Source organism: Mytilus californianus, unplaced genomic scaffold, assembly GCF_021869535.1.
Source record: "Mytilus californianus isolate M0D057914Y unplaced genomic scaffold, xbMytCali1.0.p SCAF_6, whole genome shotgun sequence".
Taxonomy (NCBI): Eukaryota; Metazoa; Mollusca; class Bivalvia; order Mytilida; family Mytilidae; genus Mytilus; species Mytilus californianus.
In genome coordinates this window covers 116,719,925-116,864,103 of record NW_026262712.1, presented here as the reverse complement: position 1 = coordinate 116,864,103, position 144,179 = coordinate 116,719,925, and the positions used below count along the sequence as shown (strand labels likewise).

The 144,179-nt window shown below is 32.4% G+C and overlaps 1 protein-coding gene and 4 long non-coding RNA genes across 6 annotated transcripts; 3 read left to right on the top strand and 2 right to left on the bottom strand.

The window, feature by feature from the left end:
* Positions 1 to 43,552: 43,552 nt before the first annotated feature.
* Positions 43,553 to 86,877, top strand: LOC127706800 (17-beta-hydroxysteroid dehydrogenase 14-like). Its single transcript, XM_052211485.1, has 9 exons — positions 43,553 to 43,746; positions 44,176 to 44,214; positions 44,677 to 44,774; positions 46,152 to 46,218; positions 46,789 to 46,880; positions 47,965 to 48,069; positions 48,787 to 48,854; positions 83,184 to 83,280; positions 86,566 to 86,877. Exons 1-9 carry the CDS (start codon positions 43,659 to 43,661, stop codon positions 86,743 to 86,745), a joined length of 834 nt encoding a protein of 277 aa, XP_052067445.1. The 5' UTR covers positions 43,553 to 43,658; the 3' UTR covers positions 86,746 to 86,877.
* Positions 51,025 to 56,786, bottom strand: LOC127706802 (uncharacterized). The gene is made up of 3 exons (XR_007984576.1): positions 56,769 to 56,786; positions 52,210 to 52,315; positions 51,025 to 51,664 (listed from the first exon to the last, which is right to left on the bottom strand). It is a non-coding gene; the product is annotated as an uncharacterized LOC127706802 (long non-coding RNA).
* On the top strand, positions 57,832 to 63,475 carry LOC127706801 (uncharacterized). Its single transcript, XR_007984575.1, has 4 exons — positions 57,832 to 58,183; positions 59,579 to 59,905; positions 61,307 to 61,633; positions 63,029 to 63,475. It is a non-coding gene; the product is annotated as an uncharacterized LOC127706801 (long non-coding RNA).
* LOC127706803 (uncharacterized) lies at positions 68,922 to 82,185 on the top strand. 2 transcript variants are annotated; one of them, XR_007984578.1, is made up of 3 exons: positions 68,922 to 69,330; positions 80,323 to 80,419; positions 81,412 to 82,185. It is a non-coding gene; the product is annotated as an uncharacterized LOC127706803 (long non-coding RNA). The 2 variants fall into 2 exon arrangements; XR_007984577.1 differs by lacking the exon at positions 68,922 to 69,330 and adding an exon at positions 76,934 to 77,571.
* A 2,429-nt stretch (positions 86,878 to 89,306) lies between the features above and the next one.
* Positions 89,307 to 93,347, bottom strand: LOC127705976 (uncharacterized). The gene is made up of 3 exons (XR_007984133.1): positions 91,763 to 93,347; positions 91,035 to 91,457; positions 89,307 to 89,884 (listed from the first exon to the last, which is right to left on the bottom strand). It is a non-coding gene; the product is annotated as an uncharacterized LOC127705976 (long non-coding RNA).
* Positions 93,348 to 144,179: the final 50,832 nt, after the last annotated feature.

Genomic DNA, 144,179 nt, shown 5'->3' with positions numbered 1-144,179 from the left:
TGATAAAGTCTAATTCGGTAGGTCACATTCGGGGAAAAGGGGACGGGAGTAAAATCACGACAATTGGAACATATCCGTCGTCATCTGTAATGCACATATTCCATAATGGTCAACCAACTCGTGATGGCGTATGTAAAATTTACGAAGTGATGATTTCAACATCACCACTTGGAACTCTTTGTCTAATAGCTTCCTTGTGAGCAGCAATCCTCTATCAGGGAAATCATGATAGGAAACACAAGCCATGGAATATCGTATTTAATTGATACATCTACAAAATGTTGTCTTGTTTGAATCAAAAGCTGTTGCTAGTTTTGATGAACTAAGGGTTGACTGATGGCAATAAATGTTTAACGTGTCTGTCTACCTTTCTTTTATAGTGGATTTTCGTTTTAAAGGAATGATAGGAAGGATAAGGACCTATTATGTGACATCTTAGATTACAAAATTAATAAAATTATTCAATCTCTGAAAATATGCTATTTCGTTAACAAAGGATTAGGGTTAGGTTATGTCAGTGCAACATATAACTGCATTAATAATATTTCGTTGACGTCACAACATATTTTGATTTGGCATATCTGACTTAAAACCGTATAAGTTTGGTAAATTGAATAAAAGGAATACCCTTACCCAAGAAGAAATTTCACTTTTATATCAACAGTCTTGTATAAAGTAAAATAACAATATTACCGAACTCCGAGGAAATTCAAAACGGAAAGTCCGTAATCGAATGGCAAATCAAAAGCTCAAACACATCAAACGAATGTAGAACAACTGTCATACTCCTGACTTGGTACAGGCATTTTCTTATGTAGAAAATAGTGGATTAAACCTGGTTTTATAGCTAGCTAAACCTCTCACTTGTATGACAGTCGCATAAAATTCCATTATATTGACAATGATGTGTGCACAAAACAAACAGACATAATAGGTAAACATGTCAAAAATAGTGGTACAGCAGTTAACATTGTGTTATAATCTTAATCACTATAAAACAAACAAATATCTAACAAAGAAACACAAACAGGCATATAGACAAAGCACATTAGCAAAAATGAAAGACATCTATGGATGGCCAGTTTGGTAGTTTTTGCATTTTTTCTTAAATTCAAGAAGTCTGATGATTTTCAAGCAAATATGTTGAATACAATTCAAATACATTATTTTTAATACCTGTCAGAATATCTGAAGGATATTATTTAAAAGATATATAATACTTTATGATTTCAAATAAAAAAAGTAAAAAAAGATGCCTTATGGTCACATCTTCTTTGAAATGAATCAATTAGGCTGTAAGTTTTCACTTGTTTATTTTTCACATTTAATTTATAATGTACCTTGAGCTTTTACAGTTTTCCTTATAAAATACGTTGCTTTTGTTTGATGCCAAACTGTAACGTAAAGCTGTATTCATTTGCATCATATTTGACACCAGCAGCATTGCACAAGACAGGTAAAATGAGGATATAGGCCGTAATCGGTTGACGACAAGTCAGAAACGAGGTCAAGAGGCCAAAATTGTGGAGGCGACACCTGCAAAAAACATCCGTGATCATATGGAACCTACAGATATCGTAATGGTTTAATAGTTTATGATATAGGTCACGTAGTACTTTCTTCAAATTATATATCATTAATTAAGTAACTTCCTTGAAAGCAATTCTATTTTAACATGGACTCCTGTTAGGAAGCATCATTTCTGGAACATCGTATCAATTGGGAAATACAAACCCCATACATAATACATGTTTTCGTAACTAAGAGCTTGTCATAAAAGGATGCAGTGTTAATAATAATTTATTAAAAAAGATATTGCACAATTATGAATACCAACATATTGATCTATTTAGAGCATAGTCCCAATGTTTCACTGTGCTCACACAAATTGAAAATCGGTGATTCTGTCATGCAGGCAGGAGGACGTTTGAAATTATCTTCATACTGGGGTTCGTATCCAATATCGATTTGGAAATTACACATTTCCTCGCCTTCACTCATTCTGTTAACAAATAAATACATACATAATATCAATTTGTAGCGAAGAAAGGACTACACGATGGCTATAAACGAACCAAAATATTATAAAATACGTCGAAATACCAATGTGCGTAACACTTGTTCTGCATACTTAAAAATACTGAGTTTGTTTACTGTAAAAGTAACATACCTTTAAAACTAGTTTAGTTTATGTATTGTAACGAGTAATACACTTCTAAGACGCTTCAAGTGTTTTCAGCTTAACAAATGATATGCTTCTTACACGCGTCAAGTGTTTTCAGCTATACGAATAATATACTTATTACACGCTTCTAGGGTTTTCAGCGTTACGAATAATACACATATTCACGTCTAATGCTGACATACATTATGTGTTTGTCTCATTGTTGAAGCCGTAGGATGACCCTCAGTTGGTTATATCTTCGTCATTTGAATTTTGATGGTGTCACAGGCAATACTACCACCTCTAATGATTTCATTCTATGTATTAATCGTAACGAGTAATACACTTCTAAGACTCCCCGTAATAAGTTAAACACGTTTATGTCGCGTCTAGTGTCTTTACCGTCAACAAAATGTGAATACTTTTCTCAGATGCTTCTAGTGTCAATGGCAGAAAAAAGTTTAAACCGTTACAGAATAATGTATTTGCAAGAAAAGTAAATATTTTGAATTCATAACAAATATATATAAAAATCATTTATATTTATCTACAATGTCTTAATGAAAAAGCAAAAGAGGACGAAGTCAATATATTTATAAACCAATGGCGCTGAAAGTGACGTAATACACCGTAAAATCAATCAATCAATCGATATAAAAATCATTATACTAGTGTTGTGAGTCCAATATAGTGATCTATTGTGAATTCAAGCTGTTGACAGAAACTGCCATGTCATATAAGCATCCCGTTTTAGTTATAATCAAGTTCATCAAATGAATATTCACAAAATAGTACAAATAATACAAAGGTCACTAAACAGGTCACATATATGTTTTATTTAAATAATATATAACTCACCCAAACTTAACCGGTTGGTTTTTTTTGTTTATGTACAAACATCTCGCCGCCTATAAGAAAATTCAAAAATTATTATCAGTTAGTTTTTGTGAACCAGGGGCTTGTATCACGAAACAATCTTTTACTGTTAAAATAAACAACAATAGTATAAACCAAGTATGATTACACTAATTCAATGTCACATTGTTATAATGCGTTTCGGAGACAAAATTGTATAAATGCTGACGTTTTCAACGCATACGAAATACTAACATGCATAGAAAGTAAATGAAATTTACAAATACTTTGACTTTTCAGGTTAATATTGTCTAAAAATTGGGAGAAACACTTACAAGTATATCACCTTGCTTGATTTCTAGTGGACCGCCAGGTACATCATATAAATCCTAAAATTATAGCAACGCACAGTGCAATATAATATATGATATATTTTTCGAAAGGTTAGTGATAGCCATGAACGTCTTTATAATTTTGTATCGATTTAAATGTGCTTGCTTGCTTGCTTGCTTGCTTGATTGATTGTTGGTTGCTTAACGTCCAGTGGCAAATAGTTCATGCATGTTCAGGACGATAAAAGTGCTTGATATGTAATTTCCATATACTTTTCATCAGAAAGTGAACAAGTACTATACATTACTAAATTTTATAAACACCGATGTAGAGGACACATATCTGTGTTTACATTTAACAAGTGTCTATATATGTATATTTTCCCAGCTGTTGTAAGATTTTACTTAAGAAAGGGTGCCATATATTTAACAGAGATTATCATAGATGTGCAATCAATGGACAAAAATGAACATTTAAAACTTTCATATATGATGAAAGACACCGCCAAAGATGTGCATCAATTAACAGAAGCACATGGATATTGAACGATATGTTAGCACTCAATCCTACCCTCTGCATCTCGATCAGTAAAATTATGTATACTAATGTACATATTCATACCACAAAACGATAAATCAATTCATAAAAATGTTTTTCCATTATAATACTGATACAAGCATAAACACAAATACAAGTAAAACAGTACGAAATAATACGATATCACATACTGGTGGCTATTATTGAAAGTTAGCTCAAAGTACTCTACCTACTCATATCGAAATCATACCGTCCGACATAATGGTGGCTATTATTGAAAGTTATCTCAAAGTACTCTACCTCCTGATATCGAAATCATACCGTCCGACATAATGGTGACTATTATTGAAAGTTATCTCAAAGTACTCTACCTACTGATATCGAAATCATACCGTCCGACATAATGGTGGCTATTATTGAAAGTTAGCTCAAAGTACTCTACCTACTGATATCGAAATCATACCGTCCGACATAATGGTGGCTATTATTGAAAGTTAGCTCAAAGTACTCTACCTACTGATATCGAAATCATACCGTCCGACATACTGGTGGCTATTATTGAAAGTTAGCTCAAAGTACTCTACCTACTGATATCGAAATCATACCGTCCGACATACTGGTGGCTATTATTGAAAGTTAGCTCAAAGTACTCTACCTACTCATATCGAAATCATACCGTCCGACATAATGGTGGCTATTAATGAAAGTTAGCTCAAAGTACTCTACCTACTCATATCGAAATCATACCGTCCGACATAATGGTGGCTATTATTGAAAGTTAGCTCAAAGTACTGTACCTACTCATATCGAAATCATACCGTCCGACATACTGGTGGCTATTATTGAAAGTTAGCTCAAAGTACTCTACCTACTCATATCGAAATCATACCGTCCGACATACTGGTGGCTATTATTGAAAGTTAGCTCAAAGTACTCTACCTACTCATATCGAAATCATACCGTCCGACATACTTGTGGCTATTATTGAAAGTTAGCTCAAAGTACTCTACCTACTCATATCGAAATCATACCGTCCGACATAATGGTGGCTATTATTGAAAGTTAGCTCAAAGTACTCTACCTACTCATATCGAAATCATACCGTCCGACATAATGGTGGCTATTATTGAAAGTTAGCTCAAAGTACTCTACCTACTCATATCGAAATCATACCGTCCGACATAATGGTGGCTATTATTGAAAGTTAGCTCAAAGTACTCTACCTACTCATATCGAAATCATACCGTCCGACATAATGGTGGCTATTATTGAAAGTTAGCTCAAAGTACTCTACCTACTGATATCGAAATCATACCGTCCGACATAATGGTGGCTATTATTGAAAGTTAGCTCAAAGTACTCTACCTTCTCATATCGAAATCATACCGTCCGACATAATGGTGGCTATTATTGAAAGTTAGCTCAAAGTACTCTACCTACTCATATCGAAATCATACCGTCCGACATAATGGTGGCTATTATTGAAAGTTAGCTCAAAGTACTCTACCTACTCATATCGAAATCATACCGTCCGACATAATGGTGGCTATTATTGAAAGTTAGCTCAAAGTACTCTACCTACTCATATCGAAATCATACCGTCCGACATAATGGTGGCTATTATTGAAAGTTAGCTCAAAGTACTGTACCTACTCATATCGAAATCATACCGTCCGACATAATGGTGGCTATTATTGAAAGTTAGCTCAAAGTACTCTACCTCCTGATATCGAAATCATACCGTCCGACATAATGGTGACTATTATTGAAAGTTAGCTCAAAGTACTCTACCTACTCATATCGAAATCATACCGTCCGACATAATGGTGGCTATTATTGAAAGTTAGCTCAAAGTACTCTACCTACTCATATCGAAATCATACCGTCCGACATAATGGTGGCTATTATTGAAAGTTATCTCAAAGTACTCTACCTACTCATATCGAAATCATACCGTCCGACATAATGGTGGCTATTATTGAAAGTTAGCTCAAAGTACTCTACCTACTCATATCGAAATCATACCGTCCGACATAATGGTGGCTATTATTGAAAGTTAGCTCAAAGTACTCTACCTACTCATATCGAAATCATACCGTCCGACATACTGGTGGCTATTATTGAAAGTTAGCTCAAAGTACTCTACCTACTCATATCGAAATCATACCGTCCGACATAATGGTGGCTATTATTGAAAGTTAGCTCAAAGTACTCTACCTCCTGATATCGAAATCATACCGTCCGACATACTGGTGGCTATTATTGAAAGTTAGCTCAAAGTACTCTACCTACTGATATCGAAATCATACCGTCCGACATAATGGTGGCTATTATTGAAAGTTAGCTCAAAGTACTCTACCTACTGATATCGAAATCATACCGTCCGACATAATGGTGGCTATTATTGAAAGTTAGCTCAAAGTACTCTACCTCCTGATATCGAAATCATACCGTCCGACATACTGGTGGCTATTATTGAAAGTTAGCTCAAAGTACTCTACCTACTGATATCGAAATCATACCGTCCGACATAATGGTGGCTATTATTGAAAGTTAGCTCAAAGTACTCTACCTCCTGATATCGAAATCATACTGTCCGACATAATGGTGGCTATTATTGAAAGTTAGCTCAAAGTACTCTACCTCCTGATATCGAAATCATACTGTCCGACATAATGGTGGCTATTATTGAAAGTTAGCTCAAAGTACTGTACCTACTCATATCGAAATCATACCGTCCGACATAATGGTGGCTATTATTGAAAGTTAGCTCAAAGTACTGTACCTACTCATATCGAAATCATACCGTCCGACATAATGGTGGCTATTATTGAAAGTTAGCTCAAAGTACTCTACCTACTCATATCGAAATCATACCGTCCGACATAATGGTGGCTATTATTGAAAGTTATCTCAAAGTACTCTACCTACTCATATCGAAATCATACCGTCCGACATAATGGTGGCTATTATTGAAAGTTAGCTCAAAGTACTCTACCTACTCATATCGAAATAATACCATCCGACATAATGGTGGCTATTATTGAAAGTTAGCTCAAAGTACTCTACCTCCTGCTATCGAAATCATACCGTCCGACATAATGGTGGCTATTATTGAAAGTTAGCTCAAAGTACTCTACCTCCTGATATCGAAATCATACCGTCCGACATAATGGTGACTATTATTGAAAGTTATCTCAAAGTACTCTACCTACAAATATCGAAATCATACCGTCCGACATAATGGTGGCTATTATTGAAAGTTATCTCAAAGTACTCTACCTACTGATATCGAAATCATACCGTCCGACATAATGGTGGCTATTATTGAAAGTTATCTCAAAGTACTCTACCTACTGATATCGAAATCATACCGTCCGACATAATGGTGGCTATTATTGAAAGTTAGCTCAAAGTACTCTACCTACTCATATCGAAATCATACTGTCCGACATAATGGTGGCTATTATTGAAAGTTAGCTCAAAGTACTGTACCTACTCATATCGAAATCATACCGTCCGACATAATGGTGGCTATTATTGAAAGTTAGCTCAAAGTACTGTACCTACTCATATCGAAATCATACCGTCCGACATAATGGTGGCTATTATTGAAAGTTAGCTCAAAGTACTCTACCTACTCATATCGAAATCATACCGTCCGACATTCTTATATACATACAAGATTAATGTTTCGTTTTCGTATCATCATTTGTCTGATGTTACAGGTGCTTACCCTTTTTTTCTCCATTGATAATTGACTACCAATTAGAGTCAAACTGTTATTTCGAATCAGAAATCCCTCTACTAAAATACCTGAAAAAGGGTACATACATGAGCAAAATCAACTACAAATTAAATATATATATAAGTAAAGAACCCACAAAGAATTCACAAAGCCCAACCTTTAACTACTATAAGTCAAAATCATATATATCACAATTTGAAACGCCTATGGGACGAGGAACTACTCATATTCACAACCATAAACAAAATCAGCATATTATTTATGTAAGGGCTAAGACCGAAACAGAAAATCGTCATTTATATGAAATTAAGAAATCGGCCCGCTAAAAGTATATACCAAATAAAACAAAAAAATATGAAACGTGTTTACACTCATTGCGCCTTTGAATTGAAAAGAACAACACAAATTAGACCAATGTACATGTATATATATTTCATTTGAGAATCAAAAGATTGAAATACGCTAATATTGTGCACTTGTAATTTTATAAATAAAATAGATGATTTTTGTCGTCAATTATCTATATACTGTACAATTAATATCTCAAACAGGTTTATTTGAAACACTTACCATAATGGTGTGTGTGCACAAAATACCTGTATGCGTACGCAGGCGGCCGGTTCCACTCACATGCCACATCAGAGAAAAACCCTAAAGAAGCGAAAAGTAAATATGCTCTGTTAAATTATTGAAATGATTTATTTAGACCATCCCCCCCCCCCCCCCCCCCCACAAAAAAAAACCTACACCACCCTCACCCCTAATAATAATATTGAAGAACTGAATATTATAAATTTATATTTATGCAGAATATACGTTTAAAAGAAAGCAACTGTAACTGTATATATAAAATATGTAGATCATTGTATGTTACGGAGTTTGTTCTTGGCGTCCATTTCGCTGAACAACTATGCATTATTGTTTAGGGGCTAGCTGAAGCCCGACTTCGGGTGCGGGATTTTCTCGCTGCGTTGAAGACTCATTGGTGGCCTTGGGCTGTTTTCTGCTTTTTGGTCGGGTTGTTGTCTCTTTGACACATTCTCCGTTTCCTTTCCATATTCCAAATTAAGCACTTTTCTTACCTTTTTCTGTATTTCCAGGTATAAATCCGCCATTTAAAAGTGAATACGTCTGGTAATTATATTTGGTGCTGAAATAAAAGGAAATGATGTATATCAAAAATTCTTGGTCAAACTTTATTAATTTTACTGAAAGCTATAACGTGTGGGTACACACATTGCACCTATTTTGACAGTTTGTTTACGTACGTTCACTTAAGATCCAGACAAAAGGTTCCATTATTTGTTTATTTTGTAGATGTATCCTTAATTACTGTATGGTTCTACAAATCTTATTTTGAATCCTTACTGAATCATAGAGAAACGGGTTTAAACCGACTTATCTGATGAGTTAAGCCTCTTTCAACTGATTTTTATAGTTCGTTCTTATGTTGTACTGTAACACCACTGTCCCAGGTTTGGGGAGGGTTGGGAACCCGCTAACATGTTTAACCCCGCCACATTCTGTACGTATGTGCCTGTCCCAAGTCAGGAGCCTGTAATTCAGTGGTTGTTGTTTGTTTATGTGTTACATATTTGTTTTTCGTTCATTTTCTGTACATAAATTAGGCCATTAGTTTTCTCGTTTGAACTGTTTTACATTGTCATTCAAGGCCTTTTATAGCTGACTGTGCGGTGTGGGCTTTGCTCATTGTTGAAGGCCGTACGGTGACCTATAGTTGTTAATTTCTGTTCATTTGGTCTCTTGTGGAGAGTTGTCATTGGCAATCATACCACATCTTCTTTTTTATATATACTTCCATGCTTAAATTCACATCTGTAAACATCGAATAACGGATGTTTTGTATTATTTTTCAACATTTTTTTTAACAATAGTCAATACTATTTTGTAAGTAATAGATGAACGTTTTGTGCATATTTAAATATATCTAGCTATGTTGAAAGACGTGCATAATGGGCAAATTATAAAAGTTCAAATTATTTAGTTTCTTAGACAACGTCAAGATTTCCGCTGTTTTTTGTTGTTGTTGCAAAATGGGTGCAATTTGGGTACTCTGTGCAATTTGGACACTGTGACCTTTTTTTTCAATTACTAACACCATAATCAATCCAATACGGAGCACTTTACGTCATTTTGTTCTCTGTAGATAACGCTCAACAAATTGGTGCCGTCTAATAGAATGTTATGTTTGTAGGTACAAACTGTTGCAAGTGAATTAACAAAAAGACAATGCTTTGGATTCCCTGATACATGTACAAATTTATTTTGTTATACATGCATCTGTAATACTAAGGTTTTAGATTCTGTTTTATAACGGCCTGAAATGAGAAGCGAAGGATACCAAAGACACATTCAAAGTCGAAACTGCATGTCTCAATGTCTGTCACAATATTTAAAACAAAAATCATTTTCCTAGTCGATACAAGATGGTCTGTCTGTTTGTCTCTATAATGGTCCGTCCGTACATGATATCTAGTAATGTATGACCTGTTTTACTAGTTTTAATATTTTCAACGATTATGTACACTTTCGTTGTATCAAAGTAAACATATGGAAATTTAATGAAAAATTCCACAGCCTTTCCCCTTTTTATCTTATATTTGATAATTCTGTACTTAATAGATATATGCATGCAGTGCTAGCAATGATTTCCTTAAAACATGTGTTTAAATAAAGATATTAGTCTTATTTTTGTTGTTTTGATATTACTGAACCTAGAAAATTTCGTCAAACACAGACCTACAGAAAGGTAAAAAATTATCTGCAATTCAATTGATAAATATCTTCTGTGTGATACCTTTTAATGAATTAGAGATGCTTGTTACTATTGTACCAAAACGTATTAAAAAATGTTATACTCACGGCTTTTTAGTGAACGTTAGAGTTACATTTGCAGCTGACACACTAGGATCTGTAAATGATATATATGGGAAAATATAATCACGCTGAAATAGGGAATGAGAAAAACTCATACAGAATAGTCGGCTATAAAGGTCCCAGATTGAAAATTATGAAACTATTCAATTGAGAAAACACTAAAAAGGTCTAGTTTATAACAAAACAATATATGAAAAACAAATATGACAGACGTGAACGAAAACCACTGGACTACAGGCTCCGGTCTTTGAACAAGAATATAAAAAAATGTGTGAGCCCTCAACCCCCCTAAACATGGGACAGTGGTGTAACAGCACAACATAAGAACAAACTATACAAATCAGTTGAAAAAAGCTTAACTCTTTAGATCGATACAAAGAGAAACATCAAACAAAAACAAAGACAGGACGTGGCAGGATATATATTCATCCCTCATCCCTAACAACAAAAAAGACACTAAGTACAAATCTGAAAGTACTCGCAGTTACTGAAAAAGCTAGTTCAAAGCCAATAACTAACTAAAAAATCATGTATATAAGACTAAAATATCAATCAGTACAGTTGGAAAGCAGGTCACGGTTTGACCCCAAGTCTATCAGCAACAATAGAGTCACGTGACCGTGAAAATTCAGTAAAACTACGGATGAGACAAACCTCACTTTTACTCACTAAAATACCACTGTCATAGTAAAAACTTATTGATCAAAATAATCTTGAATATACATAGTTTTAACTCGTCAAAACTTACACATCAACTCAAAGTCCTTTATTCTTTATTTTATCTTCAAACTTGAAGTTTGTGTGAAAATTGTCAAGGCTCCTGATCGAAAAATCTAAATATTTTCAAGGAAACTAAAAATGATGGGCTGAATTTAAATTTAATAGAGCATCTCGTTAAGACAAACACTCGATATGAATATCTAGGCAATACAGTTTTGGATACGCAAACGTCAAGTTATGTTCAACACGAAGCGGTGGTTTTTTTGCCGATTTGTGCAAGTGGTTATCTCCCCTTGATATCACCAGTCAAAAATAAAAACCCACCAAAATGAATAAAAAGGAGTTTATTTTACAAAAATCAAGAAGAAAATAAAAGAAAGTCGATTAACAACTATGTTATTATAATTTTAAGAAGAGATACTTCTCTACTTTTCAGAGAAGGATTACAGGTAAAAATTAAAAGACAAAAAATTGGTAAAAATTAGATATAGAAACCAAGCTAAATTGATATAAATTAGCCCTGGCTGATGAAATTTACTTTCAGTTTGTAATTTTTATAATAGGATATTGGATCACTCCTAATGTAACTACATCTAACAATGTTTAATTCAATAAAACATACTGTATAAAATTTAAATAATCTTTCTGAAAAAAAATAGTAGACTACTGACCATATATATTTATATTTTAATAAAGTGGGACCAAGAGTCACAATTTAGTTTCTTCAAAGTAAAAAAACCTTTTATCTCAAGACTATGTTTCTTAGTTGAACAGTACAGTACTGCCTAGAAAATATCAAACAGAAAAAGGATAAGTTTACCAAAAAAATGACAAAAATTCTGTAAAAAAATAATGCTTAAAATTATAAGTGAAAGTGACATAATTTTGAATTTTAAAATCATTATTATGTAAAATTCAACTATTAGATTAGCTAGCACAGTAGCCCTTGTCCAATTTCTCAAGGGTATTGTATAGACTAGTCCAAATAATTATGATGTCTTGGAAGGCTATTGTAAACTTTTGCATTTTATAGATTATGAAAGTAAAACATTTTGAAAAAAAAATTGGGGCTTCTTCTCTTCAGGTTGCTGTATCTGCTGCTTTACATATTTATAAACAAAGTATTGTATATTTTACCTGAATAATTGGATATTAATCTCAGAAATGAAAGTTGGTATGACAAATCTTGTGCATTTTACTTTAATAATGATCAATGATGATTAAGTTTGACAAGATTTTGCCATTTGAATAAATTCAATTTTGTAAGCACACATCTCTATGAATTAATTTCTTGTTTGACTTGAAAAGCTAGTGTTTATATAATATAATTAACTGACCTTCATTTCCTTTTTTCATATGTTTTTTTTCATCCAGAAATTTTCTTTGCAATGCATTTTCTATTGCTATTTTTGTGCTTTTGTTTATCCATAGGCCATCATTAATTTGTCATATTTACTTCCAGTATAAATGAAATTTTCTTAGACCTAAAGTTTCAAAAAGAAGAACTTTGTTTGTTGTTTCACTTGTCCAATGTGTAAATTTTCACTATGCACATGACCCTGACACATATTTTGTAAACGTTATATATGACGTATGTTGAAAAAGAAAACAATGTCACCGTCAATTTGTGTAGGGGATCAAAAAGGGGTTTAATTACTTTAAAATGGAGATATCGTATGGAATTGTGAAAAACAACAATTTTTAATCACAATTTCATTGATATCTATAATAAAATCAGTATTTTAGAGTACTTTGGAAACAGGTACAATGAAAAGAAGTTGAACTTTACTGTTTTGAAGTAGAAACGCAGCCAAAACCAGGTACAAATTGACATGACTGGTGGTCACCAAAATTGATATATAATAGTTAAAAATGATGGCTTCATAATTGTGTAGAAATTTGAAATAGGTTACCCGGTTTCATTTAAGATTTTTAACGTTCTATTCCGTATTTGGATACGCAAACGTCAAGTTATATAAATTCGATGTTTTTGGCGAACAAAAAAGATGGCTGATCATTTTTAGAACGGACAGGATAAAGTAATAGCAAATAAAAGTTATTTTCGACAATGTTTCAATGTTGTATTGAAACTATATTGTTCACAAAACCTACAAACTTTAAAAATCAATTATAATAAAAGCATGACAAGTTGAAAAAAATAGTTTAAACGTAGATTTTTTAGCCAATTTATTTCGCGGACTTTTTGACGTCACCGACGACTGTAGCGCCACCTAATTAATTCCCCCTGCTATTGTTGCTGATAGAGCTTGACGACAACGGACGCTTCTAAGGACTTGCTTTCCAACTGAGTACACTACCAATGGACTTAATGTAAAGACGTCATTAACAGTCAAAGAAACACATGACCTTATGCACTGCCAAAATATAGCCATCGACAGATTATAATACCGTGTATGTACATATGTTCAATATCTAGTATTGTTTTAAATTACTGATAACGAAATCAATATATATACCAACACTGATGATTCAACGTATAGTTTTCAAATTTGATTTGGACACACATCGATAATGCTTAGAAACTGAGCGCAAAGAAGACCAAAATAGAACCAGGATACATAGATACGATATTTGTGTATTATACAAATAAAGCAAACCATTATTTGTATACCTGGCATTTGAAAAAAGTTAACTGATTGCAGGATAAAGATTATTAATGATGTTAAAATCGGAATGAGTGAAAAACACAGATTAAAGATTAATTACGCTTTTAAAATATACTTACCTCGAACTGGGTCCATATAATGAATTTCAACAATAAAGTATTTCAGTTTAGATTTTCCTCCAACCCTCAAAGACACATCTGTAAACAAATTTAAAGTAAACAACCATGTACTGATGAATCAGACGAATTATTCAACTCGACGCAGGTTATTATGGAGCAACTGTTTTGAAGCAGAATCGGATGTCGTTTAAATTTATCTCTTCTATTACATTGTACTGTCCGCCCGACCATCAAGATAACGGTAACAGGATGGACATATAATATAAGAACTATGAAATAAGTGACACAAACGGTAACAATTGACAATGTCTGAATGTCTAGATATCTATCGCTAGACGGTAGAATAGTTAACAATTTGAAAATATGAATTGGAAAAATGATTTGGATATTTTTAGCTTGATTGGTAACAGGATGCTATATATAGACAAAACTGTTAACATGAAAGACATCTGTTTATAATCAAGTTAAGAAAACAATAAATTAGGATTTCGTTTCTGTTACCGAAAAACAATTACAAAATAGTTCTGACATTGCAAACACTTAATCTTTTGACTTAGTTCCAGGTTTATCAAATTTTTGAAATACACATTAGAGCTTGCTTTTATTTGCATTGTTTGTCTCCACAATTTTATTTTGCCAGCTTTTAAAAAAAAATGTGCTGATTATTCAGAACGCAGAGACTATATATATCTATATAATTGTTTTGTTAATGCATGTTTGTTTATCTAATTTCAAGTATACATCTTAATACAAAATTTGAGCGACACTTTAATATTTGTATATACCCTTTTCTTATAACTATAGCTTTTATCACAGATAAGTTGCAGCAAAAACAATATTTTACAACAGGGACCACAAAACATCAACATGAATCACTTTAATGTGTCGTCAATATTACTTCATTTCCAGCTCATAAAACTCTAGTATTTATTAAGTAACACAGCTTACTATTCAGGTTAAATACGAGCTTTACACGACTATTCAAAATCACCAATGCCAAATTGTTTTACTGTTATTCAACGAAAAACATTCTTTTGTCTGCAGATTTTGTTTAAATTCAAGCTTTGCCTTTATTTTCCTACTCATAGTTCAAACTAACCTTTTGGAAATTCAAAGACACCATTCTTCTTAGAGAATTCATCCCATCCTCCGAAATTAACCGCGTCTCCCTTGCAGGTTTTCCCTTGTCCATGAGTACAGTCCCTACAAATAATTATCATACGTGCACCCTTCTGTGTGACATGATTGTAAGAAATATTGTATGAATGAAACCTTTAAATATGAAACGCATAACGAAATATCATGCTGAACATTGAGAAAATTCCATTAATTTTTGTATAGATTATCAAAATTTACAATATTAAGATTGCGTTCTTTGTAAACATATCTATTCTAATGATATCAAAACATGCCAATGAAGAAAGTTATTTGCAGACAGAAGTCTGTTTAGGAGTCCAGAAAGGATGTCATGAAGACATGTGGTATGATAGTAAAATAAGGAGATGTGGTTTGGTTGCCAAACTACCCATAACAGTCCAAATGATATAAACTAAATCAATTTTAGGTCAACGTACGGCCTTCAACAATAATCAAAACCAATACCGTATGGTCAGCTACAAAAAAACCAACGTGAAATGAAAAACCAATTGTTTATAGAACAATTGCAAGTCTTTCCACTTACCCAAATTCATATTTAATAAGAAAAGTATGCGAACAAAAATAGGTTCAGGGTAACAAGTAAGTTATATTGTTAAAAGACAGTTTATTTCAAACTGATTTCCGGTTAACGAAAGTCACTTCTCTGGGGTTGATAAATCATTGTATCATCTGAAATTAAAAGTCAACTGTTGTTTTTATATGACTTTTTATCCTTCTCAAATTCTTTAGCATTTGTTCAAGATACTTTTAAAACTGCTTCCTGTTTTTTATAGTAAATATATTATCTGCTTTTGCAGCTGTTAATTTTCATAGGTTGAAATATTCAATAACGTTTACTCAAAAATGCACAGAAATCAAGAAGAAAAGAAAAAATACACCGAAAACGAGACGAAATAGAAAACAAAAGGGAATTTACCTACGTCATTGACGTTGCCTTGAAATATCTATCTCGCGGTGAAATAATGTTTTATCTAAGAGGATTTTTTATGCTTTTAGCCAATGAGAAAACAGAATATTTATAGTCTTATAATAAACTTATGTATCCCTTATGTCTAACACAAAAAGGTGAATAACTAGTCTCTAGGTCGAGCAATTAATTTTTTTTTTTTTAAATGGGCAGATTTCTTCTACGCTTGCGAAGGAGTAGCGATGACAAGAACAAACAGAGTACGGGGAGATTATTCTCATAGGAAAAAGGGTACTGTTACACAGGGTCAGCTGCGAAAACGTATTTATTGTACCAAAAATCCGGTAAACAAACCAAAATCTAAAAATAAAAGAGTCACGGAAAAAGCAACCAGAACAAAATCATCAGGAAGACCTACATATGTTAAACAAATCAAACGTAAAATATTTTATGTCAATTGTTTTTATATAGCAGATGAATTTTAATTTATCAAAGTCTTATTCGATGGTTTTTTCTTGAATCTGACAAATACTATTTTTGTGATTTTCATACAAATAGAATACAATTGTCATGTGATTTAATTACCATGTTGATTGGGAAGATGCTGGTTCACCACAAACTCCAGTAGCCACGTGATGAACAACTGATCTGTCAGCCTTTGTTGATGAACTTACTGTAACAAAAACAAATAAACTATTATCAATCAACTTCAGACAGTCGTCTTTAGTAAAATTCTTAGTCATGTTTATGTAAAAATGTAACAATTAGGAGATGTGGTATGATTGTCAATGAGACAACTTTCAACCGGAGACCACAGGGCGAGGATTTAAACAAATATAGGTCATTGTACCGCCTTCAACAATGAGAAAAACTCAGAGGATATCATACGATATAAAAGGTTCCGCGATGACAAAATGTAAAACAATTCAATAAGCAAACCAACGGTCTGTTAAATTATAAAATCGATAAACGGAAGTAAAATAGCACAAAAAGCAACAAACGAAAACTACTGCATTGCGGGACATGTACAAACAGATTATGGCAGATTTAAACATGTTTCTAAGCACCCAACTTTGCCTTAATTTGGACACAGGTGTGTATAACACCTTAATACAAGTACAAACTGTAACAAGTTGTCCGAGATGTATTTCTAATCCAATCATAATACAGTAAATATTGTACACAAACAAGAAACCAAGTATATGCTGAGATATCAGGATTGAAAATCAACTTAGATCCTGTGGTACATGAATGGCTGTCAATTCACAAAGGAGAAAGAATAAACTGCTAGAAAAGAAACAAAATGTACTTACAAACATAGCTTTCATCTATATCTTCAATTGGATGGGCAAAGCATATGTACTGGTCAGGCTGTAAGCATTATGAATAATTATCATTAACTTCTATGTCATTTGTCTCTGGTGGAGAGTTGTCTCATTGGCAATCATACCCCACCTTTAAATTTTTATATGAATTGATGTTTCCCTTTGAATACTAGTGACGCTATTAAATAATTTCACTTATCCAGATTGAAAGGAACAACGTTTGTATGAGCATTAATAAAATTTAAAAAAGAGGCAAAACTAGTTTACCGATGTTCCCTTCTGAAGAATATAGTAAGAATTTAAACCATTATATGTACTGTAATAGTTTCTCGTTTAACCGTGCTGATTACTCATTTGAATTTTTTTTTTGTAATGTCAATCAGAAATTAAAATAATTTTCGTGAGACCAATAAACAAATTAACAGATATTTTCTGGACTATATATACAACAATGGTAGCTACCCGTCTATGGTATTAAATAAAGTATAATATTTTATACTTACATATGACGTTTCTACAAGTGGCATAGATATTGTCATAGTTTTATATGACTCGTTGTCTTTTACCACTAATGCTCTTGTATTAAAAACAAGAACTAAAATAAAGAATAAAAATGACTGAAATAAAGACATTTCGGATTTTTAGATTTATTCAAATCTCTCTTATATAGCCTTGCTATACTAGGATTATGTCTTATCAATTTGTACACAGAATTGACCTTATCAACAATTGTCGTCATATTTGTTAGAGCGTAATTTCTATTTACAAACAAGGTCCCTTACTTTTAATCTTGCACCGAAAGCACCTTCGGGGGGGAGGGGGTGACTTCCTATAAACAAGGTGATAAGGTGATAGGAAGTGCCGCTGGAATAGGTCACCTTTTCAAACTTGGAAACAGTTCGTCAGAATTTATGATAAGGTCAATAAAGTTCCAATAACTTCTTCGTCTGTCATTTTTGCTGGTGTTTCCGACTGTGTTTTAATCAACCAATTTTCTCTTTTGACACTTTTGTATTCCACTCTTACATTACACAATACGCAACCCAAACAATGTGCGAATAGGTAAAATTTTTACCTACGCAAAATATGAAAAGGTGTACATTTTCAAAATCTAAATTATATGAAAAGGGTGGGGTAACAGAACCCCAGCGTCACACCCTATCAATTTAGTATTGAAGTCCCCCCCCCCCCCAATGGAATACAAAGTACCAAAAATCAAAATTCACCAATATCGACAATTTATTTTAACTCGATTTGATTGGTACTTCTGTACATTGTATATGTTGAATATTTAACATACTAGTAATTTGGATCTGCCCAATAGTGTTGAATTTGTTGATGTACAACAACACAACGCTCAACTTTCATTTAAATTGATAAGTTTTTATGTATATATTTATAAGTATTGTTTGTTTTGCAATGATTTTTATGTGATAATATATTTGATGAGTTAATTTTTGTTGCACATAATAGTGAATGCAAATGTACTGTGTACTTATTATAATCTCAAAGCTAAAAGAAGACTGATTCCGTTCCTGTCTTATTGTTTATTTTTTTATAAAGACACACAGTCCTTTGTTTATTCTCATTTTGTCAAACTGATAACTGCGAAAGATGTAATGAACAACACTAGGTACATTGGTACCATTTTAAATGTACTGGTTTCATCGTTGATTCATGCCAGTTTATTGACTATACAAACAACACACGTCAATGAAAGGTCACAGATTACAGATTACCATTGAAACTGTCGGTACTGCGTAGAAGTCTCAAATCTTCCTTACTTATCTGAACAAATAGTCTTGATGATAAACAGAAATAAAATTCCCCTTCGATTTACTATCTGATTGACATGACGCAGTTTCGTCAAAATCTCGTTTTGCAATGGGTATATAAAACAAAGACAATACCAGAAAAACTATCACTTTTGATAAGCAAGTATCACTTCTACATAATTTGCATTACAAGTTCTACAAGATGAGAGCAATTTTCATTTTACCTTTCCTCGTTTCAAGTAAGTATCGTGATGGATATTACATATAATTCGCATTGAATCTTAAATATTTAGTTATCCTTTTATTTATAGGTTACCGACAAGTACAATAGTTTCCCTTCAATGAAATTCAATTTTTCTATTTGCATTTTATTTCCTTTTGTTTTGGGTTTTCCTTTTCTTTCCTTTTTTTTTGTCGTTTGTTTTACATTTCCTGTTTGTTTGTTTTCATCTACAATACACAATACAACACTGATTTATCACCAAAAAAGTACGAATTCGAGGACAGATGTTTTTAAACAGATAAACATCCATTTGATGTTTAATTCTATTGAAAAAAATATAGTTTTACTAGTCTGGTAAATCAATAACGTCAACACTGGAAACAATATAATTTGTAAAAAAATCAAGAGCATCGGATAAGTGACAATTTTGTAAATACACGTATTCTAAAATATTGTTTCTGTTTTTCTTTAGACATTAAAATACAAGTGACTGGACTGCCTAAGCTCCCTGCAACAGACACTCTACCTGGAATCAAGAATATCAACGTTCAGTTGGAAACGAATATCAATAAAAGGTCATCTTCTGACGACGTTCTTGCTGGAATCAAAAATATTAACATCGATTTAGAAGATGGACTCAACGAAAGACTTTCTTCACATACCTTTCCTGGAATCAAGAATATCAATGTCCAAGAATATGGTCTTGGTAAAAGGTCATTCCTTGATATAATTGCCGGAATCAAGAACATTAACGTCGATCTCGAAGATGGACTTAATCTGAGAGATCCTTTAAATATCGTTCCTGGAATTAAAAATATCAACGTCCAACTGGACGATGGACTTAATAAAAGATCATCATCGAAGATTCTTGCTGGAATCAAGAATATCAACGTTCATTTAGAACATGGGCTCGACAAAAGATCACAATCAGATGTTCTTGCCGGAATTAAAAATATCAACGTCCAACTGGAAGATGGACTGAAAAAAAGATTATCAGCTAACGTTCTTGCTGGAATCAAGAATATCAACGTCGATCTGGATGCTGGACTCAATAAAGGATCATCATCTAACATTGTTGCTGGAATCAAGAATATCAATACCGATCTGGATGCTGGACTCAATAAAAGATCATCATCTAACGTTCTCGCTGGAATCAAGAATATCAATACCGATCTGGATGCTGGACTTAATAAAAGATCATCATCTAACGTTCTTGCTGGAATCAAGAATATCAACGTCGATCTAGATGCTCGACTCACTAAAAGATCGAATTTTGGTGTCCTTGCCGGAATAAAAAATATCAACGTCCAACTGGAAGATGGACTAAATAAAAGATCATTATCTAACGTTTTGGCTGGAATCAAGAATATCAACGTCGATCTGGATGCTGGACTCAATAAAAGATTATCATCTAACGTTCTCGCTGGAATCCAGAATATCAATGCCGATCTGGATACTGGACTCAATAAAAATTCATCATCTTACATTCTTGCTGGAATCAAGAATATCAACGTCGATCTGGATGCTGGACTGAAAACAAGATCATCATCTAACGTTCTTGCTGGAATCAAGAATATCAATGCCGATCTGGAAGATGGACTGCAAAAAAGATCATCATTTAACGTTCTTGCTGGAATCAAAAATATCAACACCGATCTGGATGCTGGGCTCAATAAAAGATTGAGTTTTGACGTCCTTGCTGGAATCAAGAATATCAACGTCGATCTCGAAGATGGACTTAACCAAAAAAATCTGTTAAATTTTCTTGCTGGAATTAAAAATATCAACGCACAACTTGAAGATGGGCTAAATAAAAGAGCATCTTCACAAACACTGGCTGGGATTAAGAATATTAATGTCCAGTTAGAAGATGGTCTGAATAAAAGGTTATTCTCTGATGTCCTTGCTGGGATAGAGAATATTAACGTCAAATTTGACGATGGGCTAAATAAAAGAGATGCAGCTATCCCTGCTAGATTAAAAAATGTAAATAGTAAACCTGCAGAGAAATTACAGAGATAAAGGTACAGTGTACACATCCTTTCATCTCCTCGTAATTATAAAGTTACAGCAAATGGAATAATTATCTGTTTCTTTTGTCATTTTTAGATTTTAATTGATTGATGTAATTTCAAAATTCTTGAGTTCTTGAAATTTTTCGGTGGGATATATTATTGTAGTGATTATTACTTGTTTACCGTTTTGTACGTATTTTCTTTACAATTGGTACGTCAGTCTTAAATCGGGAATTGTAGGTTAAAGTCAATCCATGTTTAATAGAAATATCATTTAATGTTATACAATATGCATTTAAACTGCTGACACTTTCAACTTTAAAGAATTTGAAATTTTAACATACTAAATGTTCCATGTGTTTTAACGTCGTTTCTGAAGACAACATATAAGTGCTTTCTGCCATGACATGTGTACGTGGAAGATGTGTAAGAAAACAGCAACAAAGACTATTTCTTTTAATCAATTTGAACATATATTACATTAAAGATAGATTTGTTTCTTGCAGGATGGTTAAAGATCAAAGAAAGAAATCGAGGTCAGTGTTAATAAGTATAAATGGAGGGTACACACATACTTATAACGTTATGTTTCAACATCTTTAAAAAATAACGTAAATGGTATTTATGCAAATGAAACAAATATCCACAAAAGATCAAAGGGCAATGTTGTAAAATCAAAACAAATATATTTTCATGGTTTTAATTCATTCTTGTATTACTTCTTATTTCTTATCTGGAAATTAATTCAATCAAATTAGAAAATTGTTCTTAATAGTTTGCTTGAATTTCATGATTTGCGACAAATCATCGTCATTCAAAAATCTCTAATTTAACAGAATCGTAATGTGTGAATAACAACGGCAAGAGGTAACCATCTGAGGAACATGTCAATCTTTTATTAATTGAGTGAAGAGAAACTACCCTGAATACAGTAAAATGCAATTAAATTGAGATACCAAATATTTACATGTATCATAATGTATCTATTAGTCATGATTATTTTATTTTTGTAGGTGCCAACAGTTATTTGTGTTACTATTTTACTTATTTTAATTTTTAATAAACAATGTTATTGAAACTCATCCTTACAATAAGTTTGCCTACTGAATTCGAAGAATAGGATATGCCATAATTGATCATAAGAAATGAGAAAATATGTGGTATGATTGCCAATGAGAGGACTTTACACCAGAGACCAAATGATGTAATTGTTTTCAACTGTAGCCCAAATTACAGCCTTCGACAATCGTTCAAAACCATACCGTGTAGTAATCTATTACGATAAAAATTGTTAAACAATTTAAAACATGACGAAAACAAAAACAACGGCCTTATTTATTGTACAAAACAATTAACTACTACAATAAAAGGGGAAAATATAATAGAAACCAACGAGCGACAACCACAGAGTAATAACACGAATAAGTGAATGCCTCTGGTATCTATGATGAGTTTATCTACACCTTTTTATGGCGTCTTTGACAAATTTGAATGTTTCTTTGCATTGTTTAGTCAGTTCTGGTCTATGCCAGTGATGCATATTTACACAGTTTTTGAATGCTTGATTCTTGTTATGGTCATATTAACGTTTTATGTCTGTTTAATTTGTTTTGCTCACCAGATTTTGTCAATATAACCGGACTATATACAATTTTCACACAAATTGTAGGGTTATCTAGCTTTAAAACAAGGTTTAAAACACCTGTAACCAGCCAAGAATATGATAGTTGTTTTTGTGTGTTGTGTCGATTAAAAGCGTTTGATGTTGTCATGTTTTTTTAACTGTCCCTTTTTGGAGTTCGATATTTGTTTTATACTTTTTTACCTGACATAGAACCGGCATGAAGATGGCTAAACATTTTATCTAGAGCTCAGCCCTCCTAACTATGAATAGTTGTGTATCAATACAACAATAGCACAAAATGAATTTATTGCTCTTTAAGTACACGTTTTACTGGAAAAGATTATTATATCAAAAATCAACCCCAAATTCTGCTTTAAATCTGTAAACATTTTGTAAAATCAGAATCAAAATTTATACTTTGTACCACACAGTTATTTTATTTTATTTATTAATATTACTTTTACTGTTAAGTCTGTTTTTTGTTATATCCATTTTACGTGACTCTGTATTTATGTATCACCTCATACTTTGAACGACAAAATTATTTTATGTCTACCTGTGCGAATTTCAAATGCGCGATTTTACGCCAGTACTTAAAACCTTCCATCCTTTATGGGTGGATTTTACATAGATAAATAAAATCGTATAATATAAGCAAAACGAGGATTTTAAATTTGATGTATGCCTTTTTGTGCTTCTTCGTTACATTTGTTTGTTTTATAGTGATTAAGATGATAACACAATGTTGACTGCTGTACCCCTATTTTTGACATTTTCACCTATTGTGTCTGTTTGTTTTGTTCACGCATCGTTGTCAATATAATGGAATTTGATGCGACTGTCATACAAGTGAGAGGTTTAGCTAGTTATAAAACCAGGTTCAATCCACCATTTTCTACTTAAGAAAATGCCCGTACCAAGTCAGGAATATGACAGTTGTTATCCATTCGTTTGATGTGTTTGGTTTTTTTTTATTTTGCCATTTGATTAGGGACTTTCCTTTTTGAATTTTCCTCGGAGTTCAGTATTTTTGTGATTTTACTTTTTAGTCTTTAAATTAAATATACTGGATAAAAAACCCCTTCCATTTCATTAATAAAGCTGGTTATCATTTTTGGGAACTGGTCTTAGACACTTATTTCCAAATAAACATTAACAGTGGCAGAAAAAATGTTTTCCTTTTTTATTTCAAAGTCTAGAAAATAACTTTAAAGAAATCTTAGGAAAGATGAAAATCTTAATGCATCTTTGTTTTGAAAAGTTAGAAGGTTTTCGAACACTAAAAACACGACCGAATTTAAATGGTGTTACGACTGACTTCTTCAGCCTTTAACATATTTTTAAAATCTATATCCTTCATGTTCAACACTGATCGGTTCTTGTCTTGAATTTACGGTTGATTACTCGTTCTCGAGTATAAATAATTAATACATCTATGCTGCATTAATGAAAAAAATTAGGAAACGGCAAAAATGATTGTATCGTTGTTACTGCATCGTGCATCAACAACTTATAATTTCCGTTTTTATGCTTTTTACTCATGGCAATTGCACTTCAATCATTAAGGCCGTCTAAACGTATTCGTTGACTCCATTGAATTATATATCAATATAACGGATATATTGTGATATGTTAATACTTCAAGGTAAATAAAAAGTACCGCAAACTTTATCCTATTGCCTTATCCACAGAATGCATGCAGCTTCGTCAAACAATATCCTCTTTGAGAATCCGTTGAGAATTACGATTAATCTTCGAAATATAAATTCAATTTAAAAGTACAATACAGCTTTATTTATCGTAATATCAGTTAAATCGTATTATTGATAAACATCTTTAGAAATTATGTTATCCATTTCAACAGCCACAATTTCAAAACAAACCTGCCATTACATGATAGTTTCCAGATTGAACTTATAGTTATGCCGGCGTCACACATTGACGTTTAGACCGACGTGCACCAGACGTACAGAGAAAATTTGACTTAGTCCGTATACGTTAGTTGCACGCAAGAAGAATGCTAAACAATCGTTAGATGCACGTCGCATAAGTTTGTGGTACGTCAAAATGCAAAGGTATTAATATTACTTTTACTGTTAAGTCTGTTTTTTGTGATATACATTTGACGTGACTCTGTACTTATGTATCCCGTCATTCTTTGAACGACAAAATTATTCTATTTATTAATATTACTTTTACTGTTAAGTCTGTTTTTGTGATATCCATTTTACGTGACTCTGTACTTATGTATCCCGTCATACTTTGAACAACAAAATTATTTTATGTCTACCTGTGCAAATTTCAAACTCGCGATTTTACGCCAGTACTTAAAACCTTCCATCCTTTATGGGTGGATTTTACTTAGATAAATAAAATAAAATCGTATAATAAAAAAGCAAAACGAGGATGTTAAATTTGATGCATTCCTTTTTGTGCTTCTTCGTTACATTTGTTTATTTTTATAGTGATTAAGATGATAACACAATGTTGACTGCTGTACCCCTGTTTTTGACATTTTTACCTATTGTGTCTGTTTGTTTTGTTCACGCATCGTTGTCAATATAATGGAATTTGATGCGACTGTCATACAAGTGAGAGGTTTAGCTATCTATAAGACCAGGTTCAATCCACCATTTTCTACATAAGAAAATGCCTGTACCAAATCAGGAATATGACAGTTGTTATCCATTCGTTTGATGTGTTTGAGCTTTTGATTTTGCCATTTGATTATGACTTATATCTAGAAATCGACTATGAGGGTCGGTTGAAAACAAAATTTTACGACAAAAGAGATGATTTCAGCTTCCCAATTGTGAATTTTCATTTTTAAACCAAGAGTTCCAAATGGTGAAGTTGAAATCATCACTCTGTAAATTTTACGGACGCCATCACGAGTTGGTTGACCGTTATGGAATATCCGTTTCACAGATGATATCGGATATGTTCCTTGTGTCGTAACTACAATCTCGTTCCCTTTTCACGAATGTGACCTACCGAATTGGACTATTTACCCCTATTTGTGACATTTTTACCTATTGTTTTTCTTTGTTTTGTTCACACATCGTCGTCAATATAATATAATTTGATGCGACTGCCATACAAGTGAGAGGTTTAGCTAGCTTTAAAACCAGGTTCAATCCACTATTTTCTACATAAGAAAATGCCTGTACCGAGTCAGGAATATAACAATTGTTATCCATTCGTTTGTATGTTTGAGCTTTTGATTTTGCCATTTGATTAGGGACTTTCCTTTTTGAATTTTCCTCGGAGTTTAGTATTTTTGTGATTTTACTTTTTGGTGAACGCCATAACTTCAAGAAATTTTTATGCAGCATGAACATTTTCATCTAGCTCTGACGTTTGTCAAGCGTATACCTGTTCGCTACACGCACGTAATACATACGTTACAAGCGCGTTGAAATACGCTACAGATAAGTTTGAGACACGTTTAAGGCACGTTGTATACGCATGAAGATCGTTCCACTTTTACTTGGACTTTGACTTGGACGTATGCGAGGCGTGTTTGTAACATACGCCTAGCGTAGTACCAGCGCTACATGAATGTATAAAACGCACCCGTGGCGTATCAAAAACGTATTCTGACATTCAACGAAACTTGCTCTAGCAATTAAAGTGGCATATGTCCGTGAATTTACAAGTCCATGTGTATCCAGAAGTAGTACAATGTAGCACTCCACAGTTAGAAAATGAAATTGAACCACCAAATGTTTAATCATCTTCCGTTCCTAGATTTCTAATATATTAACCCAACTGTTTGTGGCATACATATGCACATATATCTAATCAGTATCTTCAATAATTCCTATTTAGTGTATCCATGGCAACATTCTGCATTTATTTACCATAAAATATTGCAAAAAGGGACATTAAAATGTCATATATTCACCCAATACTTGTTTTAAACTAAAATTTCAATGCCCTTGAGTGAAACATTTCTGAAACTGTAAACATTTATCTACCAAATGATCAAATAAAAATTAGGTGTCTTTCGCCTCATTTTTTTCGTAAAATATAATCACATACATGTAGATGTAAAAATACGGAATGTCATCTTAATCTATAAGATTAATCAGATTAAGTCATACACAATCTTAATGTTCCTATAATCCCACTACGAAGGCTTTATTAATCCTCTGCTATCCAAAAAATCATGTTTATTGCACATGAAAAATCAACAGGGGCCAAAATGCGAAACTACACGCCTATCTGTGAAGTGCTACCCAAAATAACAATAAACATGTTCTTGTTTTAATTTGCATTTCACATGAGTGCAAATTGGAAGCACACTTTTTTTAACGGTAGAATCAACAAATTTGGCAATAATGTACCTCAGGGGTTAAGTAACACAATACTGAAAAAAATTTGGTGTGGCTCGCCAGGTTCGGCAACTGGAGTGAAAACAGTGACAAAATCCTGTAGGATATTTATTTCTCCCATAGGATTTTTTAAAATCCTACAGGATTTTGAGAAATCCTATAGGATAAAGTCATAATCCCATAGGATATTTTTAATATCCTACAGGATATTCAAATCCTATCGGATTTATTTATCCTATAGGAAAATTTATCTCCTATGGGATGAAATTATTATCCTACGGGATTTAAAATCCTGTAGGATTTTCAAAAAGTGTTAAATCCGATGGGTTTTTTTTTATCCTATAGGATTATCATGAACGACTTTCTCTCAGAAACAAATGTCCCTTAGGATTAATTGTTCTCCTAAGGGATTTATTTTGGCATGTGGGATGTTTTCTCTCCCATAGGATATTTTTTCTCCTACCGGATTTTTTTCCTCTCCCTTAGGATAAATTTTGTCCTGTAGAATACTTTGTTCTCCCTTAGGATAAACTTTGTCCTTTAGGATTATTTTGTTTCCCATAGGATAAATTTGGGTACGTTTTGTCATCTAAGATGATTTTGTCAGTTTTGTTGGTATTTTACAAACGTTTACAACACTGTTATGATTGTCAATGCAAATAATTTGTGTGGTCCAGACTAAGGAGCATCAAAAATCAATAGGAAAGATATTTAGACAATAAAAACTGTTTAGCTTGTATTGTTGGATTGCAGTCTCATATATAATAGTCAACGAAAGAAACGATACAAGGCAATGTTTTTTCGGGGCCTCGATGGCCGGGTGGTCTAAGTAGTTAATACTGTAATCACTAGCTAGTCAACACTGAGGTTGTGAGTTCGAACCCCGCTCGTGCGGGTGCACTCGACTCCAATCTTAATTGACTAGGATTGTCAGTTTTCCTATCGAAGGTCGGTGGTTTTCTCCGGGCACTCCGGCTTCCTCCACCAATTAAAACTGGCCGCCACGAAATAGCCCAAAAACGGTGCTTAAAAGTAGCGTTAAAACACCAAAAATCAAATCAAATCAAGCAATGTTTTTTTCATATATAATGAAATTTGATACACTGTACCAAGGTAAATAATTGTCCAATTGGTCTAATTTTTACAGAATGTTATTTTCTTATCCAAACCATTGATTTAACGCAAAAACATAAACATTTTGTTTTTAAATTTTTGAATTTTCAAAAATTGTAACTTAAAATTTAAAACTCAAAAATGAATGTTGTTCATTGAAAAATTTAACAGTTATTCCTTTTTATTATGTTTTGTGATAAATTGGAGTTCAAACTTGTGTATCGTTTCTTGTGTTGACTAGTATATATCACAGCGATTCCTAAATGATTTCCTTTTTTCATTCTAATTGGCGAATCGTTCTAAACAATATATAAAGTTGTCGTTAATGCAATATATTCAATGGCTATCTTCGGTAATTTTCATTTCATGCAGGGATTTTTTTTTTCATTGTTATTTGCTGAGCGTTTTGTGGCAAATATTTCATGCATGTTATTGACGACCTTGAGATCTTATAAAGACCAAACCATACGAAAACAGTTAATTAAATCTCCTCCAACAATTAAAAATTTGAACAGATTGTAACACAGCTTCTATCAAACAATCTGTGCTAATCAAACAGACCTAGATTCATAGGGTCCCTGAGAATATTCAGAAAAATGTTCATTTTGGTTTTGATTATGTTCTTTGCCTGCACTACGTGACATGCAAATGCAAAAAGTAATAAATGTTCTCTGTCTAGGCCGTTTTGCAGAAGATCCAAACAACAACTTACATCAAAATTCTGTCTTTATCAGCAAAAGCACCAGTTCGTAAAAATGACCGCGAACGAATTGAATTCGTATCCGAACAGTTTGTCAAGTATGGTAGAGAAGAGATTACGAGGTTAGACTTCATAAAGTCAGTTGGCCACAAGTTTTCCACTTTGACAAATATGTAAACTGTGCTATATGTACTGTATAAAAGTATACTGACGTTTACTGTTGTATCTGTATATATAAACTTTTAGTGCTGAACATTGACTTTTAATTGATATACAAATGTATGACCATGTATGATTTTTATCCTTTTAAGTTGATAGTTTCATTTTAATCATAAAGACTTATCCTGCTCGAAGTCCTACTTCCACCTCCCCGTTGGTGAGCAGGGGGCAACAGATTTACCTGGCAAAATTCACATTAAAAATTAAAATGCGGAAACATAAATAACCTTTAACAAAATCAATGTAAAAACAATACGGAAAAGAGTACTATAAAAATGCGGAAACGTAGTGACGTTGCGCACGATGTTGGTACCAATTCCATTTTGCTATAGATTAGCATAAAAATAAATACGTAGACTGGTCAGTTCGATAAAAATATAGTGATTTCTGATTGAATTCATTCCATTAGACTTGAAATTAAAGAAAAAAAGGAACCGAAATTTAAAATACCAGGAATTATAACACTTAATTATCCCATTTTTACGCAAAAACGTAATGTCCAACGTTTCATTTTGTGTGCAAAAGATCAGAGTTCCGTTTCTCTCCTACGGCATTTTTTCTCTGATCATCGTAAAACTTCACAATAATATTGCTATTGTTATAATTATTCGCGTGTTAAAGCAAAATCAATATCACTGAAACCGTAATCCGGAAAATGTTATTTTTGTAAACGGTCTGAAAAATGTCCAACCGTATGCAAAGTAAGTATATTTCGGGTTTGCGCATTTATACCGTGAAATTGAAAAAGCTGAGAGAAAAAATATTTATTATATTTTGAAAGTTTTTTTACTTTTCTCCTGGTTCATGATATTGTTTTGCCGGAAACCATGCGTATAGTTTCTATTGCAATGACTTCAAAAAGTATAGCCATCTTGTCCCAACGGAAAAAAACGCTGTATTTCTTTAAAATTGAGGTTTTAACCAGCTGTCTATCAAATAAGCATAGTTAGATCATAAAAAATAAAACTTGGCGGTAAAGGTTTTTCTGTTTCTCTTCTTAAACAATATAGTGTTTAATATTTTTTCGTTAGGCAACACGGTTTTTAGATCGTTTCAAAAAGTATAGCCGTTTTGTCCCAACGTTCGCAAAACATAATTGATGTCATGCTCTGGTTTTTAATTTTATACCGTAATTATTTTTTTCCAGTTTAATTCGAATGAAAATAAAAATACATGTATAAATTACAATACAACCAATGTATGAGAAAGGAATAGTTTAAGTTTAAATTCAAATGTTGACCAAATGAGATCGATATAAAAAAAATATCGGGATCTTAGGGTTTTTTTTTTTTTTTATAGCATATTTGTTTTATATAAGGAACATTGTCTATCTGCAAGTTTTAAATCGTCAAAAGTAACATGTATATTGTTTTGTTAATAAAATAAAATAGAGAAAACCCATTGCTGGCAATTATAACAAACAAAGGATATGCCACAAAAATACGGAAATAAGAAAATTTAAAACATGAGTCCCGAATGTTTAACTTCTTAAATATTTTGCGACAAAGAAAGCATCGGGAAATGATAAAATATAGAAAGGAAACGGAAACGGGAAGAAAAGCAACAAAAGGAATAAATATGCAAAAAATAGGAGAATATGAATTCAAAATCTAATTTATATTAAAAATAAATCTGTGTAAATTTGGACATTATTGTATCGGATTCATTAATGCGAACTGCTGCCGAAAGGAAAATTAACAATTATGGCCTGGAAAGACTGACAACTCCTGTAAATGAATTTCATTAAAAAAATATCTATACGACCACTTTGAGTTTTGTTTGTAAATTTATGCATTTTTTCAGACAAACCGAAATCGGTTACCAAATTCACAACAGTAAATTGACATCATCAATAATATGCTTGAACGCCTGAAACTTTCTTTGAAATCGTCGAAATCGCCTTATTTTGAGGAACGTCGTGAAACGATAAGTAGTACCAACATCGTGCGCAACGTCAGTGCCAAAATGCGGAAACGTAAAACGCCGCGAATGATTAATAAATTTTGTTTTGTTTGTTTGTCTTAATTCAAAACTGTGCCTGTTAAATTCAGTGAATAAATCGTATCGAAAAGGCCTATAAAATGTAATATATTTAGAATCAAGTAATGTAGGTTTGAGTGGCTCGCTCAAAACTGGTATAGATGAGATATTTTTGGCTAAGATTGACAATCGTACTTAAATTGAAATACAATGTTCCATAATAAATTGACACATTCTTATATGATAGACCGTAAACAGTAGTTCTAAGAACGAAAGAATAAATATTATAAAGAAATAGATAGTATTGTTCATCCATGTAGTGGTTTTCAAAGAGATAACTGAAAAAAGGCCGTGAAAGCATAATTATCGAAACATATACATAAAAATATTACTTTATAGCATTGTGCAATATCTAGCCTTCGTATACTGTTAACAAGGAATTATTTATGAAGTTGTTTGATAAATGTTGTTTGTTTTACGTCCTGTGGCAAATATTTTATGTATGTTCATAACGAGAACACATTTATTATATTAGATACAATAGGTAAGCCATTCGTAGCAAAAATGAAAGGTCGACTGTGAGGGTGGACATGAAACTTGGAATGCCACTGAAAAATAAGGATATATTGGATAAAAACAGAAATTTAGCCTTGCAACAGCTGGCCACACACGGATCACTCAAATAATTGCTGCAAGAGCACATAATGTGCCGAAAGCGTTCGTGCATGAAATCTACTCTGACCATCGATTCAAGTGAAGTGATCAATGATATCAATTGGTAAAATACTTTTTGCTGGTTTAAGTAAAAGGGAGAGTTCTTTGAGATTGGGTTATTTATTGCACTTTAGTTTTTTGATATGATATTCTATTTTTCTGACAGCTGCGGATTTTTCGTGGTAGTGTTTTTGCCTCTAGTATGGGGACCCCGACCTAGTCAATCCAAAGACGTCAAAATTTGTACTTGCTGTTTTTCCGCTAAGCAAGTGCATTAATGATTTAAAAAACAAAGATCCACGTTCATCATCTATTCTACCGTGATATATAGTGAAATGTCGTGTACTGAGTTTTATTCCATGTACCTGTTTTGATTTCCACTGAGAGAGATTTAAAAAATGTGTAGTTAAACTTTGCATCCACACACAAAATGTCTATGCCTGTAGGGATATCTTCAATGATAGGTAATATTAAATTAGCTCCTTACTTTATTTACTTTATACATGGGGCGGTTTTTAGATTGATATTTTGTATAGGGATCTCTCTATTAAAATACTGCATGTTAAGGCTCTAATTGTCTAGATTGTCTGTGTCGTTGGGTTGTTGTCTCATCAATATATCCCCTTTTAATCGAACCCAAAGGGTTTGACTTGAGTATAGAAACATTGTCCTTTCTTGCCTTTTCCCGCTGGACAGTAAACCTTTCTGAAAAGTTACGTCCGTTTGGAATAGGATAAAAGTCATTAGAATAAAAAAAAGTCACTAGAATAAAGTTGAACCATGATTCAAACCTTACGATAAACTTTAACCACCCCTTTTTCAACGGTAGATGAATCCCCCCCCACACACGAAAAGAAAAGAAGTTAACAGACTATAACGGCCTCTTTAAGTAAATACTTTATTGTTGTTGTTCTTTTTAAATATGCCTATTGCAGCTTAAATTTCCCGGTTTTGGACAGAATAAAAATAAGGAGATGCGCTTCAAATGACAATGAGACAACTACTACACTATTACTAACCACCAAAGTTCAGATGAAGCTGATGTAAGCAAAGTCTGGATTTATGCTGTAATACCGTCAGATTATCGAAATAACCGGAGATAATCAAACAAAGGTACTATAAATGTTTGAAATTAAGATATTTCACTTGCCGGTTTTTTTCCAAACCTATTTTGGACCCCCTGCGTCTAGGCGGTGCATGTGTTATTAGTCATGCACGATTATCTTTTGTTAAATAAGTTGTCTCCGCTGGGTTAATTGGCGGTACATAAAAAAAAAACGCTCAGGATATAAAAAAATACACACAGGACATGTAATAGATGTTTAAGTGAGCAAGGATATGTATTCGATAGGTAATTTAATTTTTGATCTTATATTTTTTGTTTTGATAAAAGCAATTCAATATTTGAGAAGTTATTTAAGTTTTTATTGGTACGCGCCGTTATTTGGGTTATGTCATGCACGACCAATGGTCATATTCAAGGCTTATTCTCATTTCGCCTTAGCTGTCAAAATAATTATATAAAATTAATCCCAGTTTGCCTTAGTACAAATTTTCAGGTACACAAGAATTAACTAAGGCGAAATGGGAGCTTCTGTAAACAACGTAATTAAGTTATGTTTTGTTTGTATTGCAATTAGTTGATATTTGTTATTTTGATGTCAAATTCTACCATGAAATACTATTTAAAAGAAGATATTTTTTTTTGATTTTTTGTGTCCCACTTTTAAAATATTTTTTTTTATAGTTGCTCTTCTTTTTCTGAAATTGTATTTTTTTACTCATGTGTTATATTTTGTAAATAAAGTCTTATTAGATATGACAAATTGGATATGGATGTTTCATATTTTAATGAATAAATAAAGACAAATATCAAACTATCATAACAAATATTTTATTTCTGAATCAGCACTGAATTCAAAGCACAATGTTATAAATAATAGCATGAGAATAAGCACTTATACATAAAACATAAGAATTATTTCCATATAGTTCATATTTTGAAAAACAAGGCACTGATGTACACATTTGAATGTTCAAAGTTCATTTAGTTTCCAAGTTTGAGGATGTAAGATGCTGCATCACCATACTGAATATAGTCAGTTGTACCATTGTGTAGGGTTTCCTTCAAATTGGCGAATCTTTCTTCTATTTCTCTATACTTCTTTGCTTTCCCCCTCATCTTGCCACCTGCTGCATACTGTACTTTCTTTACCTCGTTAGATGCTTGCTCTTTCTTGAACACATTGATAATTTCAAATATGTTTGAAACATGGCTGTCCCAACAAATGCATGAATGGTGAAAATGCTGTCAAACATTGGTGGTGCTGTGTAGAAAGTTCCATCACAGTATACAGTGTCTGCAGTGCACAGTTGTCGTAGATTTTCAGCAGTTGTAAATATGAGTAGCTGGTTGATGTCACCATCATCAGCTTGTAGAAATGGTTCTCTACTTGTGGTCTGGCGAAATTTTCTTTATTATGTATAATTAACACAATTAAAAATATTTTTTTATTATTTTATTTATTTTATTAAAATTTCTGTCATATATGTAAATAAATCTGTGGGAATGTATTTTTTCTCTTTCTTTTTAACTTTTTGTGTTGCACAATGTAAAGGATAATTGAATTATTAAGAATTTTTTAATTGCATAAAATTCATACAATCGAAACTTTTCTTAAATAAAGCATAAAAGAAGCAACTTTCCTACTGACTTATGTTTTATTGTAGATTTTTTTTCTGATTTCACAATTTTTTAAATCATAAAAAGTGTCTTTTTATAAATAAATATTAAAATAATAATCCAAGAGAAAAAAAAATCCCTAATTACATGTTGTTTATATTGTTATAAAAACACAGAGGTTTAATTTGTTTATTTAATTTTTTCATCTAAATTCACATTTCGCCTAAGTACAATTCCCATATCGCCTTAGTATTTATTTTACCTTTTTTACCTGGAATTTCCAGCTAAGGCGAAATGGGAACACACCATATTCAATACCAATTATCGTGTTGATTAGGTCGTTTGATCTTTAATAATTAGAAGTGTCACTGTGATTAGTGATGGTAATAAACACATACAAGTAAACTTGGAAAACCATTAAATCATACCAATTATCTATTAGTAAAGAAAACAAAAAAGACAAAAGGTTTAATGAGCATACAATTGTATAGTCTGTTCCAACTTAGGTATATAGTTTATCATTCTGTATATTCAGGTATTTTTTATTTTGTAATTCCATTTTCATTTGTATAGAAAAATAATAAATAAATAAAAAAAAAATTCTCTCAATGACTTAATATAATTTCAATCGATTCATTTAACATATATGTACAAAACAATGACATGCAATTATAAAGGTGTCTTAATAATTCAATAGTTTCTGACTGATTTTCATGATTTAAATACACCAATATAAGTTCTCTTTTATTGCAAACATAATTTATATAATATATGAATCAAGTTTATAAATGCTTTGCATACTAAAGGAAATGAATAAAGCATACTGGATAATATAACATTCTGTTAGGGCCTGGGTCTTCTTTAGTAACTCAATGATTTCGAAGATGTTGGGATGGGCATGTTGGAGTCGCTTCTAAATTTTTTTATGCAATCTTTCCATGTGATTGGCAGTGCGGGGTCCTTCTGTGTAGTAGTGGTTCTATAAAAAGCGGCTACTGAACAGATGCATTTATATTCTATTTGTTAGAATTAATTGGATTTTTTTTATATTAAATTTCAGAACAGTGTATTTATTAAAATTATAAAAAAAATACGTTGAATAAATAAAAAGAAATTTAAATGACATTTATTCTTATCTTTAGTTTTTACTTTTTTCCAGAATATACCAACAATTAAAACTATTTGTTGATAAATTGTACAAATAATAAACATTTTTGTCTATTTGTCAAACTCAATACATTTTCCTGCTATAAACTAAATCAAATATAAATTATTTTTGCACATTTTCCTTGATTTAATAGCAGAATACAGTATCTTTTATCAAATCTTAAAGGTAAAATAAAAGGTAAAAAATATGACTATAATTCAGAAATAAACTATAATTGTTAAAACAACATTCCCCCCTATGTTTACATATGCATGTAATTAAAAGTGGGCAAACCAGGATGACACCAAAAAGAGTTCCTTTGAAAACTAATAAACATATAAAAAGAAGATGTGGTATGATTGTCAATGAGACAACTCTCCACAAGAGACCAAAATGACACAGAAATTAACAACTATAGGTCACCGTACGGCCTTCAACAATGAGCAAAGCCCATTCCGCATAGTCAGCTATAAAAGGCCCCGAAATGACAATGTAAAACAATTCAAACGAGAAAACTAACGGCCTTATTTATGTACAAAAAATGAACGTAAAACAAATATGAAACACATAAACAAACGACAACCACTGAATTACAGGCTCCTGACTTGGGACAGGCACATGCGTACAGAATGTGGCGGGATTAAACATGTTAGCGGGATCCCAACCCTCCCCCTAACCTGGGACAGTGGTATAACAGTACAACATAAGAACGAACTATAAAAATCAGTTGAAAAAGGCTTAACTCATCAGATGGACAAAAATACAAGTGGACGTGGCAGGGTACTTGTACATCCCAACAACAAAAAGACAATAGGTACAGATCTGAGAGTACTCGCAGTTAACTGACAGCTAGTTCAAAGCCACTAACTACTAATAAAAAAAATCATGCATCTAAGACTAAATTATCAATCCGTACACATCCAACATCCAATGGATTTAGTGTAAAGACGTCATAAACAGTCAAAGAAAAAACATGACCTTGTGCAATGCCAAGATACAGGTATCGACACATTGTAGATCCATGAATGTGTATATGTATATAACATACTAGTAATATCTAGTTTGCTTTTAATTTACTGATAACAAAATTAATATTTATACCAATAAAACAATATTCAATGATCTTATTACAGTGTTGAATTGGTAACCTTTTAGAATAAGTCTATTTAAAGGATCGATAAGTTTACCAGGATCGTTTCTAAATTTCCGGGCACGGTTAACAACATTTCCGTAAAAATGAGGATTTGCTATCCCGTTTGAAATAAGTTTTCTAAAGATACAACAAAACTTCAAAACCAAATCTTTATATCTATGGAAAAATTTAGTGAAGGTTTTAAGTAATTTATGGTAACGAAATCCCAGGCTTAATAAATTACCAGTAATACATAGATAACGTTCGTTAAAATCAAAAACGTCACAACAGACACGGGCATAGCGAACGAGCTGTGAAATTATACACCGTAAGATGGTGCCAAAGGAACATCACCATCTAAAAATGGAAAATTAACAACAGGGAACGAAAAATCGTCCCTTTTGTCGTAAATATTAGTGTGGAGTTTCCAGTTTAAAACCGAAATATCTAAATCTAGGAAATGACAGTTATTACCGTTTAAATTTGATTTACATGTCTCAGACACGCCTAAAGCACGTATAATCGTCCCAAATACGACCGAGACGCCTCTCAAATACGTTCAAGGGACGTTTTTTCCTTTGTACGTGCATTTTATCTACGTTAGACAAACGCCAGACATACGCCAACATATGTTACTCGAACGCCCGATAATCGCTTATATACGCTTCTCGTACGCCCTAAACACGACACAGATGTGATTGACAAGTTGAATTCGTCAAAATTACTAGCGTATTGGTAGCGTACAAGGTTTTTGACCACGCCCGGCGTACGTCGGTGCTATACGCTGATGTGTGACACCGGTATTATCAAAGGTACCATGATTATAATTTACCCCGGTAATACGCCAGACGCGCGTTTCGTCTACATAAGACTCATCAGTGACGCTCAGATCAAAATAGTTATAAAGTAAACAGTTGAAGAACATAAACGTTATAAAATGTTAAGATGGTTAAGCAAGTACGTTAAGATTAATTGTTAATGAAATTGAAAAATATAGAAAGAGTCTTAATGCTTTTTCAATATGACAGATTGAATTCGTTAGTAAATGAATAGAATAATGATATTTGGGCACCCGAATGCAACAACGTCTCTTGTGGTGTCCCTTTGATGACATACACATGTAAAAGGCCAATGTCACAATCATAAAGCATTTTTTCAAGGTACTATTATAGTTCATATCCGTGGTTGCCTAATTTATTTTCTGAAAAATTCAAAACTTTCCATTTATTTTTGTCTTGTTCTATATTTAATATTATATATACGAACTCTTTAACTATTGATTTTATAATTTGAGGTCTTAAATTTAAACAGTTACACACACGGTATCTTCATTTTCTGTGGTTTTGATGAAGCATTAAAAGTCTAACAGTCTTCAGTCCCAATGTTTGGTTCATTGTATTATTCCACTTTACATATTTGAATATCTAAGGGCATCAATAAAAATGGATACTTGGAGGTAGTGCACAGCTCCAATCTATCTAGGAGCTTATTTAAATCTGAGTGTAGAAACACCACCTCACTACCATACTTATTTAGCTTGTAGAGACGAGAGACGATATTTTCCCATTTGTCAATCTTACTCGCTTTAGGGCATGAGAGAAGATTTGGTTGTTTTGCTACAACTGTGTCTTAAAAGATCTTAGCAAAGTGGTCCAAATCATCAAGCTAATAAGCGTCAGGTTCATTCATCAGCATGAGTTCCCATAAACCGGGGCTCCTGTGTACCTTCTTCTATAGACGCAGATATCATTTCCATCATTCGGTGAATTCCCAATTAAGATTCCTTTGTTTTCATAAGCAATCAAAAGGTGTGGTGAGCATGAAAGGTCATACCGAGTTGTAAATACTTTTGTGCTAGATAACCGAGTGTTGTGTCTTTAACTGGTTTAACTTGATAGGTAAGTGATCTGCAAACACGAGAGGTAGAGTAGATAATTCAGATAGTTGTGTCTTTGACTGGTTTAACTTGATAGGTAAGTGATCTGCAAACACGAGAGGAAGGGTAGATAATTCAGATAGTTTTGTCTTTGACTGGTTTAACTTGATAGGTAAGTGATCTGCAAACACGAGAGGTAGAGTAGGTTATTCAGATAGTTGTGTCTTTGACTGGTTTAACTTGATAGGTAAGTGATCTGCAAACACGAGAGGTAGAGTAGGTAATTCAGATAGTTGTGTCTTTGACTGGTTTAACTTGATAGGTAAGTGATCTGCAAACACGAGAGGTAGAGTAGATAATTCAGATAGTTGTGTCTTTGACTGGTTTAACTTGATAGGTAAGTGATCTGCAAACACGAGAGGTAGAGTAGGTAATTCAGATAGTTGTGTCTTTGACTGGTTTAACTTGATAGGTAAGTGATCTGCAAACACGAGAGGTAGAGTAGGTAATTCAGATAGTTGTGTCTTTGACTGGTTTAACTTGATAGGTAAGTGATCTGCAAACACGAGAGGTAGAGTAGGTAATTCAGATAGTTGTGTCTTTGACTGGTTTAACTTGATAGGTAAGTGATCTGCAAACACGAGAGGTATAGTAAGTAATTCAGATAGTTGTGTCTTTGACTGGTTTAACTTGATAGGTAAGTGATCTTCAAACACGAGAGGTAGAGTAGATAATTCAGATAGTTGTGTCTTTGACTGGTTTAACTTGATAGGTAAGTGATCTGCAAACACGAGAGGTAGAGTAGGTAATTCAGATAGGTAAGTGATCTGCAAACACGAGAGGTTGAGTAGGTAATTCAGATAGGTAAGTGATCTTCAAACACGAGAGGTAGAGTAGGTAATTCAGATAGGTAAGTGATCTTCAAACACGAGAGGTAGAGTAGGTAATTCAGATAGGTAAGTGATCTTCAAACACGAGAGGTTTAGTAGGTAATTCAGATAGGTAAGTGATCTTCAAACACGAGAGGTAGAGTAGGTAATTCAGATAGGTAAGTGATCTGCAAACACGAGAGGTAGAGTAGATAATTCAGATAGTTGTAATATCCTTATGATATCTTCCATAGAAGTGATGACTTAAGAATTCGTATGCCTCTACGACTGGTTTAAAAAACTTATTGAGATCACAACTTAATTCTTGTTTGTCAAGTCGTTCGTATAAGGTTTTTTAGCTTGGACACTTCATGTACTACGCTTGATACTCTGTAACTCCTTTTAGCAAGAGCGTCACATTGTTTAGAATCAGAAATATTGATAAACGTCATTTATCTATAGCGTTGAGCGTTGAACTTTCCTTTAGCCTATGAAAAGATGTTGAAACATAATGGTGAGAATGCATAGTTAGTTCTATGTTTAAGTTTTTTAATGGTTTATATGTCTAATGCAATCTTTTGGTTGACATGGATGAGTGCGTTGATGTCCTCTGTTCCTACGTTGTGGTTGTCGTGGTTTCGACCGGTTGTTATTTTTTTCTAATATCAAACTCCTTTTATCGAATGGATCCTCATACTTTTCAACCACACATTCATCAACGCGCGTACCCGTGTATAGGTCCGATCTTGCGGTGATATTCATACGCTCTCACTTATGTGTAGTACACCCTATTCTTTGAGGTATCATCACTATCATCTTCTACTGTCACAAAACACATTAAAATATTCTGTGCGTCAGTTCTGTATTCATTTTAAAGAAATGAAACGACATATAACTCTTTTATATACATCTGTATTAACAATTTCTTTGGTGCTGGCGAGATTGATGGTGACAAACCCGAAGGTTTGAGACCAACAGTGGTTTCAAACGTTCTTGAAATCCTCCAAGGTTAAATCCAAACACTGATCGTGATGAATGTGTCGAAGATTCTCGGCGTCTTTTGGAAAAAGACATATAAAGTGAAAAAAGTCCCCTATCCATACTCCATGTGGTTGAGGGTCTATTCCTCCCAGCAACGTAGCGGCATTGATGCATCCTTTTTGTCAAGGAGGAGATGTGCCAGACCCGCAACAGCTTGACACCCATCATAAGAACTTAACTAATGGTGTTTGATTATTTGATGTTGAGTAAACAGAATAAGTGAAAAGACTGCTATATCCGAGGTCGACACAATAGCGTTGATTGTATCTTTATATATCGAAACTATTTTGAACTCCCACGCTAGTCGATACGTCAACGGACATTTGATACCAATGAAGCGGAAGGAAAGGATAAAAAAATAAACAAGGTGAGAAATCCTTAAATTCAAACCATTTCTATATGTTTTATAAGGCTACCACTTTTGAAGCAATTTTCTGAAAGATATTGCTTTATTGGCATTATTTTAAGCCAATATAAGTTGCAAACAAAGACAGGATTTTGTGATATACTTCAAAACTGTGCACTTAGTACCAGACAATTTTGAGGCCGATCGCCCCCGAACTCTTGCTTGTCAGATATTCAACTGTTTTTCATTTTGTTTCCAGACAGAGTTTAGATTATGATAGTGTGACTCCATAATATAACTACTGAAATCGCTATTAAAACATGCTTTCTAAAGAATTTACACCATTTATTATTTACTATAAGGAAAATTACAGGGTACTGTTTATTTTTAAATATCATGAATATAAATTTGAATAATTTCTTGCTTAAAAGGAAAGAAAACACAGATCTGTTTGCATTGAAAATTAGTGGAACATGAAATAATCATTGCGTTTCGTAATAATTTTCTAGTAACTGTATGTCATTGAGAAATAGTTTGATTTTTTTGTTTAAGTTGGGGAAACATGTTTGTCGTGAGAGAAAAACCATATCCCCCCCCCCCCCCTCGAAAAAAAAAAGAAAAAAGAAACAAATATATTTTTTTTTTCAAGTCGTTTTGTTTTATCTTAATTTAATTAAACTACATGTATCGATGCACCGAAGCTTGCGTCGCATGATTTGCGCCCGACATCTCTTTTTGTATTTCTTTTTTACGAATAAGACATTGATATTGTGTTAAATAAAATAATGTAATTCAATACAAGACAAGTAAGAACAGTTGCAGCAGCAGATGGTTAGTTTGTTTTCAAACACACCTTCTCTGTTTTGAAATTTACAAGATTGGAATTTGATATTCTGGAACATGTGGAAAGATGCAGGAGGATTACGAATGATGAATAATTTCGCCGGGTAAGAAGCTAAAATAAACAACTTTGCACAAGACAGGATGAAATCATATAATCTGCAGCATATACTGCTGCACAAAAGGAGGCACAAATAAGCAAATAAATTATCAATTCGAGAGCAAGTTGCCATACAATGGGAAACCTAGTTGCCGTACTGTAAATCTGTAAACACGAGCAAGTTGCCGTACCGTAGGCTTGATCAGTTTTAACGACATTCTATAGCAAACAAAATCACTGTAATTATGAAGCCACACTATCATAATCTAAAATGTTGCCTTGAATTGAAAAAGAGAGATCAATGTCTAGCCAGTGGGTGTCGGAGAGCAATCGACCACGAACATTTTCTGGTACTAAATGCACAGTTTTGAAATATAACCCAACTTTGTGTCTATGTTTGCTACGTATTGGCATGACAAAATTAAATCACTGTCCATCAGCAAATGGTTTCAGAAGAGATAACATCATCAAAACGAATTAGTATTAGATACAATACAAAGGTAACAAAGAAACAGGCCGGTAACAACCTTGACTACAAGTGCAGACAAACTATACGGCAGGTTGTTTCCGGCCTATTTTTTTGTTACCTTTGTTTTGTATCTGACTTGTACGACGTTTCAGGAAGGAAGTAGTACATTTTGCATTTAGAAGAGGTAGCAAAACTAAACATATTAGAAACTTCAATGGCCATATACCAGTTAATGTAAGTTACAGTTTAAACACATTTTTTTCACTTCCCTTAAGCCGAGAATTTTTTTTCTAAAAAAATTTCAAGAATTTAATAACTTTTAAAAAAAAGAACCATTTCAAGGAAAAGATGAATGTTGTTTACATTTGAGAATTTTTATAATGCAACTTCGCTAGTTAGTTATTAATAAAAAAAAAACAGAGCTAACATTTGATTTTTATTATTGTGGAAAAACGGAAGGGAAAGCGGGAGGGGGGGGGGGGGGGGGGGGGGAATCAGAACATTATTTTGTCATCTGCTTGACCACCAATATATTTTTTCTTATAAAATTGGGTATCAAAATATTATTTAGAAAAAAGACATACCCCCCTTTTTTTTTTAAGTTAAATGGTCAATCCCTTAGTGTACTGATATGACTAGTAATTTACTGGAATTGTTTGAAATATAGTTATTGATGCTAACGTAAATATTTTAATCAAAAAGACAGGAAATATGTCGGTGAAACAAAAAGTTCAAATCTAATTGAAATTTACAGTGCCCATGAACTCTCTGATCATGCACGAGTGATTCTATTCATAAAAAGTGTCCGTGTAACAACTAAAAAGTGTCCGTGTATCATCTTAAAAGTGTCCGTGTAACACCCGTTAATGTACTGTTTTTCTATAGCTCTGCTGGGGGTAAAGTCGTACAATCTTGTTTATATTTTTATCATTTCTCTCCGCTTCGCTGGTACCCTGTTTCCGGTTCTGATGATACACAGTGAATATTGTTACATAATTTTATTATCACACTTGTTTCTCCTATTTACATGTATTAGGTAAATCAGATAATCTAACGTATACAGTATGGAAGGTCACCTACGTTATAAAGACAAAGTTACTGTTATAACGGGAGGATCTAGTGGAATTGGGAAAGGCTGTGCAACAGTTTTTGGTAAGTAACATTAGTAAGAGGAGCTATCAACAACGCACAATGACGATCCCAAGATATGCTGAATACATAACTAGTTAAAGCAGGTCATCCATGACGTCTTTAAATGCATATGCAGCAGTTTACATATGAAAAGAGTAAATGTATATACATCACACAGGTGAACTTACTAGTATATCTATCACAGTTACTATACTGATGAGATAAAACAGGTAGTCTAGAGAATTTGCATTGTTTTTAATAGTTTTTAATAGATTTTCTGCTATAAAATAAAACAACAACTACCACACTTCAGTATTTATAAACACGCCAACCCATATTTTACATATTGATAAAGAATTCTAAGTGTGTTCGGAACATATTTGATTGTTAAGAAACTATTATTAGAACAAGTTCGAATTTCGATGTTATCATAATCATTATTTTTTATAGTTCAACAAGGATCAAAAGTAGTATTTTGTTCATACGATGGTAAGCATAAATTTCATTATTAACATAAATCTCTCTCTCTCTCTCTCTCTCTCTCTGTGTATGTGTCTGTTTATCTCTATATATCGCTCTCTCTCTCTCTGTCTGTCTCTCTCTCTCTCTCTCTCTCTCTCTCTCTCTCTCTCTCTCTCTCTGTCTATCTCTATCTTTATCTCTCTCTCTGTCTGTCAGTCTGTGTGTGCGAGTGTCACATTGCACAATAAGTCACGTTGCGAATATAGATTTTTAATGCAATTAGAGTGAATGACCTATGCAATGGTTATTTTAGAATTAACGTTGGAATTGGGTAGTTAATACAATGCACACATTGTCATGTTTATTTACCTTTTTGTTTAAAACATGTAAAAGTAGCTGTGTAGCAGAAAAATAATAATAATACAAAAGAATTATATGCAGCACTACTATGGATACATGTATTTTATCTTGGAATTCAATATCACACAGAGAAGGAAGGCAAAGAAGCAGAAAAGGAACTGAATGATATAGGACCAGGTGAAGCATTATTTATATTCGCTGACGTCACAAAAGAAGATGACATTAAAGTAAGTGGCAGATCAGAACTGCATATCTGACACACATCAATAACATAAATCAATTAACTACAGGATATTCGCTGACGTCACGAAAGAAGATGACATTAAAGTAAGTGGCAGATCAGAACTGCATATCTGACACACATCAATAACATAAATCAATTAACTACAGGACATTCAGATTGTTTTAACCGCAATCTGTAGCTAAAATTACTTTTTGGCGAACCTTTCAGGTTAGTTTGATACTCAGCATTGAAATACATAAATACACCTCTTTAACGAGAAAAATATAGTTGAGATAAGTTCCTCTTCTGAAATCTGTCAAAACTGTCAGAACTGTTGTGGAGTTGTCACAAGAACAGCTCTCGTGACACCTTTAGAAAAGGTTCTGATAGTTCAACCTTAGAAAAGTTTTGAACATTTTTATCCTAGAATATATTATCACAGTTCGACCCTAAAACACAATTTAATGTTTTGTTCGAAAAATGTTCTTGTTTATTTTGACAGCTATAATGCTCCGTCCTGTCAAAGATGAATCTGAAAATGATATGTAAAAGAATTAAAATCTATGACCATTCCGGAGCACCTGAGATCACCCCCAGTTTTTGGTGGGGTTCGTGTTGCTTAGTCTCTAGTTTTCTATGTTGTGTCATCTGTACTATTATTTGTCTGTTTGTCTTTTTATTTTTGGCCATGGCGTTGTCAGTTTGTTTTCGATCTATGAGTTTGACTGTCCCTCTGGTATCTTTCGTCCCTCTTTTAAAAAATTATTTGATTATTTTGGTTTGATTTGTTTCGTTTTCGGTTGTTTTGTTGTGGTTTATGTTGTTGTTTTGTTGTGGTTTATGTTGTTGTTTTGTTTGTTGTGGTTTATGTTGTTGTTTTGTTTGTTTGTTTTTATATTAGTCCTTCAAACAACTAACTATTGTACAAATAACAGGTACACAAATGAATTCTTGTACAAATATCGTCTCCCTTTACCCAGCTTCCACGTTGAGCAAGTAACAGTTCATTGTGGTGCCCTCTTCGCAGTCCACGTTTAAACTAAGTCGATTTCTTTGAAAAATTATACATTGATTTGGATTTTAACAACTACAGTTTCAAGTGTGGTGGTTGATTGCGGATAAAAACAAGATATGTTTATTGTCAGAAAATATAAAATGTATTTGTACACGCTACGAAACGAGAGAAAAACTCGGCGAGTCTAGCTTTTCGTCCTGTTTATAAAGCTCATACTAATAAATGTTATTCTGACAATGACCATATTTTGCATAATTATTTATCTGTTTTAAATTGTGTGTGTGTGTGTGTTAAGAGCAGTCTTTATTTCATGAAGCCTGTTTTGTTTCAATGACTAGAATAATATGGCTAGTGCTTTTTCCACAGAATCTGATAAACAAAACAGTAGAAAGGTATGCAAAAATTGACTGTGTCATCAATAATGCTGGACAACGTATGTATTAAGTAAAATATACATATAATAAAATGAATTCGAATCCCTACGAGGGAAGAACAAAAATTTGCTTCAGCAAATTTGCAGATTTAACATTGTAAAATCATGAACAAATATAAAATATGTCGGATAACTAATATTTCTCATCAGTAAAATGTCAAATGATTCTTATCATGACATCTGGTAGTCAAACTGAAAAATTAATGTTGAACGTTACACAAATTACATGTATCACGAATCAATACGCTGGTTAATTTTTTCAATATTAATGTTTTGGAGGAGGCATTAATTCCTTAAAACTGTGACAGTCTTGTACGAAAGTCGGAGTTACTAGAAACTAGTTATGGAAGATCTGCATTCATCTAGAAATACAATATTTATAAATCAGTTACCGTTACTTTCTAATATATATACATGTACGTTTTCATATAGTTTAAAACGAAACACATTTATTTCAGCTGTTACCGCTGTTAATTTTTTGAACTCCTAGACTGAATAAGTGAATGAAAATAAGAAAAAAACAATGAATTAATTGACAAAAATATTCACAAATGGTTGTTTACTGTATAGATCCTGAGTACAGAACAATAGATGATTATACAGCAGAAGAGTTTAGAAAGTTGTTCGAAGTTAATGTTCTTGGATACTTCCTAGTTTCAAAGGTAAAATAATGTCATTTGTTTATTACATCACTCATAACAATAAGAGACACTTTAATGTCTGGGCGCTATTTATCTCCCCCGCCTCATGTAAAAGGGACACTAACTAGCTACGAGATATTTAAAAAAATATAGAATATGATTTTTTTGTTCAATCACTAATGAAAGTGAAATAGTGAAATAATTATTGGCTTTTAGCATACAGTATGGTTTAATTTTGTCAAAATAAGCTAAGAAACATTTATCATGAATTATTCATTTGCAAGTGAATAATTCGACCTCATTGAATCCGTATTAATGTGAACTTCAATTTAACCCCTTAGCTAGAGATGGATACCACATGAATTGTGCATGTTAAGTTATTCAAAAAAAAAGAATGTCAACATTGAAAGTGAAACAAAGGTAAATCATTTGATTGACTGATTCAATCCACAAAAATCATATTTATACAGGTAAAGACGATGATAAACATATATTTTTAATATATAAATGAAATTAAATAGACATAGAATAATCCAATTCTACGAGTTCGCTTAATCTATTTATATCTATACATGCTATATCTATGTTTAGATCGCTTATATGGTCACCGGAAGACTTCGGAGTTCAACTCGATAGTTAATTAGACGGCGTCTAGACTAAAAAACACGAAACGAAGCTACATGTTATCGAGTCCATGCCCTGTAAATTGTTTATTTTGGACTTGTGTCAAAGAGACAACAACCTGAACAAACAGCAGAAAACAGCCGAAGTCCACTAATGAATCTTTAACACATTTATTGTTTCCGTATTCAAACGAAAAGCAATTGAACACGTTATTGCTACAGTTGTTCTTGCTTTTCTTGCCATCTGTAATTTACAATGCCATATAAAAGCGCCTGCAACATTACCAGGTGAACAAGATTTAAAATGTCGTCACAAATTGTATTTATTTAACAAAACTGTCTTGTTGTAAAGAATCATTGTACGTTGACCAAACAGTCATCGTCTTCAATAACCATTAGTGGAATATACAGGTAAGGTTTTTGTATGTAGTAACCAGGAATTTCCTAATAAAGCATATACTTTTTCTTTTTTTTTGTTTTAGTATGCACTCCCATATTTAAGGAAGACAGAAGGCAACATTATCAATAACAGTAGTATGACTGCGCATACGGCGGCTGGTTGGTCTTCAATGTATTGTGCTACAAAGGTATCATTGCTTAATATTGCTTTCTAGTCGTGAAGATTCTAGATGAACTTGGCTGGTCTTTAATACTCATACACAATTTTGATAATCATTTTATCCTTTAAACTTAAGTTTTGACCATTAAAATTCTATATATACTTTTAGGTAAATACCATTCTTGGAATCAGTTTAAAAAAAAGCAGAACATTCTATCGTGAGAAGTAAACTTTGTTAGGCATGCAGTTCTTTTTACAGAAACCCATCAGTGAGGCAATAGTGGATTATTGAGTTTCCCTCCACCATTGTCCTCCACCATGCTACAATGGTGTTTGACTGTTTCTATCAAGCCATTAATATCACACACTGTAAAACATCAATGTGACGAGATAGTATACAGTTTACTCGGACTTAAGTCTTACTTTTTTTTCAAGTGATGCAAAACACACCAAACTCACAGAATAGTAGGAGGAAGATTAGACAATATTTCTTCAGATAGCATAAGATTCTTGTGAATACAAACGACATTCCATTATTTTATTAACAACTCAGATTATTGTGTCTATCTTACTAACCATTATTTATTTGTGTTTACATATACAGAAAGTACATACATACAATCTGTTATTTTTTGTATATTTCAAATAAAAATACACACAATTTGAAGTTCGAGTGACTGCCTCTAAGTTGATATTATATGTTTTAACATGCATGACTATTAAGACCTATCTTTTATGTTTTAAGGGCGCTGTAAGTGCTATGACAAGGGCATTGGCAATAGATGAAGCCAAATACAACGTCAGAGTCAATTCGTAAGTATAATTACGCACTTTCCATTTAATGCATCAATTCATGAATATTACATTCATGTTGCTTTACCTGGATAAACATCAGCCTACAAACAATTCTTAGACAAAATAAATAAAACTAAAGGCTCCAAAGAGCCTGTGTCGCTCACCGGCATCTCCAACAAAAGCCATTTCTTTGTTAAAATCTTTATAAATGGGGAATAACTCTATCTAGAGTAAACTCAATATTTCAGTCATGTTTGACATATTTGTAGATATAATCCTGTTGATAATTTTTTCCTTTTGAAAGTTTCTTTTTATCTATGTATAATAGTTTTCAAGACAATTGGCAAACATGTAAAAAATTATCATTACAGGACAGTAACTCCAATAACGAGTCGAATGAAAATTCTAGCTATAATGGCTTATTTTTAGATCTTGCCTTGCTGATCATTTGAGCTATTTAATTTTCTTTCTAATAGTTTTCAAGATAAAAGGCAAACATTGGGGAAAATGTTTTAAAGGGCAATTAATTCATAAAAGAGTAGACTTACAGTTTCGGTCATTTAGAAATATTTATAGATCTTATCTTGCTGATTGTTTTTGCTATTTAAGTTTCTATTGATCTAAAACAACTTTTAATATATAAGGCAATAAGGTAAAAAGTTGGTAAAAATCGTCATTATAGGACACTAGCTGTAATAAGGAGTCGACTGAAGATTTTGGCCAGTTGACTTATTTGTAGATCTTATATTGTTGATCATATTTGCTACTTACGGCAATTACTCCTGTAAACAATCGTCTGACACTTTTGACATAAATTAATAGGTTCTGTAGAATATTTTGATCATGTTGAGTTTGTCCCTGTCAGATTTTGTCTATTTATAGTGGTTAACAAAAACAAAACCAGGCAAAACTTGCATGTTACCCCTAGGTTATATTTTAGCCATTTCAACCATCTTGGTTGGCAGCCGGAGGCATCGAATACATCTTCTAAATAGATACCCCAAATTAAAACTGATTGTGGCCAAGTTTTGTTTAATTTGACTGGATCGAAGAAAAACAAGGGGTCAATTTCCATTTTTGTTGTTGAGTCACTAGCAAGGTTTGGAATCTGAAGTTTTTGATTATCGGAAAGGCAATATATAGCTTAACTTCAATCTGAATGTCGGTGTTGGTTAGGAATGTTCTGCTAATACATTTGTTGGAAACAAAAGTAGTCTCAATTTGTCAGTTTCTATCAACATTGCAGTTTTTGGGTATATTCATGCGTTTATTATTTGGTGATCGATATTGTAAGGAAATTTAAGTACAAACATAAAGCTACAGAATGATACTACTTTAATGAATCAATGAAAGGATGTTTCGACAATATAAAGCCATGGTGTTAAAAAACTTTGGTTGGCTAATGATGTGGCTAATGATGTGGCTAATGATGTCTAACATTTGATTTTGTCAGTTTTTATTGACTTCCCCTTTTTTAAGTTTAAAACAGTCTCCGGGACAAGTTTGCACTTCCGCTGAGTGCAAAAGTTGTCACCTTAATTTTTGGAGTTAAGTCAAAATGAAGTTGATAACTTGGTTGGTATTGGTTCCCTGATATTTGTCCTAAAAAATTTTGACTCTAGCACCACTGTTGAAAAAGTTATGCCCCTTTTTTCGACAATTTCCTCAGAGGAAAAGTAGTTTTCCTCAAGGGAAATCAAATTTCCCTGAAGGAAAAAGATTTTTCCTCAAGGGAAATTGTATTTTCCTCAAGGGAAAAAGATTTCCCTTAGGGAATTTGCTACATTAATATTTCCTTTGAGGAAATTTTATTTCCTGTGAGGAAATTTGCGGCTTCAAATTTTCCTTTGAGGAAATTCTATTTCCTCTGAGAAAATTTGAGGCTTCAAATTTTCCTCTGAGGAAATACTTTTTCCTGAGAGGAAATTTGCGGCTTCAAATTTTCCTTTGAGGAAATACTTTATCCTGTGAGGAAATTTTGTCAACAGCAATTTCCTGTGAGGAAATTTTTGACAAACACTTTTCCTTGAGGGAAAATTCAAGACTACAAATTTCCTCTAAGGAAAACATCGTTCTCCAAATTTCCTCTATGGAAATTTCTGTTATTCAATTTTCCTCTTTGAAAATTTCATAACAGTAAAAACAGTATGAATATAATTTTTCCTGAGACTGAATAATTGATACAAAACATAATTAAAACTGTAATAAAATGTTCACTGATGAGTAACATGACATACAAAAACAATAGGCTAGCTGTTTGAGACAATACAATAATAAGTAAAACGCTATGAATATCATACTATTTGTGATGTTATTAATATTGTGCTCATATTTGCAGATTAAATAAAATAACTACTTTTCATGTTAATTTAACTTTTCTGCTGCGTACAATTATTCAATCCCCTACAAAACAGTTCAGTGCATAAATAATTCCATCCACCAGACATCTTCCTTCAATTGGTAGAGAATACATTTTTGCAATTTGTTCTTCAAACATCTTCCTCTATATAGTTGATATGACAGAGCTATGTACATGAATGGATAAAGCAGGTGTTTATTTCGACAACAAAATACTATGTTTTCTACATTTCTCCCTAATCCTTCAGTGTAGGTTGTTGCAATTACACAATTTTGTTCTTGTGTGCATCTATGATTGTACTCCATTTTGTTTACAGCCATTTTGTAGAAATTTCCTATTTTCTTTTTCCAGGTAAGCACACATTTCACTTCACATTAATCCAATTAGCACACAATGTAGAAAAGAATTAACCTTAAGTTTCCTCTTCTGTATTGATCTGTTGATGATCATGAAAACCAAGAAGTCTCACCTATAAATACACAAAATATAAATTGAGAAAAAAACAGCAATATGAAATAAGCTTATTTTATCATGTTTAATATGAACATTTTGAGAAACTTAAATTTGATATTCTTACTAATCATGATTATGAGTTCTGTTATTTCAGTGCTTTGTGTCCACAACTTAATATCAGTCGTTTTAGTGCCTTGCAGTGATAATGATTTTAGCCACTTTCAACAGTTTTTACAGTTTGTTCATATGTTGTGCTATTTGAACCACTGTCCTAGATTATGGTTAGGTGGAGTGCTCACAGACATGATTTTTTTATTACTTTTTATTGGCTTTGAACTAATTTGGATTGTTTAAATCATTTCATGTTGGGGTCTTTATTGGCTGACTTATAAGGTATAGGTTTTCTCATTATCGAAGGCCGTCATTGGTCTTTAATTGCTTGCATCCACTTCATTGAACTCTGGTGGATAGATAACTCATTTACCATATACCACATCTTCTTATTTTTTTAAAAGTCATCATTCAAGGGCAATCACTTTTATTATCTAGAAGTGGTCTTACCATTTAGGCCTTGTTGTCTTCTGTTTATCTTGTTTTGCCGATCATTTCTACTGTACAGTTGTAATTGTTTATATTTTTCTTTATCTTCTATATTTCTTGCCCTAAACTTAAAAAAGGTAAAAACTATAATTTAATGACAGTCACTATAACTATTATTATACATTAGTATGTGTTTTTCTAAATACCATGATATAAAAAAGAATGAAATATTTGTGCTAATTCATTTCACAGACTATTTGCCAATCAACAGTTTCAAAGACATAACCACGGTCAATAGTTTAACAAACAAACATTCCCGTACTTTTTCATCGTGTTCATACTAATTTTTCAATGGACAACAATGACGTGATTAACTATTCTTCTATGATTTGTGTGCTTGACAACATTAAACTCTGAAATATTGTTAACGGTATAATCTGTATGTGTCTGTCGTCAAAATTTCAAATAAATATATTACTTACAGAAGCAATCAAAACAAGAGGCTCACAAAATGAATGTGGTCTAAGAACTTAAAAATTTCTAATTTACTTATTCAAACCATATCATTATTATTTGCTTTTATATATAAATCAGAAATAACCAATTTACAATGGAAAGTTTTAAAGAAAACAAAAGATAAAAAAGTAAAAAAAAATCCCCCCAAATTTTTTGAACCCCCTTATGATTCATCACCCCCAAACTCAATCCCAGCCTTCCCTATGTGGTACAGTACCTTGCAGTACAATTTCAGAGAGATCCATACACTTGAACACAAGTTATTGTCTGGAAACAAGAAAAATGCTTGTTTTTTGGCCTCTTTTTGGCCCCAAATTCCTAAACGTTTACGGCAATTACCCCCAAACTCAATCCCAGCCTTCCCTTGGTGGTATGGTACCTTGCAGTACAATTTCAGAGAGATCCATACACTTGAACACAAGTTATTGTCTGGAAACTAGAAAAATGTTTATTTTTGGCCCCTTATTCCTAAACATTTTGGGCAATTACCCCCAAAATCAATTCCAGCTTTCCCTTTGTGATATGGAACCTTGTAGAACAATTTCAGAAATATCCATACACTTACACACAAGTTATTGTCATGAAACTAGAAAAATGCTTGTTTTTTACCCCTTTTTTTTGCCCCCTAATTCCTAAAATTTTTAGGCAATTACCCCCAAAATCAATCCCAGCATTCCCTTTGTGATATGGAACCTTGTGGTACAATGTCAAAGATATCCATACACTAACACACAAGTTATGTCCGGAAGTTCCAAAAATGCTTATTTTTGGCCCCTTTTTGGCCCCTAATTCCTTAACTGTTGGTATCATAACCCCCAAAATCAATCCCAACCTTCCTTTTGTGGTATTGAACCTTAAGGTAAAATTTCATAGAGATCCATTAAATTAAGCTAAAGTTAGAGTGTGAAAACCAATGTGTCTTTGGATGACGACGACGTCGCCAACGTCATACCAATATTTTGACCGCAAAATTTTTTTTGCGGTCGTATAAAAACTGCAAAGTTTTCTTAAAATTACCAATCTAGTGGCAGCAACCCAACAATGGATTGTTAGATTCATCTGAAAATTTAATGGCTGATAGAACTTGACATAATGAACATTTTTACCTCACATAAGATTTGCTCTAAATGCTTTAGTCAATGTTAGTGTTTGAGATATAAGCCAAAAACTGCATTTTGCCCCTATGTTCTATTTTTAGATATGGCAGCCATGTTTATTGATGAAACAGAAAATAAAACACAAGCTTTATTCTAAATACTCTAAGGATCATTCAGTCTAAGTTTGGTTGGAATTGGTTCAGTAGTTTCAGTGGAGAAGATTTTTTAAAGTTAGAAAACATGATAAACAAATTGTGTAAAATTGTCGTTAAAGTGCAATAACTCCTTAAGAGGTCCATTGACAATTTTGGTTATAGAAACTTATTTGTAGATCTTACTTTGCTGAACATTTTTGCTGTTTACAGTTTATCTTTATCATTAATAATATTCAAGATAATAACCAAAAACTGCAAATATTTCTTGAAATTACCAATTAAGTGACAGGAACCCAACAATCATGACAATGGGTTATTAGATTCATCAGAAAATTTCAGGGCTGATAGAACTTTGAATACCTAATGAACAATTAACTCTGCGTCAGATTTGCTCTAAATGCTTTGGTTTTTGAGATAAAAGCCAAAAACTGCATTTACCCCTATGTTCTTATTTAGCCATGACAACCATGTAAGAAAACACAACTTTATTGTAAATACCCTAAAGATCATTCAGCTTAAGTTTGGTAGGAATTGGTTCAGTAGAGGAGAAGATGTATGAAATAGTTTACACCCGACGGACGCCAATGGTTGACGACAGACAACGACGGACGCCAAGTGATGGCAAAATCGCACTGTTCCTTCGGAACGATGAGCTAAAAAGGCGAATTTAAAAAATTGCGCTGGCTCTATCCAAAAGAGATTTTTACAGTGTAGTGTACTAATTTTGGGACAGGACATATTAACATAATAGAAAAATCTATAAGCTATAACTCAAAATATGGACAATTTTATGTTTAAAGGGTCTATAATTTAGTTTGACAACTTCAGACATACTAATATTTGACCTTTTCAAACTATACCAAATCACTACTTAGGCCCAAAAAAAATATATGTCTGTTTAAGGTTACATACTTTAAAAAATAGGCTAGGTAGGTCGGTATTTCCATTTTATTTTTTGCGACATGATTTTGAGACATGCCGTTTCATCTTGTCGTGGTCTGAGTTGATCCTTGGCCTATTTTACCCGTTATTTTAATGATTGGATTATTTCCCTTGGTTATTGGCTGGGGAAAAAATGGCGGCAAAGTGTTTATTTCATCACACGAGTCACGAATTTTCTTATAACAGCTGTCATATTCATGATTGTGAACATTGGGATGTATCAGGCAATTGATTTATATTATTGGCAACACAAACTTCATTTTTGACACGAGTTCAGTTAATTTTTGACTTTACGACAGAAATAAAATGACTTAGGGTTGGCGCTCAAAAGTAGGGTCGGTCGGGTAACCGTAAACAGACATATATTTTTGTTTGACCATAAGGATGTTCGCTACTCTGTTTCAAAATAACAAGCTTTTTAAAAGAATATGAATAAAGGAACTAAAAAAACAGAAAAAATGAAGGGTCCGTGTGCTTGTTTTTAAGATATAAGCCATTAAAAATTTGGCGGGAAGTGATTCTCTCTAGATTTGTCATACACTTAACACTGGCACCTTTTTCTTTCAAAAGCTATGGCAAAATAACATGGATTTTATAAGAGTTTCAAATATGGCTTTTTAAACTATGTAATAAAAATATGAAAAGAAAAGTAGGGGTTTGCGGGCAAATTTTTTTAATGGCACTGCATGGATAAAACAAGAGGATTCCGAATATCTGGTAAAAATGTAATTTCGTCCGCAATAAATTTGGAAGGAGTTTGAAAATAGTTTGCAAGTTATACACTATATCCACACTAGAGACCTAATAGAGTAGAAATACTAATTTTAATCAAACTTGGCATGAACTAAGATTAGGGGAATTATAAGACAGTTTACCTAGTTTCATGGCAATAGCATATATACATTAAAGACTATAAGTTTGAATTTGGGTGTTAATTTTTTGCCGTTTAAAGTTTAACGTTTAACTATCAAGATTTGGGCCTACATAATTTAAATATTGCAAAAAATTGCTTTTTAAATGTCTTTATAACTATTTATATATAATTGTGTATGTCACATGTATGCACATAATGTATTTTAATGTAAAGCAGCTGAATACTCATTTGCTGTCTCAGATTTATTTCAATTCTTCAAAAGTCGAATTTATATGAGCCTATGCCTAAAAATAGAGATTTCAAAATTAAGGGGGGGGGGGGGGGGGGGGGGGGGGGGGGAGGCGGCTTATATAAAAATTCTTCATGTATATTTAAAAAATTATTTGTATTTCAAAAGGAAAGAAAGTTACTTATCTGCTTATAGCATACCACATGAGTAGAACAAGGTCCCATTAGGCCATGGAACAGGAAGACTGAATAACATTTAAGGTCAATATAGGCAGTAACACATTTTTACATGTATATGAAAAGGCATACACATAAGCTAGAGGAAATAAAAAAGTGTTTCTTTTTGGTAATTTGTAGGCTAAGGTGACATCATACAAGAAGTATGAGTGATTCTCAAACTAAAATAAAATAATTTCATCCCCCTACTTCATTGTACTTACTTTTTATGCATACAAAATATAAATAAATAAATTTGGAAGTAATACATGGTCCACACTAGGGAATCTTTTTGTTAAAAATGAAAATCAATGGATGATAACTGTGTACTTGGACTAACAATTAAAATTTCACATGCTGAAATGTCTGGTCAGCCCAATCTCAATCAGTGAAATAAATTATTGTTTTTTTTTTTTTTTAAGTCATATGGAAGAAGTCCAAATAATAATGACGCATTGCAAGGCTTTTTTTTTCTCTCTGACGCCGTAGGAAGGAGAAGTGAGTTGACACAACATGTATGTTATCATGCAAAATCAACAGTAATGAGTATACCTTTGATTGTCATCGTCAGGTGGCAGGTACCAGTTTTGGTGTACCAGAACATGTGTCCCACGCAGAAATTTGGTTATAGCTAAGCATTAAGGTGTATAATTGCATCATATGGACTGAAAAAATAAATGAATGTAAATTCTAGGCTATTGTACTACACAAGTAAGTAGTTGCATACACAGGTTGGGGATTTCCTTCACAAATGGGTCCAATCAGAAGTCAAAATTGTGGTCTCCTCACTTGACGGCATCCAATCAAAGTGGGGAAAAACTTCAGTTTTATGTAAACAAAAATATCTTGAGATTTTGATGGTAAGGATAGGTTCGGACAAGGCTCTAATTCACTGAATATCATTTATCTCTTGAATTTTGCCTAAAATTCTTGTCGGCTTTTAGCAGGATTCTGCAGGTAAGGATTAGATTGGTATCAGAGCATCACATTTTTTGCCTTATTTGCAATGCATTTATAAATTTTAAAATATCCATGCTGGACAGACACCCAAATTTATAGGTTTTCTATATATTCACATAAGCACGCACACATCTTCGTTACTTGAATCCATACATTTTATTTGTATATAAGCTTGAATGAATTTTCAAGAAAATAAAATCATAAATCCATGAAATTCTAAAGATTTATTGTAAAATAACTGGTTTCTGCCACCTTAAGCCTAAACATGATTTTAACATATCACAAAATGTGCCTTTTTAAGGGTTCTACAGGTGTGTGGTGTTACATTTCTTTTATTCACAGTCAATGTATAGGTCTGTTTGGAAGAAAATAGTTTTTACATGGATTTTAAGAATTATCAAATATCAAGACAGATAACTCTGTATACCAATACAAACAATGACACTCAATTGATTAGTTTTAAAATGATTATATTCACCAAACAATGATTTTATATCATAAAATATATAGAAATAGCAATTACAAAGAGAGAAAAAAGTAAAATAAGCCTCAGCATAGCACTAGAAAAAGCTGATTATACTGTATATTACCTGTTATAATGATTTATTTCACATGATATGGACATTTTCTTATTTATTTACTTTTTAACTATGAATATATGAATTCTTCTTTTTTTATAGGTCTACTACATAGTTGATACTGTAGGACAGGCTACAGAAATAAGAAAACTGGTCTCTCTCATCAACAATAGTGTGGCAATTCTAAAATTTCAACATGCGGCCTACACAGCTAGCTCATGTGGAGAAGAGATATGAGACTGATTGCGAATAAATGTACACTTAGTTTAGTGCAGCATGGATCTACAAAGTGAAATATATGTACCAAAAATATTAGTTTATTCAAAACTAAGCCTTTTTCAGCACTGCAGTCAACAGAACAGTGATAGTGACAAGAATTGAGACTATTTAATACCTCAAACAATGGAAAAATACTTCCTGAGATCAGTTGTAAGTGGTTTTATATCATGCATGAAACAATAAACTAAAGTATTTTTGAGAACTGTTGGATAATTCATACACTGTACCAGAAAACTCACACAATAAAATTTATTAAATATGAACACAATCCTTTTTTTCTATTTTTTTTGCATTCAAAGCAGTTTGACGGCAAAAGACACAAATATTGCTTTAATAAATTTGGTCTTACAAAGCCTATTAATGTTTTTTTTTGTGCCGTAACCATATGCACTGCATGTATTTTTAATGGTAAATGACTACAGAACTCAATCAGACTAAAAAAATGGAAATATATTCTTTTTAATAAGTGGTTAAAGGTGGCAGGTACCAGTTTTGGTGTACCAGAACATGTGTCCCACGCAGAAATTTGGTTATAGTTAAGCATTAAGGTATATAATTGCATCATGTGGACTGAAAAAATAAATGAATGTAAATTCTAGGCTATTGTACTACACAAGTAAGTAGTTGCATACACAGGTTGGGGATTTCCTTCACAAATGGGTCCAATCAGAAGTCAAAATTGTGGTCTCCTCACTTGACGGCATCCAATCAAAGTGGGGAAAAACTTCAGTTTTATGTAAACAAAAATATCTTGAGATTTTGATGGTAAGGATAGGTTCGGACAAGGCTCTAATTCACTGAATATCATTTATCTCTTGAATTTTGCCTAAAATTCTTGTCGGCTTTTAGCAGGATTCTGCAGGTAAGGATTAGATTGGTATCAGAGCATCACATTTTTTGCCTTATTTGCAATGCATTTATAAATTTTAAAATATCCATGCTGGACAGACACCCAAATTTATAGGTTTTCTATATATTCACATAAGCACGCACACATCTTAGTTACTTGAATCCATACATTTTATTTGTATATAAGCTTGAATGAATTTTCAAGAAAATAAAATCATAAATCCATGAAATTCTAAAGATTTATTGTAAAATAACTGGTTTCTGCCACCTTAAGCCTAAACATGATTTTAACATATCACAAAATGTGCCTTTTTAAGGGTTCTACAGGTGTGTGGTGTTACATTTCTTTTATTCACAGTCAATGTATAGGTCTGTTTGGAAGAAAATAGTTTTTACATGGATTTTAAGAATTATCAAATATCAAGACAGATAACTCTGTATACCAATACAAACAATGACACTCAATTGATTAGTTTTAAAATGATTATATTCACCAAACAATGATTTTATATCATAAAATATATAGAAATAGCAATTACAAAGAGAGAAAAAAGTAAAATAAGCCTCAGCATAGCACTAGAAAAAGCTGATTATACTGTATATTACCTGTTATAATGATTTATTTCACATGATATGGACATTTTCTTATTTATTTACTTTTTAACTATGAATATATGAATTCTTCTTTTTTTATAGGTCTACTACATAGTTGATACTGTAGGACAGGCTACAGAAATAAGAAAACTGGTCTCTCTCATCAGCAATAGTGTGGCAATTCTAAAATTTCAACATGCGGCCTACACAGCTAGCTCATGTGGAGAAGAGATATGAGACTGATTGCGAATAAATGTACACTTAGTTTAGTGCAGCATGGATCTACAAAGTGAAATATATGTACCAAAAATATTAGTTTATTCAAAACTAAGCCTTTTTCAGCACTGCAGTCAACAGAACAGTGATAGTGACAAGAATTGAGACTATTTAATACCTCAAACAATGGAAAAATACTTCCTGAGATCAGTTGTAAGTGGTTTTATATCATGCATGAAACAATAAACTAAAGTATTTTTGAGAACTGTTGGATAATTCATACACTGTACCAGAAAACTCACACAATAAAATTTATTAAATATGAACACAATCCTTTTTTTCTATTTTTTTTGCATTCAAAGCAGTTTGACGGCAAAAGACACAAATATTGCTTTAATAAATTTGGTCTTACAAAGCCTATTAATGTTTTTTTTTTGTGCCGTAACCATATGCACTGCATGTATTTTTAATGGTAAATGACTACAGAACTCAATCAGACTAAAAAAATGGAAATATATTCTTTTTAATAAGTGGTTAAATTTAAGGTGGCAGGTACCAGTTTTGGTGTACCAGAACATGTGTCCCACGCAGAAATTTGGTTATAGTTAAGCATTAAGGTATATAATTGCATCATGTGGACTGAAAAAATAAATGAATGTAAATTCTAGGCTATTGTACTACACAAGTAAGTAGTTGCATACACAGGTTGGGGATTTCCTTCACAAATGGGTCCAATCAGAAGTCAAAATTGTGGTCTCCTCACTTGACGGCATCCAATCAAAGTGGGGAAAAACTTCAGTTTTATGTAAACAAAAATATCTTGAGATTTTGATGGTAAGGATAGGTTCGGACAAGGCTCTAATTCACTGAATATCATTTATCTCTTGAATTTTGCCTAAAATTCTTGTCGGCTTTTAGCAGGATTCTGCAGGTAAGGATTAGATTGGTATCAGAGCATCACATTTTTTGCCTTATTTGCAATGCATTTATAAATTTTAAAATATCCATGCTGGACAGACACCCAAATTTATAGGTTTTCTATATATTCACATAAGCACGCACACATCTTAGTTACTTGAATCCATACATTTTATTTGTATATAAGCTTGAATGAATTTTCAAGAAAATAAAATCATAAATCCATGAAATTCTAAAGATTTATTGTAAAATAACTGGTTTCTGCCACCTTAAGCCTAAACATGATTTTAACATATCACAAATTGTGCCTTTTTAAGGGTTCTACAGGTGTGTGGTGTTACATTTCTTTTATTCACAGTCAATGTATAGGTCTGTTTGGAAGAAAATAGTTTTTACATGGATTTTAAGAATTATCAAATATCAAGACAGATAACTCTGTATACCAATACAAACAATGACACTCAATTGATTAGTTTTAAAATGATTATATTCACCAAACAATGATTTTATATCATAAAATATATAGAAATAGCAATTACAAAGAGAGAAAAAAGTAAAATAAGCCTCAGCATAGCACTAGAAAAAGCTGATTATACTGTATATTACCTGTTATAATGATTTATTTCACATGATATGGACATTTTCTTATTTATTTACTTTTTAACTATGAATATATGAATTCTTCTTTTTTTATAGGTCTACTACATAGTTGATACTGTAGGACAGGCTACAGAAATAAGAAAACTGGTCTCTCTCATCAGCAATAGTGTGGCAATTCTAAAATTTCAACATGCGGCCTACACAGCTAGCTCATGTGGAGAAGAGATATGAGACTGATTGCGAATAAATGTACACTTAGTTTAGTGCAGCATGGATCTACAAAGTGAAATATATGTACCAAAAATATTAGTTTATTCAAAACTAAGCCTTTTTCAGCACTGCAGTCAACAGAACAGTGATAGTGACAAGAATTGAGACTATTTAATACCTCAAACAATGGAAAAATACTTCCTGAGATCAGTTGTAAGTGGTTTTATATCATGCATGAAACAATAAACTAAAGTATTTTTGAGAACTGTTGGATAATTCATACACTGTACCAGAAAACTCACACAATAAAATTTATTAAATATGAACACAATCCTTTTTTTCTATTTTTTTTGCATTCAAAGCAGTTTGACGGCAAAAGACACAAATATTGCTTTAATAAATTTGGTCTTACAAAGCCTATTAATGTTTTTTTTTGTGCCGTAACCATATGCACTGCATGTATTTTTAATGGTAAATGACTACAGAACTCAATCAGACTAAAAAAATGGAAATATATTCTTTTTAATAAGTGGTTAAAGGTGGCAGGTACCAGTTTTGGTGTACCAGAACATGTGTCCCACGCAGAAATTTGGTTATAGTTAAGCATTAAGGTATATAATTGCATCATGTGGACTGAAAAAATAAATGAATGTAAATTCTAGGCTATTGTACTACACAAGTAAGTAGTTGCATACACAGGTTGGGGATTTCCTTCACAAATGGGTCCAATCAGAAGTCAAAATTGTGGTCTCCTCACTTGACGGCATCCAATCAAAGTGGGGAAAAACTTCAGTTTTATGTAAACAAAAATATCTTGAGATTTTGATGGTAAGGATAGGTTCGGACAAGGCTCTAATTCACTGAATATCATTTATCTCTTGAATTTTGCCTAAAATTCTTGTCGGCTTTTAGCAGGATTCTGCAGGTAAGGATTAGATTGGTATCAGAGCATCACATTTTTTGCCTTATTTGCAATGCATTTATAAATTTTAAAATATCCATGCTGGACAGACACCCAAATTTATAGGTTTTCTATATATTCACATAAGCACGCACACATCTTAGTTACTTGAATCCATACATTTTATTTGTATATAAGCTTGAATGAATTTTCAAGAAAATAAAATCATAAATCCATGAAATTCTAAAGATTTATTGTAAAATAACTGGTTTCTGCCACCTTAAGCCTAAACATGATTTTAACATATCACAAAATGTGCCTTTTTAAGGGTTCTACAGGTGTGTGGTGTTACATTTCTTTTATTCACAGTCAATGTATAGGTCTGTTTGGAAGAAAATAGTTTTTACATGGATTTTAAGAATTATCAAATATCAAGACAGATAACTCTGTATACCAATACAAACAATGACACTCAATTGATTAGTTTTAAAATGATTATATTCACCAAACAATGATTTTATATCATAAAATATATAGAAATAGCAATTACAAAGAGAGAAAAAAGTAAAATAAGCCTCAGCATAGCACTAGAAAAAGCTGATTATACTGTATATTACCTGTTATAATGATTTATTTCACATGATATGGACATTTTCTTATTTATTTACTTTTTAACTATGAATATATGAATTCTTCTTTTTTTATAGGTCTACTACATAGTTGATACTGTAGGACAGGCTACAGAAATAAGAAAACTGGTCTCTCTCATCAGCAATAGTGTGGCAATTCTAAAATTTCAACATGCGGCCTACACAGCTAGCTCATGTGGAGAAGAGATATGAGACTGATTGCGAATAAATGTACACTTAGTTTAGTGCAGCATGGATCTACAAAGTGAAATATATGTACCAAAAATATTAGTTTATTCAAAACTAAGCCTTTTTCAGCACTGCAGTCAACAGAACAGTGATAGTGACAAGAATTGAGACTATTTAATACCTCAAACAATGGAAAAATACTTCCTGAGATCAGTTGTAAGTGGTTTTATATCATGCATGAAACAATAAACTAAAGTATTTTTGAGAACTGTTGGATAATTCATACACTGTACCAGAAAACTCACACAATAAAATTTATTAAATATGAACACAATCCTTTTTTTCTATTTTTTTTGCATTCAAAGCAGTTTGACGGCAAAAGACACAAATATTGCTTTAATAAATTTGGTCTTACAAAGCCTATTAATGTTTTTTTTTGTGCCGTAACCATATGCACTGCATGTATTTTTAATGGTAAATGACTACAGAACTCAATCAGACTAAAAAAATGGAAATATATTCTTTTTAATAAGTGGTTAAAGGTGGCAGGTACCAGTTTTGGTGTACCAGAACATGTGTCCCACGCAGAAATTTGGTTATAGTTAAGCATTAAGGTATATAATTGCATCATGTGGACTGAAAAAATAAATGAATGTAAATTCTAGGCTATTGTACTACACAAGTAAGTAGTTGCATACACAGGTTGGGGATTTCCTTCACAAATGGGTCCAATCAGAAGTCAAAATTGTGGTCTCCTCACTTGACGGCATCCAATCAAAGTGGGGAAAAACTTCAGTTTTATGTAAACAAAAATATCTTGAGATTTTGATGGTAAGGATAGGTTCGGACAAGGCTCTAATTCACTGAATATCATTTATCTCTTGAATTTTGCCTAAAATTCTTGTCGGCTTTTAGCAGGATTCTGCAGGTAAGGATTAGATTGGTATCAGAGCGTCACATTTTTTGCCTTATTTGCAATGCATTTATAAATTTTAAAATATCCATGCTGGACTGTGAGACACCCAAATTTATAGGTTTTCTATATATTCACATAAGCACGCACACATCTTAGTTACTTGAATCCATACATTTTATTTGTATATAAGCTTGAATGAATTTTCAAGAAAATAAAATCATAAATCCATGAAATTCTAAAGATTTATTGTAAAATAACTGGTTTCTGCCACCTCACTGCAAATGGATCATTATTACTAGGGGGAATGGAACCAATAAATTGATCGGATCCGATATGAAGTTCCCAGTAACGGAGAACCTCTAACTTTGAGGTAATATTATTAGTGTCGGTGGTCTCACAAACGAATCAGGGTGAATTGCAGGTACACTAATTAGCAGAGAATAGACAATTATCAACTTGTTATTTATTACCTCGCAGTTATTTACGGTTAATTAGCTGTATATATCCCAAAACAGGTGCTCGGAGCTAGTACTAGTCCATGACTTTTAAGTAACAATTATATTTATATTCAAAATCTGTGGCGGATCGAAGGGGGATGGGTTCCGGGGGTTTGACTCCCCTTTTTGTGAACGATCATTGCATTTAATGGAGACATATTTGGACACCCTTTATCCTGGCTAGAATCGCCCCTGATATTACATGTAAATCAAGTCCCGGGTTACTGTTAGCATAATAGCATAACGGTAATCACAAAGAGTGTGGTAATTTTAAAAAGGACGAGGATTTATAAATATACAATTCTTGAAGAGGGGGAGAGTGCACTTCACAATGATCGAAAAAAAAGTGCCTTGCCCCTTTTTTTTTATCATCTGGTCTGAATAATGAGCTTCAATGCAAAGTGCGAAAATATGTCATGTGAAATACTAACGTTGTACGGACAAAACCTTAGATCCCTCAATGTTATGTCAAATGAATTATAGCGAGGAAAGGTAAATTTAATTTAATATCAAAACTAAATATTTGTTATATTTCGCTCCTGATTTCTCAAGAAATCATAGAATCAATAAATGTATAAATTTCAATTATGCATGTCTGTGTGAGATCCATTTCATGAGACCAAGGATTTCTATAAAATCCTTGATGGGACCCTTTATATATATATATATGTCTCTGATACAGTTTTCTATTTTCCCCGGAAAAAAATTAAAAAATATATAATCTTTTGGGAAATAATCCGATTTTGTTGAATTATTTCCTTTCATAATTATGATAAATCCTTTTAGTTCTTCAATTTTAAATTAAAAAAAATATTTCATTTTGATCTAACGACAAACTTTTTAAATTGTAGTGGCATGGTCAGTCAACTGATTAGTTGCATGGCTGATTACCAGTTTACTGGTGACCCAGTAATTTTCCATATGACAGTGGCGTGTGCCCTTGGGGTGTGTTTAACTTATTTTGAATACCTTAATTTTCTGGGGAACATCCTGTCCACGTGTAATACTTAGTATATATTGCAACAGATGACATTAAACAAATTTTCTTTGTAGCATCGGTGTCCATTTCATGTTCAACCACTCAAAATTTTCACAAAAAGATAATATAATAAAATCATTAAAAAAAAGATTAAAATAACACTAGCAAATAAACTTCGCAATGAGAAAGCGGGGATTTGTGTTTTAAAGGGCTTATTTCCAGTGGATATATTTTATACTAGATAACTAGACCTGACATAACTTTTTTTTGTAATATATATTTTATCATTTTCATATCATTCTCAAAATCTCGATCATCTTAAATAAAGATGTATAAAAAATAATTTTGTTATAACTCATAAATATATGGTTAATCATAATTGTTACAAATTATAAAATGGTAAGTCAATGCCCGATGTGCCGCCGTATATTGCAAAACTACGATTTAATCTTTTAAATGAAAGACGTGCACTGCCTTCAGCGGAACAGAGGAAACTCCACCTAGTGTACATTAAAGAGTATCCGTTTGTTATGCTGAAAAAAAGAGATCATCATAAACTTTTTAGCAGACCTTCTCGTGTAAAAAAAAACCAAACTTTTAACTGAATTAAACAAAAAATTATCAAACAAAACTCATTAGAAAACTCATAGTAACATTTTGTTTAGACCTGAGATAACTTATAGTAAGATTATTTATATAGAACAATTAAAAAAAAAATGTCCAAACTTATACACGTACCTATAATCTGGGACTATTATACTACCTATTTTTTTAGTATAATAGTCCCAGCTATAATATGCAAAATTTTGAACAGCTTCAAATATATGGCCTTATCATTGGTAATATATCATATTTGTATCAGTTATTGCTGAACGTGTAACCAAATTAAAATGAAGAAATAGGCTCGAAACCGCATTTTTTGAAGTTATTTTTTTCAATCCCAAAATAGATAATAGATATGCAGATTAAAGTCCAGATGAGAAGATTAACTTTCTTTTCTACCGAAGTAAATATATAAACAATGATTTAGGATATCAATAAATTATTAAATTCATCAATTTATTAAAATTGAACATGTGAACCAAACAACGAAAATAAATAAACGGGAAATTGGCTATACCTTTTTGGTATTAGCCATGAAGCCATGTACATGTATGTACCAGCCATTTTAACTGATTGTTTTCTTAAACTTTAAAGAATACATTTTAAAATGAGCTACTTTATTTATAGTAGTTCAAGAAAAAAATATATGTTATATATATATATATAAGTCTATAAATATTAAAAAGTTTTAAATTTTGTCCACGCTGTGCATAAAATAGGAAAACAAAAATAAGGCTGAAAATGCACCAATATTTATATTCAATATGAATATTCACATTTTGTCTATTACAACAATTTTTGAACAATTTGTTGTTGTAATAGACAAAATGTGAATATTCATATTGAATATAAATATTTGGTGCATTTTCAGCCTTATTTTTTCCCTATATACATATATATATGATAACACTTTCCTTTATATTCAATGGAACAAGAAGCGAATTCGTTAGCGAACTAGAGTAACTATAGAAATAGCGTCGTTACAGGTCTTCTTCTGACCGGAAATAAATCCTTAGCAGTAATGATAGTGGAACGTCCATTGGGCTGTGCTCAGCCACGTCCGAATGGGGACGTTGAATCCTTGCAACAACTCTTCGAGTGGAATGTAAGTAGCCTGGTATTAGGCCAATTTTCTGTCCCTCCTTTTTCGTTGGCAGTCGAAATTTTCCGACCGTATCACGGGCGGTCTCAATTACAAGACCTACATGTACCTATCATATATTATTCGGTACGTCAGACACACCCGACATTAATCAACCAAAAACTCAATATTTTACAGAAGGGAATGAATATCTCCCACGTTCACTTGTCCCTTGAAGGATCAATATTGAAATTCTTCCATCGCCCCCCCCCCCCCCTTTTTTATAAGATTACATTATGACGTATGTTTTTTTTTTTAAAGACCAACAAATCGATTTTTATCACCAAATTTGTCTTTGCTGAGATTAACACTAAAAAAGTATAACAAAACGTAACGATTGAAAACTCACAGTTCAGTTTTTAAGATATTTTTTTCTTTGGAAACTAACAGACTAATTTTCAAAAAGTTTTTTTCTTGAACCATTATTTATTAAAACGAATTTGTAAACAAAAGTTATTCTTAAATATTAATAATGATCAATGATTGTAAAGAAAAAAATCCATCATAGTAGTTTGTTAATTTACTGGCTCCATGGTGTTAAACATGTCACCTTTCTTTTACAAATAACGGATCAAAAATAGGAAGCCTTTACTGTAAAATAAATCATTCTAATAAAAATAAATTCATCCAGATTTTTCTCTCATAACCTTTCAACAGTTATTGTAAACTAATTTATTCGAACTATAATAGTCCTATGACTTGCTGTCCGTTTACCAATATTTATACTTTATAAAATGTTTTCATATTCATTGATCATTAACTTCATGTTTTGCGAATACTTATAAGGGGGTAATTATTATAGCCAGTAATAGCTAACAATTTATCTAAAGAAAACGAGATGCTATATTCAAATTCTGAGATATGAATCTAGTTCTTTAAAACAAAATTATCAACAACAAAATTCTACACTTTCATTTATCTGGGTCTTTTTGTCTCCGCTTCGAAACCGCCATCCCGTACCAAACATATCTATTCGTTTGGCAATATACAATCACGTAAGCAATATACAACAGGCAGTAGATCTGAATTTGTAAATTGTTATTTTGGATTTTACCTGATTAGGACGTGTCTCGTTGAATTTTCTAATAAACTTACACACACATAATCTGACTTTTAATCGTAATGTTATGAGATCTATAAGAACATAGAGCTGCCGTATAGGCCTAGTTGCATGCAAGTCTTTACAAATTATTTTGGATTTTACCTGATTAAAACGTGTGTCGTTGAATTTTCTAATAAACTTACACACACATAATCTGACTTTTAATCGTAATGTTATGAGATCTATAAGAACATAGAGCTACTGTATAGGATTATGCATCTTTTGTGCTGTATTTTAACAATTATTTACAAGCATGCTGCATGTTTACACATTCATCACTATACCACATCTAAATATAGCTTTATTGTAAAAAAATAAGGAGATGTAGTATGATTGGTGATGAGACAACTATCAACCAGAATTTAAAATACCTTATAAAAGCAATTGTGACTTACTTTCTTTACTCAGAGTGATCGTAAATTAATCAGATATGCTGGAGGAGGGGTGGGGGCTTCATATTAAAAGAAAAGAAATTAGCATTAGCTTTTTGTGATAAATATATAATAAACTTACAGTAACAGAAATAGCTCTTGAAAGCTCTGTCAGATCCCGGCACTTTTAACTGTTTTAGACGCGTGCTAAAAAATGCAGCACCTGGTTACAAGGGCTTATTTGATAAATTATCATCTTTCGTAATTTAAGTTATAAAATCTAAATTTTAAGTGATCTAAAATGTTCATGACTAAAGAGTATTTACACTTGTACGATTTTTCTGTGAAATGAGTCTAAGAGTATATACATGTATATCGGGATACTGACTGCATAGTAAAATATTTATGTACCATTAGTTGCGGCTCATTTTGGTCTTTTAAGTAAGTTTCCTTCCCCTGCATTACTTGATCGCTTTTGTAAAAAATAAACAGCACAACAACAACAACAGCACTCGACGTCAGTATTGTACCAAAAAATGAAAAAAAATATTCAAAAAGAAGGCTCATAAAATTCAAATATTGGTAAGCACACACACTAACTTGTCACTACAGACTTGATCTTTTTGTTAATGCGCCGAACTCGTTTCGTCCACAGGACGATGTCGATGGTGGGGAAAACCTAGTACAAATAATTATGACGTCTTGCAAGGCTATTTAGGCGTCCCAGAAAAAAAAATAGCCTTGCCAGTCGTCATAATTATTTGGACTAGGGAAAAACCAACAAATCATTAGGTCCCCAAATGAGTATCCTAGTTTAAAGTTTTTTTTTAATATATACATGATATAGCTATTTCATATTGGAATGGCACTTTTCATGAATAATCAACAAATGATCCGAAAGTCGGAAAGATGAATATAGTCCTCTGACTTCACAAACTTGGAAACAGTTGTGATGTTGCTTCGCTGAGCTGTAGATAACTGTACGTCCATCAACAATGAGCAAAATTCACACCATATAGACATAGGTGCTTGAGGACAGGAATCGAGATTCACGTTGATAGTAAACATGCATATTAAGAGTAAAAATATGGTATATTAGTATATATATGGTACAAATAAGTGATATATATTGAAAAATCTAAGATTTATGATAATAAGGGGGAGGGACTATGGGAGAGGGGGGCTCAAAACAGGATCCTGTCCTCAAGCACCGATGCATATAGAAAGCTGTAAATATAATAAAAGGCCTCGAAATGACAAATGTAAAACCAATCAACAAGAAGCCTAACATTTATAATAGAATTTAAAATAAAATTGAAAATAGAAATGGGGAATGTGTCAGAGAGACAACAACCCGCCCAAAGAGCAGATAACATCGAAGGTCACCAATGTGACTTCAATGCAGCACGAAAATCCCACAACCTGAGGCGTGCTTCAGCTGGCTCCTAAACAAAAATGTACACTAGTTCAGTGATAATGGACGTCATACTAAACTCCGAAATATATAAAAGAAACTAAAATTAAAAATCATACAAAACTGACAAGTGCCGTAGGCTCCTGACTTGGGACAGGTGCAAAAATATGGTGGGGTTAAAAGCCTATATACTGTAAATTTCAGAAATTATTGCATGCATTTATTAATATTGCCAATTAACATAATCATGATAATTTCCCTTTCAATTTTAAAAAAAATTCTGATTTAAGTTTTTGTTGTATATCATGTATATTGAGACTTTGGATAGTCTCAAGAATGCTTTCACCAATTTTTATGAAACTTTGGTGAATTGATTTTATATATTGACATAAACTCCCTTTTCATTTTTATGACCCATAGTCATGTGATAGTGGGTCAACCCTTGACCGTCTGTCTGTCTGTCCCAAAGTCATTGGTTTTTGTTCTCTAATTTAGTTTGCCTCAAACAAATGTTATAAAACTTTTACAAAAGCTTATTTCCACAATACTCATATCAAGTGTGAATTTTGGTGGTGTCAGTGTTACCGTTCTAGAGTTATGCCCCTTTACAAATGGAAAAATTGCTGAATTTTTGGTTTCCCGCTCTCTATCTTTAACTTTAGTTTGCCTCAACCAAATGTTATGAAATTTGCACACAATGCTTATTACCACAAAAAACAGTTTGAATTTTGGTGGTGTCACTTTTACTGTTCTAGAGTTATGTCCTTTACAGATGGAAAAAATGATGAATTTTTCGTTTCCGACCTCTAAATTAAGTTTGCCTCAACCAAATTTTATTAAACTTTAACGCAATACTTTTTACCACAAAATCAGATCAAGTTATAATTTTAGTAGTATAAATTTTACCATTCTTCAGTTATCTTCCTTTATAACTTTATATGATATGCATGTCTGTGTGAGATCCATTTCATGAGACCAAGGATTTCTATAAAATCCTTGATGGGACCCTTTATATATATATGTCTCTGATACAGTTTTCTATTTTCCCCGGAAAAAAATTAAAAAATATATAATCTTTTGGGAAATAATCCGATTTTGTTGAATTATTTCCTTTCATAATTATGATAAATCCTTTTAGTTCTTCAATTTTAAATTAAAAAAAATATTTCATTTTGATCTAACGACAAACTTTTTAAATTGTAGTGGCATGGTCAGTCAACTGATTAGTTGCATGGCTGATTACCAGTTTACTGGTGACCCAGTAATTTTCCATATGACAGTGGCGTGTGCCCTTGGGGTGTGTATAGCTTATTTTGAATACCTTAATTTTCTGGGGAACATCCTGTCCACGTGTAATACTTAGTATATATTGCAACAGATGACATTAAACAAATTTTCCTTGTAGCATCGGTGTCCATTTCATGTTCAACCACTCAAAATTTTCACAAAAAGATAATATAATAAAATCATTAAAAAAAAGATTAAAATAACACTAGCAAATAAACTTCGCAATGAGAAAGCGGGGATTTGTGTTTTAAAGGGCTTATTTCCAGTGGATATATTTTATACTAGATAACTAGACCTGACATAACTTTTTTTTGTAATATATATTTTATCATTTTCATATCATTCTCAAAATCTCGATCATCTTAAATAAAGATGTATAAAAAATAATTTTGTTATAACTCATAAATATATGGTTAATCATAATTGTTACAAATTATAAAATGGTAAGTCAATGCCCGATGTGCCGCCGTCTATTGCAAAACTACGATTTAATCTTTTAAATGAAAGACGTGCACTGCCTTCAGCGGAACAGAGGAAACTCCACCTAGTGTACATTAAAGAGTATCCGTTTGTTATGCTGAAAAAAAGAGATCATCATAAACTTTTTAGCAGACCTTCTCGTGTAAAAAAAAACCAAACTTTTAACTGAATTAAACAAAAAATTATCAAACAAAACTCATTAGAAAACTCATAGTAACATTTTGTTTAGACCTGAGATAACTTATAGTAAGATTATTTATATAGAACAATTAAAAAAAAATGTCCAAACTTATACACGTACCTATAATCTGGGACTATTATACTACCTATTTTTTTAGTATAATAGTCCCAGCTATAATATGCAAAATTTTGAACAGCTTCAAATATATGGCCTTATCATTGGTAATATATCATATTTGTATCAGTTATTGCTGAACGTGTAACCAAATTAAAATGAAGAAATAGGCTCGAAACCGCATTTTTTGAAGTTATTTTTTTCAATCCCAAAATAGATAATAGATATGCAGATTAAAGTCCAGATGAGAAGATTAACTTTCTTTTCTACCGAAGTAAATATATAAACAATGATTTAGGATATCAATAAATTATTAAATTCATCAATTTATTAAAATTGAACATGTGAACCAAACAACGAAAATAAATAAACGGGAAATTGGCTATACCTTTTTGGTATTAGCCATGAAGCCATGTACATGTATGTACCAGCCATTTTAACTGATTGTTTTCTTAAACTTTAAAGAATACATTTTAAAATGAGCTACTTTATTTATAGTAGTTCAAGAAAAAAATATATGTTATATATATATATATAAGTCTATAAATATTAAAAAGTTTTAAATTTTGTCCACGCTGTGCATAAAATAGGAAAACAAAAATAAGGCTGAAAATGCACCAATATTTATATTCAATATGAATATTCACATTTTGTCTATTACAACAATTTTTGAACAATTTGTTGTTGTAATAGACAAAATGTGAATATTCATATTGAATATAAATATTTGGTGCATTTTCAGCCTTATTTTTTCCCTATATACATATATATATGATAACACTTTCCTTTATATTCAATGGAACAAGAAGCGAATTCGTTAGCGAACTAGAGTAACTATAGAAATAGCGTCGTTACAGGTCTTCTTCTGACCGGAAATAAATCCTTAGCAGTAATGATAGTGGAACGTCCATTGGGCTGTGCTCAGCCACGTCCGAATGGGGACGTTGAATCCTTGCAACAACTCTTCGAGTGGAATGTAAGTAGCCTGGTATTAGGCCAATTTTCTGTCCCTCCTTTTTCGTTGGCAGTCGAAATTTTCCGACCGTATCACGGGCGGTCTCAATTACAAGACCTACATGTACCTATCATATATTATTCGGTACGTCAGACACACCCGACATTAATCAACCAAAAACTCAATATTTTACAGAAGGGAATGAATATCTCCCACGTTCACTTGTCCCTTGAAGGATCAATATTGAAATTCTTCCATCGCCCCCCCTTTTTTATAAGATTACATTATGACGTATGTTTTTTTTTTTAAAGACCAACAAATCGATTTTTATCACCAAATTTGTCTTTGCTGAGATTAACACTAAAAAAGTATAACAAAACGTAACGATTGAAAACTCACAGTTCAGTTTTTAAGATATTTTTTTCTTTGGAAACTAACAGACTAATTTTCAAAAAGTTTTTTTCTTGAACCATTATTTATTAAAACGAATTTGTAAACAAAAGTTATTCTTAAATATTAATAATGATCAATGATTGTAAAGAAAAAAATCCATCATAGTAGTTTGTTAATTTACTGGCTCCATGGTGTTAAACATGTCACCTTTCTTTTACAAATAACGGATCAAAAATAGGAAGCCTTTACTGTAAAATAAATCATTCTAATAAAAATAAATTCATCCAGATTTTTCTTTTTTTTTTTTTTTTTTTTTTGACTATGATAATTGATTTATTGGTCTAAAGCTGTTACAATAACCTTATTGCTACAGCTTTCACAAACAAGGTACCCTGATATATTAATATCTTTAAGAACAGGGTGTCTTAAAGATAAGTTTTACTTTATAATTGTTAGCTAATTACAAATACAAATATGTTATAATATAAACTTATATAATTGCAAATCATTTAAATTTGCATTTACGTATATTTTATTCCGGATTTGACCTTTACTTTTCCATCCTTAATCTACCTGACACATATTTTACTCGTTTAGAAAAATCGTGCGTGTGTCCAGTGTGATCAAATAATCGTAACCTGACATGATTGAAGGATAATATAGTGCATGTGTTAATCTTATTGATTTTGGATTATAATCAAAAGGTAAGGTATTATATGTTTCTTGTTATCCAAATAGAATGTTTATTGTCTTTCATAATATTTCGTTAATTTTGTTTTATGATTTAAAGTTTTAAAATTTAAGTGAAATTTTAGATTTTTCTTAACGGACGCAAAGGTGTCAATTTTAAATTTGCACGTGTAGCATCTCATTTTATAGATACATTAGTTATTATTCTATACATTATGCTTCACAACTATATATGTATTTATATATATATTTTTTAATCTAGCACATTTTACAGAAATTTTTGAAATTTACGAATTAGATTACTTTTGCGTTCTTTCACATGTCTGTTTACTTCAAAGTATAATTCAAATTCATTTTTAAAGATAGTGTATATGTCGGCGGGTTTTGTTCTTTGTTCTGATGTGTAAAATGATTTGTAAATTGAGAAACCTATCAAAGTTATAATAAGATTTATATCATTATAATGTCGGTCTCCGATTTTATATCCAAAGACTATATCTGTTAGGGTTATTTTCTTACAAAAGTTTATGTTTTTCATTTTTTCTGTTATTTTAATCCAAAAGTCTTTTACAAATCTACAGTCGTTAAAAAAATGTTGATAATTATCTGTGCATTTACATAAAGCACACTCTGGGGTATTTGATATTTTCCATTTGAAAAGATTTTCTTGGTTCGGTAATATATAGCTAAATAATTTCCATTTATAAACTTTAAGTTTGTTTATGTATATTTCATTGTTTGTAAAGGATAAGGATTGTCTAATTTGTAATTGTTTTGCGTCTAATATTCTTTGCCATTTTATTATTCCAATGTTAGGAGTTATTTTGTTTTTTATAAAATATTGATAGACGGTTTTATTGTTTAGGTCTGATAAATTTATTTCTGTTTTATTCATTCTAATTAATTTTTCGTTAATATTAACTCGGGTTTTAACAGAGTTATTTGTTTTTAGGATATCTGTCCAACTTCTTGGTATAGCTTTTTTTAGTATTGATAGTTCGGCTATCCAGTTGTGTTTTATTTCTAACTTTCGCAGTATTGTCTTTTCATCGATTTGACCGTTTTCGTCAATAAGTTCATTGATATAGATTATGTTACTTTTGATCCAGCTAAACATCAATAATGGTTTGTTTTTTATTTTTATGTTTTTATTACCCCATATAATTTCTTTGCGTATATCTCTAAAGTTAGTGGGCGATTTAGTTTGACCTCCACCTTTAAGTATCCAGCACTTTACAATATCTAGATAAAATTCTGGTAATCCAGTTGTGATTTTAAGTGGTGTTAAATTATTAATTTCTAAATTCATTTTAAAGATAAGGAAGTTTTCACCATATTTATCAAAAAAGAATCTTGGAATAATTGACCAATTTTCATGTTTTGACTCTATTAATCTTGATACCCATTTAATTTTAAGTGTGTTAAAATAACTGTCGATATCAATCATATTGAGTCCTCCTTTGCTGTAATCTGATATAAGAGTTGATCGTTTTACTTTATCTTGTTTTCCGTCCCAAATAAAATTAAAAATTTCTCTTTCTAAATTGCAAATATACGTTTTATTTATGACTGTCATACTTGCTAAATATGTGAATTGTGGAATTATAAGTGATTTGATTATTAAAATTTTACCGATGATAGTAAGATGTCTTTTTTCCCATGATTTCATAAGTTTTTTTGCTTTTTCAAGCTTGTTTTCCCAATTTAGTTTTGCGCATTCTGTTTTATTTGTACCGAAATACAAGCCTAACACTTTAACGGGTTTATCTGTGAATTTTATATTATCTACTTTTTCTTTACAATTTTTCAGTTTTCCTATCCAAATGCCTTCCGTTTTATTTTTATTTAATTTAAGACCAGAAAATGTGCCAAATATTTTATCCAGATTTTTCTCTCATAACCTTTCAACAGTTATTGTAAACTAATTTATTCGAACTATAATAGTCCTATGACTTGCTGTCCGTTTACCAATATTTATACTTTATAAAATGTTTTCATATTCATTGATCATTAACTTCATGTTTTGCGAATACTTATAAGGGGGTAATTATTATAGCCAGTAATAGCTAACAATTTATCTAAAGAAAACGAGATGCTATATTCAAATTCTGAGATATGAATCTAGTTCTTTAAAACAAAATTATCAACAACAAAATTCTACACTTTCATTTATCTGGGTCTTTTTGTCTCCGCTTCGAAACCGCCATCCCGTACCAAACATATCTATTCGTTTGGCAATATACAATCATGTAAGCAATATACAACAGGCAGTAGATCTGAATTTGTAAATTGTTATTTTGGATTTTACCTGATTAGGACGTGTCTCGTTGAATTTTCTAATAAACTTACACACACATAATCTGACTTTTAATCGTAATGTTATGAGATCTATAAGAACATAGAGCTGCCGTATAGGCCTAGTTGCATGCAAGTCTTTACAAATTATTTTGGATTTTACCTGATTAAAACGTGTGTCGTTGAATTTTCTAATAAACTTACACACACATAATCTGACTTTTAATCGTAATGTTATGAGATCTATAAGAACATAGAGCTACTGTATAGGATTATGCATCTTTTGTGCTGTATTTTAACAATTATTTACAAGCATGCTGCATGTTTACACATTCATCACTATACCACATCTAAATATTGCTTTATTGTAAAAAAATAAGGAGATGTAGTATGATTGGTGATGAGACAACTATCAACCAGAATTTAAAATACCCTATATAAGCAATTGTGACTTACTTTCTTTACTCAGAGTGATCGTAAATTAATCAGATATGCTGGAGGAGGGGTGGGGGCTTCATATTAAAAGAAAAGAAATTAGCATTAGCTTTTTGTGATAAATATATAATAAACTCACAGTAACAGAAATAGCTCTTGAAAGCTCTGTCAGATCCCGGCACTTTTAACTGTTTTAGACGCGTGCTAAAAAATGCAGCACCTGGTTACAAGGGCTTATTTGATAAATTATCATCTTTCGTAATTTAAGTTATAAAATCTAAATTTTAAGTGATCTAAAATGTTCATGACTAAAGAGTATTTACACTTGTACGATTTTTCTGTGAAATGAGTCTAAGAGTATATACATGTATATCGGGATACTGACTGCATAGTAAAATATTTATGTACCATTAGTTGCGGCTCATTTTGGTCTTTTAAGTAAGTTTCCTTCCCCTGCATTACTTGATCGCTTTTGTAAAAAATAAACAGCACAACAACAACAACAGCACTCGACGTCAGTATTGTACCAAAAAATGAAAAAAAATATTCAAAAAGAAGGCTCATAAAATTCAAATATTGGTAAGCACACACACTAACTTGTCACTACAGACTTGATCTTTTTGTTAATGCGCCGAACTCGTTTCGTCCACAGGACGATGTCGATGGTGGGGAAAACCTAGTACAAATAATTATGACGTCTTGCAAGGCTATTTAGGCGTCCCAGAAAAAAAAATAGCCTTGCCAGTCGTCATAATTATTTGGACTAGGGAAAAAACCAACAAATCATTAGGTCCCCAAATGAGTATCCTAGTTTAAAGTTTTTTTTTAATATATACATGATATAGCTATTTCATATTGGAATGGCACTATTCATGAATAATCAACAAATGATCCGAAAGTCGGAAAGATGAATATAGTCCTCTGACTTCACAAACTTGGAAACAGTTGTGATGTTGCTTCGCTGAGCTGTAGATAACTGTACGTCCATCAACAATGAGCAAAATTCACACCATATAGACATAGGTGCTTGAGGACAGGAATCGAGATTCACGTTGATAGTAAACATGCATATTAAGAGTAAAAATATGGTATATTAGTATATATATGGTACAAATAAGTGATATATATTGAAAAATCTAAGATTTATGATAATAAGGGGGAGGGACTATGGGAGAGGGGGGCTCAAAACAGGATCCTGTCCTCAAGCACCGATGCATATAGAAAGCTGTAAATATAATAAAAGGCCTCGAAATGACAAATGTAAAACCAATCAACAAGAAGCCTAACATTTATAATAGAATTTAAAATAAAATTGAAAATAGAAATGGGGAATGTGTCAGAGAGACAACAACCCGCCCAAAGAGCAGATAACATCGAAGGTCACCAATGTGACTTCAATGCAGCACGAAAATCCCACAACCTGAGGCGTGCTTCAGCTGGCTCCTAAACAAAAATGTACACTAGTTCAGTGATAATGGACGTCATACTAAACTCCGAAATATATAAAAGAAACTAAAATTAAAAATCATACAAAACTGACAAGTGCCGTAGGCTCCTGACTTGGGACAGGTGCAAAAATATGGTGGGGTTAAAAGCCTATATACTGTAAATTTCAGAAATTATTGCATGCATTTATTAATATTGCCAATTAACATAATCATGATAATTTCCCTTTCAATTTTAAAAAAAAATCTGATTTAAGTTTTTGTTGTATATCATGTATATTGAGACTTTGGATAGTCTCAAGAATGCTTTCACCAATTTTTATGAAACTTTGGTGAATTGATTTTATATATTGACATAAACTCCCTTTTCATTTTTATGACCCATAGTCATGTGATAGTGGGTCAACCCTTGACCGTCTGTCTGTCTGTCCCAAAGTCATTGGTTTTTGTTCTCTAATTTAGTTTGCCTCAACCAAATGTTATAAAACTTTTACAAAAGCTTATTTCCACAATACTCATATCAAGTGTGAATTTTGGTGGTGTCAGTGTTACCGTTCTAGAGTTATGCCCCTTTACAAATGAAAAAATTGCTGAATTTTTGGTTTCCCGCTCTCTATCTTTAACTTTAGTTTGCCTCAACCAAATGTTATGAAATTTGCACACAATGCTTATTACCACAAAAAACAGTTTGAATTTTGGTGGTGTCACTTTTACTGTTCTAGAGTTATGTCCTTTACAGATGGAAAAAATGATGAATTTTTCGTTTCCGACCTCTAAATTAAGTTTGCCTCAACCAAATTTTATTAAACTTTAACGCAATACTTTTTACCACAAAATCAGATCAAGTTATAATTTTAGTAGTATAAATTTTACCATTCTTCAGTTATCTTCCTTTATAACTTTATATGATATGCAAGCCGGAGTATCATCCCCTATTTATTTTTATATAAGATGCAGAGTTATGGAATTTTAGTTGTTGGAAAATTGTTTAAAATTGTCCATTTTCACACTTTGGAAGGTTTTAGAATTGTATTTGTTAAAAAATCACGGCCTTAAACTTACAAAATGTATATACACTTGCAATATCCCTAAATGGAGCCAAATTATTTTCATGTTTTGTTTCAATGAATACCACTCTGTGTGCATGTCCTTTTTTAGCTCACCTGGCTCGAAAGGCCAAGTGAGCTTTTCTCATCACTAGGCGTCTGTCGTCGTCTGTTGCCGTTGTTAACCTTTTACATTTTGAACTTCTTCTAGAGAACCACTGAATGGAATGGTATCAAACATGGCATGAATGTTCCTTATGGGGTGCTGACCAAGAGTTGTTACTTTGTTGCCGATCTATCATCCAAGATGGCCGGCAGCGGGGGACTTAGTTTAAGATAGGACCCTATAGGAAATACATACAAATGTCTTCTTTTAGAGAACCACTGAATGGAATGAAACCAAACATAGCATGAATGTTCCTTATGAGGTGTTGACCAAGTGTTGTTACTCTGTAGTTGATCCATCATCCAAGACGGACAATATTAAACCAAATATGGCCTCAATCATTATTTAAGTATCTGTTAGGATTTTTATCTTTTTTTATATGATTTCAAAAACCCAAATAGAGTCAGGTGAGTGACACAGGCTCTTTAGAGCCTGCAGTTTTTTTTTTTTTAGGGGGGGGGTCTTAGTTACGCAGTGCTCACAGTTTTTCTATAATGTAGTTGATCATTAAAATTCATTTAAAGCATAAACCCAAGCTAAAAGGGCAACAAGCTTATCAAGCACTCATGGTACAGCTTTTTATTAAACACGTATTGATATATACATTAAACAGCAAAATAATTATTGATGCAAGATGTCATTAAATAATAATTTTTACTCTTTTTATGTGTAGGACAAGAACTATAGAAGATACAGAGAAATTATAAACAGCAGAAATGATAGGCAATTTAAAATTTACAGAAGTCAACAAAACCTAAATGTTAAGCATGGTAAGTAAACTCATCATTGATACCAGGATTAAATTTTGTATTTACGCCAGACGCGTGTTTCGTCTACAAAACACTCATCAGTGATGCTCGATAAGACTCATAAGGCCACTTTTATAAAAGTTATTGCCCTTGAAAGATGATTATCATGATTATTATAAAAATAAAAAGATGTGGTATATTAAATATGAAAACTATTGATCATGGCTCTAAGAAAGCAATTATAGGCCAGTGACGGCCTTCAATAATGAGAAAATCCATACCCTATTGTCAAAGTAGTCAGCTATAAAAGGCCCTAAGACGAAAAATTGAAATAATCGCAACTGTAGAACTAATTGCCTAATTTATAACAAAACAAATTAGAAAAAAATAAATATGAGAGATATGAAACAACAACAACCACTAAATTTTAGTGTCAGAATAAACTACAGGCTCCGAACTTGGGACAGGCACAATCAGAATATGTCAAGGTTATATAAAAATAAGAAGATGTGGCATGATTGTCAATAAGACAACTCTTCACCAGACAACAAATGACATACCGGTAGATTTCCTGCAAAAAAATAAACAGTCCGGACTAAGCAGGAAATTTATACCTTTCCCTTAATCGAAAAGACACAAAGATCTGTTAGTACTGACAGCTACTGACAGCTAGTTGAAAATCAATAAAAACTTATACATGTAATAAAAAAATCAGGTTTGTGAGCACTCAATCCTACCTTAACCTTGGACAGTGGTTTAACAGCTCAACATATAAAGAACAAACTGTAAAATAACCATTTCAATTGCCTCAACTCGAAAGATTGATAAACTGCACAAAATCAACTACTGGGGTAATATAAAAACCCATAGACAAAAAGCACGGAATTAAGAGAACTCACAAGTAAGAAAGGAAATATTCTTAAAATGTTCATAAACATGACAAAATAAGCTTTTTTATTGCTGTTTCTCTCTCCATTTATAACATTTTATTTGTTTATTTTGTGTATTTATAGGTGATCAGACATCTTGGTTTTCATGATGAATAGGTCAATACTGAAGAGGAAACTGAAAGTTGATATCTATCTACATGGTGCGCTAATTGGATTAATGTGAAATGGAATGTGTGCTTTCCTGCAAAAAAGAAATAGGAAATTTCATCATAATCACATGATATTGGCTATAAACAAAATGGAGTTCTATCATAGATGCAGAAAAACACAATTGTATAAATGCAACAACATATTATATATATTCGTCGAAAGAAGGGAGAAATGAAGAAAAAAAAAGTATTTTGTTGTTGAAAGGAACACCAGCTTTATCCACTCATTTACATCGCTCCCTCATATCAAATATACTGAAGAAGATCTTCTAAGAACAAATTGCAAAAATGTTTTCTCTAAGAATTGAAGGAAATTGTTTAGTGAATGGAATAATTTATGCATTGAATTTTTACGTAGTGAATTGAATAACTGTACACAGCAGCTGAAACAGAGGAAAATTAAAATTTACAAGAAAAGAGTTTATTTTATTATTTAATTTGCAAATATGAATGCATTCTTAAGAACACCACAAATGGTATGACATTCAAATTGGTTGCTTATTAATGTATACAATTGAAACATAAACAAAGAAAACAGAATACTTTGCTACAAAAAATATTTTAAAAATCAAAGTTAAAGTCATATAAAGTATGTACAATACCTTGACCTAAGCAGTCAGACTCACTGTATTATTTTTGCATGTCATGATAATTTTGAGTCAAAAATTTATTAAAGTTTTAAATATCATTTGTATCATTTATTAAGTCTTGTAAACATTATGTTCATACTGTTTGTATAGTGAAGAAATTTACAATGAGTAAAAATAGGGAAAAGCATTTCCTACAGGGAAAGTTGATGTACAGAAATTTCCTTAGAGGAAATTTGGAGAACAATGTTTTCCTTAGAGGAAATTTGTGGTATTGAATTTTCCCTCAAGGAAAAGTGTTTGTTAAAAATTTCCTCAAGGGAAATTGCAGTTGACAAAATTTCCTCACAGGAAAAAGTATTTCCTCAAAGGAAAATTTGAAGCTGCAAATTTCCTCACAGGAAAAAGTACTTCCTCAGAGGAAAATTTGAAGCCTCAAATTTCCTCAAAGGAAAATTTGAAGCCGCAAATTTCCTCACAGGAAATAGAATTTTCTCAAAGGAAATATTAATGCAGCAAATTCCCTAAGGGAAATCTTTTTCCCTTGAGGAAAATACAATTTCCCTTAAGGAAAAATCTTTTTCCTTTAGGGAAAATTGATTTCCCTGGAGGAAAACTACTTTTCCTCTGAGGAAATTGTTGAAAAAAGGGGCATAACTTTTTCAACAGTGGTGCTAGAGCCAAAAATTTTTAGGACAAATATGAGGGAACCAATACCAAACAAGTTATCAACTTCATTTTGACTTAACTCCAAAAATTAAGGTGACAACTTTTGCACTCAGCGGAAGTGCAAACTTGTCCCGGAGACTGTTTTAACTTAGAGTTCAATAATTTTTTTATTCTTTTTAGATATTATAAATATACAATTTAGGATTTCCACATCAGTATGATTCTGTATTGTTTATTTTATACATGATATCTGACTAGTGCGGTGCTCCTACGTTTTGGTTTCATTTGAACTGAGTCATACTTGGACGCTTTTTTGTTATTATAATAAATGGGACACCATACCATCATGAAATTGCAAAATAGGTATCATTTATGCAAATTAAAAATGCATTTAAATTGTTTTGAAGCTTTTAACAATCATTAACTTCAGATTTTCCGGTGGAAATATTGATACACCTTTATCTAATCAATTCATCAATTCGACAGAAAATCCCGACGAGACTGGACATATATTTAGCAACATATCGGTAAGTATAAATAGGTACCATAGGAAATGTAAGGATGAGCATACAAAATTTTCAAAATACACATGGATGGAGCCGTCTTCACACATTGATACAAAAGGAACACATATTTTATTGCTGATATTCAATGGTCAGAAACCGACAGATCTTCTATGGTGATTTGAGAGGGTATGAATGCCCTTTACCGTCAGGCGTCAAACGGTTAGAATTTTACCGTGATTCGTCAACATATCCTTATCGTGATTCGTCAGAGGTCTCAAATAATTATCGTTACCGTTATTTTTGGAAAAAATTTAACGTGATTCGTCAAAATCTGTCGATTTTTTTATCGTCTTGAAGAAAGTCTTCATTTTATCGTCATGCACCAAAAATTACCGTTAACGTCATTTGGCAAGATTTTTTACCGTTATTCGTCATGAAGGTACCCCCATTACCACCCTCATTTGATGGTGGAAGAGTCGAATGATAATATCGATTGACTATAATCAGTTAAAATACAACATCCAAAAATTTATTTCACCTCTCTTCTTTCTCCCCCCCCCCCCCCCCCCCCCCCCCATATAAACTTAGAAATGAATGAGAAAGGCAAAGCAAAAAATAAAGAAAAAAAAACACTTTAATTAAAGGGAACTATATTCCAACTAAAAGAAAATGCGTTTTTTATTCTTCTTTTATAGAGTAGGGGTTATATATATGTAGTTGTGAATACTGTAATGTGTTTATCGAACTTTATTTGTGATTATTTGTACAAAAACATATTACGTGTAAGTTTAAAATAAACTACAATATTTGCCTCACAAAATAACAATTTAAATTATGCACAAAGGAAAATTTTAAATGAAATTTAAATCGAATCTCAAATGTTAATAGCTATAATAAAATTCTAATTAATTTTTTTCCATTCTGCTGATAGTTTTTTTTCTGCAAGTTTTGCGCAAAATTAGCATGATTAGTAATTCCAAGCCATTACTTGTAAGAATTTTTTTCAAATTTATGGACAGGAAAATTAAAGACTTTTTTTTGTGATAATACGTTTGAAAGTGTTACCTTATTTTGAAACTACAACTGCTTCAAATAATTTTGTTAAAAAAAATGAATTTCAATATTTTTCATGAAAAGTGAACAAACGCGTGAATTCACCCAAAACATCCTAAAATAAAACTTAAAATCAGTTCGAGATCTAGGGCTACATTTATAGTTGTTTGACTTCAGGATTTTGGGAGGTGAGGTAAACTAGGGACTGGTGTGATATGTCTCTATCTATTTGCTTCGCATCACGGTGCGGAGCTATTAGTTTCAGTCGATATACACGCAATCTTGAAATAAGTACTTATCACATATAGATTCTGATTTGTTGCTTTATGATGTGACTGAGATACAGCAATAGCTATTGGCTTAAATGAGATAAAGAATTACAGACTTTTCTCGTCTCAGGATAAGACATCAAATGCCGGAAAATTAACTATGTGTATTTCAGTTCCGATCCACTGTTATTAATTCATGTTCGTTTTATTATGCATATATTGCACACCGAAATTCAATATTGAATTGTTAATACGTGTTTATTTGCTTTGTTAATCTGCAATATGCACGATTTGTGTGTGTTTTGCTAAACAATGTTTACAAAAATGCATTATCTGTTATTAATGTATTTTATAACTTCTGCCAATCTAGACACACCTCCAGGGAGGCACACCTCCAGAGTCGTGCTATTTGTAAATGCCTTGGTTTTGATTGTTGCTGTCTTCATCACTCGAAATCATGTTACTCTTAATCGACATCCCTAAACATTCATATATATCTAAATAAATTATATACAGAACTAGCAATCAAAATCGCAAGATAATGACCAGCTGAAAGAACTAGAAAACCACACTCCCCAAAAACACATTGACAACTAAACACTGAACAGTCAGTTTAAAATTTCAGAAAAGTTCATCTTAAAATATATACAAAAATTGATTTTCCAAGGCTAAGACATCCATTTTATATCAATCAATATTTAAAAAAACCTCATTCCTAATGCAATACTAAATCAACAACCACATGAACACATATTACCTTAAATTAGGATAGAACGAAGTAGTCCACAGCTTTTTAGAAAGTTCAAACTTGTTCAGGTATTAGGGAGGCGAGGTATAGCTTAGGCATGTGGTATGACATGTCGCTATCTATTTCACCTGTTATGAAGGCGAGGGTCAATTTCGGAATAGGGTATGCCATGTTACTTATGCCATGTCGCTATCTATTTCAGCTGTTAGTGAGGCGAGGTACAGTTATGGAATGTGGTATGGCATGTCTCTATCTATTTCATTTTTAGGGTGACGAGGTACAGCTGAAGAATGTGGTATGACATGTCTCTTTCTATTTCAGCCGTTAGGGAGGCGGGGTACAAATGAGGAATGTGATATGACATGTTTCTCTCTCTATTTCACCTGTTAGGGAGGCGAGGTACAGCCGAAGAATGTGGTATGACATGACATGTCGCTATCTATTTCAGCTGTTAGGGAGGCGAGGTACAGCTAAGGAATGTGGTATGACATGTCTCTGTCTATTTCAGCCGATAGGGAGGCGAGGTACAGCTAAGGAATGTGGTATGACCTGTCGCTATCTATTTCAGCTGTTAGGGAGACGAGGTACAACTGAGGAAAGTGGTATAGCTTAGTAATGTGGTATGACATGTCTCTATCTATTTCAGCTGTTAATGAGGCTAGGTACAACTAAGGAATGCGGTATAGTATGTCTCTATCTTTTTCAGCCGTTAGGGAGGCAAGGTACAGTTGAGGATTTGTTTTATGACATGTCTCTATCTATTTCACATGTTAGGGTAGGCGAGGTACAACTGAGGAATGTGATATGACATGTCTCTTTCTATTTCACCTGTTAGGGAGGCGAGGTACAGCTGCGGAATGTTTTTATGACATATCTCTATCTATTTTACCTGTTAGAGAGGCGAGGTACAGCTGAGAAATGTGGTATGACATATTATATCTATCAATTTGAGATGTTAGTGAGGCGAGGTACAACTGGATAATGTTGTATGACATGTCTCTATCTATTCCAGCTGATAGGGAGGAGAAGTACTGCTGTGGAATGTGACATGTCTTTATCTTTTTCAGCTATTATGGAGGCGAGGTACAACTGGATAATGTGGTATGACATGTCTCTATCTATTTCAGCTGATAGGGAGGAGAGGTACTGCTCAGAAATGTGATATGTCTTTATCTTTTCAGCTGATAGGGAGGAGAGGTACTGCTGAGAAATGTGATATATCTCTATCTTTTTCAGCTATTAGGGAGGCGAGGTACAGCTGAGGAATGTGGTATGGCATGTCTCTATTTAGCATCAGATGCCACATTCAGCACAGGAATTGATATCCATGTCTCAGGTGGAGCAGAGCTGAACTATGCTTGTAAAAACGTTAACACAAAGGAGTTCTGGCCTAATTCGTTCTTAAAGAAACAATGATTATAGCGACTTAAATTATCAAATGTTTTGGACGAAATTGTCTTTGATTCACTCTGTTGAATGTGTAAATCATCATAGATATTACATTCAAATTAGATATTTAGAATTAAATCTGGAGTTATTCTTATTGGATCATATGCAACTTTCGTTCTGCCTATACAAACTCAGTAAAAATACCAGGCTTATAATTTGATAAACTAGAATTATCAGTGGCGCTCGAATCACATCTGGTTCAAGTTAGTGCAGACTTCCTGGTTGTGGAAGAAACGACTATCGATCAAGTGATTCTAAAACCTCACTAAAGATCACATGCATATGGTTCGATACATCAGACGCGGGCTTCGTCTTCGTTAGACTCATCAGTGGCGCTTGAATCAAAACAGTTTGAAGGCCGAATAAAATACGGGTAAGTGGAGCATTAAAAACCAAAATTATTTAAAAGCTGTATCATAAACAGTTAATTCAATCCATGCATATTTCGGATAATTAAACATTTTATAAACAGTGAATTTATAGAAAATGAAGATATCTATAAAATGTCACGTTAAAAAAAAATCATACCTTTTTCAATTGATTTCTTATGTTGTTCTGTTACACCACTGTCCCAGGTTAGGGGAGGGTTAGGATCCCACTAATATGTTAAACCCCGCTACATTCTGTATGTATGTGCCTGTTCCAAGTCAGAAGACTGTAATTCATGGGTAGTCGTTTGTTGCTGTGTTACATATTTGTTTTTCGCTCAATATTTTGTACATATATTATGGCGTTAGTTTTCTCGTTTGATTTGTTTTACATTTGTCATTTCTGGGCCTTTTATAGCTGACTATACAACATTTGCTTTGCTCATTGTTAAATGCCGTACGGTGACCTATAGTTATTAATCTCTGTGTCATATGGTCTCTTGTCTCATTGGCAATTACACCCATCTTCTTTTTTATATAATATATTTAGTTGAAAACCATCAGGAACAAAGAGCAGTGCACAAACAATAGCACGGAAAACAGAAAATCCCACATTATAGGGTGACGTCAGGTGCTCCGGAAGTGTTGGCAAATTTGCTCTACATGTATCATCCAGCGTGTTGTTCATTTAAGTACAAACGCGATGATAAGTTTACTATTTGGGAAAAAAAAGGACTCGATTACTTGTGGTAATTATTTAAATCGGACCATATCCGTCGTCATATTCTAATATGAGTTCGTGTACAACCACTTGGTCGATGCCACTGCTGGTGGAGTATTTATTCCCCGAGGGTATCACCCTACCAGTAGTCAGCACTTGTGTGTTGACATGAATTATCATTGATATAGTCAAAATTATAAATTAACTGTTTACAAAACTTCGAATTTTTGAAATGTCAAGGCATTTCTACCTAAGGAATAGATTACCTTAGCTGTATTTGGCAAAACTTTTAGGACATTTTGGTCCTCAATGCTCTTCAACTTCGTACTTTATTTGGCCTATTAAAATTTTCTATCCCCTTCAGTGGACCGTGAAAACGGGGTCAAAACTAATTTGGCATTAAAATTGAAAGATCATATCATAGGGAACATGTGTACAAAGTTTCAAGTTGATTGGACTTCAACTTCATCAAAAAACTACCTCGACCAAAAACTTTAACCTGAAGGTGGACAGACGGACGAACGAACGGACGGACGAACGAACGAACGGACGGACGGACGAACGGACGCACAGACCAGAAAACATAATGCCCATAAACGGGGCATGAAAATTAAGTCAATTTTTGTACCGATATAAATGACTTTCAAAGATGTAAAGTGTTAAATTGGTATCCTTTAAAGGTATGCAACCGCTAATTTGTCTCGGTGAGGACTAACATATAGAAATGTAGCACACATTTCAAACAAAACAAAACTTTCAAAATAAGAAAACAATTCTGGTAATATTGGTTTGAAATGAATGCTTATGATCCTGGAATCACTGTTTACCCTTGCTGAATGTTTTATTTGAATAATAAAAGGTATGCTATTAAAAAAATAGAGAATATTTCCACTGTTTTGCAGATTAGAATAACCTGTGTTTGTATCTCATTATTAGTGACACGTTTTGGGGTCTTAGATCTCTAGCTACAAGTATACTATTGTAAATTTCATGCTTATATTGGTGATTTAGAATCTTTTAAAAGTTTAGATTTTTCTACTCTATGTACCACTTTGCACCATAATCGTATTGAAAAAAAAATCACATTTTGTAGTAACAACAAACAAACGAAGTGTGTCAATTGAACCTACTATGTTACGATAACTGCTCTCGAATTTTTACTAGATAACATGTGTGTTCGCTGTTGAAATTCCGGGAAATACGTCTTGTACCAGTAAACCACTGAAGCAACATTTTATAAATCAGCTGAAATTGTCTTGACCAGTCGGGCTGGTACTTTGGTGACACCAAAAAGAAAGAGATAACCTTGTGAAATGAACAATTTGGCAAAATCTATGACAAAACTGCTAAGAAATGGAATATAAAAAACTTATTGACTTGTTATGAAAATTATACTAAACAATATAACATTAAACAAAATTTTCATACATCAACTGGATAAAAATAGTCCCATACTAAATATGCACATGATGTTTGAGAATAATTTTCTTGTCATCGTGTTATATGTCAATATTTGATTTGCAACAATCGAAAACATGTGCTTACATATTCCATGCACATGAATGTAGTTTCATTTAAACGAATATGTCAATACCTTTTACAACAGATCGACGACATTATGTGCTATGTTCTGATGGTGTAACTGTCGCCATGAATATATTATTTACTTTACATTCTACATATACAAAAAATGTATGTAAGAAAGGTACCCTTTATGGAACCTCCAATCACATGAAATTAATAGATCTAAGCAAACATACGGAATCGAAAACAAAAAATTTCTTCTAAACGTACTATTTTAATGTGTAATTCATCAAATATAAAAGTGTATTTTTTTTAAGTCAACTGTTGAATATAGTATCACCAATTATCATAATAATCGTCAAAAATCAAATAATCATCGTCATCGTCATCCGAATCATAGTATCTAAATAAACTGTGTCCCTGTCTGGATTGAATTCGTGAAAGCAGAAATGCCTGAACCAAATCACTGCTTACGGACGTATGTTGCCTCACACTGAAAAACAAATAACAATTCAAGACTTGTAAATCTTTAACAGATATGTTCATTATATAACAATAAATATTATTAAAGTATATCATTGCTTATCATATTTATACAGTAAATATATATATGGCCTATTACATGTAAGAAAAATGTCTATATTTTAGCTTGGCAATTCAGAAATATAAAATGTCTTTGAATTGATTTCTTTCAACATGGCGACTCGTGTGACCATTTAAAAAGTGTAAAATAAGAAAGCAACCTCAATTACAAATATAAATGACATCACGGACTGTTCAAAAACAAATATGAAAACAAATTTTGTAATAGAAAAAAAAACAGTTGGCTTTTCACTTATTACCCATTTGAAACATTCAAAATATTTTTGAACGCCTCATTCATTCTAAAATGGAAAATATTTTGTAAAAAATGATTCCTTATATAAATGTTTGTGCAAACCGTGATTTAACTAAAAATTTATGTACCATTTTATAAAGAAAAAAACTTCCTGTGTTACACAAAATATTTGTTGTCATTTAGTACCAGTTCTTCCAACACAAACCTGTCAGGAGTAGTGCAAATGTTTACTCATTCCCACATTGGAACACACAGAAAAAGATTAACTTGTTTTTGTCTATCAGACTGCTTTTTAAGTAGAGATGTTGTAAAATAATCAACATTGCTTGTCGACTGTAAAGAGGACTTTTACGTAAACAATAACTTTGTTATTACAGTTTGTTTGCAATATACACATGATATAATTAGGATACCTTGAGACGATATAAGCATGTTTTAGTATATCGTTTCAGTTCATCCGATCACCTGTATTTGTATTGTAAAAAAATGATTTGGAGGAAAAAAGTACATCTAAGAATAAGATATCTTTTAGCACTTTCCGTCGGTAAGCTTTATCTCATATCTATATTAAACGGTAAGTGAATGAAATTAGTTTTTTTGGCTAATTTTGCAGTTCTACATGAAACAAAAGAAGTTTGCACCCTTAGCACAAATACGAGAAACATCATTAAAGAATATGAATATCAACATTAGACAGACATGTGAATATATGAAGGTTGTTAATTAACACATTGATTTTATATTTTCGAACTCAAAAGATTCAAAGTTGCCTTTTCAAACCTTCAAAGACTTATAAATTCATTACCTTCTATTTAATTCCAATTGAATTACTTCTTTGTCTTGCGCAAAATTCATCAGACCAAGGAAACATTTCATTTTTGCTGGAATCGGACGCAAATTTACTCTTGATTCAATCTCGGAATCCTCTGCTGCTACCAAGAGTTGCTGCCTTATACTTTTTCTGCATATGATTGATAAAGGCTTCGGACCTTTATCCAAACCATCGAGGAATGCTTTAAATTCAGATTTCCTTATTTCCACGTGTCTTTGCTTTCTTTTATTATACTTGATCTCAACATCTGATAATTCCAGTGATGATACATCGAAATTGTCGAACCAAACTTCCTGTTCGATGTCCCATCCACTTTGAATAAGATATTCTGCTGTTTTGAATAGTCCAATATTGATGAGAGTTAGAAGTATCGATCGGTAGGTATCAGTCTTGGCTCTCAAAATAAGATATAATAATTTTTGTAAAATGTTCTTAATCAAGTCATATCTCATCTAATCTAATCTATACATCTAATCTACTTTACTGTACTCTGCTCTGTTCTACTTTACTCTAGTCTTCTATACTCTACTCAACTCACCTGAATCTCTCACGAGTCTGTCATTCAAGTACTGCTTTTTAAAGATAATCAAAAATAAAAACGAAATAAAAAAAAAAACGAAACAAACATTAAATGGCACAAGAAATTAAAAAAAACAACAAAACAAATTAAAACCTAAGAAACAAAATTAAATACCGCGTACCTTCCTTGAGCATGTGGTATCTGTGTTTTGGACATTATGGAAGGAAGGAGATAACATCCGGCTCTAACAAGATAGTTGAATAACTTCATATCATATTCTAGTCGTGAACATCCATGACTTTCATCGTCCTCAATTGTACCATTTTCTGTAAGTATCTTCTTTAGTAATATGTCTATCGCCTTCTCGCCACTTGTAGATAAAACATTCAGCTTTGAACCATGCCTAACAAGAAGATGAACCAGCTGATCTCTCCCTTTTGATTTCTCTAAAAACGAAACAAAAATGTGTATGTTATTACGGTAAAAGCACACTCATTTGTCTTTTGTCTCATTCTGAAAAGACATTTCTGTAATTAATCAAAACCTATGCCTACATCAGATAGTGTGTATACATATTATCTCGTATTCAATCGGTTGTTTTGTAATTATATGGCATTTAACAATTACATATTGATAATACATTTATTAGTGAGTAGTTTTAATTTTCTGTATCGTATCCACATAGGACTTACTATTTTGAATTTTTATTTAATTTAACAATTACTATACCGATATGAACAAATTTAGGTGTGTAATTTAAGTAATATAGCCTGTGTTATCTCCTTTAATATAAAACATATACACGGATATGTCATATCGGTATAAAATTAATTAATAAGTAAACCTGAGCAATTGGTCTAATTAAGGACGAGAAAGTCCCGGTAACAATATGTATCTGTTCCAGATCATATGAGTATTTGGACCATACATTTGTACATTTGTACTCGTATGGTCATGACCATTTGGATATACTTACATGGTCCGACCATACATGTACCAAACATGTATGGTCGGACCATTATGAGTATTTACTCGTTTGGTTATTAACGGGCTGGACAACATAAGTATTTAAACCATATAGGTATTTATATATATAATTAAAAAAATATATCTTCCTTCACAAGTACACACAGCTCGGTCTCCAAATCAAAAACGGCACAAGTTATTAACTGGAATCCTTTATCTTTGACATATTATCTGAGCTTGGTATATTTGTTGTCTTGCCTTCGCTAGCATCAATTATAAGCGCCTTTATCCTGTCGACAATATTTCATCCGTAATGAAACCATATGCGTTTGGAGCATGGACCTTTTTTCCCCCCGGCCATTTAGAGTTTTTTTGATTTTTTTTTCTTATTTCCACTTAAGGTAACAATATACCAAATGGCATATCTCCCGATTTCTAGAATTTTGGCACATTTGTACTTTGATTCGAGTTACATCGGAATATGAAATAAATAAATGGGGAATGTGTCCATGGGACACAGATGATGCCCCATAAATAAAGAAAGGTAAAAGTGACACTACCCAAATTTGTACTTGATCTGAGTTTTGTGGTAATAAGCATTGTGTATAAGTTTCATAACATTTGGTTGAGGCAAACTTAAAACACTGGACATTTTTAATTTGCAAAACACTCATTTGCAAATTCGCCGACGCCTCTCCTTAGACCTACAGTGTCGTGTATTTAACCAAAATGTGCGGAATTACATGAGATTCAATAAATTCATTGCTTTTGTGCTGTTATTATTATATATATTTTGTAATTTGATTTAGAAAAACATGGGATTTTCAATATCCCATGGGATAGGGCAAATCCCATGGGATTGACCATTATCCCATGGGATTTTGGTTAAATCCCATAGGATTTGTTTGGGTCCCATGGGATAATTGTAGTCCCATGGGATATTTGTTGTCCCATGGGACAAAAAAAACCCATGGGACTATAATTATCCCATGGGATTTTTAATATCCCATTGGACAAAATAAAATCCTATGGGATTCAAATTATATCAAGAAATGATTGTAACAGGATGCTGTTACGAAGTCTCCCAAACGAAGCTCCCATAATTCGTAATTCCCAGGGTCGTCTGACATTGGGCAAAGACCAGTGAAAATTGGTTGGTAAAGAAATATGCATAAGTGATGCCTGGGGACTAACCCTGTATATCATTCAAATCATCTTGGCATGGCAAACCAGAATATATATATGGTTTAGGGGTGGGGATCTCGATCACTTTCAAGATACTAGAACATTGGGGGTGGGAGGGGGACCCCTGGGGACTGACCGTATACGTCATTCAAATGTTCGAGACATGACGAACAAGAATATATATGGTTTAGGGGTGGGGATCTCGACCATTTACAAGATATTAGAACATTGTGGGTAGGGGGAACCCCTGGGGACTGACTCTATACGTCATTCAAATGTTCGAGACATGACGAACAGGAATATATATGGTGGGGATCTCGACCATTTACAAGATAGTAGAACATTGGGGGTGGGGGGGAACCCCTGGGGACTGATCCTATACGTCATTCAAATGTGGGAGACATGACGAACAGGAATATATATGGTTTAGGGGTGGGGACCTCGACCATTTACAAGATATTGGGACTTTCTCAAATGGCAGGGGTTGGGGGATGACCCCTGGGGACTAACCCTGTATATCATTCAAACCATCTTTGCATGATAAACCAGAATATATATGATTTAGGGGTGGGGATCTTGACCACTTACAACATATTAGAACATTGGGGGTGGGGGGGAACCCCTGGGGACTGATCCTATACGTCATTCAAATATTCGAGACATGACGAACAGGAATATATATGGTTTAGGGGTGGGGATCTCAACCATTTACAAGATATTAGAACTTTCTCAAATGGCAGGGGGTGGGGATGATCCCTGGGGACTAACCCTGTATATCATTCAAACCATCTTAGCATGACAAACCAGAATATATATGGTTTAGGGGTGGGGATCTTGACCACTTACAAGGTATTAGATCTTTCTTAAATGGCAGGGGGTGGGGTGACCCCTGGGGACTAACCCTGTATTTCATTTAATGTGCTTTATCATTTAGAACATTTTCAATTAAAAAGATTGTGTCTATCACAAACGGTTTTTAAATTTATAATCATTTGAAAATTTAAAAAAATAAAATCCCATAGGGTTCTATAGTAAAACCCTCCTTTCTTTTCGCCCCTTAAAGTACCTCTTTATAAACCCTATTGCACAAACAAAACCCTGATTGCACCACTAGACATGTTAGTCTAACATATTGTGAAACCCTAAGTTAATCTGACCATCGGTTTTGGAGAACGGGTGCGGACAAGTTCAAATTTAAAAGCAGCGGAAGAGGAAGAGGAATAATAATAATAATAATAATAATAATAATAATAATAATAATAATAATAAGAACTGAGCAAAAACAATAAGTCTTCCTAAACTTCGTTTGGGAGACTTAAATATACAGTAAATAAATGTGTATGTTACAATGAATTCTGTTTGGTAGTAAATTGTTTTAAGATGAATCTTTTTTAGTTGAATATCTTTTTTTCCTTGGAAATGTTAATGCAATTTTATTGTTCTATAACTGTTCAAAACTAAACTTTTAAACAACAAAGCAGATAATGTAAGTATCAATATATGTTTAGTTATGGTCCACTTTTTGGCAATTCAGCACAGAACATAGTCATTATTGTGGTTTTAATATCTTTAGATATTTAATAGAACTTCAATTCATTGACTGAGTGATGAAAATAATAACTAATCTGACTTTTGTCTTTGAATTTATTCTGGTCTTGTTTCTGTGTTTCCTCCTTTAATTCTAAGTGATGAATTTCAATCCTTCTGAAAAAGAACCAATAAAATCCAAAGTTATGGATAATAAAAAATTGTTTGCATACATGTAGCAATAACATATGATTTTCAATAAAAATAGCTATGCAGTATGGATTTTACTGATGGTTGAAGGTTGTCCAGTGTCATCAGTTGCTAACCTCCTACATCCTTTGGTCTCTGATGGAGAGTTGTCAAATTAGCAACATACCACATCTTCCTATTCTAATATCATATAACAATCAACTTATGTATTCTTCTTTATAACATTTGGGTATTTTCCCCAGTTATATATATATATATCAATGTTAAAACTTTAGGCAATTACAATAAAATTCCATTTTTCACAAGAATTTGCAATATATTATACAGAAAGCCAACAATAGAAACAGCACTTCTTTAAGCTTCTGACGTTTTGAAAGAGTTCCACTTGTGTTTTATTTCAATTAGAAAATACATTGAACTCTTTGGACATGTTGGAAATTATAACATTGATACAAAAAATTATATTGGTTTTTTTATCTTATTTTTTGTGTTGTTCGGTTGCTGTCTTTTTATATATGATTATACATATATCCTAAATCTTCTTTTTTTAAAACTTAATCATTAATAGTAAAAATGGGATATTTTTTATTTTGATAATCTCAAAACATTATTATTCTATCAAATAACTTATTTCCAAGTTCACAAAACACAAATGTGTCAGATATTAAATTTAAGACATGTATAAACATGATCAACAAGCAGTTGACAGGATGTCATACAAAAATCTCACTAATATTAAACTTTCACAAAAACTCCATACTCAGCGAGTACTATTAAAGTTCTTTATAGTACAGGACAAATTCCTAGTACAGGACACCATGCCTGGCAAACACTAGCATGTGTCAATGTCTAGTCAATCATGTAATCAGGCTCAAAATCTTAGTTTGGCACTGAATTTAAAAACTCAACACATAATGAACATGTGTATGAAATTCAACTTCATGGTAAGCTATGTACCTTAACCTAAGAATGTACTATAATTTCACTATATGACATTTCTATGTTCAGTGATCCATAAAATCAGGGTAAAAACAGTAAATGTGGTGTATAATGTATAAACAAGAGTGCACACGCTGAAATGTTGCGCCTTCTTTACTAATCATTGATATCATGTTGATAGTCCTAAATATAAAGCTTTACTACAACTATCACATAAACTCAACATGATCCAAGAAAATGAATACAAGGTCATATAAACCTGGCAAGAAATATATGTACACCTTACAATTATTCAATATACTAAATACAGTTGACCTATTGCTTATAGTTTCTAACATTGTCTTAGAAGCAGACTTAACCAAGAAAACTAAACAAATTGACCAATGAACCATGGAAATGAGGTGAAGGTCAGATGAACCATGCCAGGCAGACATGTACAGCTTACAATCCTTCCATACAACACATATAGTTGACCTATTGCTTATAGATTAAGAAAACAGACCAAAACACAAAAACTTAACACTGAGGAATGAACCGTGAAAATGAGGTCAAGGTCAAATAAAACCTGTGAGACTGACATGTACATCATAAAATGTTTCCATACACCAAATATAGTTGACCTATTGCATTTAGTATTAGAAAAAGAAACCAAAACTCAAAAATTTAACTTTGACTACTGAACCATGAAAATGAGGTCAAGGTCAGATGACACCTGCCAGCTAGAATGTACACCTTACAATCATTCCATACACCAAATATAGTAGACCTATTGCATACAGTATAAGAAAACAGACCAAAACACAAAAACTTAACTATAACCACTGAACTATGAAAATGAGGTCAAGGTCAGATGACACCTGCCAGTTGGTCATGTACACCTTACAGTCCTTCCATACACCGAATATACTAGACCTATTGCTTATAATATCTGAGATATGGACTTGACCACCAAAACTTAACCTTAAATATAAAAAAGAAGATGTGGTATGATTGCCAATGAGACAACAACTCTCCACAAGTGACCAAATGACACAGAAATTAACAACTATAGGTCACCGTACGGCCTTCAACAATGAGCAAAGCCCATTCCGCACAGTCCGCTATAAAAGGCCCCAAAATGACAATGTAAAACAATTCAAACGAAAAACTAACGGCCTAATTTATGTACAAAAAATGAACGAAAAACAAATATGTAACACATAAACAAAACGACAACCACTGAATTACAGGCTCCTGACTTGGGACAGGCACATACATACAGAATGTGGCGGGGTTAAACATGTTAGTGGGATCCCAACCCTCCCCCTAACCTGGGACAGTGGTGTAACAGTACAACATAAGAACGAACTATAAAAATCAGTTGAAAGAGGCTTAACTCATCAGATGGATAAAAATACAAATACTACAAATACAAGTGGACGTGGCCGGGTACTTGTACATCCAAACAATAAAAAGACACTAAGTACAGATCTGAGAGTACTCGCAGTTACTGACAGCTAGTACAAAACCACTAACAACTAAAAAAAAATCATGCATCTAAGACTAAGTTCTTGTTCACTGATCCATGAAATGATGTCTAGGTCAAGTGAAAATTCTCTGACGAGCATGAGGACCTTGAAAGGTACGCACATACCAAATATAGTTATCCTATTACTCATAATATGAGAGAAATTAACATTACAAAAAATCTGAACTTTTTTTTCAAGTAGTCACTGAACCATGAAAATGAGGTCAAGGACAATGGACATGTTTCAGACAGAATTCGTATCATGAGGCATCTATATACAAAGTATGAAGCATCCAGGTCTTCCACCTTCTGAAATATAAAGCTTTTAGGAAGTTAGCTTACGCCACCGCCATAGCTGCCACCGGATCACTATCCCTATGTCCAGCTTTCTGCGACAAAAGTTGCAGGCTCGACAAAAATACATGAACATTTTAAAGTACTAAATTTTGAGTATATACATGTAAAACCACAAGTTACTAAGTGAAGTTCATGGTGAACTGTAACCAAAAACTTTAAGTGAATACAATTTAGAGAAAGACAGATGGACGCACAAACACTATCAAAACAGAGCATAAAACTTACCGAACAAGATGTTTTACATTTATCCTTCAGAAGCAGGAAAATTGAAGTGTTTCTTTTCTTTCTCTGCCTTCCATGATATAAACTTCAAGTTCATTCATGCAAAATATGAAAATCTGCAAAAGTAAGACCTTGTACCGCAGCTTATCCACATTTTAACTGCATTGTTCTTTTCATCTTGCTGGCAACCTAAACATAAAAAAAAAATGATAAACACATAATTCTGGATTAACTTCGTGTATTTATTTTTGTTGGTACAAACATTTTTTTCCAACCTTAAACTAAATCTGCCTCTGCTTAAAAAAACAACTGAAAACCATTATTAACTGCATGTATTTATCTTAATTGAAAACAATTTCTTGAGTTTTTCTCATTTGTATCACCCTGTTATTATATATAAATTTTATTTTTGTCCCTTTTTGAAAATAGGAATGGTTTAAATTCCTCAATAATCATGATAATTCTAGGTCAGTCAATTAAAAATGTATGAATAAATTATTTAACCCATATACTATTAATATCAATATATTTCATTTTTGATAAAAACTAGGCTCTGTGTTGAAGACCGTCACTTGACCTATAATGGTTTACTTTTATAAATTGTGACTTGGAAGGAGAGTTGTCTCATTGGCACTCATACCACATCTTCCTATATCTACAAACAGATTATATGGGCGAGCAGACATAGGGATCACTGAAGCATGACTGGAGCCGGCCCTCCCTTATGAAAAGTTCTGGATCCGCCACTGTATATTCATAAAATAAACCAACAAATTATCCAAAAGATGAATAATACTTAATACTTACGACTAAGATTGATTATAAGTATACTTGAGTCGGTTTTACAAAAAAAAAATTACAAGTAATCGTAAGTATACTGTATTGTACATGACTTAATTACTATCAATATTATTTGTAAGTTTTTTTGTGAAACTGACTGCTGAATTGTTTTTCCATGCTTATGGTACATCTAAGTCGTATGCTTTTTTTAAAACCACCTCACTAAATACCAGTATGTCTTTGGAAATTTATTTGGAAAAATTAACACAACTTGCCGTTATGGAAAAGGAAAAACTACAATCAATCCTTACCTAAGGATTATTTATTTGCTACATCAATCGTGGGAGACGTCCTTACATTGGTAGCATTTAGCTAGCACATGTCTTGTTTTATGTTTCTAAATATACTTTTTTATAAGTATATCACAGACGACGACACAAAGGTGAACAACTAGATGGAATTTCTAAACAATTTTATGATACCTATCAATTAATAATGTACATTTCATTAGGAAGTATCATTTGCTTTTTTTTTTTCTCTCTCATTTTCCTATTACATGTACCTTCTGTTATGTGTTTTTTTTTCTCTACATATAAATACTTTATTGTAGCACAGTCAACCATATTGTCAAAGTTTCATATAATTACTCGCCAAAACGTAACACTAAAAATAAATTAAGGAATGAAAGTATATATACATAATATTTATGTTATATGAATTTAAGGCGCAATTACTACATAAGTAAGCCGCCTACCAAAACCAATAACAACAATATTGATTCTAAAATTACAAAATTTGATATTTGTTTGAATATTTTGTAAAATACAATAAATCACCAAGTTTTCTTTAAATAAATAAACAGTCTAACCAATAAATTGAATATCTATCTCCTAATTTGCAGATTTGGGCTAATAACTAGACCGATTGTGTACTGCGATTGTACAATCCAAGATGGCTGTATACCATGAATCTACCTTAAAGGTCAAGGTAGTTCAAAATATATATGGGTTAGGGGTGGAGATCTGCAAAATGTTTGGTATTCTTATCAATTATCAATAAACGTTTGAAGAGATGAACGTTATACCAACGAATATGTTTTCATTGAAATCCTAGCAAAAAAAAAATGTTTCTTAAAACTAAAAGCCAATTTTAACAAAATTTAATTCACACCTACATGTTATGCACACCATTTTTTCAAAATATCACTGGCCTCCATCCCATTATTCTGATTTTCATTTTACGTTTACAATTTTTAATCGGGAGGACGAGCAGACGTACAAAGTGAAAACTATATGGATCCCAAATTCTCGATTCCGGACTCTACTTATTTACATTTTTGTAATTATTCAAGAGACAATAAGTGTGAAAATTTTCACTAGTCGAAGTAATTAACGTACTGAAGATTATATAATTCAAATTGTTTGTACATGTCGGTGTTAGTCGTCACGATTGACAATTGAAACTAAATTTTTTTTTGTTAATTTTCTTGAGTTTTTATACGCCCGTTTACGGGACGTATTATGGTATACCGTTGTCCGTCCGTCCGTCTATCTGTCCGTCCGTCTGTCTGTCCGTCCGTCTGTCCGTCGTCAAAATGTCGGACATTAACTAAAAAACGCTTTCACCAATTTGAATGAAACTTTGTTGAATTGTTTATATCTATTGACGTGAGCTCCGTTTTGTTTTTATAAATTTTGGATTATACGTTTCCGAGTTTTGGGGTTTTATTCCTTACAAAAAGGGGGATTTTCCAGTTTTCGGACAATAACTCAAAAACACTTTTACGAATTTGTAAGAAGCTTTAAAATATTGTTTATATATATTGACATGCGATCCCTTTTGATTTTTATAAATTGTAGATTTTACGTTTTCGAGTTATGGGTTTTTATTCATTACAAAAAGGAGGATTTTCCAGTTTTCTGACAATAACTCAAAAATGCTTTGAGCAGTTTTCATAAAACGTTGGTAAATTGTTTATATCTATTGTTGTAAGCTCCCATTTGATTTTTATCAATTTTAGATTTTACGTTTCCGAAATATGGGATTTTATTCATAAATAAATGTGGATTGTGTCCACATGTGGACACAGATGATGCCTCCGCTTGCATATCATATAGTTATAAAGGAACATAACTGGAGAACGGTAAAAGTGACGCTACCCAAATTTGAACTTGATCTGAGTTTTGTGGTAAAAAGCATTGTGTGTAAGTCTCATAACATTTAGTTGAGGCTAACTTAAGTAGAGAACAGAAACGAAAAATTCAGCAATTTGTCTATTTGTAAACATGCATAACTCTAGAACGGTTGTGTATAAGTTTTATAACATTTGGTTGAGACAAACTAAAGTTAGAGAACGGAAACGAAAAATTCAGCAATTTTTATGTTTATAAAGGGACATAACTCAAGAATAGTAAAAGTGACGCCACCGAATTTCGTACTTAATCTGTATTATGTAGTAATAAGCATTGTGTATAAGTTTCATAACATTTGGTTGAGGCAAACTAAAGTTAGAGAACGGAAACAATATTTGTACTTGATCTTAGTTTTGTGGTAATGAGTATTGTGTATAGGTTTCATAATGTTTGGTTGGGGCAAACTTAAGTTACAGAATGGAAACTAAAAATTTTGCAATTTTTCTATTTATAAAGGGGCATAACTCAATAATGGTTAAAGTGACACTTCCCAAATTCAACTTGATCTGTGTTTTATCAGTGGAAGGCAAAATTAAACATTGCATTGTATAAAGCATTGATTGTAGTTGGTTTAACTGTAATGATGGACAAAGGAAGATAACTCCAAATTTTAATAATTACTTGAATAATGACATCGATATTTTTGGAAAAAAAATGAAAAATTTTCTAAAGGGGCATAACTCTAGAACAGTAAAAGTGACGCCCCCAAAATTCAAACTTGATCTGTGTATTGTGGTAATAAGCATTCTGTATAAGTTTCATAACATTTGGATGAGGCAAACTTAAGTAAGAGAACGGAAATGAAAATTTTTGCAATTTTTCCATTTATAAAGGAGCATAACTCTAGAACGGTTAAAGTGACGTCACCAAAATTCAAACTTGATCTGTGTTTTGTGGTAATTAACATTGTGTATAAGTTTGATAACATTTGATTGAGGCAAACTTAAGTTAGAGAACGGTAACCAATTTCGGGACGTACGGACGGACGTACGTACGGACGGACAAGGGTAAAACTTAATGCCCCCTCCGCTTCGACGGGGGCATAAAAAAGGGGTATTTATTTTGTTATTCTTATTGGTTTATTGCGGTGCATATTGATCTTTTTCTCTAATCTAATTGCACTTATAAAAACAAGGATGTATGGAATGCACTCAAGCAAGACACAAATATCAAAAAGGGTGAGGAGATAATATAAATTATATACCAACAAATCTACGGGAATTAGTCATCAATGGATATAAGGTTAGAGGTCATTTGTGACAAATTCAAAGCCGAAAACTATTGGCTTTATTTAATTCAATAATAACCATTGTGTAATGCTACATTGTACATACCTTGCTTACAGCACACATGAATAGCAGCATCTCCCATCTTTCCTATATGGTTTATCTTAGCTCCCGCTTTTATTAATATATCAACAATGTCAGGATGTCCATGTTCGACAGCTACAACCAATGGAGAGTCTTGTCCTTCAGGGGAAATGTTTGGATTAGCACCACGCAGTAGTAAATCTGAAACAGCTTTCCTATTGGTTTGACCATTACCCTTGATCGCTAGTATCAAAAGTGAAATTTTATGTTTTGTTTCGATTTCATGAGCAGATATCCCTGTATCAAGAAGAGATGTGATCACATCTGTAAAAGAAATAAGATTAAAAATGTTTAGTGTAAGGTTTTATTTTAAGTGGTTTAATCTGAAATCAAACGTCTGCTATAATCGTGAACTATTAAAGGTAATTTTCACCTGTATATTGCGTAGCATTCCATATTCGGAGAAAGTCTACAGTATGCTAACTCGGAGTTTTTGATTTATGGATTGTGTGGCCGGTTCATTCCTCCTATTCCCACTTTTTATAAATCTGGTAAGAAAAGTTAAAATTGCATGTGGGAATAGGGGGAAAACTTGTGCAAACAAAGGATTACTGACTTTACTCAAGGATGTATGTTGCCATCCGAAATGCAGCATATTATGTATTTCTTTACATCAACGCAAACCACTGTTTTTCCACTACACACAATGCATCTGGAGAAAAGCTCAATGAACAGGGATTCAGGTTTCATACAAGGAAGACAACAACATTCATCAACTAGTACGCCGTGCTGCTGTCCTTCCACTTGTACCTACTGCTGAGGTCGAAGATGTGTGGTTTAATGCCCTAACCGACATTGATCAGATTGATACTAACATCAGCTAAACTCCCTTTACAGACAATGTAACAAACTACTGATGGGACCATTACAAAACACAGGGACTGAGGACTACACATCATCTAGAGTGATGATAAAGATAGAATAACATATTGTAGATTTAGAACGGGAAACCGCAAGTTACCCACCGAAACTGGTAGATGGAATAAAATTGAACGTAACTATAGATATTGTAATTTATGTCAATGGAACGAGATTGGTGATGAATTTCATTACATTTTAGCTCTTTGGCAAATTTTCGAGCACAATATTTGGATACTTTTTTCTTGCATAGAATTAATACTAAAGTTTGGAAAACTATTTCAGTTAAAATACAAAAATAAGTTAAAAAAGCTGTTCAAATTTATCAGGGTTATAACTTTTCAAGTAAGTCTTCCTGGTTAATCACCGCTCTTCCCAACTACTGTTTATTTTTTATTTTTTTTCATCTCATCCTGTCATGTGTGTTCATGTTATGTTATAACTTTTGATGAACTTCTTTGTACCATTGTAACTATATGGTGTTTGAGAAATAAAGAATCTTGAATCTTGTTAATTTGTATAGTTTGTTTCATATTATAATGCTTGCTTCGAATCTACTGTTGAATTTGTGTTATAAAAGAAATAAAATAATTTACTTATATTTGTTTCCATTTCTTGCATATTTTAAATTAAAAACACAGAATTTATACACATACAAAAATAACCTATTACCTATGAAAAAAAAACACTTGTCAATTAAAAGTTGATTAAACAGTGTCTATACAGTATAGTCCTTTGTTTGCACAAGTTTTCCCCCTATTCCCACATGCAATTTTAACTTTTCTTACCAGATTTATAAAAAGTGGGAATAGGAGGAATGAACCACACTAAGTAGTAGTAGAAATGGTACACTGTTAAGGTATAAAACCACTAATTCATAGCCCCATTGCTTTCTATGTTAAATTCTGCAATTTCAAGCATTAATGGCTAATTTGTCTTAAGTTCAAATAAAGTAGCAGTTATTTCATGTCAAAACTATACCTTATCCTGACTTGTGCTGAAAAATTCAACATACCTTTAATTGCATTTTAGAGCGTACTGGTTCCCGGAAGTTTGATAGTACAAAAACAGGTACTTCTGATCTGAACAACAGGGCAAATGTGCCCTCCTATTAAAATTGTATATACTTCTTTATTATTCAAAAGAAACTTTCAACACGGGTTCTACAGTGATCCCAAGTCCCCAAGCTTTCATTTGATACCAAAACTACCCAAATATTCCACCTATTGACAAAGATAAAGCTATGCGTAGGAACTATTTTGTGTAAAATATGTACTACTTTCTTGTATGTTCTTTCCGACCTGGCCTTAATTAGTGGTTCTATACCTATAACAGCACCTAACTTGTTATATTGACTTCTGTTTGACTTAATTTCTTTCTATGATCTATTTCTAGCATAGAAAAACACATAAAGCTTTAGTCAAAACACAATATCACTGAATTCAAGCTCAAATTGGACTGGTAGTAATATATGCGTTATACAAAGAAAACTCCATATGGATACTAATAGTGACAGATATGACACTTTTTCAATGTTTACCAGTTCTTATTTGTTAATATCTACTCAAATAGCAGTGTCCTTACATATCTGTCTTATTTTTATCAAAGATTCTTCCTTGAATATAAATACAGTGGTCCAAACATAAAAAAATAATAGATAATTTTGACCCCCCTTTTTTCTACATGTTGAAAAAGGAGAGTGATTTGGTAAAAACCATACTTTTATGTATAAACATGGATCAACAAGAGCAATTTATGTATCTCCCAGTTAGACAACCTGCTAAACTGGTTATAAAATGCATTTCAAGTGAGATTTGGGAAATCCTATATAAGTATACATCAATTTCATTTGAAATAAATGATTCACTAAGAAACCCAATAAAACATGAACACTCACTAGATAATTTGACCAAAAGCAATATTTATACTATTAACTAGTCAAAATGTACATGTTTCATTGGTTTCAGTCTTAGGTAATGCAAAAATTCAAACATCAGGTAAAATCTTAACTGTGTGCATGCTAAATGATCAAAAGAGGCTGATATACCTTATTGTAGCAATTTGAGGGTTGTAATTTGACACCAACATAATTGTTACATAAAACAAATAATGTAACATGATTACTGACAACAAATGTGACTAATTTTCATTGTAAAGGGTGTCATTTCTAAAAATAGAATTTCACATGCCTTTCAGTAATAGGTATAAAACCACTAATTCATAGCCCCATTGCTTTCTATGTTAAATTCTGCAATTTCAAGCATTAATGGCTAATTTGTCTTAAGTTCAAATAAAGTAGCAGTTATTTCATGTCAAAACTATACCTTATCCTGACTTGTGCTGAAAAATTCAACATACCTTTAATTGCATTTTAGAGCGTACTGGTTCCCGGAAGTTTGATAGTACAAAAACAGGTACTTCTGATCTGAACAACAGGGCAAATGTGCCCTCCTATTAAAATTGTATATACTTCTTTATTATTCAAAAGAAACTTTCAACACGGGTTCTACAGTGATCCCAAGTCCCCAAGCTTTCATTTGATACCAAAACTACCCAAATATTCCACCTATTGACAAAGATAAAGCTATGCGTAGGAACTATTTTGTGTAAAATATGTACTACTTTCTTGTATGTTCTTTCCGACCTGGCCTTAATTAGTGGTTCTATACCTATAACAGCACCTAACTTGTTATATTGACTTCTGTTTGACTTAATTTCTTTCTATGATCTATTTCTAGCATAGAAAAACACATAAAGCTTTAGTCAAAACACAATATCACTGAATTCAAGCTCAAATTGGACTGGTAGTAATATATGCGTTATACAAAGAAAACTCCATATGGATACTAATAGTGACAGATATGACACTTTTTCAATGTTTACCAGTTCTTATTTGTTAATATCTACTCAAATAGCAGTGTCCTTACATATCTGTCTTATTTTTATCAAAGATTCTTCCTTGAATATAAATACAGTGGTCCAAACATAAAAAAATAATAGATAATTTTGACCCCCCTTTTTTCTACATGTTGAAAAAGGAGAGTGATTTGGTAAAAACCATACTTTTATGTATAAACATGGATCAACAAGAGCAATTTATGTATCTCCCAGTTAGACAACCTGCTAAACTGGTTATAAAATGCATTTCAAGTGAGATTTGGGAAATCCTATATAAGTATACATCAATTTCATTTGAAATAAATGATTCACTAAGAAACCCAATAAAACATGAACACTCACTAGATAATTTGACCAAAAGCAATATTTATACTATTAACTAGTCAAAATGTACATGTTTCATTGGTTTCAGTCTTAGGTAATGCAAAAATTCAAACATCAGGTAAAATCTTAACTGTGTGCATGCTAAATGATCAAAAGAGGCTGATATACCTTATTGTAGCAATTTGAGGGTTGTAATTTGACACCAACATAATTGTTACATAAAACAAATAATGTAACATGATTACTGACAACAAATGTGACTAATTTTCATTGTAAAGGGTGTCATTTCTAAAAATAGAATTTCACATGCCTTTCAGTAATAGGTATAAAACCACTAATTCATAGCCCCATTGCTTTCTATGTTAAATTCTGCAATTTCAAGCATTAATGGCTAATTTGTCTTAAGTTCAAATAAAGTAGCAGTTATTTCATGTCAAAACTATACCTTATCCTGACTTGTGCTGAAAAATTCAACATACCTTTAATTGCATTTTAGAGCGTACTGGTTCCCGGAAGTTTGATAGTACAAAAACAGGTACTTCTGATCTGAACAACAGGGCAAATGTGCCCTCCTATTAAAATTGTATATACTTCTTTATTATTCAAAAGAAACTTTCAACACGGGTTCTACAGTGATCCCAAGTCCCCAAGCTTTCATTTGATACCAAAACTACCCAAATATTCCACCTATTGACAAAGATAAAGCTATGCGTAGGAACTATTTTGTGTAAAATATGTACTACTTTCTTGTATGTTCTTTCCGACCTGGCCTTAATTAGTGGTTCTATACCTATAACAGCACCTAACTTGTTATATTGACTTCTGTTTGACTTAATTTCTTTCTATGATCTATTTCTAGCATAGAAAAACACATAAAGCTTTAGTCAAAACACAATATCACTGAATTCAAGCTCAAATTGGACTGGTAGTAATATATGCGTTATACAAAGAAAACTCCATATGGATACTAATAGTGACAGATATGACACTTTTTCAATGTTTACCAGTTCTTATTTGTTAATATCTACTCAAATAGCAGTGTCCTTACATATCTGTCTTATTTTTATCAAAGATTCTTCCTTGAATATAAATACAGTGGTCCAAACATAAAAAAATAATAGATAATTTTGACCCCCCTTTTTTCTACATGTTGAAAAAGGAGAGTGATTTGGTAAAAACCATACTTTTATGTATAAACATGGATCAACAAGAGCAATTTATGTATCTCCCAGTTAGACAACCTGCTAAACTGGTTATAAAATGCATTTCAAGTGAGATTTGGGAAATCCTATATAAGTATACATCAATTTCATTTGAAATAAATGATTCACTAAGAAACCCAATAAAACATGAACACTCACTAGATAATTTGACCAAAAGCAATATTTATACTATTAACTAGTCAAAATGTACATGTTTCATTGGTTTCAGTCTTAGGTAATGCAAAAATTCAAACATCAGGTAAAATCTTAACTGTGTGCATGCTAAATGATCAAAAGAGGCTGATATACCTTATTGTAGCAATTTGAGGGTTGTAATTTGACACCAACATAATTGTTACATAAAACAAATAATGTAACATGATTACTGACAACAAATGTGACTAATTTTCATTGTAAAGGGTGTCATTTCTAAAAATAGAATTTCACATGCCTTTCAGTAATAGGTATAAAACCACTAATTCATAGCCCCATTGCTTTCTATGTTAAATTCTGCAATTTCAAGCATTAATGGCTAATTTGTCTTAAGTTCAAATAAAGTAGCAGTTATTTCATGTCAAAACTATACCTTATCCTGACTTGTGCTGAAAAATTCAACATACCTTTAATTGCATTTTAGAGCGTACTGGTTCCCGGAAGTTTGATAGTACAAAAACAGGTACTTCTGATCTGAACAACAGGGCAAATGTGCCCTCCTATTAAAATTGTATATACTTCTTTATTATTCAAAAGAAACTTTCAACACGGGTTCTACAGTGATCCCAAGTCCCCAAGCTTTCATTTGATACCAAAACTACCCAAATATTCCACCTATTGACAAAGATAAAGCTATGCGTAGGAACTATTTTGTGTAAAATATGTACTACTTTCTTGTATGTTCTTTCCGACCTGGCCTTAATTAGTGGTTCTATACCTATAACAGCACCTAACTTGTTATATTGACTTCTGTTTGACTTAATTTCTTTCTATGATCTATTTCTAGCATAGAAAAACACATAAAGCTTTAGTCAAAACACAATATCACTGAATTCAAGCTCAAATTGGACTGGTAGTAATATATGCGTTATACAAAGAAAACTCCATATGGATACTAATAGTGACAGATATGACACTTTTTCAATGTTTACCAGTTCTTATTTGTTAATATCTACTCAAATAGCAGTGTCCTTACATATCTGTCTTATTTTTATCAAAGATTCTTCCTTGAATATAAATACAGTGGTCCAAACATAAAAAAATAATAGATAATTTTGACCCCCCTTTTTTCTACATGTTGAAAAAGGAGAGTGATTTGGTAAAAACCATACTTTTATGTATAAACATGGATCAACAAGAGCAATTTATGTATCTCCCAGTTAGACAACCTGCTAAACTGGTTATAAAATGCATTTCAAGTGAGATTTGGGAAATCCTATATAAGTATACATCAATTTCATTTGAAATAAATGATTCACTAAGAAACCCAATAAAACATGAACACTCACTAGATAATTTGACCAAAAGCAATATTTATACTATTAACTAGTCAAAATGTACATGTTTCATTGGTTTCAGTCTTAGGTAATGCAAAAATTCAAACATCAGGTAAAATCTTAACTGTGTGCATGCTAAATGATCAAAAGAGGCTGATATACCTTATTGTAGCAATTTGAGGGTTGTAATTTGACACCAACATAATTGTTACATAAAACAAATAATGTAACATGATTACTGACAACAAATGTGACTAATTTTCATTGTAAAGGGTGTCATTTCTAAAAATAGAATTTCACATGCCTTTCAGTAATAGGTATAAAACCACTAATTCATAGCCCCATTGCTTTCTATGTTAAATTCTGCAATTTCAAGCATTAATGGCTAATTTGTCTTAAGTTCAAATAAAGTAGCAGTTATTTCATGTCAAAACTATACCTTATCCTGACTTGTGCTGAAAAATTCAACATACCTTTAATTGCATTTTAGAGCGTACTGGTTCCCGGAAGTTTGATAGTACAAAAACAGGTACTTCTGATCTGAACAACAGGGCAAATGTGCCCTCCTATTAAAATTGTATATACTTCTTTATTATTCAAAAGAAACTTTCAACACGGGTTCTACAGTGATCCCAAGTCCCCAAGCTTTCATTTGATACCAAAACTACCCAAATATTCCACCTATTGACAAAGATAAAGCTATGCGTAGGAACTATTTTGTGTAAAATATGTACTACTTTCTTGTATGTTCTTTCCGACCTGGCCTTAATTAGTGGTTCTATACCTATAACAGCACCTAACTTGTTATATTGACTTCTGTTTGACTTAATTTCTTTCTATGATCTATTTCTAGCATAGAAAAACACATAAAGCTTTAGTCAAAACACAATATCACTGAATTCAAGCTCAAATTGGACTGGTAGTAATATATGCGTTATACAAAGAAAACTCCATATGGATACTAATAGTGACAGATATGACACTTTTTCAATGTTTACCAGTTCTTATTTGTTAATATCTACTCAAATAGCAGTGTCCTTACATATCTGTCTTATTTTTATCAAAGATTCTTCCTTGAATATAAATACAGTGGTCCAAACATAAAAAAATAATAGATAATTTTGACCCCCCTTTTTTCTACATGTTGAAAAAGGAGAGTGATTTGGTAAAAACCATACTTTTATGTATAAACATGGATCAACAAGAGCAATTTATGTATCTCCCAGTTAGACAACCTGCTAAACTGGTTATAAAATGCATTTCAAGTGAGATTTGGGAAATCCTATATAAGTATACATCAATTTCATTTGAAATAAATGATTCACTAAGAAACCCAATAAAACATGAACACTCACTAGATAATTTGACCAAAAGCAATATTTATACTATTAACTAGTCAAAATGTACATGTTTCATTGGTTTCAGTCTTAGGTAATGCAAAAATTCAAACATCAGGTAAAATCTTAACTGTGTGCATGCTAAATGATCAAAAGAGGCTGATATACCTTATTGTAGCAATTTGAGGGTTGTAATTTGACACCAACATAATTGTTACATAAAACAAATAATGTAACATGATTACTGACAACAAATGTGACTAATTTTCATTGTAAAGGGTGTCATTTCTAAAAATAGAATTTCACATGCCTTTCAGTAATTATAACAGCACCTAACTTGTTATATTGACTTCTGTTTGACTTAATTTCTTTCTATGATCTATTTCTAGCATAGAAAAACACATAAAGCTTTAGTCAAAACACAATATCACTGAATTCAAGCTCAAATTGGACTGGTAGTAATATATGCGTTATACAAAGAAAACTCCATATGGATACTAATAGTGACAGATATGACACTTTTTCAATGTTTACCAGTTCTTATTTGTTAATATCTACTCAAATAGCAGTGTCCTTACATATCTGTCTTATTTTTATCAAAGATTCTTCCTTGAATATAAATACAGTGGTCCAAACATAAAAAAATAATAGATAATTTTGACCCCCCTTTTTTCTACATGTTGAAAAAGGAGAGTGATTTGGTAAAAACCATACTTTTATGTATAAACATGGATCAACAAGAGCAATTTATGTATCTCCCAGTTAGACAACCTGCTAAACTGGTTATAAAATGCATTTCAAGTGAGATTTGGGAAATCCTATATAAGTATACATCAATTTCATTTGAAATAAATGATTCACTAAGAAACCCAATAAAACATGAACACTCACTAGATAATTTGACCAAAAGCAATATTTATACTATTAACTAGTCAAAATGTACATGTTTCATTGGTTTCAGTCTTAGGTAATGCAAAAATTCAAACATCAGGTAAAATCTTAACTGTGTGCATGCTAAATGATCAAAAGAGGCTGATATACCTTATTGTAGCAATTTGAGGGTTGTAATTTGACACCAACATAATTGTTACATAAAACAAATAATGTAACATGATTACTGACAACAAATGTGACTAATTTTCATTGTAAAGGGTGTCATTTCTAAAAATAGAATTTCACATGCCTTTCAGTAATAGGTATAAAACCACTAATTCATAGCCCCATTGCTTTCTATGTTAAATTCTGCAATTTCAAGCATTAATGGCTAATTTGTCTTAAGTTCAAATAAAGTAGCAGTTATTTCATGTCAAAACTATACCTTATCCTGACTTGTGCTGAAAAATTCAACATACCTTTAATTGCATTTTAGAGCGTACTGGTTCCCGGAAGTTTGATAGTACAAAAACAGGTACTTCTGATCTGAACAACAGGGCAAATGTGCCCTCCTATTAAAATTGTATATACTTCTTTATTATTCAAAAGAAACTTTCAACACGGGTTCTACAGTGATCCCAAGTCCCCAAGCTTTCATTTGATACCAAAACTACCCAAATATTCCACCTATTGACAAAGATAAAGCTATGCGTAGGAACTATTTTGTGTAAAATATGTACTACTTTCTTGTATGTTCTTTCCGACCTGGCCTTAATTAGTGGTTCTATACCTATAACAGCACCTAACTTGTTATATTGACTTCTGTTTGACTTAATTTCTTTCTATGATCTATTTCTAGCATAGAAAAACACATAAAGCTTTAGTCAAAACACAATATCACTGAATTCAAGCTCAAATTGGACTGGTAGTAATATATGCGTTATACAAAGAAAACTCCATATGGATACTAATAGTGACAGATATGACACTTTTTCAATGTTTACCAGTTCTTATTTGTTAATATCTACTCAAATAGCAGTGTCCTTACATATCTGTCTTATTTTTATCAAAGATTCTTCCTTGAATATAAATACAGTGGTCCAAACATAAAAAAATAATAGATAATTTTGACCCCCCTTTTTTCTACATGTTGAAAAAGGAGAGTGATTTGGTAAAAACCATACTTTTATGTATAAACATGGATCAACAAGAGCAATTTATGTATCTCCCAGTTAGACAACCTGCTAAACTGGTTATAAAATGCATTTCAAGTGAGATTTGGGAAATCCTATATAAGTATACATCAATTTCATTTGAAATAAATGATTCACTAAGAAACCCAATAAAACATGAACACTCACTAGATAATTTGACCAAAAGCAATATTTATACTATTAACTAGTCAAAATGTACATGTTTCATTGGTTTCAGTCTTAGGTAATGCAAAAATTCAAACATCAGGTAAAATCTTAACTGTGTGCATGCTAAATGATCAAAAGAGGCTGATATACCTTATTGTAGCAATTTGAGGGTTGTAATTTGACACCAACATAATTGTTACATAAAACAAATAATGTAACATGATTACTGACAACAAATGTGACTAATTTTCATTGTAAAGGGTGTCATTTCTAAAAATAGAATTTCACATGCCTTTCAGTAATAGGTATAAAACCACTAATTCATAGCCCCATTGCTTTCTATGTTAAATTCTGCAATTTCAAGCATTAATGGCTAATTTGTCTTAAGTTCAAATAAAGTAGCAGTTATTTCATGTCAAAACTATACCTTATCCTGACTTGTGCTGAAAAATTCAACATACCTTTAATTGCATTTTAGAGCGTACTGGTTCCCGGAAGTTTGATAGTACAAAAACAGGTACTTCTGATCTGAACAACAGGGCAAATGTGCCCTCCTATTAAAATTGTATATACTTCTTTATTATTCAAAAGAAACTTTCAACACGGGTTCTACAGTGATCCCAAGTCCCCAAGCTTTCATTTGATACCAAAACTACCCAAATATTCCACCTATTGACAAAGATAAAGCTATGCGTAGGAACTATTTTGTGTAAAATATGTACTACTTTCTTGTATGTTCTTTCCGACCTGGCCTTAATTAGTGGTTCTATACCTATAACAGCACCTAACTTGTTATATTGACTTCTGTTTGACTTAATTTCTTTCTATGATCTATTTCTAGCATAGAAAAACACATAAAGCTTTAGTCAAAACACAATATCACTGAATTCAAGCTCAAATTGGACTGGTAGTAATATATGCGTTATACAAAGAAAACTCCATATGGATACTAATAGTGACAGATATGACACTTTTTCAATGTTTACCAGTTCTTATTTGTTAATATCTACTCAAATAGCAGTGTCCTTACATATCTGTCTTATTTTTATCAAAGATTCTTCCTTGAATATAAATACAGTGGTCCAAACATAAAAAAATAATAGATAATTTTGACCCCCCTTTTTTCTACATGTTGAAAAAGGAGAGTGATTTGGTAAAAACCATACTTTTATGTATAAACATGGATCAACAAGAGCAATTTATGTATCTCCCAGTTAGACAACCTGCTAAACTGGTTATAAAATGCATTTCAAGTGAGATTTGGGAAATCCTATATAAGTATACATCAATTTCATTTGAAATAAATGATTCACTAAGAAACCCAATAAAACATGAACACTCACTAGATAATTTGACCAAAAGCAATATTTATACTATTAACTAGTCAAAATGTACATGTTTCATTGGTTTCAGTCTTAGGTAATGCAAAAATTCAAACATCAGGTAAAATCTTAACTGTGTGCATGCTAAATGATCAAAAGAGGCTGATATACCTTATTGTAGCAATTTGAGGGTTGTAATTTGACACCAACATAATTGTTACATAAAACAAATAATGTAACATGATTACTGACAACAAATGTGACTAATTTTCATTGTAAAGGGTGTCATTTCTAAAAATAGAATTTCACATGCCTTTCAGTAATAGGTATAAAACCACTAATTCATAGCCCCATTGCTTTCTATGTTAAATTCTGCAATTTCAAGCATTAATGGCTAATTTGTCTTAAGTTCAAATAAAGTAGCAGTTATTTCATGTCAAAACTATACCTTATCCTGACTTGTGCTGAAAAATTCAACATACCTTTAATTGCATTTTAGAGCGTACTGGTTCCCGGAAGTTTGATAGTACAAAAACAGGTACTTCTGATCTGAACAACAGGGCAAATGTGCCCTCCTATTAAAATTGTATATACTTCTTTATTATTCAAAAGAAACTTTCAACACGGGTTCTACAGTGATCCCAAGTCCCCAAGCTTTCATTTGATACCAAAACTACCCAAATATTCCACCTATTGACAAAGATAAAGCTATGCGTAGGAACTATTTTGTGTAAAATATGTACTACTTTCTTGTATGTTCTTTCCGACCTGGCCTTAATTAGTGGTTCTATACCTATAACAGCACCTAACTTGTTATATTGACTTCTGTTTGACTTAATTTCTTTCTATGATCTATTTCTAGCATAGAAAAACACATAAAGCTTTAGTCAAAACACAATATCACTGAATTCAAGCTCAAATTGGACTGGTAGTAATATATGCGTTATACAAAGAAAACTCCATATGGATACTAATAGTGACAGATATGACACTTTTTCAATGTTTACCAGTTCTTATTTGTTAATATCTACTCAAATAGCAGTGTCCTTACATATCTGTCTTATTTTTATCAAAGATTCTTCCTTGAATATAAATACAGTGGTCCAAACATAAAAAAATAATAGATAATTTTGACCCCCCTTTTTTCTACATGTTGAAAAAGGAGAGTGATTTGGTAAAAACCATACTTTTATGTATAAACATGGATCAACAAGAGCAATTTATGTATCTCCCAGTTAGACAACCTGCTAAACTGGTTATAAAATGCATTTCAAGTGAGATTTGGGAAATCCTATATAAGTATACATCAATTTCATTTGAAATAAATGATTCACTAAGAAACCCAATAAAACATGAACACTCACTAGATAATTTGACCAAAAGCAATATTTATACTATTAACTAGTCAAAATGTACATGTTTCATTGGTTTCAGTCTTAGGTAATGCAAAAATTCAAACATCAGGTAAAATCTTAACTGTGTGCATGCTAAATGATCAAAAGAGGCTGATATACCTTATTGTAGCAATTTGAGGGTTGTAATTTGACACCAACATAATTGTTACATAAAACAAATAATGTAACATGATTACTGACAACAAATGTGACTAATTTTCATTGTAAAGGGTGTCATTTCTAAAAATAGAATTTCACATGCCTTTCAGTAATAGGTATAAAACCACTAATTCATAGCCCCATTGCTTTCTATGTTAAATTCTGCAATTTCAAGCATTAATGGCTAATTTGTCTTAAGTTCAAATAAAGTAGCAGTTATTTCATGTCAAAACTATACCTTATCCTGACTTGTGCTGAAAAATTCAACATACCTTTAATTGCATTTTAGAGCGTACTGGTTCCCGGAAGTTTGATAGTACAAAAACAGGTACTTCTGATCTGAACAACAGGGCAAATGTGCCCTCCTATTAAAATTGTATATACTTCTTTATTATTCAAAAGAAACTTTCAACACGGGTTCTACAGTGATCCCAAGTCCCCAAGCTTTCATTTGATACCAAAACTACCCAAATATTCCACCTATTGACAAAGATAAAGCTATGCGTAGGAACTATTTTGTGTAAAATATGTACTACTTTCTTGTATGTTCTTTCCGACCTGGCCTTAATTAGTGGTTCTATACCTATAACAGCACCTAACTTGTTATATTGACTTCTGTTTGACTTAATTTCTTTCTATGATCTATTTCTAGCATAGAAAAACACATAAAGCTTTAGTCAAAACACAATATCACTGAATTCAAGCTCAAATTGGACTGGTAGTAATATATGCGTTATACAAAGAAAACTCCATATGGATACTAATAGTGACAGATATGACACTTTTTCAATGTTTACCAGTTCTTATTTGTTAATATCTACTCAAATAGCAGTGTCCTTACATATCTGTCTTATTTTTATCAAAGATTCTTCCTTGAATATAAATACAGTGGTCCAAACATAAAAAAATAATAGATAATTTTGACCCCCCTTTTTTCTACATGTTGAAAAAGGAGAGTGATTTGGTAAAAACCATACTTTTATGTATAAACATGGATCAACAAGAGCAATTTATGTATCTCCCAGTTAGACAACCTGCTAAACTGGTTATAAAATGCATTTCAAGTGAGATTTGGGAAATCCTATATAAGTATACATCAATTTCATTTGAAATAAATGATTCACTAAGAAACCCAATAAAACATGAACACTCACTAGATAATTTGACCAAAAGCAATATTTATACTATTAACTAGTCAAAATGTACATGTTTCATTGGTTTCAGTCTTAGGTAATGCAAAAATTCAAACATCAGGTAAAATCTTAACTGTGTGCATGCTAAATGATCAAAAGAGGCTGATATACCTTATTGTAGCAATTTGAGGGTTGTAATTTGACACCAACATAATTGTTACATAAAACAAATAATGTAACATGATTACTGACAACAAATGTGACTAATTTTCATTGTAAAGGGTGTCATTTCTAAAAATAGAATTTCACATGCCTTTCAGTAATAGGTATAAAACCACTAATTCATAGCCCCATTGCTTTCTATGTTAAATTCTGCAATTTCAAGCATTAATGGCTAATTTGTCTTAAGTTCAAATAAAGTAGCAGTTATTTCATGTCAAAACTATACCTTATCCTGACTTGTGCTGAAAAATTCAACATACCTTTAATTGCATTTTAGAGCGTACTGGTTCCCGGAAGTTTGATAGTACAAAAACAGGTACTTCTGATCTGAACAACAGGGCAAATGTGCCCTCCTATTAAAATTGTATATACTTCTTTATTATTCAAAAGAAACTTTCAACACGGGTTCTACAGTGATCCCAAGTCCCCAAGCTTTCATTTGATACCAAAACTACCCAAATATTCCACCTATTGACAAAGATAAAGCTATGCGTAGGAACTATTTTGTGTAAAATATGTACTACTTTCTTGTATGTTCTTTCCGACCTGGCCTTAATTAGTGGTTCTATACCTATAACAGCACCTAACTTGTTATATTGACTTCTGTTTGACTTAATTTCTTTCTATGATCTATTTCTAGCATAGAAAAACACATAAAGCTTTAGTCAAAACACAATATCACTGAATTCAAGCTCAAATTGGACTGGTAGTAATATATGCGTTATACAAAGAAAACTCCATATGGATACTAATAGTGACAGATATGACACTTTTTCAATGTTTACCAGTTCTTATTTGTTAATATCTACTCAAATAGCAGTGTCCTTACATATCTGTCTTATTTTTATCAAAGATTCTTCCTTGAATATAAATACAGTGGTCCAAACATAAAAAAATAATAGATAATTTTGACCCCCCTTTTTTCTACATGTTGAAAAAGGAGAGTGATTTGGTAAAAACCATACTTTTATGTATAAACATGGATCAACAAGAGCAATTTATGTATCTCCCAGTTAGACAACCTGCTAAACTGGTTATAAAATGCATTTCAAGTGAGATTTGGGAAATCCTATATAAGTATACATCAATTTCATTTGAAATAAATGATTCACTAAGAAACCCAATAAAACATGAACACTCACTAGATAATTTGACCAAAAGCAATATTTATACTATTAACTAGTCAAAATGTACATGTTTCATTGGTTTCAGTCTTAGGTAATGCAAAAATTCAAACATCAGGTAAAATCTTAACTGTGTGCATGCTAAATGATCAAAAGAGGCTGATATACCTTATTGTAGCAATTTGAGGGTTGTAATTTGACACCAACATAATTGTTACATAAAACAAATAATGTAACATGATTACTGACAACAAATGTGACTAATTTTCATTGTAAAGGGTGTCATTTCTAAAAATAGAATTTCACATGCCTTTCAGTAATAGGTATAAAACCACTAATTCATAGCCCCATTGCTTTCTATGTTAAATTCTGCAATTTCAAGCATTAATGGCTAATTTGTCTTAAGTTCAAATAAAGTAGCAGTTATTTCATGTCAAAACTATACCTTATCCTGACTTGTGCTGAAAAATTCAACATACCTTTAATTGCATTTTAGAGCGTACTGGTTCCCGGAAGTTTGATAGTACAAAAACAGGTACTTCTGATCTGAACAACAGGGCAAATGTGCCCTCCTATTAAAATTGTATATACTTCTTTATTATTCAAAAGAAACTTTCAACACGGGTTCTACAGTGATCCCAAGTCCCCAAGCTTTCATTTGATACCAAAACTACCCAAATATTCCACCTATTGACAAAGATAAAGCTATGCGTAGGAACTATTTTGTGTAAAATATGTACTACTTTCTTGTATGTTCTTTCCGACCTGGCCTTAATTAGTGGTTCTATACCTATAACAGCACCTAACTTGTTATATTGACTTCTGTTTGACTTAATTTCTTTCTATGATCTATTTCTAGCATAGAAAAACACATAAAGCTTTAGTCAAAACACAATATCACTGAATTCAAGCTCAAATTGGACTGGTAGTAATATATGCGTTATACAAAGAAAACTCCATATGGATACTAATAGTGACAGATATGACACTTTTTCAATGTTTACCAGTTCTTATTTGTTAATATCTACTCAAATAGCAGTGTCCTTACATATCTGTCTTATTTTTATCAAAGATTCTTCCTTGAATATAAATACAGTGGTCCAAACATAAAAAAATAATAGATAATTTTGACCCCCCTTTTTTCTACATGTTGAAAAAGGAGAGTGATTTGGTAAAAACCATACTTTTATGTATAAACATGGATCAACAAGAGCAATTTATGTATCTCCCAGTTAGACAACCTGCTAAACTGGTTATAAAATGCATTTCAAGTGAGATTTGGGAAATCCTATATAAGTATACATCAATTTCATTTGAAATAAATGATTCACTAAGAAACCCAATAAAACATGAACACTCACTAGATAATTTGACCAAAAGCAATATTTATACTATTAACTAGTCAAAATGTACATGTTTCATTGGTTTCAGTCTTAGGTAATGCAAAAATTCAAACATCAGGTAAAATCTTAACTGTGTGCATGCTAAATGATCAAAAGAGGCTGATATACCTTATTGTAGCAATTTGAGGGTTGTAATTTGACACCAACATAATTGTTACATAAAACAAATAATGTAACATGATTACTGACAACAAATGTGACTAATTTTCATTGTAAAGGGTGTCATTTCTAAAAATAGAATTTCACATGCCTTTCAGTAATAGGTATAAAACCACTAATTCATAGCCCCATTGCTTTCTATGTTAAATTCTGCAATTTCAAGCATTAATGGCTAATTTGTCTTAAGTTCAAATAAAGTAGCAGTTATTTCATGTCAAAACTATACCTTATCCTGACTTGTGCTGAAAAATTCAACATACCTTTAATTGCATTTTAGAGCGTACTGGTTCCCGGAAGTTTGATAGTACAAAAACAGGTACTTCTGATCTGAACAACAGGGCAAATGTGCCCTCCTATTAAAATTGTATATACTTCTTTATTATTCAAAAGAAACTTTCAACACGGGTTCTACAGTGATCCCAAGTCCCCAAGCTTTCATTTGATACCAAAACTACCCAAATATTCCACCTATTGACAAAGATAAAGCTATGCGTAGGAACTATTTTGTGTAAAATATGTACTACTTTCTTGTATGTTCTTTCCGACCTGGCCTTAATTAGTGGTTCTATACCTATAACAGCACCTAACTTGTTATATTGACTTCTGTTTGACTTAATTTCTTTCTATGATCTATTTCTAGCATAGAAAAACACATAAAGCTTTAGTCAAAACACAATATCACTGAATTCAAGCTCAAATTGGACTGGTAGTAATATATGCGTTATACAAAGAAAACTCCATATGGATACTAATAGTGACAGATATGACACTTTTTCAATGTTTACCAGTTCTTATTTGTTAATATCTACTCAAATAGCAGTGTCCTTACATATCTGTCTTATTTTTATCAAAGATTCTTCCTTGAATATAAATACAGTGGTCCAAACATAAAAAAATAATAGATAATTTTGACCCCCCTTTTTTCTACATGTTGAAAAAGGAGAGTGATTTGGTAAAAACCATACTTTTATGTATAAACATGGATCAACAAGAGCAATTTATGTATCTCCCAGTTAGACAACCTGCTAAACTGGTTATAAAATGCATTTCAAGTGAGATTTGGGAAATCCTATATAAGTATACATCAATTTCATTTGAAATAAATGATTCACTAAGAAACCCAATAAAACATGAACACTCACTAGATAATTTGACCAAAAGCAATATTTATACTATTAACTAGTCAAAATGTACATGTTTCATTGGTTTCAGTCTTAGGTAATGCAAAAATTCAAACATCAGGTAAAATCTTAACTGTGTGCATGCTAAATGATCAAAAGAGGCTGATATACCTTATTGTAGCAATTTGAGGGTTGTAATTTGACACCAACATAATTGTTACATAAAACAAATAATGTAACATGATTACTGACAACAAATGTGACTAATTTTCATTGTAAAGGGTGTCATTTCTAAAAATAGAATTTCACATGCCTTTCAGTAATAGGTATAAAACCACTAATTCATAGCCCCATTGCTTTCTATGTTAAATTCTGCAATTTCAAGCATTAATGGCTAATTTGTCTTAAGTTCAAATAAAGTAGCAGTTATTTCATGTCAAAACTATACCTTATCCTGACTTGTGCTGAAAAATTCAACATACCTTTAATTGCATTTTAGAGCGTACTGGTTCCCGGAAGTTTGATAGTACAAAAACAGGTACTTCTGATCTGAACAACAGGGCAAATGTGCCCTCCTATTAAAATTGTATATACTTCTTTATTATTCAAAAGAAACTTTCAACACGGGTTCTACAGTGATCCCAAGTCCCCAAGCTTTCATTTGATACCAAAACTACCCAAATATTCCACCTATTGACAAAGATAAAGCTATGCGTAGGAACTATTTTGTGTAAAATATGTACTACTTTCTTGTATGTTCTTTCCGACCTGGCCTTAATTAGTGGTTCTATACCTATAACAGCACCTAACTTGTTATATTGACTTCTGTTTGACTTAATTTCTTTCTATGATCTATTTCTAGCATAGAAAAACACATAAAGCTTTAGTCAAAACACAATATCACTGAATTCAAGCTCAAATTGGACTGGTAGTAATATATGCGTTATACAAAGAAAACTCCATATGGATACTAATAGTGACAGATATGACACTTTTTCAATGTTTACCAGTTCTTATTTGTTAATATCTACTCAAATAGCAGTGTCCTTACATATCTGTCTTATTTTTATCAAAGATTCTTCCTTGAATATAAATACAGTGGTCCAAACATAAAAAAATAATAGATAATTTTGACCCCCCTTTTTTCTACATGTTGAAAAAGGAGAGTGATTTGGTAAAAACCATACTTTTATGTATAAACATGGATCAACAAGAGCAATTTATGTATCTCCCAGTTAGACAACCTGCTAAACTGGTTATAAAATGCATTTCAAGTGAGATTTGGGAAATCCTATATAAGTATACATCAATTTCATTTGAAATAAATGATTCACTAAGAAACCCAATAAAACATGAACACTCACTAGATAATTTGACCAAAAGCAATATTTATACTATTAACTAGTCAAAATGTACATGTTTCATTGGTTTCAGTCTTAGGTAATGCAAAAATTCAAACATCAGGTAAAATCTTAACTGTGTGCATGCTAAATGATCAAAAGAGGCTGATATACCTTATTGTAGCAATTTGAGGGTTGTAATTTGACACCAACATAATTGTTACATAAAACAAATAATGTAACATGATTACTGACAACAAATGTGACTAATTTTCATTGTAAAGGGTGTCATTTCTAAAAATAGAATTTCACATGCCTTTCAGTAATAGGTATAAAACCACTAATTCATAGCCCCATTGCTTTCTATGTTAAATTCTGCAATTTCAAGCATTAATGGCTAATTTGTCTTAAGTTCAAATAAAGTAGCAGTTATTTCATGTCAAAACTATACCTTATCCTGACTTGTGCTGAAAAATTCAACATACCTTTAATTGCATTTTAGAGCGTACTGGTTCCCGGAAGTTTGATAGTACAAAAACAGGTACTTCTGATCTGAACAACAGGGCAAATGTGCCCTCCTATTAAAATTGTATATACTTCTTTATTATTCAAAAGAAACTTTCAACACGGGTTCTACAGTGATCCCAAGTCCCCAAGCTTTCATTTGATACCAAAACTACCCAAATATTCCACCTATTGACAAAGATAAAGCTATGCGTAGGAACTATTTTGTGTAAAATATGTACTACTTTCTTGTATGTTCTTTCCGACCTGGCCTTAATTAGTGGTTCTATACCTATAACAGCACCTAACTTGTTATATTGACTTCTGTTTGACTTAATTTCTTTCTATGATCTATTTCTAGCATAGAAAAACACATAAAGCTTTAGTCAAAACACAATATCACTGAATTCAAGCTCAAATTGGACTGGTAGTAATATATGCGTTATACAAAGAAAACTCCATATGGATACTAATAGTGACAGATATGACACTTTTTCAATGTTTACCAGTTCTTATTTGTTAATATCTACTCAAATAGCAGTGTCCTTACATATCTGTCTTATTTTTATCAAAGATTCTTCCTTGAATATAAATACAGTGGTCCAAACATAAAAAAATAATAGATAATTTTGACCCCCCTTTTTTCTACATGTTGAAAAAGGAGAGTGATTTGGTAAAAACCATACTTTTATGTATAAACATGGATCAACAAGAGCAATTTATGTATCTCCCAGTTAGACAACCTGCTAAACTGGTTATAAAATGCATTTCAAGTGAGATTTGGGAAATCCTATATAAGTATACATCAATTTCATTTGAAATAAATGATTCACTAAGAAACCCAATAAAACATGAACACTCACTAGATAATTTGACCAAAAGCAATATTTATACTATTAACTAGTCAAAATGTACATGTTTCATTGGTTTCAGTCTTAGGTAATGCAAAAATTCAAACATCAGGTAAAATCTTAACTGTGTGCATGCTAAATGATCAAAAGAGGCTGATATACCTTATTGTAGCAATTTGAGGGTTGTAATTTGACACCAACATAATTGTTACATAAAACAAATAATGTAACATGATTACTGACAACAAATGTGACTAATTTTCATTGTAAAGGGTGTCATTTCTAAAAATAGAATTTCACATGCCTTTCAGTAATAGGTATAAAACCACTAATTCATAGCCCCATTGCTTTCTATGTTAAATTCTGCAATTTCAAGCATTAATGGCTAATTTGTCTTAAGTTCAAATAAAGTAGCAGTTATTTCATGTCAAAACTATACCTTATCCTGACTTGTGCTGAAAAATTCAACATACCTTTAATTGCATTTTAGAGCGTACTGGTTCCCGGAAGTTTGATAGTACAAAAACAGGTACTTCTGATCTGAACAACAGGGCAAATGTGCCCTCCTATTAAAATTGTATATACTTCTTTATTATTCAAAAGAAACTTTCAACACGGGTTCTACAGTGATCCCAAGTCCCCAAGCTTTCATTTGATACCAAAACTACCCAAATATTCCACCTATTGACAAAGATAAAGCTATGCGTAGGAACTATTTTGTGTAAAATATGTACTACTTTCTTGTATGTTCTTTCCGACCTGGCCTTAATTAGTGGTTCTATACCTATAACAGCACCTAACTTGTTATATTGACTTCTGTTTGACTTAATTTCTTTCTATGATCTATTTCTAGCATAGAAAAACACATAAAGCTTTAGTCAAAACACAATATCACTGAATTCAAGCTCAAATTGGACTGGTAGTAATATATGCGTTATACAAAGAAAACTCCATATGGATACTAATAGTGACAGATATGACACTTTTTCAATGTTTACCAGTTCTTATTTGTTAATATCTACTCAAATAGCAGTGTCCTTACATATCTGTCTTATTTTTATCAAAGATTCTTCCTTGAATATAAATACAGTGGTCCAAACATAAAAAAATAATAGATAATTTTGACCCCCCTTTTTTCTACATGTTGAAAAAGGAGAGTGATTTGGTAAAAACCATACTTTTATGTATAAACATGGATCAACAAGAGCAATTTATGTATCTCCCAGTTAGACAACCTGCTAAACTGGTTATAAAATGCATTTCAAGTGAGATTTGGGAAATCCTATATAAGTATACATCAATTTCATTTGAAATAAATGATTCACTAAGAAACCCAATAAAACATGAACACTCACTAGATAATTTGACCAAAAGCAATATTTATACTATTAACTAGTCAAAATGTACATGTTTCATTGGTTTCAGTCTTAGGTAATGCAAAAATTCAAACATCAGGTAAAATCTTAACTGTGTGCATGCTAAATGATCAAAAGAGGCTGATATACCTTATTGTAGCAATTTGAGGGTTGTAATTTGACACCAACATAATTGTTACATAAAACAAATAATGTAACATGATTACTGACAACAAATGTGACTAATTTTCATTGTAAAGGGTGTCATTTCTAAAAATAGAATTTCACATGCCTTTCAGTAATAGGTATAAAACCACTAATTCATAGCCCCATTGCTTTCTATGTTAAATTCTGCAATTTCAAGCATTAATGGCTAATTTGTCTTAAGTTCAAATAAAGTAGCAGTTATTTCATGTCAAAACTATACCTTATCCTGACTTGTGCTGAAAAATTCAACATACCTTTAATTGCATTTTAGAGCGTACTGGTTCCCGGAAGTTTGATAGTACAAAAACAGGTACTTCTGATCTGAACAACAGGGCAAATGTGCCCTCCTATTAAAATTGTATATACTTCTTTATTATTCAAAAGAAACTTTCAACACGGGTTCTACAGTGATCCCAAGTCCCCAAGCTTTCATTTGATACCAAAACTACCCAAATATTCCACCTATTGACAAAGATAAAGCTATGCGTAGGAACTATTTTGTGTAAAATATGTACTACTTTCTTGTATGTTCTTTCCGACCTGGCCTTAATTAGTGGTTCTATACCTATAACAGCACCTAACTTGTTATATTGACTTCTGTTTGACTTAATTTCTTTCTATGATCTATTTCTAGCATAGAAAAACACATAAAGCTTTAGTCAAAACACAATATCACTGAATTCAAGCTCAAATTGGACTGGTAGTAATATATGCGTTATACAAAGAAAACTCCATATGGATACTAATAGTGACAGATATGACACTTTTTCAATGTTTACCAGTTCTTATTTGTTAATATCTACTCAAATAGCAGTGTCCTTACATATCTGTCTTATTTTTATCAAAGATTCTTCCTTGAATATAAATACAGTGGTCCAAACATAAAAAAATAATAGATAATTTTGACCCCCCTTTTTTCTACATGTTGAAAAAGGAGAGTGATTTGGTAAAAACCATACTTTTATGTATAAACATGGATCAACAAGAGCAATTTATGTATCTCCCAGTTAGACAACCTGCTAAACTGGTTATAAAATGCATTTCAAGTGAGATTTGGGAAATCCTATATAAGTATACATCAATTTCATTTGAAATAAATGATTCACTAAGAAACCCAATAAAACATGAACACTCACTAGATAATTTGACCAAAAGCAATATTTATACTATTAACTAGTCAAAATGTACATGTTTCATTGGTTTCAGTCTTAGGTAATGCAAAAATTCAAACATCAGGTAAAATCTTAACTGTGTGCATGCTAAATGATCAAAAGAGGCTGATATACCTTATTGTAGCAATTTGAGGGTTGTAATTTGACACCAACATAATTGTTACATAAAACAAATAATGTAACATGATTACTGACAACAAATGTGACTAATTTTCATTGTAAAGGGTGTCATTTCTAAAAATAGAATTTCACATGCCTTTCAGTAATAGGTATAAAACCACTAATTCATAGCCCCATTGCTTTCTATGTTAAATTCTGCAATTTCAAGCATTAATGGCTAATTTGTCTTAAGTTCAAATAAAGTAGCAGTTATTTCATGTCAAAACTATACCTTATCCTGACTTGTGCTGAAAAATTCAACATACCTTTAATTGCATTTTAGAGCGTACTGGTTCCCGGAAGTTTGATAGTACAAAAACAGGTACTTCTGATCTGAACAACAGGGCAAATGTGCCCTCCTATTAAAATTGTATATACTTCTTTATTATTCAAAAGAAACTTTCAACACGGGTTCTACAGTGATCCCAAGTCCCCAAGCTTTCATTTGATACCAAAACTACCCAAATATTCCACCTATTGACAAAGATAAAGCTATGCGTAGGAACTATTTTGTGTAAAATATGTACTACTTTCTTGTATGTTCTTTCCGACCTGGCCTTAATTAGTGGTTCTATACCTATAACAGCACCTAACTTGTTATATTGACTTCTGTTTGACTTAATTTCTTTCTATGATCTATTTCTAGCATAGAAAAACACATAAAGCTTTAGTCAAAACACAATATCACTGAATTCAAGCTCAAATTGGACTGGTAGTAATATATGCGTTATACAAAGAAAACTCCATATGGATACTAATAGTGACAGATATGACACTTTTTCAATGTTTACCAGTTCTTATTTGTTAATATCTACTCAAATAGCAGTGTCCTTACATATCTGTCTTATTTTTATCAAAGATTCTTCCTTGAATATAAATACAGTGGTCCAAACATAAAAAAATAATAGATAATTTTGACCCCCCTTTTTTCTACATGTTGAAAAAGGAGAGTGATTTGGTAAAAACCATACTTTTATGTATAAACATGGATCAACAAGAGCAATTTATGTATCTCCCAGTTAGACAACCTGCTAAACTGGTTATAAAATGCATTTCAAGTGAGATTTGGGAAATCCTATATAAGTATACATCAATTTCATTTGAAATAAATGATTCACTAAGAAACCCAATAAAACATGAACACTCACTAGATAATTTGACCAAAAGCAATATTTATACTATTAACTAGTCAAAATGTACATGTTTCATTGGTTTCAGTCTTAGGTAATGCAAAAATTCAAACATCAGGTAAAATCTTAACTGTGTGCATGCTAAATGATCAAAAGAGGCTGATATACCTTATTGTAGCAATTTGAGGGTTGTAATTTGACACCAACATAATTGTTACATAAAACAAATAATGTAACATGATTACTGACAACAAATGTGACTAATTTTCATTGTAAAGGGTGTCATTTCTAAAAATAGAATTTCACATGCCTTTCAGTAATAGGTATAAAACCACTAATTCATAGCCCCATTGCTTTCTATGTTAAATTCTGCAATTTCAAGCATTAATGGCTAATTTGTCTTAAGTTCAAATAAAGTAGCAGTTATTTCATGTCAAAACTATACCTTATCCTGACTTGTGCTGAAAAATTCAACATACCTTTAATTGCATTTTAGAGCGTACTGGTTCCCGGAAGTTTGATAGTACAAAAACAGGTACTTCTGATCTGAACAACAGGGCAAATGTGCCCTCCTATTAAAATTGTATATACTTCTTTATTATTCAAAAGAAACTTTCAACACGGGTTCTACAGTGATCCCAAGTCCCCAAGCTTTCATTTGATACCAAAACTACCCAAATATTCCACCTATTGACAAAGATAAAGCTATGCGTAGGAACTATTTTGTGTAAAATATGTACTACTTTCTTGTATGTTCTTTCCGACCTGGCCTTAATTAGTGGTTCTATACCTATAACAGCACCTAACTTGTTATATTGACTTCTGTTTGACTTAATTTCTTTCTATGATCTATTTCTAGCATAGAAAAACACATAAAGCTTTAGTCAAAACACAATATCACTGAATTCAAGCTCAAATTGGACTGGTAGTAATATATGCGTTATACAAAGAAAACTCCATATGGATACTAATAGTGACAGATATGACACTTTTTCAATGTTTACCAGTTCTTATTTGTTAATATCTACTCAAATAGCAGTGTCCTTACATATCTGTCTTATTTTTATCAAAGATTCTTCCTTGAATATAAATACAGTGGTCCAAACATAAAAAAATAATAGATAATTTTGACCCCCCTTTTTTCTACATGTTGAAAAAGGAGAGTGATTTGGTAAAAACCATACTTTTATGTATAAACATGGATCAACAAGAGCAATTTATGTATCTCCCAGTTAGACAACCTGCTAAACTGGTTATAAAATGCATTTCAAGTGAGATTTGGGAAATCCTATATAAGTATACATCAATTTCATTTGAAATAAATGATTCACTAAGAAACCCAATAAAACATGAACACTCACTAGATAATTTGACCAAAAGCAATATTTATACTATTAACTAGTCAAAATGTACATGTTTCATTGGTTTCAGTCTTAGGTAATGCAAAAATTCAAACATCAGGTAAAATCTTAACTGTGTGCATGCTAAATGATCAAAAGAGGCTGATATACCTTATTGTAGCAATTTGAGGGTTGTAATTTGACACCAACATAATTGTTACATAAAACAAATAATGTAACATGATTACTGACAACAAATGTGACTAATTTTCATTGTAAAGGGTGTCATTTCTAAAAATAGAATTTCACATGCCTTTCAGTAATAGGTATAAAACCACTAATTCATAGCCCCATTGCTTTCTATGTTAAATTCTGCAATTTCAAGCATTAATGGCTAATTTGTCTTAAGTTCAAATAAAGTAGCAGTTATTTCATGTCAAAACTATACCTTATCCTGACTTGTGCTGAAAAATTCAACATACCTTTAATTGCATTTTAGAGCGTACTGGTTCCCGGAAGTTTGATAGTACAAAAACAGGTACTTCTGATCTGAACAACAGGGCAAATGTGCCCTCCTATTAAAATTGTATATACTTCTTTATTATTCAAAAGAAACTTTCAACACGGGTTCTACAGTGATCCCAAGTCCCCAAGCTTTCATTTGATACCAAAACTACCCAAATATTCCACCTATTGACAAAGATAAAGCTATGCGTAGGAACTATTTTGTGTAAAATATGTACTACTTTCTTGTATGTTCTTTCCGACCTGGCCTTAATTAGTGGTTCTATACCTATAACAGCACCTAACTTGTTATATTGACTTCTGTTTGACTTAATTTCTTTCTATGATCTATTTCTAGCATAGAAAAACACATAAAGCTTTAGTCAAAACACAATATCACTGAATTCAAGCTCAAATTGGACTGGTAGTAATATATGCGTTATACAAAGAAAACTCCATATGGATACTAATAGTGACAGATATGACACTTTTTCAATGTTTACCAGTTCTTATTTGTTAATATCTACTCAAATAGCAGTGTCCTTACATATCTGTCTTATTTTTATCAAAGATTCTTCCTTGAATATAAATACAGTGGTCCAAACATAAAAAAATAATAGATAATTTTGACCCCCCTTTTTTCTACATGTTGAAAAAGGAGAGTGATTTGGTAAAAACCATACTTTTATGTATAAACATGGATCAACAAGAGCAATTTATGTATCTCCCAGTTAGACAACCTGCTAAACTGGTTATAAAATGCATTTCAAGTGAGATTTGGGAAATCCTATATAAGTATACATCAATTTCATTTGAAATAAATGATTCACTAAGAAACCCAATAAAACATGAACACTCACTAGATAATTTGACCAAAAGCAATATTTATACTATTAACTAGTCAAAATGTACATGTTTCATTGGTTTCAGTCTTAGGTAATGCAAAAATTCAAACATCAGGTAAAATCTTAACTGTGTGCATGCTAAATGATCAAAAGAGGCTGATATACCTTATTGTAGCAATTTGAGGGTTGTAATTTGACACCAACATAATTGTTACATAAAACAAATAATGTAACATGATTACTGACAACAAATGTGACTAATTTTCATTGTAAAGGGTGTCATTTCTAAAAATAGAATTTCACATGCCTTTCAGTAATAGGTATAAAACCACTAATTCATAGCCCCATTGCTTTCTATGTTAAATTCTGCAATTTCAAGCATTAATGGCTAATTTGTCTTAAGTTCAAATAAAGTAGCAGTTATTTCATGTCAAAACTATACCTTATCCTGACTTGTGCTGAAAAATTCAACATACCTTTAATTGCATTTTAGAGCGTACTGGTTCCCGGAAGTTTGATAGTACAAAAACAGGTACTTCTGATCTGAACAACAGGGCAAATGTGCCCTCCTATTAAAATTGTATATACTTCTTTATTATTCAAAAGAAACTTTCAACACGGGTTCTACAGTGATCCCAAGTCCCCAAGCTTTCATTTGATACCAAAACTACCCAAATATTCCACCTATTGACAAAGATAAAGCTATGCGTAGGAACTATTTTGTGTAAAATATGTACTACTTTCTTGTATGTTCTTTCCGACCTGGCCTTAATTAGTGGTTCTATACCTATAACAGCACCTAACTTGTTATATTGACTTCTGTTTGACTTAATTTCTTTCTATGATCTATTTCTAGCATAGAAAAACACATAAAGCTTTAGTCAAAACACAATATCACTGAATTCAAGCTCAAATTGGACTGGTAGTAATATATGCGTTATACAAAGAAAACTCCATATGGATACTAATAGTGACAGATATGACACTTTTTCAATGTTTACCAGTTCTTATTTGTTAATATCTACTCAAATAGCAGTGTCCTTACATATCTGTCTTATTTTTATCAAAGATTCTTCCTTGAATATAAATACAGTGGTCCAAACATAAAAAAATAATAGATAATTTTGACCCCCCTTTTTTCTACATGTTGAAAAAGGAGAGTGATTTGGTAAAAACCATACTTTTATGTATAAACATGGATCAACAAGAGCAATTTATGTATCTCCCAGTTAGACAACCTGCTAAACTGGTTATAAAATGCATTTCAAGTGAGATTTGGGAAATCCTATATAAGTATACATCAATTTCATTTGAAATAAATGATTCACTAAGAAACCCAATAAAACATGAACACTCACTAGATAATTTGACCAAAAGCAATATTTATACTATTAACTAGTCAAAATGTACATGTTTCATTGGTTTCAGTCTTAGGTAATGCAAAAATTCAAACATCAGGTAAAATCTTAACTGTGTGCATGCTAAATGATCAAAAGAGGCTGATATACCTTATTGTAGCAATTTGAGGGTTGTAATTTGACACCAACATAATTGTTACATAAAACAAATAATGTAACATGATTACTGACAACAAATGTGACTAATTTTCATTGTAAAGGGTGTCATTTCTAAAAATAGAATTTCACATGCCTTTCAGTAATAGGTATAAAACCACTAATTCATAGCCCCATTGCTTTCTATGTTAAATTCTGCAATTTCAAGCATTAATGGCTAATTTGTCTTAAGTTCAAATAAAGTAGCAGTTATTTCATGTCAAAACTATACCTTATCCTGACTTGTGCTGAAAAATTCAACATACCTTTAATTGCATTTTAGAGCGTACTGGTTCCCGGAAGTTTGATAGTACAAAAACAGGTACTTCTGATCTGAACAACAGGGCAAATGTGCCCTCCTATTAAAATTGTATATACTTCTTTATTATTCAAAAGAAACTTTCAACACGGGTTCTACAGTGATCCCAAGTCCCCAAGCTTTCATTTGATACCAAAACTACCCAAATATTCCACCTATTGACAAAGATAAAGCTATGCGTAGGAACTATTTTGTGTAAAATATGTACTACTTTCTTGTATGTTCTTTCCGACCTGGCCTTAATTAGTGGTTCTATACCTTAAGATAGTGCGTTCCCGATCACTGATAATGTAATTATTTTAATTGTTTTATGAAGTTGATATAACTATATTAATACTGTCTTAATTGACTGATATTATTGGCATGTCACGTTTACTACCAAACTAAATGTAAACTAACCATTGAATTCTCGTCACATTTGAACAAGGACGACACACTAAAACACCTGTAGAAGAAAGAATTTGTCCCTTGTGTCTTTTAGAAGTAGAAGATGAATTTCATTTCACTATAATATGTACAAAACTAAATACAATTAGAGAACAATTATTTTCCAAAATTAGTGAAATAGTTCCCTCTTTTTTAAATATGACTAATGAAGCAAAATTTAAATTTTTGTATACCTGTAGTGAGACTGATATAATTAAAATTATTGTAAAATTCATAAGCACCATGTATAATTCTAGAAATGCTTTATTGAGTACTTAATAACTCTGTGGTACCACCTCCTCAGCAGAGATTATATACATTCATTTATTATTGTATCAATATTTTTTTTTATAATGGAGGGGATATACAGTTATATATATATAATGTTTATAAATGTGGTCAGATTTTGTTTTTATGTTTTTGTATTGTCTTGGTAACAATCCTATAATTTTGGATTTTGAACCAATAAAATTATCTTATCTTATCTTATCGTCACAGTCACCACACAAGCAAGAATTTGCAATTAGACACTTCAATATTTTATCAAAAGTTCATTTTCACGGATGACCAGTCGATTTTATTTTAATTTGTTCAAACGTATACGTGGTCTTATACTTTGCCCTTTAGGGTAATGTATGAAATAGAATTATGATGGTTAACCATGAACAAGTTCGTCAATTTAAATTGAAAATGGAAACTGGGGAATGTGTCAAAGAGACAACAACTAGACCAAAGAGCAGAAAACAATCCAAGGCCACCACTGTGTCTTCATCGCAGCGAGAAAATCCCGCACCCGGAGGCGGGCTTCAGCTGGCCACGAAACAATAATGTATACTAGTTCAGCGAATGGACGTCATACTAAACTCCGAAACATATAAATGAACCAAAATTAAATTCTCTGCTTATCTATATCAATTGTCCGACCACGATCCTTCCAACTGCATTGGTTCCATGTTGTTATGAGACAGCCACTCATAATTGTTTCAGACATATTTTTATTAAACCCGATTTCAATCTATTTTTTTTTTTATTTAAAAAATGTAAAACCATGTCACGTATAACTCGTTTAAACAGAAAACAAATGTCATTTTTACTATCAGCGTCATGATAACCAATGAGCTACAAAAATGAGGACTTCCTTATTCAGACTAATTCTTTTATTGATTAAAGATAAAACTTATATGAACATTTGAACATTTAAATTTCACAACAGTGATTTTTCCTTTTTTGAGTAGTAATACAAGTGTGTTGTGACATGTTGCAGAACCTTATGCCAGTGGTTGTCAACTATGCCAACATGTGTAATTAAATGGCTGACTAACACCCATGACGGACTTTAAGTAAATGGCTGTCCACTTTGCCAACATGTGTAATTAGATGCCTGATTAAAGTCACGACCTTATGACATGGCTGACTACTATTCCACTATGTAATTGTATGTCTGTCCATGGAAGTAATATATTGACATTTCATTTAGCGTCAGGACCTTATGTCATAAACTGACTGCTATCCCACCATGTAATTATATGTCCGTCTAAAGTCAGAACCATATTTCAGTGACTGACTTATATTCCACACATGTAACTATATGGCAGACTGGCTAAAGTCAGGACCAATTACGTCAGTGACTGACTTCTATCCAACTATGTAATTATATGTCTGTCAAAACTCAGACCCTTATGTCACTGACTGACAACTATCCCATCATGTAATTATACACCGGTCTATAGTCAGACCCTCATGTCACTGACTGACAACTATCCCATCATGTAATTATACACCGATCTCAAGTCAGACCCTTATGTCACTGACTGACTACTATCCCATCATGTAATTATACACTGGTCTATAGTCAGACCCTTATGTCACTGAGTGACAACTATCCCATCATGTAATTATACACCGGTCTATAGTCATACCCTAATGTCACTGACTGACTACTATCCCGTCATGTAATTATATACCGGTCTCAAGTCAGATCCTTATGTCACTGACTGACTACTATCCAATCATGTCTATTTTTTTGTCGTTTTTTTGCCATGGCCAGATAATGTAATCAAACTCATCATAGCATTTTCTTCAGATGCTTTTTCTTGATCTTGAAGAAGCTTCTATTCAACTATCATAACAGCTTTTTCTTGATCTTGAAGAAGCTTCTATTCAACTATCATAACATTCCATGAAGGTGTTAACAAGGTTATTGTAAGTCCTTTGATCAGGAGATGTAGAATAATACAATGGCTACCTAACTACACAAAAAAAAACAAAAGACATCTTTTATCAAATATACATATACTTTTAATATGCATATAACGTATCTCGAATTTATCATAGTATCTGTTGTAAGTATAAAGGTTTAGGTATTGTTTTATGATAAAACAGTCGTCTGACTTCATTAATTATCAGTAATATACTAGTATATCAGAGTACAATATTTACCAAGAGTCAAAATGGCAGTGTCAAAGTCAATCCAAAAAGCTCAGTTGCTACTTGCGTGTGAATTATGTAAAATGGAGATAAAAATTCAATGGAAATGCATTGACTGTAATCTCTTATTGTGTGATCAATGTAAAAACAAAGTTCATTCTAAGATTAAAAAGGCAAAAGACCATAAAATAATTACAATTAAGGAAGAAGGACTTCATGGGCATGATTCAGAACCAAAGTTGGACTATAGTAACATCCACTGTAAAGACCATTCAGGACAAGTTTGCTGCTTGTTCTGTGAAACTTGTGATCACTTAGTTTGTCCTACTGGAGTGACTACAGTCCACAAACAGCATGAATTAGTAGATATTGGAGATAAATAAGAATGGACTGAAAGTGAAGAAAGAAAGTCTTGAAAGCAGCATAAAGATTGGATAAAGAATAATGAACTATTAAACTCAATAAAAGAAACAGACAATAAAATTGAGAATGGAAATGGGGAATGTGTCAAAGAGACAACAACCCGACCATAGAACAGACAACAGCAGAAGGTCACCAACAGGTCTTCAATGCAGCGAGAAATTCCCGCACCCGGAGGCGTCCTTCAGCTGGCCCCTAAACAAATATATATACTAGTTCAGTGATAATGAACGCCATACTAAACTCCAAATTGTACACAAGAAACTAAAATTAAAAATAATACAAAACTAACAAAGGCTAGAGGCTCCTGACTTGGGACAGGCGAAAATATGCGGCGGGGTTAAACATGTTTATGAGATCTCAACCCTCCCCCTATACCTCTAGTCAATGTAGAAAAGCAAACGCATAACAATACGCACATTAAATCAGTCTATAAACATTGAACAAATAAAAGAAAATATCCTAAAACAGCAAAAAGTTTGGAGAGAAGCTGGTGATAAATATGAGTGAAATTAATAAACATTGGAAACTAAAAGAGAAAGTCATTGAAACAGAATTCAGGAAAGTGACATTTTTGAAGAACACATAACGGACATATTGAGGTTAATAGAAGATATCAGCACTAGTAAGGATGTGTTAACCTTTTTGAAGATACCAAATGGAAGGAGATACCAAGCCTTAATCTTAATTACAGTCAAATGCCAACTTTTGTTGAAACGCAGATACTTCAGTCTTATTTTGGATCAATATTCAAGACAAGAATCGTAAAGACAAAAAGATTAGAGTAAAAGCTATTAAAGAGTACACAACAGAACTACCTCTCATTACAGGGATTTTACAAAGTTCTGGAAATACTTTCTGGATCCACGAGTGTAGGAACTATACAGAAAGTAGCATTACAACCGGATAGTACTGTTGAAGTACTATCACACATACAGGATTATACGTATCATATAGCCCTTGATAGAAATGGTGATCTCCTTATTTCAGATAAAAGTTCTGATCTGAAGATTCTGGATAGAAATGGAAATGAACTAACAACTTCTGACTATTATTTTAACAATTAATTGTAAAGCCAATCCGTATTAATAGAGAAACCCAACTGATAGTAGGAGCTGTAAAAAATATACCCATACCTGGTGCGGGTCTATAGAGAAACCAACTGATAGTAGGAGCTGTAAAGAAAATACCAATGCCTGGTGCAGGTCTATAGAGAAACCAACTGATAGTAGGAGCTGTAAAGAAGATACTAATATCTGGTGCGGGTCTATAGAGAAACCAACTGATAGTAGGAGCTGTAAAGAAGATACTAATATCTGGTGCGGGTCTATAGAGAAACCAACTAATAGTAGGAGCTGTAAAGAAGATACCAATATCTGGTGCGGGCCGGGTCTATAGAGAAACCAACTAATAGTAGGAGATGTAAAGAAGATACCAATATCTGGTGCGGGTCTATAGAGAAACCAACTAATAGTAGGAGCTGTAAAGAAGATACCAATATACTACTCCGTACCTGGTAGGGGTCTATAGAGAAACCAACTGATAGTAGGAGCTGTAAAGGGGATACCAATAGATAGTAGAATACTCCGTACCTGATGGGGGTCTATAGAGAAACAAATTGATAGTAGGGGCTGTAAAGAAGATACCAATAGACTACTCCGTACCTGGTGGGGGTCTATAGAGAAACCAACTGATAGTAGGGGTTGTAAAGAAGATACCAATATACTACTCCGTACCTGGTAGGGGTCTTTAGAGAAACCAACTGATAGTAGGGGTTGTAAAGAAGATACCAATAGACTACTCCGTACCTGATGGGGGTCTATAGAGATACCAACTGATAGTAGGGGTTGTAAAGAAGATACCAATATACTACTCCGTACCTGGTGGGGGTCTATAGAGAAACCAACTGATAGTAGGGGTTGTAAAGAAGATACCAATATACTACTCCGTACCTGGTGGGGGTCTCCATTATAACTACTCTTCCTTCGTAGTCCTCTGCAATTAAGTCTATAATGAATGTGTTCCCATTCTTTTTAGTGTTTATATCTGTTGGATTCTGTTGGTTCTGACCTAAGTAAACACATCAGGATATAAGAAAACATACCAGGACATAAGTAAACATATCATGATCAAGACAGAAGTTAATCCCCCAGGACATAAGTAAATACACCAGGACATATGAAACACCCCAAGCATAAACACACCAGGACATGGGTAAGCATATCAGTGCAGAAGTTAATCCCCTATGACATAAAAAAATAACACAAGGACATAAGTAAATACACCAGGACATATGAAACACACCAGGAAATAAGTAAACACACCAGGACATAAATAAACACATTAGGACATACGTAAATACACCAGGACATAAGTAACAAACCGGGACGTAAGTAAACACACCAGGACATAAGTAAACAACATGACATAATGTAAACACACCAGGGTATAAGTAAAAAAAACAGGGTATAAGTAAACACACTAGGACAAAAGTAAATATACCAGGACATAAGTTAACACATCATGATATAAGTAAACACATCAGAACATAAGTAAATTCACCAAGACATAAGTAAATTCACCAAGACATAAGTAAATACACCAGGACATAAGTTAACACACAAGGACATAAGTAAACAAATCAGGATATAAGTAAACATACTAGGATATAAGTAAACATACCAGGACATAAGTAAACACATCATGATATAAGTAAACACACTAATAGAAATTAGATAGAAATTGAACATTGTAAGAATAGATTAAATAATAAGCACCAATAACAAGAGGCTCTCAAGAGCCTGAATCGCTCACCTGTATTTCAGAGGAGAAGATTTTTTTACGCCCGTCAATTTTTGACGGGACGTATTATGGTATACAAATGTCCGGTGTCCGTCCGTCCGTCCGTCCGTCTGTCTGTCCGGCGTAAACATGTCGCACCGTAACTTGAGAATGACTTATCCAAATTTCATGAAACTTAACATAGTTGTTTCTTATGATGGTCAAACGATCTGTATACTTTTTGGTGAAAATAAGATTAAAACTTTTTGAGTTACGGGACTTAGTAACTAAAACAGGTGTGTGTTTTTTTTTCACATGTCGCGCCGTATCTCAAAAACAATTTATGATTATTGCTTAAAACTTTACACACTTCTTAGTTATATTAATCTTAAGATCTGTATACTTTTTGGTGATGATTCAAAATTTTATTTTAGAGATATTGAGTATTTTGTTAAAAAAGGGGGAGGGGTTTTTCACATGTCGCGCCGTATCTCAAAAAAAGTTTATGATTATTGCTTAAAACTTTACACACTTCTTAGTCATATTAACCTTAAGATCTGTATACTTTTTGGTGATGATTCAAAATTTTATTTTTGAGTTATTGAGTATTTTGTAAAAAAAGGGGAGGGGTTTTTCACATGTCGCGCCGTATCTCAAAAACGATTTATGATTATTGCTTAAAATTTTACACACTTCTTAGTTATATTAATCTAAAGATCTGTATACTTTTTGGTTTTGATTCAAAATTTTATTTTTGAAATATTGATTTTTTTTAAAGCGGGTTTTCACATGCCGCGCCGTATCTCAAAAACGATTTATGATCATTACTTAAAATTTTACACACTTCTTAGTTATATTAATCTAAAGATCTGTATACTTTTTGGTTTTGATTCAAAATTTTATTTTAGAGATATTGAATTTTTTGTAAAAAAAAAGGGGGTTTTCGCATGTCACGCCGTATGTCAGAAACTATTTATACTTATTGCATAAAAATTCACACACAAGACGACGGGCGTATCATGCGCTCATGGCGTAGCTGTTTATTAAATGTTAGCAAACTTTATGAACAAATTGTGTAAAATTGTCTTTAAAGGGCAATAACTCCTTAAGGGGTCAATTGACAATTATGGTCATTTAACTTTTTTGTAGATCTTACTTTACTGAACATTATTGCTGCTTACAGTTTATATATATCTATAATAATATTCAAAATAATAACAAAAAAACTGCAAGATTTTGTTAAAACTACCAATCGGTGGCAGCATCCCAACAATGGGTTGTTCGATTCGTCTGAAAATTTCAGGGCAGATAGATCTTGGCCAATTAAACAATTTCACCCATAACACATTTGCTCTAAAAGATTTAGTTTTTGAGATATAAGCAAAAAACTGCATTTGACCCTTATGTTCTATTTTTAGCCATAGCGGCCATGTTTGTCGATGGATACAATTTATAAACAAGATACCCTAAGGAACATTTAGTTAAAGTTTGAAGGTAATTGGCCCAGTAATTTCAGAGGAGAAGATTTTTAAATGTTAGCAAACTTGATGAACAAATTGTGTAAAATTGTCTTTAAAGGGCAATAACTCCTTAACGGGTCAATTGACAACTATGGTCATATTAACTTTTTTGTAGATCTTACTTTGCTGAACATTATTGCTGCTTACAGTTTATATATATCTATAATAATATTCAAAATAATAAAAAACTGCAAAATTTTGTTAAAACTACCAATTCGGTGGCAGCAACCCAACAATGGGTTGTTCGATTCGTCTGAAAATTTCAGAGCTGATAGATCTTGACCAATTGAACAATTTTACCCCATGTCAGATTTGCTCTAAAAGTTTTTGAGATATAAGCCAAAAAAATGCATTTGACCCCTACGTTCTATTTTTAGCCATGGCGGCCATGTTTGTCGATGAATCAAAACTTCGGATACAATTTATAAACTAGATACCCTATGGAACATTTAGATAAAGTTTGAAGGTATTTGGCCCAGTTGTTTCAGAGGAGAAGATTTTGAAATAGTTTACGACGACAGACGACAACGACAGACAACGGACGACGACGGACGCCAAGTGATGGCATAAGCTCAAAACACAACAAGACTGCACACGCTGAAATGTCTCGCCTGCTCTACTGGCCATTAATTTTATGTTGATAGTCCTAAATATAAAGCTTTACTACAAGTATCACATAAACTTAACATGATCCAAGAAAATGAGGTCAAGGTCAGATAAACCAAACTGGAAATACATGTACACCTTACAATCATTCTATACACCAAATATAGTTGACCTATTGCTTATAGTTTCTTAGAAACAAACTTAACATTGACCAATAAACCATAGAAATGAGGTCAAGGTCATATGATACCTGCCAGACAGACATATACACCTTACAATCGTTCCATACACCAAATATAGTTGACCTATTGCTTATAAGTTAAGAAAAACAGACCAAAACATAAAAACTTAACACTGAGCAATGAACCGAGAAAATGAGGTCAAGGTCAAATAAAACCTGCCAGACTGACATGTACATCGTAAAATATTTCCATACACCAAATATAGTTGCTCTATTGCATTTAGAATAAGAAAAAAATACCAAAACACAAAAATTTAACTTTTAACCACTGAACCATGAAAATGAGGTCAAGATCAGATGACACATGCCAGTTGGACATGTACACCTTACAATCATTCCATACACCAAATATAGTAGACCTATTGCTTATAGTATCTGAGATATGGACATGACCACGAAAACTTAACCTTGTTCAGATCCATGAAATGAGGTCGAGTTCAGATGAAAACTGTCTGACAGGCACAAGGACCTTGCACGGTACGCACATACTAAATATAGTTATCCTATTACTCATAATAAGAGAGAAATTAACATTACAAAAAATCTTAACTTTTTTCCAAGTAGCCACTGAACCATAAAAATGAGGTCAAGGACAATGGACATATGACAGACGGAAACTTCATAACATAAGGCATCTATATACAAAGTATGAAGCATCAAGGTCTTCCACCTTCTAAAATATAAAGCTTTTAAGAAGTTAGCTAACACCGCCGCCGCCGCTGCCGGATCACTATCCCTATGTCAAGCTTTCTGTCAGGCTCGACAAAAACTTAACTTTAACCCCTGAACCATGAAAATGAGGTCATGATCAAATGACACCTGTCAGTTGGACATACACACCTTGCAATCATTCCATACACCAAATATAGTAGACCTATTGCTTACAGTATCTAAAGATATGGACTTGACCATGAAAACTTAACCTTATTCACTGATCCATGAAATGAGGTCTAGGTCAAGTGAAAACTGTATGACAGGGATGAGGACCTTGCAAGGTATGCACATACCAAGTATAGTTATCCTATTACTCATAATAAGAGAGAAATTAAGATTACAAAAAATCTTAACTTTTTTTCAAGTAGTCACTGAACCATGAAAATGAGGTCAAGGACAATGGACATATGACAGATGGAAACTTCATAACATAAGGCATGTATATACAAAGTATGAAGCATCCAGGTCTTCTACCTTCTGAAATATCAAGCTTTTCAGTTTTTAGTTAAGACTGTCGTCGCCACCTCCGGATCACTATCCCATGTCTCGCTTTCTGTGACAGAAGTCGCAGGCTCGACAAAAAGAATACAACACCATCACAAAAAAGACAAAAAAAATTATTTGGAAAGAGCTTGATCTGCACCATGCACAAATACAGGCGACAATAAAATAAAAATGTTCCATTGTCCCCATCTGATACATAGTTTTATCAGTCCAAGGGCAATAACTCCAAATTTTTCTTTTTTTAGCTCACCTGGCCCAAAAGGCCAAGTGAGCTTTTCTCATCACTTTGCGTCCGTCGTCCGTCGTCGTCGTCGTCCGGCGTCGTCTGTTAACTTTTACAAAAATCTTCTCCTCTGAAACTACTGGGTCAAATTTAACAAAACTTGGTCACAATCATCATTGGGGTATCTAGTTTAAAAAATGTGTCCGGTGATCCGGTCAACCAACCAAGATGGCCGCCATGGCTAAAAATAGAACATAGGGGTAAAATGTAGATTTTGGCTTATATCTCTGAAACCAATGCATTTAGAGCAAATCTGAAATGTGGTAAAATTGTTTATCAGGTCAAGATCTATCTGCCCTGAAATTTTCAGATGAATCTGGCAACCCGTTGTTGGGTTGCTGCCCCTGAATTGGTAATTTTAAGGAAATTTTGCCGTTTTTGGTTATTATCTTGAATATTATTATAGATAGAGATAAACTGTAAACAGCAATAATGTTCAGCAGAGTAAGATCTACAATTAAGTCAACTTGACCAAAATGGTCAGTTGACCCCTTAAGGAGTTATTGCCCTTTATAGTCAATTTTTAACCATTTTTCGTAAATTTTTGTAATCTTTTACAAAAATCTTCTCCTCTGAACCTACTAAGACAAATTTAACCAAACTTTTACACAATCATCATTAGGGTATATAGTTTAAAAAATGTGTCCGATGACCCCGCCCGCGAACCAAGATGGCCGACATGGCTAAAAATAGAACATAAGGGTAAAATGTAGATTTTGGCTTATATCTCTGAAACCAAAGCATTTAGAGTAAATCTGACAAGGGTAAAACTGATTATCAGGTCAACATCTATCTGCCCTGAAATTTTCAGAACAATCAGGCAACACGTTGTTTGGTTGCTGCCCCTGAATTGGTAATTTTAAGAAAATTTTGCAGCTTTTGGTTATTATCTTGAATATTATTATAGATAGAGATAAACTGTAAACAGCAATAATGTACAGCAAAGTAAGATCTACAAATAAGTCAACATGACCAAAATTGTCAATTGACCCCTTAAGGAGTTATTGCCCTTTATAGTCAATTTTTTACAATTTTTTCATAAATTTTGTAAATTTTTGTAAATTTTTACAAAATATTTTCCACTGTAACTACTGGGCCAAGTTCATTATAGATAGAGATAATTGTAAGCAGCAACAATGTTCAGTAAAGTAAGATCTACAAACACATCACCATCCCAAAACACAATTTTGTCATGAATCCATCTTTGTCCTTTGTTTAATATGCACATATACCAAGGTGAGCGACACAGGCTCTTTAGAGCCTCTAGTTTTTCTTTTTAACTTCAACAAGAATTATAAGTGTGAGACTCCTTACAATGCAATTTTCCACAAAATTGATATTTCCAAACCTTCAATATTATTATCATAAAAAATCTGATAAGAATTATAGGTGCTAAAGTGCTTACAAAGTAATTTTCAAAATAAATTACATTTCTAAGGGACACAATTCCTGTCAAAATAGTTGATCTGCTCTTATTTTTAAACTTGTCCAAGACGTTATTGATGTAAATGGAAGATCATCTCGAGAGGATTTACAATGCAATTTTCCATAGAAGTTACACTTCCAAGGGATATAATTCCTCTAAAGATAATTGATCAATGCTGATTTTCAAACTCGTTGAAAAGTCATTGCTAATATAATCCTTTGATTTAATTTTATAAAAATCTTTCAACTAGTGTACGGTTGAGAGTGCTTACAATGTAACTTTTCATATATCGTTAATTTATATATCCATGGGGATGCATAACTCCTGTAAAAATCA

What these genes read in the sequence shown, in the direction of transcription:
- LOC127706800 (XM_052211485.1), top strand. Translation starts at nt 43,659, where the DNA reads ATGGAAGGTCACCTACGTTATAAAGACAAAGTTACTGTTATAACGGGA. An exon ending in AGGCTGTGCAACAGTTTTTG is followed by an intron (nt 43,747 to 44,175) that starts GTAAGTAACATT and finishes TATTTTTTATAG; the next exon opens with TTCAACAAGGATCAAAAGTA. An exon ending in CAAAAGAAGATGACATTAAA is followed by an intron (nt 44,775 to 46,151) that starts GTAAGTGGCAGA and finishes CTTTTTCCACAG; the next exon opens with AATCTGATAAACAAAACAGT.